The 104,925-nt window shown below is 40.8% G+C and overlaps 3 protein-coding genes across 5 annotated transcripts; 1 reads left to right on the forward strand and 2 right to left on the reverse strand.

The window, feature by feature from the left end:
- The first annotated feature begins 5,874 nt into the window (after positions 1 to 5,874).
- Positions 5,875 to 9,556, forward strand: pla2g12b (phospholipase A2, group XIIB). Of its 2 annotated transcripts, none has more exons than XM_088086093.1 (4): positions 5,875 to 6,568; positions 7,041 to 7,129; positions 7,263 to 7,428; positions 8,333 to 9,556. In XM_088086093.1, the coding sequence occupies exons 1-4, from the start codon at positions 5,968 to 5,970 to the stop codon at positions 8,449 to 8,451; spliced, it is 975 nt and encodes a 324-aa protein (XP_087942219.1). In that variant the 5' UTR covers positions 5,875 to 5,967; the 3' UTR covers positions 8,452 to 9,556. The 2 variants fall into 2 exon arrangements, with proteins under 2 accessions (XP_087942219.1, XP_042358758.1); XM_042502824.2 differs by having other exon boundaries at positions 5,877 to 6,568; positions 7,041 to 7,117.
- On the reverse strand, positions 8,620 to 22,741 carry oit3 (oncoprotein induced transcript 3). Its single transcript, XM_042502820.2, has 9 exons — positions 22,575 to 22,741; positions 19,544 to 19,918; positions 19,325 to 19,435; positions 17,158 to 17,280; positions 16,916 to 17,038; positions 11,975 to 12,135; positions 11,387 to 11,799; positions 9,968 to 10,067; positions 8,620 to 9,780 (listed from the first exon to the last, which is right to left on the reverse strand). Exons 1-9 carry the CDS (start codon positions 22,630 to 22,632, stop codon positions 9,622 to 9,624), a joined length of 1,623 nt encoding a protein of 540 aa, XP_042358754.1. The 5' UTR covers positions 22,633 to 22,741; the 3' UTR covers positions 8,620 to 9,621.
- A 2,054-nt stretch (positions 22,742 to 24,795) lies between these two features.
- mcu (mitochondrial calcium uniporter) lies at positions 24,796 to 96,090 on the reverse strand. 2 transcript variants are annotated; one of them, XM_042502823.2, is made up of 9 exons: positions 95,897 to 96,090; positions 63,778 to 63,888; positions 36,453 to 36,516; positions 32,558 to 32,728; positions 32,056 to 32,160; positions 31,741 to 31,901; positions 30,694 to 30,897; positions 29,225 to 29,341; positions 24,796 to 29,020 (listed from the first exon to the last, which is right to left on the reverse strand). In XM_042502823.2, exons 1-9 carry the CDS (start codon positions 96,011 to 96,013, stop codon positions 28,940 to 28,942), a joined length of 1,131 nt encoding a protein of 376 aa, XP_042358757.1. In that variant the 5' UTR covers positions 96,014 to 96,090; the 3' UTR covers positions 24,796 to 28,939. The 2 variants fall into 2 exon arrangements, with proteins under 2 accessions (XP_042358757.1, XP_042358756.1); XM_042502822.2 differs by having other exon boundaries at positions 63,778 to 63,891; positions 95,897 to 96,088.
- Between the last annotated feature and the right edge of the window lie 8,835 nt (positions 96,091 to 104,925).

Raw genomic sequence — 104,925 nt, forward strand, 5'->3', positions numbered from 1 at the left:
ACATGTCTTAAAAATTGCTAAAAACGACATATTATAGCTTGTACAGACGTGTTATGGTATACACAGTGGATTTAAAAGCCAAGAAAGGCCAAAAACTTCATAATTTAGCATGTTGAAAAAATGGCAAAAAACGCCATAGTATAGTATGTCGAAAAAGTCCAATTTTGACCTAACTTAAAAATTGCTAAAAACGACATATTATAGCTTGTAGAGACGCGTTATGGTGTACAATGTGGAATTAAAAAGCCAAAAAAGGCCAAAAACTTCATAATTTAGCATGTTGAAAAAATGGCAAAAAAACGCCATAGTATAGTATGTCGAAAAAGTCCAATTTTGACCTAACTTAAAAATTGCTAAAAACGACATATTATAGCTTGTAGAGACGCGTTATGGTGTACAATGTGGAATTAAAAGCCAAAAAAGGCCAAAAACTTCATAATTTAGCATGTTGAAAAATGGCAAAAACGCCATAGTATAGTATGTCGAAAAAGTCCAATTTTGACCTAACTTAAAAATTGCTAAAAACGACATATTATAGCTTGTACAGACGTGTTATGGTATACACAGTGGATTTAAAAGCCAAGAAAGGCCAAAAACTTAATAATTTAGCATGTTGAAAAAATGGCAAAAAACGCCATAGTATAGTATGTCGAAAAAGTCCAATTTTGACCTAACTTAAAAATGGCTGAAAACCACATATTTTAGCATGTAGGGACGCGTTATGGTGTACAATGTGGAAGTAAAAGCCAAGAAAGGCCAAAAACTTCATAATTTAGCATGTTGAAAAAATGTCAAAAAACGCCATAGTATAGTATGTCGAAAAAGTCCAATTTTGACCTAACTTAAAAATTGCTAAAAACGACATATTTTAGCATGTAGGGACGCGTTATGGTGTACAATGTGGAATTAAAAGCCAAAAAAGGCCAAAAACTTCATAATTTAGCATGTTGAAAAAATGGCAAAAAACGCCATAGTATAGTATGTCGAAAAAGTCCAATTTTGACCTAACTTAAAAATGGCTGAAAACCACATATTTTAGCATGTAGGGACGCGTTATGGTGTACAATGTGGAATTAAAAGCCAAGAAAGGCCAAAAACTTCATAATTTAGCATGTTAAAAAAATGTCAAAAAACGCCATAGTATAGTATGTCGAAAAAGTCCAATTTTGACATGTCTTAAAAATTGCTAAAAACGACATATTATAGCTTGTACAGACGTGTTATGGTATACACAGTGGATTTAAAAGCCAAGAAAGGCCAAAAACTTCATAATTTAGCATGTTGAAAAAATGGCAAAAAACGCCATAGTATAGTATGTCGAAAAAGTCCAATTTTGACCTAACTTAAAATTGCTAAAACGACATATTATAGCTTGTAGAGACGCGTTATGGTGTACAATGTGGAATTAAAAAGCCAAAAAAGGCCAAAAACTTCATAATTTAGCATGTTGAAAAAATGGCAAAAAAACGCCATAGTATAGTATGTCGAAAAAGTCCAATTTTGACCTAACTTAAAAATTGCTAAAAACGACATATTATAGCTTGTAGAGACGCGTTATGGTGTACAATGTGGAATTAAAAGCCAAAAAAGGCCAAAAACTTCATAATTTAGCATGTTGAAAAAATGGCAAAAAACGCCATAGTATAGTATGTCGAAAAAGTCCAATTTTGACCTAACTTAAAAATTGCTAAAAACGACATATTATAGCTTGTACAGACGTGTTATGGTATACACAGTGGATTTAAAAGCCAAGAAAGCCCAAAAACTTCATAATTTAGCATGTTGAAAAAATGGCAAAAAACGCCATAGTATAGTATGTCGAAAAAGTCCAATTTTGACCTAACTTAAAAATTGCTAAAAACGACATATTATAGCTTGTACAGACGTGTTATGGTATACACAGTGGATTTATAAGCCAAGAAAGGCCAAAAACTTCATAATTTAGCATGTTGAAAAAATGGCAAAAAACGCCATAGTATAGTATGTCGAAAAAGTCCAATTTTGACATGTCTTAAAAATGGCTGAAAACCACATATTTTAGCATGTAGGGACGCGTTATGGTGTACAATGTGGAATTAAAAGCCAAAAAAGGCCAAAAACTTCATAATTTAGCATGTTGAAAAAATGGCAAAAAACGCCATAGTATAGTATGTCGAAAAAGTCCAATTTTGACCTAACTTAAAAATTGCTGAAAACCACATATTATAGCTTGTACAGACGTATCATGGTGTACAATGTGGAATTAAAAGCCAAAAAAGGCCAAAAACTTCATAATTTAGCATGTTGAAAAAATGATAAAAAACGCCATAGTATAGTATGTCGAAAAAGTCCAATTTTGACCTAACTTAAAAATTGCTAAAAACGACATATTATAGCTTGTAGAGACGCGTTATGGTGTACACTGTGGAATTAAAAGTCAAAAAAGGCCAAAAACTTCATAATTTAGCATGTTGAAAAAATGGCAAAAAACGCCATAGTATAGTATGTCGAAAAAGTCCAATTTTGACCAAACTTAAAAATTGCTAAAAACCACATATTTTAGCATGTAGGGATGCGTTATTGTGTACAATGTGGAATTAAAAGCCAAGAAAGGCCAAAAACTTCATAATTTAGCATGTTGAAAAAATGGCAAAAAACGCCATAGTATAGTATGTCGAAAAAGTCCAATTTTGACCTAACTTAAAAATTGCTAAAAACGACATATTATAGCTTGTAGAGACACGTTATGGTGTACAATGTGGAATTAAAAGCCAAAAAAGGCCAAAAACTTCATAATTTAGCATGTTGAAAAAATGGCAAAAAACGCCATAGTATAGTATGTCGAAAAAGTCCAATTTTGACATGTCTTAAAAATGGCTGAAAACCACATATTTTAGCATGTAGGGACGCGTTATGGTGTACAATGTGGAATTAAAAGCCAAAAAAATGCCAAAAACTTCATAATTTAGCATGTTGAAAAAATGGCAAAAAACGCCATAGTATAGTATGTCGAAAAAGTCCAATTTTGACCTAACTTAAAAATTGCTAAAAACCACATATTATAGCTTGTAGAGACGCATTATGGTGTACACAGTGGAATTATAAGCCAAAAAAGGCCAAAAACTTCATAATTTAGCATGTTGAAAAAATGGCAAAAAAACGCCATAGTATAGTATGTCGAAAAAGTCCAATTTTGACATGTCTTAAAATGACATATCATAGCTTGTAGAAACGAGTTATAGTAAACAAAGTGGAAATAAAAGCTAGAAACAGCTAGAAACTTCTTAATTTAACATGTCGAAATAATGGCAAAAACACTATCGTATTGCAAGTCGAAAAACGTCAAATTTTGACATGCCTTAAAAATATCTGAGAACAACGTATTACAGCTTGTAGAGACGTGTCATATTGTACAAAGTGTAAATAAAAGCCAAAAATGGCCAAAAATGTAATAATTTAGCATGTTGAAAAAATGGCCAAAAACGCCATCGTGTAATATGTCGAAAAAGTCCAATTTTGACATGTCTTAAAAATGGCTGGTCCAAATTGTGATAATTTAGCATGTAGCCAAAAACTTCATAATATAGTAAGTTGAAAAACGAATACGACATGTCCAAAAAACAGCTGAAAATCACATAGTAAATTATATCGAAACATGTCGTAGTATACTATGACATTTTTGGCTATATTGAGCTTTTGACATGGTAGTTCGGGATTTACTCAGTTTTGTACAATATTAAGCAGACAGCAAATATGATTCCACAAACATTTATTCCATAAAGCAAAACAAAACAAAACACAATATATCCTCCTATAACTGCTAACCACTCTGGGCACAAGTGTGGATTGGTAAATGTGTGTGTGTATAAATGTGAGAGAGAGAGGGGGGGGGGGGACAAAAAGAGGATGTGTTGGTGTGAGCGTGAACACACCAAGAGGGAGGGGTGAATTGACTACCAACAGACGCTACAACAAGATGCGAGGTTCAAAGATTGCCGCAGAGCAGAGAAGGCCTTAGCTTACAATGTGGCTGGTCAGACAAAGTTCCTTCTCTGTGTGCTTCTGTTGGGAGCCAATTTATAAGTGTATGTATGCATCTAACATGAATATAAGGTTCCTTGGTCAGTAAAAGGGTGTTTAGTTTCATGCAAGACCCTGTCCGTGTGAGGCATGAACAAACTAAATCCAAACTAATGGATAACCCAATAACAGAGATCACAACAACTCATTCAATAGCATTACATCAATTCATGGTATACACTATATAATTAAAGACAAAGTAAACAGTTTTGCTCAGCCTGTACTTATTATGCTGTGCCCAGATTTTGCTTACCAATTCAGGAGTGGTAGAAGAGGTCTTTGAGTTGCTGGCTGAAGAAAAGAGGTTCTGGTTCAGTCACTGCTGTGCAGCTCCAAAGATCCAGGAGGAGGTTGGCCGGTCCTGGTGTCCCTACAGAGATAGTAGTTCAGTGCTATCTCAGTTCTGTTCTCCTTGTGGCTTGAGAAGTTAGCTGTGGCTTTCTAACTTCTGTAAAGCCCAAAGTCTCTTCGGGCTTAAAAAGTAGAACTGAAACAAGGCTGCAGCTCCTGCCAAGCTTAGGTGTGAGAGTGGGGAAACGGCGAGCAGGTCCCCCAGACCTGCAACCTTCCTCGGAGGAGGTTTGGGAACAAGCGCCAGAAGAATAGCGGATGCTTCTCTTCTTGACTTGATGACATCCTCGGGGTTCACTGTGGTGAATGAATCATGTCTGGAGACGAGTCCATGGGAAGGGACAAACACTAAGGTGCGAAAGGTGAACCACCCCGGGGGTTGAGGCACATGGCTGTCCCTTTGTTCCAGAAAACAGAGGACATGTAGTCTGAGCCAACGTTTTCAAATGGAGCTGGACTTACAGGAAATGCCTCCACGTGTCCAGTTAAAATTGCACAAATGAACAAATCTGTGCAGTCTGGTGAATCCCAACAATATCGAGACACGTCATAGGGTAGAATGTGGGAAAAAAAAGAGCCAAAAACATCATAATATAGTATGTCTAAAAAATAAACAAAAACGTAATAGTATAGTATGTTGAAAAAATTCAACATATGACATATGACATATGACATATGACAAACACCTGAAAACCACATAAAATAGCTTGTCGAGACACATCATAGTATAGAATGTCGTGTCATGTCATGTCATGCTATAATATAGCGTCCAAAATAGCATAAAAGTCATAATATAGTATGTCGTCCAAAATAGCATAAAAAAGTCACACTATAGTATGTTGTGGAAAATAACATAAAAAAGTTATGCTATAGCACGTCATCCAAATTAGCATAAAAATGTCATACTATGTCATAGTATGTCGTCCCCTTAACACAATTCACAACCCTTGAGACCTCTGTCGTTGGACAGGGACAGGGAAAACGTCATTTCCACAGTGTTGGTAGCAAATTTCTCTTCAAACACCAGAGGGCAGCAGAGACACGGCATATGAAAAAGACAATGTTCCTTTTGTCTCTGTGTCTGTTCAGAGCTGAAGTGTCAGTCTGTGACCTTTATCAAAACACAGTGAAGAAGTTTGTGATGTCTTGACAAAGGTCACAGGCCAAAATGCCAGCATTAGATGTGCAGAGAGTTGAAGAAAATAAGAAGAGGCTTTTCCTCCAGGCACAAGTTCATGTGACTTTTTGAGCCATAAAAATCCAACTATAGCTCTGTGGATAAATCTGTGATCAAATTAATCATTTGATGTGTTTAAGACTCACAGAGAATGAGAGGATTAGAGAAATTATAAAAGCTTTCTTTGATTGATAGGGGCTGACCTTTGCCCCCAGCATGAGAGAGTGCCTTGCTGTCTGCTAGAACCTAGTCAAAGGTCAAAGTCTGCTGGCTGGCAGAATCAGTAGGAGCAGAGTGTGTTTTTGTCCCTCACTGTCTAAGCTCTTCTCGCTCGCTTAACAACAACCTTCCTGTGCTTGGATTGTCACCAGTTCAACAACATGCTGCTTCGGACCGTGGTTCTGCTCCTTGTATGTATATCCACGGGCATGTGTGCCACTTTAGGCCACTACCAAGATCAAGAAAAGGAGGAGGAGGCCACTGCTGTCACTGAAGGTGTTGTAGTAGCTGATTCTGTAAAAGCAGCTGAAGATGATGTTGTTCCTGAAGATACCCAAGTGGGTGACTCACCTCCAGCTGCGGAGCCTGTAGCTAATTCCATTTTTGGTGACAATCTACTGGCTAAATTATTTGCAGGTGATGACCCAGCAGCTGAAAAAAATGAAGTGGATGTCTCTGCAGCAGATGGTGGAAAAGCCGAAGAGTCAGACAGTGATAGACTTGCTGGAGATGCCCCTGGTGTGGAAGCTCTTGCTGATGAAGCTGTCGCCAAGGAGAAGCTTTCATCTTCTTCTGAGGACAACGACATCAGGCCAGTCAAGATAAACCAGTCCCTGAATGCACCCTTGGCACAAAAAGATGATAGCAGCTGGAGCCTCAACTCAATTAGAAATACTTTCCAGACTATGCACGGATACTTTGACTCCCTGGTGGAATTGGCGGGGGGACGCAATGGTGTTTGTCAGTACCGCTGCAGATATGGTAAAAGCAAATCTCTTCATTTAACGTTCTGTTATGTTACTGAGATTCACAAGTGTTTAAGTGGCCTGGTGGTGAGACTTGTATAAATAGTCAAAATTGTCGCAGAAGAGCTGAGAAGTTTTATCAGTGCACCTGTCCTACAGTAGATTTCCAAAAGATAATTATGTTAGGTCTAAATCCAATATTCCTTCTGTGACTTTGTATTTGTTGTCTTAGCTCATTTAAAGTCTAAAATCAATCCTGTTTACAACATGCTTGGCCATCAGGCTGCTGATAATGAAATCTGGTTATCAGTCTACAGTTACGCAATCAATACAGATGTTCTCAAACAGAAGTTACATCTAATCTGTGAAACGACACACACCCAAGAACAACGATAATGTAACTCCTTGACACAGAGTACATGATGACATTAGTTTGTTAACATGCTTTCACTTAAATTTGAGATTAAATGTCTTCTATGTTTTCATAGGGCAACTTCCCCAACCTCGTCCCGGCTACCAGCTCCCAGAGCCCAACGGCTGCAGCTCCTCCCTGGTGGGATTCCAGGTGAATGCCGCTGTAGGTGGCCTGTTCATAGCACCAACAGCCCACAACTACATCACTAAGCCCATATAATAGAGCAAACCACAACCATAATGGCTGGAAATGCTAGTATTATAAACTGTACTGACACAGTTCATTCTTTTGACAGCTTGACCTTGGGATCCCCGCTATGACAAAGTGCTGTAATCAGCTCGACATGTGCTATGACACTTGTGGCACAAACAAGGCTGACTGTGACTCCACATTTCGCTCGTGTCTGCAAGGCATCTGCTCGGACCTTAAGAAGAGTCTGGGCTTTGTGTCGAAGGTACAAGGTGAGATATTTACAGATTTACTTATGCGTAAAGGTCCAGTGTGTCTCATTTAGGGGGATATTTTGGCAGAAATGGAATATTATGAATGTTTTAGTTAGTGTGTAATCACCTGAAGGGAGTAGGAATCAGCATGTTTTCATGAATTTAGGCTGAGACGTTCTTATCTACATAGGGAGCGTATTCTCTTGTATGGAAAACGCAGTGTTGCACTGCCATGTTTCTACAGTAGCCCTGAACAGACAAACCAAACAGTGGCGTTAAATAGGACTATTCATATTTTTGTGACAGCCACCATAGTAAGCAGCCCCTCTGTGCCAAACAGCATTGGAGTAACACTAATTTGTAATATAAAACTGTTTCATTCAGTGTTTTTACTGACTTAAATCACCTGGTCTGTTTGTTTTGAAGAGGAAGAGACCTCTGAGGATTATTCAGCAGGCAGTCAAAACTTCCTGATTGTCTAAATGAGAAATTAGATGAGCCCACGTTAAGTTATCAGAGGAAAAAAGTGAGCACACCTTAGCAGATAGTGGGCAAGTAGCCCATCAGTGATGTGCCAAGCAGCAAAGGAGAAACACCGATATGTAGCAAGAAACTGTTTTTTATAGTGTTTCACCGGTTTTAATCACGTGGTCCATTTGTTTTTGAGAGGAAGAGACCTCTGCGGATAATTTGACTACCTGTCAAATCCTCCCAAACAATGAACACTGAAGGGATTCGAATTGAAAGAAGTTTCAGCTGGATGCAATCTGCAATCTTCACCATTAGATGTCGCTAAATCCCCCTAAATCTTGCACACTGATCCTTTGAAATTACAGGGTGGCATGAGTGGGACCACCTGGGACATCTCACATACATTGTGTTAAAAAAATCAACTTTCTATATCGCTCTCCTTCCTCCTCAGCTTGTGAATCGATGGCAGACGCTCTGCACAGCACAGTGGGGACTCTTGGTTGCAGGCCTTACATGAACAGCCAGAGGGCAGCGTGTCTCTGCGAGGGAGAGGAGAAGGATGAACTGTGACACATTAACAATATCGACAAACTCCTCTATGCTTTCACAGACAGAGTGATGACTATTTATATACATTATACTATATATTTACAGGCTTTTTGTCAAGGAGGCGATACCTCACTTAAACCCTTTCAGGATTCACAGCCTGCGAGTGAAAAAAGACATAAAAGAGGAATGCAAATTTCTCAGGTTTTATTCATGGGCAGTACTGACAAATATTAAGTATCTGAATATGAATTTCAGAATCTTAATTAACTGCTTATGCATGTTACACTCTCCATTTAATTTTAGGCCATTTTTAGGCCTTTATGACTCCATTACCATAAATTACTGCAATGACTCCAAACAAAGTGCCTGATGGGAAGGATATTGTGGTTGGATTAATTTCCTCAAGATAGAAAGACAGTTTAATTACAAAGGCGCACATGTTTTTTCTTTTGTGTGCTGCTATTTATCAAGATAGTCTGCTTAAACTTTAAGTTAATGTCATGTAAATGTAATGCTACTACGTTAATGTTTGATGTTAGTTATTTGCCAGTGTTTGATATTATTTAAATAATAACTACATGGCTAATTGCAGTTGAACTGACATGATTAATTCGATATTAATTTTCAGTGAGGAAGCGCATGCTTTCCAGGGCATGGCACACTGATATCTCTTTCCCACCACACTGGGATGTGTGACGTGCTCCGCGAGCCATCGATTATACCAAGAAAATGAGTCAGAACGCATCCATGGGTGTTCTGCATGTATTTTTCAAGTCAGCAATGGTGTGAAATATAAACCACTTCTATAAATCCACTAAATCTTTAAGCCGTAATCAGGCCTGAGAAATGCCTGAAAGTGTGACCTAGAAAAACATCCTTCATGCTGTAGTTGTTACAAATGAACTGTGGCCCCTCCAAATGATTTCTAATAGAAATGTCATTCACTTTAATGTCAGGAATTTGTGCTGCCGGGCAAAGTGGCAATGAAACACATACAGCTCTGTGAGTGACACTGGAGTTTACATAGAAACAAAGACGACTGTACATACTGTGCATCTGCATGTCTATATGTGTATATGAGGGACTTTTAAATAAACTGGAATAGTCTCCTTTTATCTAAATGTTACTCTGCATATGCAGTTTTGCTGCTGCTGTTTGCATAAGCTCACGGTGTTTTGCTTTATGTTAGCATCATGGCTCAGGCAGGATGAAGATGGGGCCTCCACTCAGTGTGTGCTGCTCCTGAGTTTCACCACTCCCAGCCTCTCTGCGGACACGTCCTCGACAACTCTGAGCGCAATGGGAGTCCCCTGCACCACATACCAACACCTGGCAGTGGAGGAACACTTGCTGTAAACACAGGAGAAAAGCTTGTTTTGAGTACAGAACGAGAAAAAACACCACCACAGTGCAAGGATGGTGCAACTTCAGTTTATGAATACAGTCTTTGGTGTAAAGTGCTACACAGATATTAGCCTGCACACTTGCCAGCTGGCTCCCAGCATGCACTTTTTTTTTTTTTTTTTTTTTTACTCACTCGGTTGTCCTTGCCAATGAACTTGAAAACAGGGACCTGGTAGTGCTTCGAGAGCTGGTCCTTAGATGAGTATTGTGTCACTGTTTCATCAGAGATACACCTGAGAGCAAAGCCAAAGGAAAACTGGAGTCTTAACACAGTACTCAATGATCCATATATGTTTCTAACAAGCCAATTTATCAAGTCTAGCTGCCCCACGGCCCTGAAACACTGTTGTATTTTTAATAGGAAATCATGAAAACAGATTACAGCCCTGCTCTGTTGGTGTCCGTGGAGTAGCAAGAGAAAATCTCTGTCTGGATTCGGTTGGAGAAATGGTTTGCCAAAAGTGAGTATTCCCCAGATAAAAAGGCTGTTCTTTGTTTCGATTTCTCAGCTCAAAATTCTTGTTTTCTTTCCACATTAATCACACGGACAAGGCCAGTGGCATTTTTTATTTGACATTTTCTTGAGTGGAGATTTCCTGTCCTGTAACTGTGTGCAGCTGCTTTTACAGTAAGGCTGTGTGGAAACAGCGACTTGGTCTGATCCTGTTGACATTTATTATAAGGACCATTAATGTCACAGGAACCAAAGGAATTTCTGGTATAAATGGTATAAACAACCGCAGAATTCTTCATTTTTTTTTGTGCATGAGCAAGACACATTAAAGGGTAAGTTGACCCACATAACAACAAAAAAATCATTTTCTTATTTCTAGTCGTATCTATGCATGTATATACAGTTATAGAGCCTTAGCATGCTGTTGCCAAAACAACCACCACATCCTGCACTGATGACGTAGTCCTTGTTGAGACGAAATAGCATTTACACTACAAAAGATATGTGGTAAACTGTGTCCCAGATCACCACGACAAATGGTCTGAGTGATTGGATCACAATGTGTCTTTGTGGTCATTTACACTTGCATTTAGCGCTGGTAACTTGTAATCACATAACCCAAAATGCATGTTAATACCAGGTGTAACCAGGGCTTTGTAGTCATTATGATTCTCTTTGTGGGTTTGTGTCTCTTTGGTATTTATAGAAACTTTACTCAATTATAAAGAGGAAAGGTAAAGAAAAAAACATCACTTTATAGCCAACCACAATAGGTGAATCCTCTACCTACGGCTATAAACAAACCTATTAGTTTAGGTGCTACAAAACACACCACTCTCTTTATAGCAGATGAGTTTTTCTTGAAAGATATCCCTGACACCTACAATGTGATCATGAACTGAGAATAGCTTAAATCTTTATTGGAGTATATCTTTTAGTATTAGAGGGTAGCATAACAGAAACCTATTCATTTAAAAAAGTAATGGAGATACTCCTTCCAGCAGTGCTATTTTCTGGTCCAAGGCCTTTGCAATTAGTGTGCTATACCATGCAGCACAAGATGTGGCATTAAAACTGATCAAAAAACCCACAACTCACCCATCTTTGATGAGGTAATACTTGAGTGCCTGGTCAGCTTTGGGCCCTGGTGTGGCGAAGCAGCTTTCCACCAAGGCAGACAGGCCCTCCACCCTTTCTTTCGGCTCCACCCCAAAGAAGAGGGAGTCGTGCAGGCGGAGCGATGGCGGGGTGAGGTAAGGCTCTGAGAACTCTGCGCTCTTAAAGAGCTCCAGGGAGAAGGGGAAGACTCCCTCGCTGTGGCCTGCCAGTTCGAGGGCTGAGCTGCGCTGACTTGCCTGGTATCCGTCCGACACTTGGTACTCCCTGGGGAATTCACAGGTGACTGGGAGCACTAACTTGCTGGTGCGGACTATCAGGTCCTTGCTGCTGCCTGGGCTGCTCCTGGGAAGTCCTGTCACCAGGTTGGTCCCCACAATCTTGTCATCTGTCACCTGGGGGTCAACACTCAGTTTATAGCACTTTACAGTGATAGCTTTTTCAATTGATAACAACTGCACATAACCCACTTTAAAAGCACAGTGATATGATACTCAAATATTTCTCCTGGCCATATCCACAGAGACTAAACCCTGAGCACATTCAGTCTAAAACCCAGTGACCTCTGACCTCCACCACTGTGCCACAGGTCTTGAGGCTGAAGCTGAGGTTGATGTGTGTGCCATTGGAGACACCTCGACAAGACGAGTTGGACAGCGAGAGTTCCAGTCCTCCTACAAGGTCTTTAGGCACCGACACAATAATAGAGCTGGAATCACACTGGACCGGCACTGCAGGACACAGAAGCAGAGATATGACATGTTATTACTGTCCCATAAAAAGGAACATAAATACGATGACAAAAAGATAAAAACACACCACCCAATCTGTTTGTTGCTAAAGTACATAAAGAGACATAGATTATTGAAAGTAATCAACATAAATGAGTTGATGATGAACATAATCAATGATTGCAACCCTAAATTTTAATAGCTTTAGTTGTTTTTGGCTAAAAAAAACAAAACAAACAAAAAAAACGTTTCTCGATGTAAACAGACAGTGCTACAGCGAAAAACAAGTACCACAACCTCATATTTCTTACCTTCATCACTGACTCAAGCTAACATCTGCTCATGATACCATTTAGATTTCATACATATTTTATAATAATAATAACTTTATTTAAATAGCACCTTTGAAAACACAGTTTACAAACTGCTTTGACAAACACGGCAAGGCTAAGACTGTAAACCCAGTAACAAAAAGGCAGTAGACAGAACACAAAACACTAATAATAATAATATCAATAACAATAATAATAAGCAAGTAAAAAGATAAATTAGAGGCTAAAATTAAAAGACAAGATAAAACATTTTAATAAATAAATAAAATTAAAAGATGAGTTAAAAGACACATTGAAAAACAACTTAAAAGAAGAATTAAAAGACGACATCACATAAAGTCAAGTAGAGGAAAATGTGTTTTAAGAAGTGATTTAAAAGAAGTTTTTGATTCTGTCGGTTATCACAGAATCAATCGCAGGTTGTTCCAAAGACAAGGCGCCCTAATGGCAAAAGCACGCTCACCTTTAGTTTTAAGCCTCGACATAGGAATGACCTGGAGGGCCCCACCTGTGGCCTGACTCATATTGGGTTAACATTTCTATAATATAGTTAGGGGCCAGACCCAGACGACCTTTAAAAGTGATCAGTAAATCTTAAAATCAATTCTAAAATGAATGGGGAGCCAATGGAAAGAAGCCAGAACTGGGCTGATGTGATGTCACCTATTGAAACCAGTGAGAAGCCTAGCTGCTGCATTTTTGACAAGTTGTTGGCGGGAGAGTGATTTTTGATTTATGCCAGAGAGGAGGGAGTTACAGTAGTCAAGCCTGGAGAAGATGAAAGTATGTATAGTTTTTTCCAGGTCAGAGTGTGATAGTGTATGTTAAATTTGTGAGATTGTTCTTAATTGAAGGAAGCAGGATTGGACAGTTTTACTGAAATGTGAGTGAAAGGTTAAATCTGAATCAAATATAACTCCTAAATTTCTGGCAGTGGGTTCTAAGTTAGTGAAAAGTGAATTACTTAAAAAAAAATCTGGGGTTACATTGTTTTTTGTTTTTTTTTTTAAATTAAATTAGAATAAAAGGATGCTCTAGTATCTTTAACTGCTTTCAGATAATTCTTCATCGCATCTTTCCAGATTTCATAAAATACATGTAAACCTGTCTTCTTTCATTTTCTTTCCTTACTTCTTCAGTCTCTCTTTAGTTTTTCATTCATTTATTTAACCAGGGTTGATGTGTTATATTTGACTTTTTGAATTTTTATGGGGCAACATAGTCCAAGACAGCCAGACAGGTGTGGTTAAAACAGGGGACCAGCTCCTCTGTGTTAAAATTTAGGTTAAAAGCAGTTAAAGAGGAAGCATTAAAAAGCTCTGAGAAATTGCTAGCTGACGTGGAATTAACAATATGGCGGTGGACCGGTGTGCTGTGGTTAAAAGGCAGTTGTGTTAAAACCAGATTGAATAAAAAAGCTTTGTGATCAGACACACAAGGGTCCTTCAATGAGTGGGGTGCAGTCTCCTTCAGTGAGCCAAGTTTCAGTGATAATAAAAAAAGTCAAAATTATTAAAATCTAATGTTGACGATGTTAATGTTAATGATCTAATGTTTAAAAGGCCAAAATTTACAGACTTACAGAGAAGGGCAGGGGTTGAGAGAGGTTGCAGATGGATTTGAATTAAGTTGTCATGATTGGCAGCAGTGGGGTGAGACACAGGGTGTGTAATATTGAATTTTTGGTGGGAAATTATGGTTGTTATAGGGCACGGTGGGCCAGATCTGTGTGAGAGGACTGGAAGGGGTGCAAGGGGAGTGGGTAGTGACGGTGATTCAACATGGGAACCCTTGTGGGAGTGTGATGTGGAGTTAAATGACTGGAAGGACCTGTCATTAGGACCATGTTGTGTGGTTGTAGTTGTGACATAGAGGGAGAGGGTTGATCCGGGTTATGAGGGAGAGATGTAAACAGTTTTTAGGGAGTGATTGCACTGCGTACTGCAAGTTAGCTGACAGCATCTGGCTGCCTCGTTTGTTGGGGTGTATGCTGTCTCCTCTGAAGAGAGAGGGACAATCCCAAAACAGATGAAAATTGCCTAGAAAACACATGTTGTGAGATTTGGTGGAGAAGAGCCATGCGTTAAGATAAATTAATCTGCTAAAATGTTCCGCTCCATGAGCTAAGGTGGGAATGAGGCCAGAAATAAAAACAGATTTGCCAGAAGTTTTTTTAAGACATAAAAGAGGAGGTTAAAATGATGTTTGGTGCGTTCAGACTCCCGATGCGCTGTGTTGTTTGTCCCCACATTGACAATGATTCTGTGGAGGGAGGCTGGTAGAGTGGGCAGTAGATCCATCTGTGACACCATCGGAGACATGGAGGGAGGGAGGTGAGCGGACACCGGGGCCGGCCTGACAGAAGGAGCGAGTGTAGGAAATGTGTTTTGACTGAGCTACAGCAACAGAGATAAAGCTTTCCATCAGCTGATCTTTTTTCCTGATCTCGGTCTTCAGGCGGGGGATGTCCTCTGTTAACCTTTGAGTATTTTAATTTACAGTCGCAGTCCGCACACACAACCATCATCGCTGGATTCACGATCGTACAGTGGAAAACTTAACTCAAGTTAAAAGTAATCCCACAATCGTAAAAGAATACTGTTAAAACAAGTTTTGCCGGGCAGTGTAAAGTGGCGCTCACCCCAGCATGTCCTCTCGCGCTTCAGTGTTGCTCCAGCAGATGAAAAGCCCTTAACAAGTTAAAATCCACGTCCGATTACTAAAAATCTTTATCCAGTTAAAAGAAGTGGTTCAAACAGCCAATCTCTAGGCGTGAACTAAAAAGATATGGCAGATAGCTCGATAAAAACAGGCTAAAAATCCGATCAAGTCAGCGCCTCTGACAGGTAGACACAGACGCCGACGCATGCGCACATCAATGATCAGTTATGCTCTGGAGAGGAGGTAGCTTGCCTTAAGATCATGGATCATTCAGGCAGCCGTGACAACACTCACTTGTTAGTGTATTTAAGTACTTTTCCCAAAATGTACTTTTTTCACGGCAGTCATTCTGACTTGTCATGATAGGAAAAGCACAGGTGAAACTTAACCCCCCCCAAAGTGGTATGCAGCCATCATTAATGTTATTGAATACACCTGTGCTTCTCCTACTAAGACATCTGAAAATGTCTGCCGTGAAAAAGGTCAATGAGTAGTCAAGTTTACTCTCCCAAATTGCATGAAAAATATTCCTGTTTCTGGTTGACGTTTCCACATACATGATTGGTTGGCAAGCCCACCCTGTGGAGCTCAGAAGGGTTAAATAAAACAAATGTATTAACTTATACTGGGTAGATTAATGTAAGCGTGCATCTCTGTGTGACATATGACATACTATATTATAACTTTTTATGACATACTATACGATGACATTTTTCATGGCATCCCAAACAGTGATATTTGTATATACTGTATGTGTATCTTTTGTAACATTTTTACTGAAATACTGCACTATGACATGCTAAACCATGACTTTTTTATCACGTACTATATTATGACTTTTTCAGACCTTTTATAACATTCTTTAGGATAAATTAAACTATGACATTTTAATGACATGCTAATATAGAAGTTTTTTCATGACATACAGAGTTTGACCTTTTTTGACATACTACATTTTGTACCGGGTAGATTAATGTTATCGTGCATCCCTGTGTGACATATGACATACCATACTATGACTTTCTTTTGACATTCTTATAACATCCTAAACTAGGACTTATTTCATGACATACTGTAGTAAGACCTATACTGTATGTATTAACTTATACTGGGTATAACCTGCCATATATACATCCCAGTATTTGATAGTAATTTTAAACCATTCCCCATCACTCAGATTACATCTTGGGTTCTTGTGCTGAATGATCCTCAGGTTTTTACAAATGGCTATTTGCGACCTTTTAAAGGTTTTGTAGAATAGCTGCCTTGGTGTGCAATTCCAAAAATTCCATCATTGGCTGATTAGACTGTTGATTTCAAACGGCTGATTTAATACATATTTTGCCCTTTTTTTTATACATATTATCTAATAAGCTGTTATCAGTTAGTCAAAGAAATTATCCACAGATAAAGCTATAATAAAAACAATCATTAGCTGTCCTGCTATCCAAAAATACACTGATGTGTAAATGATCTGAAAGCAAAATATTGTTTTGCAGGATTGTCTCATTTCTCAAACCAAATGTGTGCAGATTATTATCCACTGCTAATAAATAACCCTGAACAGAAATGTAAAATATGCAGCAATGGCCTGAGGAAATGCATTTTGGACAAACTTCTACTATCGAGAACATCTTTTTAGATCAATGTTTGTATCTCTGTGCCAGCTTGCCTTGCTGTCTGACTGATTATCTAACTTGAAAATCTACCTTTCTCTCTCTCTCTCTCTCTCTTTCTCTCACACACACACACACACACACACACACACAGACCACACTGATACACACCCTGACATGTGCGTTTGTCCTCTCCCAGCTCCAGCCCTCTGGGACAGTGGCACTGATAGGAGTCCAGCAGTGTGGAGCAGCCATGGCTGCAGCCTCCATTGTTAACATGACAGCCTGCTATCTCTGCATAAGGCGACACAGAGAAAAGGAGACAGTGAAGAGCACTGTGTGGTGTCCCTGCTTTAACTATCTCTGCACAGCATTGACTGTTGTGTCACATGCACATCAGGACATGGATGTACCTCTACAGTTGCGTCCATCCTCATCCAGCACACGGCCCGGCCCACACTCACAGCGCCTGGAGCCTTTAGTGTTCACACACACCTCTGCACAGCCGCCGTTGCCCTTCTCACATTCATTCACATCTGAACATTAGGACACACACCACAGCTGGATCAGATATTATTATCAGACGAGGCCCGTTTTAATCGACTGAGTAGCAGATGGGTGGAGTTTATCACCTCAAGGCAATTCACTTAGTGTTCCTGGGAGGTAGATGATAAATCGACTTTAAAGGACTTTAAAACTGCATTTATAATACTGAGGACTGGTAAAGAAATAATGATGGGTGAAATAAAAGGAGGGACTAAAGTGAGAGTGCAAGAGAGTGAGGAAGGAGAGTAAGCGAAGATGGAGAAATGAAGAAGTCATTTCTGAGACAGCGAAAGGCAGATTTGGTTGATGGGTGAATAATGAGATAATGGGAGTTTTCAGGCCTGCTAGGTTCCCTCTGCATGCCTGTCACCCATCATTAGGTGTACCGTCCGGTGTAACACACACACACACACACACACACACACACCTTTCCAAGAGTCAGCAAATGCAAAAGCAATATTTCAGTCTGTCTCTATCGCTGCTTTGCTTTGAGTGCTTTGCACTCATCCTTCCTACTTTATGATCCATCTTATCATTTAGAATATGTAAAATTAGAAATAACTCTTTTGGTATGGAATTGTAACATTTAAATACACCCTTAAGGTCGTAGAAGCTATATGAAAAGGTTGGGACAGCTGCAGTCACAGGACCGTGCTTCATTAGAGCAGTGCTTCCTAACCATGGATACCTCAGGGGGTACGTGGAAAGATTGTGGAGTAGCATATTTCATAAAAAGAAGTTACAATTTGATTTAAAGAACATATCCACGTCTTGAATCAGCTACAACATCTCAAAGCAATTTGCAATTAAAAGGGTTTGAAAACTAGTTAACAAGTAAACTGTCAAACATTTGAAAGTGTTAGGTTAAATACAAGGAAACATGTTAAATAGTTAGCCAAAAGCAATGGGTAATAGGATATATGGTGAAAATCGGGTAATGGGTTGTTGGTTTATATGTTGCCAACATGCCACGAGCATGGTTAGGTATTGATTTTTGGTTGAATTTAGGTTGTGACATTTGGTGACCAAAATTTAATGTCAGGACAGCGTAGAATACTGATGAGAGATTACAATATTTTTGTTGGTTTAAAGTTGTGTTGTTAAGTAACCAAAATCCAACATTGTCTTCACGTATGTGTCATGTCAACATCTTCTTCACATAAAAAAACAACATTTAGTTGTACGGTATGGAGATCAAAACACAAAGACTGCCAAACATCATAATGTTAACACCTAAACAACGCAAAATTTAAACATCATTAGACATTTAAAATATGATTACCCCGATTTTCATAACAAGCAAAATTTAACATCTGTCCAACGTAAGAGTCCAACATCTTTCTGATGTCATACTAACGTCTGGTGCCAGCTGGGTCAAAAAGATGAATGGAGCGAATGGTGTTTGTTTTGTTGAACAAACTCAATCCACTGCCAAAGGTCTATAAAATGAAGGTGAAAGCTACAAAAAAAGCTAGACTGAAAGTTATTTGTATATTTTAATTGTATCTATATACATTTTGCAGCTGTTTGCAATCTGGTTAGATGCTAAACTGCAGTTCATCATACTGGTACTTATGCAGTGACAGTAAATCTAATATATGTTGACCTTCAGTTAAAATCATGTTCTTGTCAAACTACTTTTTAAGGTCAAGGTTGAACTTTGACACTCAGGTTATTGAAATGATGTCCCTCTTAACATGAATGAATGTGAATGTGAGTTATCAGTGAAGACAAAAAAAATTAGTTAATAAAATTAAAATTCTCATAATGAATGCTTATGTTGTCTTTGCAGCCTCTGCGCCACATTATCAATACCCAGTTATGTGAAGGAAACATTTAAATAAGAATAGTATAATAACAGCTTATCCAGATGTATGAGTGGTTTCATCAAAACAATGGGTCAACATACTGAGAAAGCAGTCTGATTAATTTCCCTTGTTATTGTTTTTCAGAAACTATTTCCAGCCTATCCGTCTTCGTGTCTGTTACAAAACTTATCTGTCCGCTCTCTTCCTCCCTCTCTGTCTGTCTCACCCAGGCATGTTTGTCTGTCTGGTCCCAGGACAGTTCCAGGTGCACAGCGACAGTCAGACTCGGGACATCTGGGACCTAAACAGTCCACTTCATCACAGATATCATAGAAATCTGTGCAACACACACAAGCAAAAATAAATTAGCATAACAAAAGACAAGAAAATTAAAAATAACTCAGTTAAGGAATTTACTTTTCATATATCAAACATGCTCCCTTACGGCCACAGTAAACATGGAAGCAGACGGAGGGTCTGGGCAGGCGGTAGACAAAGTAGCCTCCAGTACAGGCCTTCACATCGACGCTGGCGTTCCACTGACAGCAGTTGTCATTGAAGCTGGCACACACAGGCAGGGTGACGATGCCTTCGTTGGGTTGAGGGTGGGTGCCGTTGAGCCAGATGGGAGCATGGGTGCCACAATGATTCTCAGACACGCAGAAGGTGGGCATGGCATCCCCTGCCATGCCAGTGAAGCGATACCATTCTCCAGACATGTGGCTGTCGCACAGGGGCACGCCGGTTGACTGGTTGACGTGGTAGTCTGTGTTCCTCCAGGGTTCATTCAGGCTGATGTAGGCAGAGCAGGGGTCCAGAGCTGAGGCGGAGAAGGCAAGGCAAGTTTATTAGCAAGTTCAAATAGCAAAGTTTGGCAAAAGGCAATTTAAAGTGCTTTCCATATGAAATCAAAAGCCTAGAAACATAGTGCAGAAGGAACACATTACAAAAAGACATTTAAATACAATTAAAAATGCCACTAAAGAGTTAGAGAACAGAAAATAAAAGCCAGTCCATATATAATGCTAGTCCATAGACAAGCAGTATATCTTGAACCCCTCCCTGTGTTTTTGACATCTATACTGGCCACTTGAGCAAACTCGCTACCATGAAGCAGACTTTTGGACCTCAAAGATAAACTGTAACACAGAGTCAATTCTAATTGAACTAAAAGCCAACAAGCCGTCCACAAAGAACTCTTTATCCGGTCCTGTCAGAGGCGACTCTTTTCACTACAGCCGGCTTTGCAGAATCAGGAGAACAACTGAACAAGCAGAGTAAACAAAGTGCAGCAAAAACAATCAATAGCATCTCCCTCTCTTCATGCCCTCTCAACGGTGTAATTAAGAGGTAGACATAAAACAAAAGGAAAAGAAGAATACGTGAGGGATGATGGGAGCAGGCAAAGTGGGCAAGAGTAAGTGTTAATCACAGAGAATCAGCAGGGATGAAGAAACAGCGGGAGGCTCATCAGTGTGGCAGTAAAGCATCTTCAGCGACAGGCCAGGAGCCAGGAAACATGACAGCTGACGACCAGCTCATAACACTTTACTGGAGCGGTAACCAGCACTATCACCAAACCTCCAGGCTTTCCATTTAGCTGGATTACTCTACATAAAATATCCATGTTTATGCTCTCTGTGTGACATGTAATGGAGGTCAAGGTTAATGTTTACAACTGTTCTTTTCACTTTGTTTTGCTTTCACAAATAAACACACAAACACCAACACCATTTCGGAGTTATGACGAAACATCTGTGTGAGACAGGACTCATTTTGTGACCATAAATGATGTCACCACACATCATTCTCAGCCTTCATCCACTAATGGACAGTCCATCTTGTCGCGACTTGCTGCTCCAATAAAAGCAGAGGGATCAATCCACGGCTAGACCCACTGACAGCGTAAACGACCAGTTTTGGAGACATACGACTGACCAACTGTGTTCCAGCTCACACAGCACAGAAGGGGCAGAGGACATAGCTGACTCATGCGGGTGTATGCTAATGGGAGCGTTAAATCTTCCAGATGGGGCTTGAATAACTTAATATGGCTATTAAGGGAACGTGGAGCCAAGCCTGACCTGAGTCAGACTCCAGCCTCTTATCTGCACAGATGAAGATGAAGACCCAGAGTAAACACTGTCCAACCTTATGAGTTCTCGTAATTAATATTCTTTGTTAAAGGATAAAGCTGGTGATATTCTATTATTTTTGTGAATCCCATGAAAAGACTAAAACCTGCAATGAATTGATCCTGCTAACACCTGCGCTTGTGTGGCCAACACCTGATATTTATTATCCCTCTAGACCCGCAGTATTGTCCAGAAACCATTAAAAGCACATTAATGAGCAACACTGCTGCATTATATGACACCCCCCTTCATTAAAATCCCACATACGCCAACCTGCTTCTGTAAATACTCACTAGAGCACCAAATATGTGTTATACGCTGCTGAAAATAGTCCCTGCGAAACAAAGGAGATTAAAAACATTTGCATTTGTCCTGCCAATGAAACATGAAAGTAGAAAAGGACATTTTCACCTCAAACTGATGCATAACAATTTACCAGAATACAGGACATTATGTGTCTGATGCTAAATATTTCCTGGAAACCCCCAGTTGCATATATGTTCCCCCGAGTGTTGAAACATAACCTACGCCCTCGCCACAAAATGCACAATTTAACCCAGAAAGCTACAATGCCCACAGCTGTTTTAGTAAAATTATGAAGCCTTTTAGAATAGAATAGAAATTTGTCGTCCACCTCAGATCACATGATAAAAGCAGATGAGCAGTTAGTAAAACAAATGTAAAGACAAGGTCATTAGAGTCACTCTACAGATTAAATTAGTTCATATTAGTGTCTGTCTGCAGTTAAAAACTCATCAGTCACTTTGTTGGGTTAAGAAAATTGATGGCACTTGGAATGAAGGACTTCTTGAATACTTTTTTTGTTGCCAGAGGGACTCTATAGTGCTGATGAGAGGATGGCAGCGATCAGATAAGATATGCATCGACTCAAAATACAAGAGATTATTATTCGTCTATATGATGATGATGATGATGATTATTATTATCATTGTTAGATGCAGAGTTTAGGTGACAGCATCAGGCATGTATTTGTGGCCTGTTTTTAAGGATTTACATCTTTAGTAGAGTTAATTGGTCTTAGAGTTGAGTGCAACAAATAGTTTAGAAAAGTACAAAAGTATTGGAAGATGGACCAACACATTATTGATTTGGGTCTTTTCATGGGATTTGTTGACAAAAAGAAACATATTAAAAAATGTCAGCCTTATCCTTTAACCTATGGCAATTAATAAATAAACAGATGAATAAATAAATAAAAGCAAAAAAAACCCGGCTACAAACAGGCAGATTTGACACATATTGCTGTGCAATAGTTCTGTTATAATCTTAATGTAGAGTAAAAAACATCAAAATAATGACAAAAAAAAAACATACACTCACCCACACCTGCAACTGCAACGACCTCCAGGAGCAGACTGATAATCACCCAAAAAATCATGATGTGTTTTCTCAGAGCTGGCTAAATTATAATCTGAGTTTAGCCTAATAGAGCATGTGTATCTAGCTCTTTTGGTTCAACCTTAGGGGAAGCCTGTCTTTAATAGGCGCCTCTTATCTGTTTGTGTCATTTTGTCATGTCTTTCTGTCTCACCTTGACCTCTTAACCCTCTGCTCCCCAAATCCAATGACAGGACCATCCTCCCATTGTTTCCCACTCTCCTCCCTCCGTCCGTCCTGCACAGACACACAATCTGAAACTACACCAAATATATCTCTTATGTTGCCGTCATGCTGTGAAAAAGTGTAATTGTGGCTTTTTTACGTCTTAATGTCTTTTCTGTCTCATCCTCCCTGATTTAAAGGGTGTGGAAGAACGAGCAGTGATCTAATCTGCAGTGGCATTTAACCAATCTCACTAATCTGCTTAGTGTCGTGCTGAGGCATCTCTCACTTCAAGACGATGGCGAGGTTTGCAAACTGAGGACACGCTGTGCCAGTGGAGTGAATATGTTCTCATCTAGCTCATTACTTGACCGCTATAGTACTGGCCAGAAAATATCTGAAGCTTGGCACCTTTTCATTAAGAAAGAGCCCAAACTAACCTGACGCCCGCAGTTTTTGTTTCTCATATGTAATTAAATCAATGGAGACATAAATCCAGCAGGCTGTTAGAAGAAATGAGGTGGAACATGCCATTCCTACTTTGTGATTACTGCTGGAAATAAGACACCTTTCGACCTTCTTGCTGCATGGCTCGATGGCACAGGCAGATTTAATCAGCGTACTTTTATTATACTAGTACCACATAACCGCATTGTTTTTTGGAAAGCCACATATAGTGTTTCCATTTCTGATGTCCCCCTTATTGTTATCCATTGTTCAATTTTCCTCTAAATTTCACCATAACTTGGTTTTTAGTTTTTGGATTTTTGAGCATTTTTTTAAAAATGATATTGCAATTTTTAGGTTGGGTTCAGGTTGTTTTAGTAGTTTCTCTGCTGTCATATGTGGTGCATTTTCAGGTAAAAGATAAGGGTAGGGTTTTTTTAAGCCATGCTATAGAGACGAGGCATCTGAAAAACAATGTCAGTCAGTCGAACTATGCTAAATATTGGATGGATTTTGTAAAAATTTTGTGTGAACATACACGGTCCCCGGAGGCTGAAGCCGGATAACTTTGGTGATTTGTGTATTTTTTTCTATGGTGCCACTAGGAAGTAGCAGAGAATGTTTAATTTGAGAAATTATATAACATGACTCAGGGAAGCAGCAATGCCTCCAGTAAGCAAATTTGATCCTGTATTGCCTTTGTTTTTTGGGTTGATTAGTTTAAGGCATGATCAGTGATATAGGGTGGGGTTAGGATACAGTATTTCAGCGAGCCAATCAGAAGCAGAGTGAGGCAAAATAGGGCGAGTCATGTCATTTTTGTATCCTAAGAAAAACATATATGCTTTTAGTAAAGAAGGCAGTGGCAGGAAGAAAGTGGTGCATAAAAATTCACAAGAATGCAAGAAATGTTGTGGTGTCACCCCACCAAATGTTGAAACCAAACCAAACCAAACAAAAACAACTCTATGCCCTTAAATATAACAACTTTCATCAAGCACCATCAGGTCAAAACATCTAATACTTAGGTTCATCCCCAAATAGGGTAGTGCAGGAATAAGCACCATTTTTAAAGCTAAACATGAGCATGATAGCATGCTGATGTTAGCATTCAGCTCAAAGCACTGCTGTGCCCGAGGATACAGAGCATAACATGCTCATTTCTTCACTTTTTCAATCATCAACCCAATGTTTTACAAATTATTTACCCTTTTGTAAGTTTTCCCTTTTCTGTGAAATTTAAAATAGAAAGATCATAGCCTTTTATTTTTCTGATTTTTTTTTTTTTTTTTACCAACTTTTAGATTTCTCTACTCAAATGCAATTTCAATGGACCACGATAACAATGCTTCATGTAGCTATTGTATAGAAACAGTTTGTCCCCTCAGCTTTATCTCATAGGACGTCCTGTACAGGAAGAGCAGGAGGCCAAGGAGAGCCAGAGGAGGTAGCGAGGACCTTGAAATTACTTGTAATTTTCAGTAATATGTCCATTAATCACCAAGTCATCTTGACTTTCACAGACAACAAAACCCTCAACAGGACAGCCAGCTCCAAAACTGGATAAGGATTTTATTGATAATTGAATTACATTTCTCTTTTATACATATTTCATAAATGATACAGGATTTTACATTTTTCTTTTTTGCCAACATTACAGCATCATATGTCAACAGAAAAAAAAGACAAGAAAAAGAAACAAAAAACAAAATAAGAGGTAAGAATGGATTACAAGATCATTTCAATCCTATATTCTGCTTCACTCTTTAGGCATTGTAATCTTATTGTAAATGCACACGAACAAGATATTTAAAACAGAACACACATTCAAAACATAGAATAATAATGCTTTGGAGAAAAAAGGCGGAGGGTGGATGAAAATGACAGGAGGGACAAGAGTGGGAGGAGTTCCCATAGAAGCTAACAGAGTGCGCCTGACACTTCTCCTTTGGAATCGAATCCAGGACGTTAGTAACTGAGGTCAACAGGTCTCCTCCTTTATAGGTGCACCAAGGATGGAGGGTGTTAAATGCACGCCGAGGGAGGGGTTGATGGGAGGAAATAAGGTGGAGACGGGAGTGGGGATTGATGGAGGTTTGAGCAGTTGGTTGGCTGAGATTTTAAGTCCGATTTGGCAGGGCAGATTCTAAAGACGCAGCCCTGTCCACTGCCTTTTATAACTAGGAATCTCTACAAACAACGTTCTTAAATTATCTTTGCAGTTTTTTATATTTTCTTGGATAAATCATCTTTTTTTATTTTCACATAATTTCCCATGTAAACATACATTCATGCAACACCCTCTTTATAATAAAGTTTCCCTATATTTGATATATTTTGGTTTTAAAAAAGAAACAAGAACAAACAAACAAAGGCAATAAACGGTGGATGGCATGATAAAAAGGTTGCGGTGATGATGGAGAGAAGTGTAAAAGCAGCAGAGGGGAGGATTGGACTGCAGACTCTCACCAGTGCATCTCAAAGGAAACACTGTCGCACTTTGTGTGTGTGTGTGTGTGTGTGTAAGTTGGCTTATTCAGGAAAAAAACGAATGACTGCCATGAAGTGTGGATGAAGGTGGAATTGATTTTTTTTTTTTACCACTATTGGCATGCAGTCATTAGGGGCAGAGCATTCATGAATATGGTGATTTGAACTTTCCCCCCCATGCACACACTTGCCTACACGTGGATTCAACAAACACACATGTTCACAGACCCGCGGTGAGATTGATTTCCAACAAACACTCAAATTTGACCTTCCTATGTATGGTGTTACCAAATTGCTACATTATCTTTACCCTTTAAATCAATTAGCGTCCTAAAGGCACCATTTCCCTTGGAGATAAAACACACTCACACATTAACGCACACAGTGACAGTAGACAAAATCTTGCCTTGAGATCTGCATGGCTCACTTTTGATTTGACCTAAAATCATGCATTTTTATAGAAAATCTGCAATTAAACATGAGGATCTCTTCAGTAGGATTCAGCCAACTGTGCACACAAGACCCGAGTGCAGGATCTTGATCTTAAAGTGGAAATGGACATGTATCTTCTCATCTTGTTATTATGTAAATGCTGATTTCACTGGTAAAAGCTATAAAATAATGACATTATTGGTGTTTACATTGGTTTCCTACAAGCCTCGCTTTGTCTATGCAATGTGTCAAATATAATCTCCTGGGAAAATAAAGGCTTGATTTAACAAAAAAAAAAAAAAAAAAACAGGAAGTGCGTAAACCATTGCACAATCAAAACAGGAAGAGGATAGTGCTTTAGATTTAGTTATCCTCGGTTAGCAAAGAGCATAAGTAAGTTCTTTGCAGTTACTGTCCCCAATAGCAGGTGGAACAACCAAAGTGACAGTGGAAAACAAAATGCAGTGCGTCCTGTGTTATTGGTAAATGCTGTGCTCTGAGGAAAATAGAATGTGATCGGGTTGTCTTTGCGACAGCGGCGCCCACAAAGTTGAAAAATTGTCTGTCTCCACTTTAAGTCCATGCTTAGGGATGTCATGTCATTGTGCTTCCCCTCTGCAGAAGTACTCTACAGCAGTTCAGAGTGAAAACAACTGTTGGCTTTGAGTTCTTTTTTTTGAAGACATAAACGGGGCCGGAGAGTGAGCCTCCAATCCTCACCATGAACAGAAAACTAAGTGAAGCTGGCAAAGGTGAATTCAGTGACCATCCCGAAAGAAGAAAAAAAAAAAATGAACACAAACATATGGCTTCTATAACCTTTGACTGAACCAATTTGGATGGATGAGACTTCAGCTAGATGTGGCAAAGAAAAGTGTCCAATTAAGTATAAAATTGCAATAATGCTCCTACACATTCACAAATTTCTACTGAGGTCATACCACAGCATGCAGTCTACCCTGCTTTGCCATCGAGGGAGCAGGGGGGCATTACAGCAACAGTGGGAGGAGAAAACTCAAAGAAGCCTCTGCGTATCAATGCCATGACACTTCTACTTTTTTTTAGATGCTGTCTTTTGTTGTTTTGTCTATGAGATTTGTGAGGAAATCCAGATGTTGAATGCACATCACATGCTGCTAGGATAAAGGCCATTGAAAATGTGAAAACGGTAATTTTACACCTCCAGAACTTTGTATTTGAAAAGGAGAAAATGTATATTATCGAAAAACGATTTATTGAACTGTAGGCAATTTACTCAAATTATACTCCTGCTATGTAATGTGGCCTTACCTTTTTTAAAACAACTCAGTTTATCAGATACATTAAAAGTATGACATGCCTGTAGCTTTGCTTGAGGCAGCGGTCACTGCACATTTTAACCCTTTGATTATGTTAAGCATTCTTGCAGCGTTTCCTTTGTATTCATGAGATGATTATAGAGGTCGAGCATGGCATTATCCACATCGATATTCTGCGTTGCTTAAAATCAATTCCAATCAAAGCCGTTTTCACCCTGATTTGGCTTCAGCACCCTTTGGTGACCATGCACAGGAGCCATACATCCAACCTGGATGTGTGAAATACATTGTGTGTGTTTGTCACGACAAGATATGAATAGTTCAAGGTAGTAAATGCATACATTATAATGCTTTGTGTGTGTTAGCGGGGGTCCTCCATGGCAGGAGATCTTCAGAGGATGTAAATGATGAAATGAAGTGTGTTTGAGAGCTCCTCCCCCCACTGAAAAAAACTAGCCTCTGGTCATCTGTTTATTTGATTGTATACATATATATATTTATATTCTTTTTCATAACAAATATACTATGGCTTTCAAAATAAAAAGTGCCAAAATATTTTTTTTGGAGTAAAAGAACACACAGTGATGTTGTTGTCGGTAGTTACTCTCATACTTGCGCAGACCGGGGCCGCTACAGGACGTCAACAGGAAAAGGAAACGAGGCGTCGTCATGACTATATCCTGCGAGTCAAGACAGGCTCCTGACGAAGGTCACACTGGGAGGGACAGCTGTCCGTCACCTGGAGGAGGCGTGGCCTAGGGGGGGGAGAGGCGGCAGCCACAGGAGGGTGGTGCGACTGCAGTCAGGACTTCCGTGTAAACTTTAGCTTGTGGGATCAAGACTCGGCCTGGAGCTGCCCCAACCAAGAGTAGGTGTGTGTGCTGATAGTTTGACCGCTAGAGGAAGCAGGACTACACCGCTGCACCCGCAGAGTGGCCAGGGTCGGTGTCCCAGTGTACCCTGAAAGTCCCTCACACACGCGCGCGCACACACACACACACACACACATACACACTCAACAATGGCTGCCCCTCTGCATGTCCTCTGTTCTGAAGTGTCTAGAGGTGTGATAGTTCCCCTGGAGTTCCCTGCAGGCTGTCCCTCCGGAGACTTGAGGCATATCCATAGTGCCCATTTTTATTCTATCATCATCATAGTCCTTTTCATCATCCTCACCATCCGTCGGCTGAGAGTTTTGTCAGTTCTCAGTACTCTCGCCGTCCTTCGTCGCCTTTTAGCGGTTTTCAATTGCAATTCCAACTGGAGTTTTCAGTCAGGAAAATAAAAAGAAAAAAAGAAAAAAGAAGGAGAAAAAACTAACTCCCACTGTCAAGAAAGGGATGGGTTTACTGGGTGTGGGAGGGATGGGGGAGGGAGGAGTTGGGGGGAAAAGGGAAAGGAGAAGGGTGTTGGACGGAAAAGGAAAGAGGGAGAGGAGGTTGCAGGAGCTGAGAGAGGAGGGAGTCACTCGTCCCATCAATTTTTACTGGCGGTAAGCTGCTGAACTGGGAGCTGGAGCTGGAGCGGGTCCCGAAGACGCTTCAGATCCAACTCCACCTGGAGAGCATGCACGGGGAGAGAGAGCGACAGGGTAGAGTGAAAAATACGAGACGGAAAAATGTGTGGGGAATGGTATGAAAGTAGGTCTTTGTATGGCCGTTACAAATCAAAGTATCGAACTGTAAAATGTGAGATTCCCCAGTGTGACTGCAGCGCTCATTTTACATCACAGAACATCCAGCTTTCACCAAGCGACTGTACCTCAGCGATATCATCCTTCAGCTTGTTGTACTTCTCAATGTCGAAGCGTGTCCTTTTCACCCCCTTGTGGAAGAACAGCAGATACTGTCTGTCTCTAGCGTCGGGGTAAACATACTCCTGCAGGTTACGGAGAGACACACAGATGGAGCACTTTGTAAGAGGAGCCACTTTATCAGATACCGTCCATGTTCTGCTTTCTGTTCCTTGGGCCAAATCACACCGGCGAGAAATCCACCATCAAACGGACTTCATGTCCTTGGAGTTAAAAGCTAGTGGTAATTTATGAATGCTGGATTCAATTTTGGAGGGCAACAACATCACCAGACCGCTTTTTAAAAAGCTAAAAATACTACAATTTGGAGGACAACCACAGCCTTTCATTATTGTAATGCTTTGTTCTGTGGTTGCTAAAAGAGTTTCTGCCTGATGTTAAAGAGCATGAAAGAATCAAGGATGTGTCGTGTTATTTGGCACAAAAAAGCACCAAAGGCAAAGAAGCGATGAATCAGCTAATTGTTTAAGCTACAAAATGTCAGAAAACAGAAAATCATAACTTGCATTAGTGCAATGTAATATCTCCAGATTACTTATCGTCTCTGGCCAACTGTCTAATGCCAAAAGACAATCAATTCATAATCATTAAAACAGAAAAAAAAGCAAATCCTCACATTTGAGGAGCTTGAGCCTCAGAAAGATTGACAACAATTTTCGAAACCGGTCCAGTGTTAAGGGGTATGGGCTGAAATAAGCAGCTGTGAATCAGGCTGCAGTGTAAACATTTGGGGCATTTATGCACCGTCAATGTACATTCCCTAGAAGCGCTTGCTCTTGCCACTGAGAGCCTCATATTATTATTTTAAGGACATGAAAACATAATGAAAAGGATCCCTACAGAGAAAGACGTCATATTATAGAGTAAGATCCTTTTTGTTTGACCAGAAACAGCGTCCAAATTGCAACCCACCAGACTCCATTTCAATAAACAGTCATTTTAACGCGTATAAAGCCAGCACATTTTCACATCTAACCGGGTCAATTAAGGGTTTATTTTGACCAAACCATAGTTGGTTATTGTTGGAAGAATTCAAAGACGAACCAAGATGGGTTTTTTTATGAGTTTTATAGCGTGCCTGTCAACTTTCAATGAAGTGTGTTTGACAGTGATAAAATTTGTGTTAATTTAAATGGAGTTTAGTAGGTTGCCGATGGCAGTTTCAGGCTTTTTTTGGTTAAACAAAAAGGACCTCACTCTTCAACAAAAATGTCTATCTCTGTGGGATTCTTACTCTAATATCGTCACACACTTGTCAGTGGGAAAAACAAGCACTTTTAGTGAACATACATTGACGATACACATTTGTCCATTTAAGCCCTAACCTAAACAGCAGCAGATTACGCTAAACACAATCATTCTCGACTTCCAGCATTAAATTAATGCATTTGAAATTGTAAACTCTGTTGTGTCTTACTTGGCGTGTAAGCACGAAGTAGGCGTACATGGCCATGGCCGTGCCATAAGTGATAAAGTAGGTGACGGGCTCCATGATATCCCAGGAGTACTCCCACCAGGTGAGCCTGGCCAGGATGCCAAACTGGGTGGCCATGTACGCCATGCCGCCCCACAGCACCCAGGTGGTACGCCGCTCTGCCTTCTTGTTCAGCTCCTCTTTCACCTACACAGAAGAACACGAGCAGTCAGCCAGTTCAAACAGAACAAAACGTTTGTGTTGAGAAACTGGTGAGGAAGATTTAGACAGTTTAGAAAGTTTATTTCTGCACAAAAAAGAATACGGGCAGAGTCCAAGTTTTTGAAGGCCTCGATACACCAAGCGATTGGTCAGTGTTGGGATGACGATGAGTGTCGCTGCGGTGTGTCACGCATCGTTGGCCCTCGTCAGCGCTCCAATGCTGGATTGTGTTGTTGATGTGCTAATTGGCTAACTAGAGTCATGGGGTCTTTTGGTTTCCTGTTTTGAATGACAATTATAGACCGCCGTCTGCTGGTATGGAGGGGTATTTTCTCTCTTGCATGCGCAGAAGATTAATGCCGCTTGGCCGTCAGTTTGGAGTGTTTTCTGTCATTTTCAGCCAAGACACAGCGACGTGAGGGCGACGCAGCAAGGGGCTTTTGTACTGCTACTTCTCTGACGTCAGATTGATGTGTCTGTGATGTGCCTTAAGACCCTTCATAGCACCTTACCCATAGTTAAAATGCCGTCTTCAATCATTAATCTTTAATGGCTGAGTGGAAACAAGGCCTGATATCCCCTAACTGATGATACAATAACATGACTATCTGCAGATAAGAGGATTATACAAATCATTATTCTAAGCAACTCCAGCTCCTCTTGGCTTCCATGGCAAAGTATGCAAGAACATGCAAACTATTTGTCAAACACTTGGTTGCTTTGTTAAAAATATTGTGATGATTTGCGGTTCTACCTTAGAGCAGCAATGAGCTTGTATAAGTGACAACAAATATTTAAGTATTGCCAAACATGTTAAGGAAGTTAGACCTTCTCGAGGGGGCGGAGTTGAGTGTTGAGGTCCTCCAGTCTTCCAATCAGCTCCCGTTCTTTGCTAAGTTGGTGCTCCTCGATGCGCAGAGTGGTGTAGAGCTGCTGCACCAGAAACTTGACGTCATTCAACCTTTCTGCCTCCTCATGGGGCAGCAGCTCTGAAGCACACACAAACAAACAAACAAAGCTTTAATTCCATCCACTTGCTGGCAATAAAACCATTTCTTCCTCTTATTGGTCGTGACCCCGACTGTGATGATATGACTCAGAGCAAACAGCATCGGCTCTGCCTTTTTCTTCACCAATCCTCACCTCTCCTTGGTGGTCGCACGAGGTGTGTGGTGTCATTAATGACGAGCTTGAAATCGTCCAGCAGCAGGATGTCTATGCCTGTGGAGGAGGCGACCCTCGCTCCATCTGGACAGAGAGACAAATGTGAATGGAGGTGGTGAGAGTGATGGAGCGCTGATGGGTAGCTGCTTCCAATACCCTTGACGACTCTCGATAATCAGGCTGGTCTCTGTCTGATTATCATGAGAGGTAAAAGCAGATGCACTTAAACACTAAGCGTAAGATTTCAAGTACCAGTTGTTCTTGTGTAATGAACCCTCTGTGCAGACTGAGGGCTGTAAAATCATTTCATGGTGCATGCGGTGGTGTTAAATTCTGATACAAAGCCACAACTGCGAGAGCTCTTAATAGCATCAAAACACAAGAACACTTGATGTGAGGACATGTATACGTATAACCTGCTGGGGTAAATTTATACAGCGGCGGTGTGTGTGTATAGAGTACTCTTGTGCTGAGAACATACCCGTGGAGTAGATGGCTACCCGGTCGATGCCTCTGTCCTCCGCTTGGAGCTGTTGCAGGAAAACTCCCACACAGTCACTGAGAGGCTTGAGGGTGAACTGACAGCGCTCTCGCCTGGACGGCAAACTGACTGAGATCACCGGCAGCCCATTCTGATACACCACTGTCACCTCTGTGAGGGGGTTGCAGGCAAGAAAACGACAAATGTCACACAAGCAGAAAATGTAAAATGACACCCCAAGGTCTTAACTGAACCATGGAAATAAGCTCTCATTTACTCTGCTCCCTCTGATCCAAGAAAATCTAATAAAGATGCAACAGGGAACACTGTTTTGCTTGTTTTGTTCAGTCCTCGTTAGCCAAAGCATTATTTGGTTTACTAGCTTTAACGCATACATAGAATTGTGAATATTCATGCTAAAATATTAGATTTGTTATTTTCATAGAGGAAAATCGTTTTTGGAATTGGTCCTATATTAAGCAAGAGAGCTGCAGCTGATAGCTGCAAGAAAGGCTGAAATTTAGCCACTTAAGGCATTCATGCACCATCACTTTGTATCTACTCTTTTTATTTAATTTTATTTTCTTTATTGTTTTATTTATTTTATTCCTGTCCTTTGTTGTTTTATTGATTTTTTTTGTATTTGGCCTATTTGTTTGTATTATTTTATATTGACATTTTGCTTCCTGTATCTTGCATTGTTTGTCCTCTTGTCTTAATTTCATCCTAACTCTAACTCTATCCTTGGTTTGTGTCACTTGTGTTCAATAAGACTGTTTGGCTTTCTGTTGTGGTATTGCCCTCTATGTATCCCATCTTTGTTTTTGCTTTGCTTGTCGAAACACTTTGTAAACTCCATATTTTAAGGTGCTATATAAATAACATTTATATTATTATTGTTTTTGTAGCTGACATCTCTACAGAGATACACCTTTTCATTAAACAGTCAATCCTTTAATCAGAAACAGCCACAAAATGATCAACAAACCCACCAGACTCCATTCAAATTTACAGTAATTTTAGAACGTACAGAGCAAGAATATTTTCACATGTAACTGGGTGATTTAAGTGTGTATGTAGACCAAACCAGAGCTGGTGAATGTTGAAACAGTGTTATAAAGAAGCAAAGACAGGTTTTGTGAGTTTTATTATGGCTCTGTTGACTTAGAATGACATGTGATTTATGATGATAAAATTACTGTTTATTTAAATGGAGTCTGGCAATAGTGATTTTGGGGTTGTTTCTGGTTTTCCAAAAATCATTATGCTCTTTAGGAAAAAGGTCTGTCTCAGTAGGGATCTTTTCCATAATGTTGTCAGACATTACACTTTTAGTGAACTTAAACTGACAGGACACAAATACCCTAAGTGGCTACACTGCAAAAAGAAACTGAGCCTTAAAAAAAAAAAAAAAAAAAATGAAGCTTTTATTTGATTGACAGCACAGAGGAGTGTGATTTGAGACCCAGCAGAGGGCAGTACAACAGCAGCTCCACCTGTCAGAGGAGGTCATCAACAAAGCTGCCAAAACACTGCGAAACCTCAAACCAGATCAGTCACAACAACAGTAATATTCATGACATTATCTGACAGGATCTCACTGCTTTAAACACCACATACAGTATCTGCAAAAAGGATCTTATTCAAGAGTTGTTTGTAAATCCTGCATGAAATTTTATTTTGCGCTTCCATTCACTTATTATTCACCTGTAATCAGGCTCTGTAATTAGCAGCTTCCTACCGCACTATGCAGGTAAATCGTTGATGGTGGCAGTAAAATTCACCAGGATATCCACTATTTTAGTAGACGTAAAAACAAATTCTCAACAGAATGACACATTTAGTATGGTTAGGATATAACTGGATAGAGCTTCAACATCAAATTCCTACCAGTAACCATCAATTAAAAATACATTCCAATAATATCTTCTTCAGTATCTTTGTTGGCCCAGGCTAAATATTCCCTGTATGAATTAAAATGTATTAATACTACTGTAACTGTATATTTTAGGCACGTAGGCAGGCACATTCTGTGGAAATGTACAGTTCCCTTGACTAGGGTTGCAGTGATATACCAATTTAAGGTATACTGTGACATGAAAGTTGATGATTATTATACTATGTGCATTTGCTTATCTACTATATTGAAAAAAGAAAGCAACTGAATGGAGAATCTCACTTTTATTTTAGTCATTTTCCTAAGGGAGACTTTTACTCATATTGTTTCAAGTCTTAATAATTGAAAAAAACATTTGTTCAACCAAAACTAATTCTCCTTTTCAATTCTTCAAGGGTGATTTATAATAATAATAATAATAATAATAATAATAATAATAATAATAATAATAATAATAATAATAATCCTTTGAATCCCCAAAAACAGGACTACCCAGTTTTTTGTGTAGATATATTAATTATTGAATGACAGCATAGTTTACTAAAATTATGTTTAAGTGATCTAAATGCTATTCCTTTGTTTACTTAAAGATTTTTGAAAAATACATTTTCTGAGTGTCAGACAAAAAAATACTTGCTGACCACAGTGGCAGTGAAAAAGTTCATTTCAGACCAAGACTGTAATCAACACAACTCAACCTTAATCATCAGTGTGCTTGCACTCATGCAAGCTTATAAAGGTAGACACAGAAATACATTGACTGCTGTTTTCGCCAAAAAATAAGCCCACTCTCCACTGTCAGATGCTGAAGATCAATACAGTATAATATTGCTAACCTTTCCCTCACAGAACAGTTATGTCGATTTGTTGATGCCAACTATTGATATTTCTTATTCCCATAGAAAGGCTAAAAGACCTCTAAGTGATGCTTGTGTGCTGGAACTGACAATCACAAAGACCTTGAGGTTCACATCACTATTCATTCACTCCTTGAAAAGTTTGGGCTTTTCAGACAAATAAAAAACATTGAATGAATCAGAGAACCTGGCACTGACAGACTGCACTCCAAGCACTGTTTTGAAGTTCAGTGTGTTTCAGTGTTTGTCTTTTCTTGCCGTTTTGTTTTCTACTAGAAGAATTTTTGTCCCCAACAGCCAAGCCACTGTTCTGCTCGGCGGTGCTTTATTTTTCTAGCATACTGGTAATGGTTTGTAATCCAGCTCTATTGGTCCGTAACCAAACTCTGCTGGTTATAATGAGCCCGCACAGCTTATACCGTTATCACGCTGAGTGGCCCCTCATGACAGAGCCATGAATCAACACAGAGGGCTATAGTGATCCAAGCTGCCTCGTTGCTGCTGCACCCAGCAACCTCTGCCTCCTGCTCGGGACCACTGCAGTGAATCAGCACATCTCTGCTTGGGCTCGCCACCAAGAAGTGAAGGATCGCCGGTTGGCACAGGCAGCGCCAGCTGGGCTCAGTTTCAAGTGCATTTTTGACTGTGTTCAAAGTCCGCGGAGGTGCAGACGTTTTATTTCACACCCACTTCTTCATTACGGTGACAATTTGAAACCTTGCCCTGAGCATCGTGCCTGTTTCTGCACCTGTTCCCTTTGTCCTCAGCCACCCTGTCATCACAGGCACATTGCTCTGAGCGCGCGGATCCTGTGCCTATCTCTACGGCTATCAAGGCCCACTTTAAAATCACATCAGCATGTTCTGCAATGCCGCCTTCTCCTCTCAGGCCCCCTCTGCCTCTCTCTCGTCCTCCCTCTGTTCACGCTCTCCATCTCTCCCGCCTCTCACGCAGACGAGCAGATGCTTCCCCGAGACAGATTCCATATTAATGACTACTGGCTGTTAACTCCAAATGAGCCTCTGCTGTCTGATCAATGCAGAATTCCTTTACGTGCAGAACTAATTTGTCTCAGACAAGGCTGAATTTGGGAAAACCCTTGATGTGGACAGAAAAAAACTGAGAGAAGGTGAGGGCTTACCCTCTGGAGCAGTGGAGGAACACAACAGTCTCTGGCCGTGCCATGAGGGGGCGCCCCTCCAAACCTGCAGAGGGGAAGAGAAAAAGGAAACAACATGGTTATTCCACTTGCGCTAGGCTTTTTCTTATCAAACGTTTCCGTCCTTTGTGTGCTACTGTGAGCCAGTGTGGGACACTCAGTAACATGACACTACACAGCTCGATGCCTTTAACTTCTCTAACTGTTGATTTGCAACACTGACTGAGTATTATGTTACAAAATGGCTTCTTCTGTTCTACTTTCTAGAAGTGCTCCAATATCAAGGCTGGAGCCACACCCAAAAAAGCATGGATCCAACTGCAGCCTCCTGGTCATGGAAATATCTTACAATGAGATGACGCATAACACACACACACACACACACACACACACACACACCCACACACACACACACACACACACACACACACACACACACACACACACACACGCTTGCTCAACAAAGAAACCAACACTTGAAGGAAACCACCACAGTGGGAGACACAGAGAGAAGTCAGCCAAATGCAGCCTGAATAACAACAATGTAGTTCAATATGAAATCTCCACTTGTGTCACAGACTGGAGAGAGAGAGAGAGAGAGAAAGAGAGAGAGAGAGAGAGAGAGAGAGAGAGAGAGAGAGAGAGGAAGGGGAAGAACACAAACAGAGGAGCAGAGCTTGGGGAAACCCTCATTTTTTTGCCCTGCTGCTACTGTGTGCTATTAACCCAGCAAAGTAGGAGTGTCCATATGCGGCGCACATGTTTCAAATTACAGAGCTCGTCACGTTTTCTGCCGGGCAGCGATGAGCCTTTTAAAGCATGAGACTGGCTGTCAGATCTCCTCACACTTACACAGAGCGATTGGGGTGTGAGGATGAGACATTGGAAATCAAGCAAGAAAGAGTGCCAGGGGGCAGAACTATTCTGAATTAATTTTTTGTAATGTGCACACACACAAACAAAATATGCTTCTGCTGCAACACAAGAAAAGGCTCAGTTTTTTTGCCGAAGGGTTTGTGACACTGTAAGGCTGTATATAAACTGGATATGCATATATAGTACATTCTCCTGTGCGGGCAAAGCATCAACCACTGAATCACAAATTTATTAACCCTTCAATTTCTCGGAGGCATCGGACATCTTTCACTCTGTCGAGGCTTTCAAACAGACCAGACTGTACGACACTAAAGCAGCAGGCCTCAGTCTGATGCACTCACTCTGAGGTAATATCAGATTTACGATATGCACACAATCTCTGGGCTGAACCACAAATGCAGAGATTGAAAGCTGGTCACAGCTTCTCTTTTATGACTTCCCACTGACAGTTACGACAAGTGAAAGATATCTCAGGGCAGAGCAGGTGTATCCATATATATGTGTGTGTCTGTGCATTGATGTCACTGCAAACAGAGCATTTCTGGATCTGTAGCAATGAGCTTAACACAAGCACTGTGGATGCACATCTACTCATCGCGGCATTTCTGCTCTGGACAGCCAGCACATGGTCGACTTCAGTGAAGCGAGATCAAGGCTTGACTGCTGAGGCCAGATTCTATCATTACTCAGTTCAGATTTGCTGGATAACTCTGTGTGCAGGCGCCAACAGAGGAAGCTCAGGTGCTCAGAATACAATATTTTTATTTCACTGTGGATGCCTCATGATATGAAACAATTGGCTTTGCGAGATTTTGTGTTGCAATGTAGTATCATAACATGGACACCAATTATATATTTTTTAAATTGATAAACTATTAAAGTTTCAAATAAAAGTTAAACTTTTATCCTGCTAAAATAACAAAATAAATTGTTTTTTCAGGCCACTACATACATTTTTTTGCAACAAAAATGATTTGCTGCAAGATGAACAGACTTTGCTGTTGAAAATAGGTAATAAATTGCAATACATGTTATCACAAGACTCCTATTAAAAATTGCAATAGTAATGTATCGCGATGAGGGCTGCAAAAGTATGAGACCTTCATGGTACAATAACCATCTCAGAAAATCTTGTGGTTTTACGGTATTACATGATAGGGCTCAGTGACTCAGCATGAAACTTCAGGAATATAGTGGCTCATGTTTCACTGGTCTGGTTCAAATTTCTGTAGTATTTTCAGCATGTTTTATTAGGGGTTCATTATTACAGCTAAAAATCTGCTTCTCATGGCAAATAACCAATAATTTCACATTTTTGTATTTAAAAAAAGAAGTGTATAACCTGTAGTTTACGCACACCTGAGTTTCAGAAAGGCTCAGATGTAGTGAGAAAATATGGATGATTTAATATTCCATAGTCCGGACCTGACCGACTCTAACTGACACCACCATTGTTAACACAACAAAAGCAAAGACCTGCTCTCACTCTTCTATATCCGCTTACATTAAGTTGTGAAAAAAGAGGGAGATTTTCTGTGGTACTGACAAATGGTCTACCCTCAATGCCTCTGCCCCCATATAACCGTACACTAAAGATGAATATAATAAATACATGTGTGAAAGTAAAATAACTTTTATTGGTTTGTTTTGTCTTGTAATACAGACTGCCAGTGTTTTACCACATGGTGGTTAAAAAAAACACCCCCAAAAATGAAAATATTGAGGGGCTGGCTATGAAGCCAGCATCGACCTGACAAACAGAGCCGCCAATCAGGTGCTCTTGATTAAACAACCTGGCTGTCAATCAGGAAATGTGACAGTCAAAGCCCTTAATGATGTGGCAGGGATAAATGTTTGGAGTAACAAAATCAGTGACAGTTACTCACTAATGTCACCTGCCCGTCCAAATTGTTGTGGACTGTCAGCAGCTGAACATGACTGACATTAATTAGTGATGAGGAGCTTAACAGCCTGCTGTCAGCTCAGGATCTCGACTGTTCTCTCTTTTACTTTAGAGACTGCCCTCACTGGACATTTTAGGCCACACTGACTATCCACCGTGCAGAGGCACAGTGAGGGGCCACAGATGGAGGCCTCGCTGAGTGTTCACTTTGCTGGACCCCCTGGAGGAAATAAAAAGTTCTTGAAAACTTCCTGTTTTTCAACATCTGCAAATACACGGAAGAAGCTGCAAGAAAGCATTTAGAAAAAGTATCTGCTACCACTGCAGCAGCGATGCAGCTCCACTGTAAACTGAGCACCACCACAGGGATCAGAGAGGTGTACGCATGTGCCTGTATGTGTCTCTGCATCAGAACTGTAAATCTCATTTCTGACACCACCAAGCCAAAGATGACAGACGTGTATTTGTGTGTCCTAAATAAGACTGCTGATTGCCGTGCCGTGGTACCAAGTGGAGCCCAAACAGTGATTAGGCTGCTGATCAGATAACATGCTGAGGAAGGCGTTTTGGCTCGTCTGGAATAACTGCACAGTTTGCAGAGAAGCGTCCAGCACTGCCTCGCTCATTCATTAACTTCAGCTGCTTGAAGCCAGGAGGCAAGATTTCACCGAGACACCCACAACACCAGCGCCACCAACCCACGCACCCAGACACAGGGCAGCATCATCTGCAGATTTGGCGCTGCCGTGTGCGTACATCCATCTGTAGAGTGGCATGTACGTGTGAATGTACCTCTGTGTGTTTGCAGGTGGCGCGCGTGTGTGTGTGTGTGTCCACCCGTCTGTTCACCAGCCTGTTTGTCAGCGGTAGTTGCAGAGCGACTGAGCGAAGCCCCCCCCTCCCTTCCTCTCCCTCGGCACACAGCCACTGAAACGCTGCCTGAAATATTTAACAGCGTAGCAGCAGTCAATAGCACAGCAACCTTGGAATCAATGTCATACGGGTAAGAGGGGGAGAGAACGGAAAGAACCGGGCACTGACGACGGCCGGAGAGAGATGGACGGATGAGGTGGAGAAGAGAAAGAGGTGTAGAGGAGGAAAAAGGATAAATGGAGCAGCAGCAGGGGAGCGATAGAGATAAATGAAGGCTGGAGTAAAACGGCGTGAGTCACGAGTGCATTTCTAACCATGTGCTGCATATACTGTACCCTGCAGCAGACAATCCCTCCCCACTGAAACGTGACTGTGTGTGTGAAGCAGAGGTGGAGGCTGGGAAGGGAGAGGGGAGGGAGGGATGAAGGGAAACAGAGGAAGGCAGGAAGAGAGTGGGAGATAAAAAGAGAAAGTGTGTGATGAAAAGCAGAGAGAGGCAGGAGAGGAGCAGTAGACTTGCTGGGAGGGGAGGAAGGTGGGATGAGGAGGAAGAGGAGGAGGAGGAGGAGGAGGAGGGGGGACTGCTGATCACTGCAGTAAAGGAATCCCTCGTCTAGAAAGGGGGGTTGCCCCTCGCCTTCACTCTCCCTCCTCCCCTCCATATCTCCCTCCCTCCATCTCTGTCTTACTCGCACTGAATCCTGATGTGCTGGTTTTGATCTCCTCTCAATTCTCATCTGCACTGCGCCTTAACTTCCGCTGCATTTCATCATACCACGTGTGTGCCTTCAATTAAAAAAACCTACTCCTCCATTTAAAATCTCGCTCTCAGCGTGGTAAATACAGAGCGAGCAGGGACCCAACAGATCACACAGTATATACTGTGGGAGATGAAAATAAATATAATACTCTGGGGAAAATAAGAGGCTTCTTAGTCGCAGCCCGGGCTGTGTGCTACATACAGTCTTTCCCCACTCTCATATAATGTAGTAACACGTACAAGAGGTATGATATTGATCTGCAGTAAAGATGAGTCATTCTGATACAGTACGACCGCAACAATCTCACAAGACGTGCCAGGATTCAGTGAAAAAAAACCCACGATACATTCACACTATATTAAAGCAGGGGGAGGGAATCGACACATTAGAGAGTGAAGCTGCTGCAGCGCTGCCTACTATCAGTATCAATATCTCCCCTTTTTGCAAATGTTTCCCTTTGCCGTTTTGAATTCCAGCAACATAATGAAATTCTTGTTCCCATTTCAGTCCTGATTATGTGAGCGGAGAAATTTGCAGAATTTATTAGGCTCCACCTCCTGTTAGCAGAGCTGCTTTGAGCGTGGACTGAAACAAGTGCCTGTGTTGTTTGGCAAACGACAACTAAAGAAACTGGGTTATTTGAGCAGATCTGTGCAAGTGACAAAATGTGTAACATCTTATCATGCAAATTTTCTATTTGGATATGCAAACATTCACTGCGCATACAGCACACGGATGGATGACCAGTGATAACCTATCACTGACATTTCCTATTACGCTCCAAATACACTCATTTGCACTGATCTTAAAGGGAAAAGTTGTTTTTTTTCCCAACCTGGACCCTTTCCTCGTGTTTTTGTGTCAATGATAATGTTTTTCCAGCATTGCGCAAGAACGCTGTAGCGACAGCAGCAAAACAGGCTGCAATGTAATAGCCCACAGTCATGTACAACTACTAAGAGTGCTTGTTTTTGCCACTGTGATGCTAAGATTGTTATTTTAAGAGTGACAACATTACATAAAGGACCCTACGGCAAAATATGCTTTTCTTGACCTTTGGCTTAATCTGGTCAGTGTACTTTCTTCATACAACAACTCAACTTGTGAAACTTTAGAACGAGACTTGTCCTTGACCCAGACTTGGTTAAGCACAACAACAAACCGACTGGATCAAGCAAAAGGAAAAACAAAAAAGTTTTCTGTGTCAGACGCTTATAATAACCATCTGAGCCAGTCAGTGGCAAAAACAAGCACTTTTAATGGACATAAATTGACGGTGTGCTATTGTGGTTACATACTGCCTGCTGCAGCACTCTCTCGCTCAACACTGGACCAGTTTTAAAAATTTATTAATTTCTGTTCAGTTCGATTTGATTCCATTCCTTTACTGTCATTGTACAGATGTACAATAAAATCAGGTGTCTCCAGTGGCACATAGAGTATACAGAACTTCACAGACAAGAAGACAAATTAAAAACTATACATAAGTATAAAAACAATGAAGTAGTAGAAAACCAGGGTAATGAAGCAGAATAATTACGATATACATATTGCAGATAGTCATGATAGTATTGCACATTTGAAGATATATTGCACATACGCAGAATATTCCACAAAGTTATTTCACATATTTTATTGCAAGGTTATTTAACTGTTTAATTCTTTAAAAATTGTTGTTTCCATCAGTCTTTCAGGCATGAACATTGGAAAATAGAGTCCAGGTTGGAAAATACCAAAGTTCCACTTTTAACTGGATTTAACTTTTTTTTTTTTTTTTTTTTTTTTTAAAAAGGGTAAATTTCTTGTTAGCCAAAAACAGTGTTTTTACACATATGAACTTTGGGCCGTTTGAAATTGTTTGCACTTGTAGTACTGCCACTTAAAGTGGCTGAAACAAGACGTTTAGGCTCTTTATACCTTAATTTAAGCCAACTGTCACTACTTTTAGTACATATTCTAATTATTATCCATTACTTTTAGCTAACTGTTTAGCCCTGTCTGTTAACTATTTTCCCTTACTCCCATACAGCAACACGTAACTAGTATTCAGCTCACCCAGTATATGAATATAAATGTTTCTGTTTTAATTAACTCATAATTTCTGTTTTTAAAAATAAATTGAGCTTCTCTATAATCTTTCCAAGTATCCTCTGGCAATTGCAGAGGTGCTTCCTGGGGTAAAAACACCCACAGCAGAACACATATGGAGGCCACTTTTTTAAGCTTTGTTGTTCCAGCTTGATCTGAACACAAAATGACACAGCAGTTTAAAATTTTTTTCATCCTCAAAACACATCCTTTTATCTCCAGACACACACCACAGGGATATTCTAGGTGCCGGGCACGGTAAAAAATGTGTCTGTGTGGGCTAGTGTGTTGCAGACATCAGCGCGCAGGAATAATGTCGCTGACATAATTCCCATTTCATGGTGCCCTTCTGGGGGAGTGGAAACCTCTGTCATTTATCTACACAATGACTGCATCCATCTATGTGGTAATGTGCTGTCCTAAACCGTGCCTACGGGCCAGATAACGCGGCAAGTCACACAAAGTCGTTCATGGAATCATTCATGAATGCTCATATAGACCTCACCCATGTCAATACAGCACACAGGCATCACTGCACACATGCACCTAAATCGTCTGATCAGACAAGCTTAAAATCCTTCTTTAATTTCCAATTCCTTTCACCGGCAGAAGTCATAATGTACGAACAGATTTACAATCACAGGAGCTCGGATCAATTTCCCAGTGGCCGAGCTGTCTGATAAACGCTCGGGTCAAGGAGAGGTGCGGTGCTCCATCATACTACCATGACAGACAAAGCTGGGAAAGGAACGCATGGTCAAGGTGGGGTCAGTGGGAGGTCACTGCGTGTAAGACGACAATACGCGCTGGGACAGATCAATATGATGACAGACAGGGTCAGGTACTGAAAACGTAACTTAGTCCAAGATGTGTACCCAAAAAAATCTCCATTAAGAAACTACTCAGTCCCTTTATAACTGGACCTAGAGGAACAGAGTTTACAGTACATCACCAATAATCAGCTGTGACAACCTGCCGACTCAACTCGAAGGACTTTTTCCATGTGGAATGGTAAGAGTATGCGAATGAGGTTTATGAGCTATTAAATTGGAAATACAACACGTCTACTAGCTCAGCTGCTGGAGGGAATATGCGTGGACGACACTCTCATTCATTAACCCAGTGAGAAGACGGAGATTTTGTTTTTTAAATCCTTGTGTTTCTAGCTTTATTGCTCTTTTATAGCACATTAAGAGACTGCTGACTGTGACTGTTTAAAAACTCATTTTCAGCGATGTGCAGAAATAATTAAATATCAACAAAATTATATGGCAGACCCATTTGGTGGATTTTTATTGTATTACTTAAAGTGTGAGCATAACTTTGACTACCTTACAAACAAAGGAAGCAATTTCCAAATTACAGTCAGACATTTTCTATCCTGACACAAATTGGTCTCAAGTCTTTGCACTTCCGTGCCAAGTCAATTCCCAAGTCAAGACTGAAAATTACAAGTCAAGTCCCAAGTTGTAAACCTTGAGTTTTGAGTTGTAAAACAAGAAATAATGTGCTTTTAACAAAATATAATAACATATAATAACATTTAACATTTAAAGTATGAAATATTTAAGGTTTGTTTAACCACCTGCGAGCAAACTTTAAAAAAGTAGGGTTGACGTTGCACTTTAAGAACACATAGCAGGTTTTGCATAGAAATTTGTTTTTGTTGACCAATGCATAGGTTGTTTTTTTTTACCAAACAAAATGATCTTTCATGTATTTTTTTCCAAATGACACTCAGTAAAGCATCTTTAGCTCTTCATAGCTCTCTCCTTCAACTTGACTGGATGCTGTCAGGTTGGTTCAAATTGCATCATGGGCATTAAGCATTGACTTGCTGGGAATGAAAAGCAAGAAGAAGTACTGAGTATTTTCAAGTCACAAGGCTCAAGTCCAACTGAAGTCACGAGTCATTGGTGTCAAAGTGCAAGACGATGTGCAAGTCATTTTTGACTTTGCCAAGTCGAGTCTAAATTTATCAAATCTGTGACTCTAATCCAACTCAAGTCCAAGTCAAATGACTCCAGTGCATACCTCTGTAACTGAACACTCCTAATTCATCCCTGCCAAAATGCTAATGATATTTTTTTTCATGACTAATTAATCTTTGATTATATTTTGGTTGAATGTATTAATTGTTTAATGTGCAAACTGTCAGAGAATGGTGAAATGTTGACCGCAGTTTTCCAGAACCCAAGGAGATCTTCAAGGATGTCTTTAGATTGATTATCAGTGAGATTTTTTTTTTTTTTTTTTGATAAAGGTGATACATTGATGGAAAATTATGATGTATTATGTAATAAGAATGATTAAGCTGTTGCACTGCATTCACATTTTGTAATGTCTAATGTTATTTGTAGCGTTTGTAATTTGGTTTTGTTGTTTGATCATCCTGTGGGACCCAAGACAATTGTGTGATTTTTTTTTTTACTGATTATGAAGTGTAATGAAATCAAATCACATCGAATCAATCAACTGTTAGCTTGAATTTCATCACACTGAGAGAGCATGATAAACATGACAAAAAAAATGCTGTCTCACGTCTTTTAAGTTATATCAGGTAAATTTGTAAAGGTCATATTGTGGCGGTGCAGCATGGCCGATGTGTCCAGCTTTCTATCTCACTGCTGTGCCGCATGCCACCTCCTCCCTCCACTCTGCTCCGGGGGCGAGGTCCTGCCCACTCAGCTCCTAGTAGCCCACACTTCTTCACAGTGGGGTTAACAAGTTGAAAAGCACAGCTGCGCCAGTCCGAGGCACTCACCAGCCCCTGCATGCTTGCACACACACCCACATATTTTCCGTCCCCTTTTCAGAAATACAGACAAAAGCACATAAACAGCTAGATAAGGCTGACACGCAGCAATTCCTTCAGAAGAAAGTGGATGTGAGTACAGTGTGACAGTAATCACTCAGTCACTTTTTCCGCCTCAGCGCCGACGAGCTTATGTAACGACAGGAAAACGCTGCCTTTTCTCTTCGCTGTGTTCCTCGACTGGTAAAAGCTATTAACAGATATGAAATCTGCAGTCACATTCTTGAACAGCACAGTATTAAGTAATCTCCGCTCACACATGGAGAGGGGAACCGTGACAAAGAGCAGCGCGCCCTGCAAAAAGCCTGTGCCGATCTGACCTCTCCACTGCAATGCAGAGTTAATAGTGAAAACAACCTTCGCCTGATTGGGCTATTTCAAACATCAAATCCCCACACCAGTTACAGCGAGATATGAATAATTCCAGCTTAATCTTTCGTTCCATTTCAATAATTTGCCTCTCAGACCCTGGACATGCTTTGATTAATTAATGCCAGCTCATGGCTCGCTAAATCCTTGGGATAAGATCTCAGCTGTGAAAGAATCAGTTTCCATGACACGTGGGCTGCTTAAGAAGGGCCACTTGGACCCTCATGCCCACACCAACCCTGACACCAACCCTCCACCCCTCCCTTGGACCAACAAAACTGGAACCTGATGCATTATTAAACAGCAGTGCAGGCTTTCACGCCTGAGCGTAGAAGACAGTCACTGTGGCCATTGTGCTTCACAGCTCTGCTCCTCGAAGGACTCAATCCAGCAGTATCTGCGTTTTCTGACTTCCCCGGGTCACTTTTGAGATCAGAGCGGTGTAGAAATTGAAAATGGTGTTTGCATTCATGAGGAGTATATATATAGAGTATGTGTGCATATGTGTGTGTGGGGGGTCAGTCTGCCTACCCTCTTTGATTGCTTATGCACCAGATGGCACTAGCTGCTTGTGTCAGTGTTAATTTCAGTGCAGGTCACGCAACACTCAGCCCCTCACCTACTGTAGCAGACAAGATGAAGAAACGTCTCCCTGCTCTGCTTTTATTTTTTTCTACCTCCCTGCCTCCCTCTCGCTTAATCAGTTTTCCTCTCTTGAAAGCAAGCGAGACCCCACTGACATTCAAGCATCTAAGGCAGTGGCTTCCAACTGGTCCAACCACTGGGTCCCGATTTCTCCTTAGTCATTAGTTCAAGGTCCACACAGAAGACAAATGATCACATATTCAATTTAATTTGACAATATGTAAATGACAAGTGGGCTTAAAACAGAATGAAGTTAAATATATTGCAGGAATAAAGTGCAATTAGTGAAAACCAAGGGCGTTTCTAGGATTTGAAGACATTGGGGGGATAGTCTGGGCCTCTGTGGGGAAACAAATCGGCAGAATTTTTAAACAAAACATGCTGGTGTGGTGACTCACATTATAGAGACATTATAGAGACAATCACCAGAGAGTACTGCTCCTTTAAGAAGCAGAGTTCAGAGTTGAGAGAAGGGGATTCTGGGATATTGAGTTTGGAATGTATTGTGGTAATGTCGTTAGCTTTTGCCAATACGTTAACTGAAAGCTTTGTGAGAGTAAAAGGACTCGACTCCACTCAGTCTCTTTGTCTCGTCATTCCTCCACTCCCACACTGGGTTTGTGTTCTTTAAAAAAAAAAAAGGTGATTCCTTTTCTTTTTAAAGAAATCATGGCTTCCAATCCCACAGTTTGCTAAAATGAAATTTCCCCAAAGTCACTCAGGGGCAGGCCCATGGAAAAATATTTGTAGCTTTGAGGAGGGTGAAAAAAAAAGCCACCCTTGTCCTCTTATGAAGAAAGAACAGTCCCTGAAGCCTATTCTTATTTTCGAAAAAAACAAACAAACAAACAAAAACAGACCACATAATTCCAAGAACAGGACAATAAAATAGTTACTGTTCTCAAAAAAAACTAAAACAACTTTCTATGCTCACTCTATAACAGCATATCAAAATAAAAGCTCTGCACTTCAGAATAAAGTGTGTTTATCACACACTACACAGTCACGAGTCACTTGCGACCTATTCAGAATGGACCCACGATCCACCAGGTGGGAACCACTGATCTAAGAAATGCATGCTTATCCAGCCTGCACTACACACACTACGCTAACACACTGCTGGCCCCGATCTTACTGGTGATCCTTATAACCCTATTAGGCCTCAAGAGTGTGAAAAGGTGCCTTCAGCTCCATCACATCACACACCAATCAATGCTGCCTTTCATCCTTCTCCCTCTCCTTCTCCTCCCACCACACTAGTGTCCTGAGAGGCCCCACTATCCATCTATACTTCCCACCATTATAGTTATCCTCTTTGCAATCACGCCTCTGAGAGCATCGCTACAGTTTGCACCGACACTCGCCATTGTTTTTGAATGCTTTAATTATAGTGGAAATAAAACACTTTGTTTTGAATGGAGGAACAAAGTAGCTCCCATTTGTTTTCTCCAAGACTGCGCAGTGGTCCTCTGTGACCACTACACTGTTCGCTAAAGCTGCTTTAGGCATCGGAGAAGCAACGATATTCTACAGAGGTTTATAGAAGAAGTTTGGCTTTGGGACACTCTGTCAAATCACCATGATTTCTAGGTGTGAGATAAAACTGATCCATTAAAGACGCACAAAGCATAACTTTTCGAAGGATTCCTGTGGCAAAACAACATTCCTCCAGGACTGAAAGTTCATGATCACTTTATTAAAACCCACATTGAATAAAATATCATGTTCAGAGCACACGCATTAGTACTAGGTCATCACCGATTTATCTCTCATCTGGGATGCTGAAGGGTGAAATATGCTCTACTTTTTCCCTCTGCTGCATCATTTCTTGCCTTGCTGTCATAATCTGACCCTGAAGATATGTTCGGGCAAAGAGCCAAATACACAAACTTTGTACCTTCATCGAGTCTTGGTAAAAAATTTCCGAGCCAAAGGGATTGTTGTGGGGGGTAGTTTTTCTGCTGTGAGGGACCAAAGACAAAGAGATGTCATATGTTGTAAAGCCCTTTATAGATATAATTGAAGTTTCAACATCACAATTCACATAGATGAATTGTTGTATATTCCAGTTCATTTCTCAGTATTCTGGTCACAATTATTTTGAGCAGTGCTGAAATAAGTCGACTGATTTGAAAATCTAGCGGAAAGAAGTTCGGTCATTCCCTTTTTAATTCATTGCAATTTTATTGATAAAGCCCAGTGTCACAAAACACACTTTTGTCTTAAATAACTTATGGGTTTGGAGGTGTTGGTCAACAAAACAAGTAATTTAAAGGTATCATCATGTATGGCGAATCAGTCATTAGAAATTGCTGTTTGTAGTGCACACATTGATATACAGACAACTATCATTGAGTTACTCTGATACGAAGGAAAACATTTTCAAGTTCTAAAGTTATGAAACGCTTTCTAAGCACATGTATGAACATTTATAAAAAATGGAGATAATTTATCTTCAGAATGACACACATACTAAATCAAACTAAATCTAAAAATAAGCATATCATGACCTTGTGTTAAGAGTTGGTTGAGATACGACTCCAAAAAGAAGTAACATTGTTAATGCACATTACAGCAATCTGACCTTAAGGGCTTTAAAGTACCTTAATAACATTCATGAGCTGTGAGTCACAGCCGCTGCTGTTAGTCAGCAACAGTGAAGTTGCAAAAGGGTAAAACTAACATAACTGACTCCCTGCTGATCACAGAATACCAGCTTCAACTCTCCTAAAAGAGTTCTGCGGATGGCAATCAACGGTGCTCACCCTCCAGTTAATCCTAAATCTTGAGTGTTTGAAAAGGTAAAAGAGGCACCAAACTTTTCACTCGGCACGTAAAGTTGAAGAACATAGTAATTAAATGTCAGCTAAGACAAAACATGCGGCAAAACTCAACAATGAAAATGTCAAATTTAAATTTCGAGGCAGCCAGGTGGCTATTAATCTCCACTGAGGGTACTAGAAATTTTTCTTTGGTCTTTCTTTTTCTTCTTCTTAGCTTTGTTGAGGGCGATGAGGTGAAAAGGATATTTGCAGTAGTGTTTGACTAATAGGGCAGACCAGTGGTGACACTCTGCTTTTACCTGCAGGCGCTCAAATTACTCACAGTGTCAGACTACATGATGGATGGAAGTGAAGGCTAAAATGTACATGCAATTGAAGTGATGGCATAATTATATCATTTTTAGGAATCTCCTTTCATATAAAAACTACTTCCAACATTCTCTGCCTGCACATTGAGAACTATATGAGGATCTGGGGTAGTTAGGATAACCTCATTGGTTATTAATATGATAGGAACCACCATAAATGGTCAAAAAAAGCAGCTAGAGAAGAGTTTTTGATCAGTATTCCCTTGATGTAGAGCTGACCCTGCATGCTTGTGTCTCTGCTCTCGGAGAGCGCGTGAGGTGACATTCAGGGCAGCATTCAGTGTCTCACAGACCGCCATGAATTCCTTCTGAAGCTGTTATTTATGGAGCAGAGCCTGGGAATGCTCCTTCTGAGGAACTCTGACAGTGCGCTCCCTTTCTGAGCGTCTGTCCAACGGCTCCCCGTGCCTTCAACATGACTCGCACTGTAAAGATACAAAGTCTGTGAGAGCATAGCTGAATTTGTCCAGAAAATCAATGCTTCATCCTTGCGAGCTCAGTGTCCAACTATCAATCTCCTGCTTTAGCCGTCTGGCCTCATCACCGGATGGTCCACAGAGAGGACTGGAGCGTTTGGAAAACTGAATCCACAGAATTGTAACTTGCTGCCCTCTTGGCTGCATCAGCGAGTCTGTCTGAGTTTCACTCTGCTGCGGTCCACATGGACATATGGCATACAGACATGCCAGAGCTAGAACTGGGCTAATGAACGCCACTCGGACACAGACTGGACGAGACACTGCTGAAGGAGCTGAGGGGAGTCTGCAGCACAACGACTGACTCATACAAAGCATAGCATCACACAGCCTTCTTCATGCTGACATTTACTGTAGCTAGAGCGACAATGGCCTCAATCTTTCTAATTATGATGATTTATTTTCTATTTGAAAGCCACAAGAAGTAGTCATCTTGACAGACAAAAATGATGACTACATCTGTCTGGATGTACACATGTATCCAACATAGCTGTTGCCAATTTCCACTGAGCACTTTCACTGCTCAACTCTCTGCTGAGCCTGGAGAAACTGCAGACCACCATATGCCCCCTCCGTGCACTCTGCAGCTGGCCCTTTGACCTGGCAGCAAGGAAAACTGGTTTTGGTTAACACCATACCTCTTCTGTATGCATGAATGATAACGAAAACAAGTTTCCCTTCACAGAGAATATAAATAAATGCATCTAGGAGCAGTGGCTGCAGGTTAGAAAAAGGAGTGGAAAGTGTAGGAATGTTTCACATCTCCAGCCAAGAGTGCAGCAATGTTAATGTTCCTCCACAGCAAGTTTAGACCAATATTTACTGTGTCACGCAGTAGTAGTAAATTGTATACATTGTAACTGGCTCACAGCGCAGAGTAACTTGTCTTGACTTAAAGGGTCAGTTGCCTCCCCCTTACTACTTACCTGTTGTGTTATTTTTCAATCTAAATTTCTTGGTGTGTGTTGGAGGTATCAGATATGTCTGCCTACCTTTCAATATAAAGAAACTAGATGGTACTCAGCTTGAGTTGCTCAAAGTGCCAAAAAAACCCCCCAAAAACTCAACAGTAATGTCTGTTTCTAGAAATCATGACCCAAATACTGAAGATAATCCACAGACCTTGTTGTGAGCAGTTTCATGCAGTAACTATTTTCTTTCTACCCAACTACACCTACACATCTACATGCTGGTCCTCCATAATACAACCCAATGAAGGAAACAGGATTTCAAGAGTTTCACTGAGCTAACTAACATTACAGCTCTGCCAAGGAGGACGCCATTAACGTTTACACCTCACGCTGTCACGAACACAAACATGCTTTGGGTGACATGAAACTGCTCACAACAAAGTCTGTGGATTATCTTCAATAAGCAGGTCATAATTTCTGGAAAGAGACATTGCTGTTGAGTTTTTTAATGTTTTTTTTTTCCTTGAGCACCACCAGTGCCATCTAGTTTCTTTATATTCAAGAGAAGGCAGATATCTCCAAAGACAATCTAGATTAATAAAATTATATTACTTGTAAGGGGAAAATATGCAATTTGCTTTTAAGGTCCTTTAAGACCTCAACAACTGACCAATTATCAGCCAAGCTAGCATAGAGAGCTATTGTGACTGACTAGTGTTAACATGTTCTAGGCGAGCTTGTTAGCAGTTATCTGACTGACTAAAGTAGTTTACCTACTGGACCTAGCGAGCCATAGCACCACCACCCATTTCACAATGACTTTGCTGTGCCACTTTCTGGTGTAACTAAAGCTTTAATCCTCAGTCTGCAGAAGCCACAACAGTCTAGACCACAGCTCTGCTTAATATTAACACAAGTCTGTATTGAAATGTCAAATAATACTGACTGTTGGTGGAAGACTGTTCAGATTTCGAGGAATACTTTATTCTTAGAAAGATAGTAAGTCATGGTCCTGTCTGATTATTAATAATGGTAAAAGCTTCACTCCAGGTCATTCACAACCAGCATCAAATATTCACAGGTGCCATGTTGAGGGGCCGTGCAGGGAGCAGCCTGCTCTCACACAGACTTTGGACAGTTTGCAGAAAGTGGGCCAGCGTCTGTGAACTGTCTATCATTCTGCCCACCTGGAGGGCCGAGGGAATGGAAGTCACAGCAGTCAAATAAGCAGACAGCCTGACTTTTGGATCTCAAAGGTTTTTGGGCGGCATCTCATATTCCTCTGCCTACGTGTGATGTGATGGCCCCTTCCTCCACGAGTCATGACAAACACATCACCCTGATTCACAGACCACACAGGGGGCAGGAGAACCAAAAAGAAGACTACGCAGTCTCTAATTAAGTCAGCTGATATTAATGTCGGATCAGAACGCATGTCTGATGACGACTTTGTTAAAGATCGTCCTCTCTCATCTCGCCTCTAGCTCTTCCTCTCATCTTTGCCCTTTCATCTCCCCAAAATGACATCATGACCTAAAATTGAAGTGAGCCTCCGTAATGCCCCGATGAAAACGCTGTCACCATATCTCTCTGTCCTCGTGTTCCCATTCACTATATCTTAATCCTCATCATCAGAATGCCTCTCATTTTGCCGCCTTTCCTCCTCCAATTCCTTACAGTTTTGAATGTGATTTAATTCTCCATCTTTCTCAAGGGCCTCCGCCGCCACTCGACCCCCCGCTGCTATTGTTCCTGCCCATTTCTCTATCGCCCTCACTGCAGGAGTCAGTCGAGCTTGGATGTTGGCGAATAAGCTCAGGCAAGGGCATCCAAGTATCCCCATCTTGTTGCCTCCCACGACAGACTAACTGGCTTCCCATTGATGGTTTAATTCAAGTGGCTCAGATACCTTGAAGCAAAACATCTTTCTTTTTTGTAACAGATGTTAATAATACGTATGTTGAGTTACCCTCCAGGGACTACTATTACTACAAATTAGCAGTTTAACAGCTCTAACGTGATCACTGTCTTTCTGAGTACAGTGCCTCACGGCGTCACTTCTGGCAAGCTGCCAGACACAGCATGGCTCTGCTCGATCACCAGTGTTAACTGGAACGAGGAAAATCCTTTGATGTCACAATATTACACCTTTAAACACTTCAGTGCTTAAAAAAACACATGTTTTTTAAAACCTGTTCAGTGATATGGATTTTATCACTGGGGTAATTTCGTTGTCATGATGTCACACTACACCTTCAGAGTTTAATAGTGAGTTAAATACAGCCGAGATTTTTTGCCATCTAAAATATCAGCTGGAAATGTCATCTTGTCTCGTCAGCTTCTCAAATTCAAAGGCCAAGGCTTTTTCTGTAGACTCATCATTTTGCAGACATTCAGCAGTGTCTTCATTTACACACACACTCAAATAATCCAGCCATAACGCGATTAAGGCAGTAATGTGGGTAAGCTAAAGCCCCTCCATAAATACCAAATTCTGACTTTGTGATGATGCTTATGAAACTATTTTCAAGATACTGAAGGGTACTAGTTTATCTTCAGATTTCTGCAACCCATCTGCAGCCTCTTTTGTCTGGGTGGCACATTTACGTGCCACGTTCAGATTACAGATTACGTTCAGATTCAGAGGTGTTAGAAGGAATACCACAAGATGACCATTGTGTTAATCAGTAAGTCCTAATATGTTACCTTGAATTTGTAAAGAAAATATTCTTTGTGTGTTTTTCTCGCATGCCTCAATGGAAGATGGTTTTTATTTTCTTGTCACCTTTTGCTTATTTCTTACAATTTGTGGAACATTTTTTGCCAAGTTGTTCACTGCCTTTTTTCAACCAATATGCTTAGATTTCAATGGGTCTGCATGCAGCAAAAGACAACATCCAGGTTTCCAAGGGTTAATCTGTAAACTAATCTTTAAGATTTTTTGGATATGCTGGTTGCTAAAATATAAAGTTTCCAGACAAACAAGCCAATGGGTGAAGAAAAATGAAATGTATAACTAAACGTCCTAAAGATAAATCATGAATAATTAGTTATGTTGCAAAGAAACATCTAGTAGCAGGATAGAATTTGTTGACTGTTTTCAGATATATTCTATATAGTGTCATTGATACAACCCCGTCAATAGCTCCTTAACTGAATTCCCCCATCCCGACTGAACATCACAGATGAAGAATATCCAAAGGACCAGAGGAAAGACGGGTCAATCCACCAGGTAGCAACTTTTCACAAATTCTTTTGAGACTAACATAAACTTTTACACAGCAATGATTACTCGCTGAGTTAAAGGGGCAGGTAACAATCAATGAAACTTTAACACCAATTGGTTTGTTCAAACAGATAACAGAGCAAAATGTCTGATGAAAGGAAAGGAAATCTTCTTTCTTCTTGAAATTCTTCACATTGATTTTGAGATCAATCACAGAAACTCAGACGTTAAGACGTTTGTTATAAGCCAGATTCTTAAAAACAACTTTTTTTCCAAAATGACCGAAAATCAATCTTGTCTTTATATAACATTTACCAGTAGGTGTTCTGAAAGCTAACTTCAAGAGCAGTGATATTTTATTGGGGACCAACGAAACACACAATCCTCCTCACACTTCATCCTTCATATTCCAGCCTCACTTGTTTGTTTACCGATGTTTAGCAGTATTCGGAATGCTTTTATTTGCCTTCGCCCTGCAGACCCACTGTCTGAAAATGTAAACAGAAATAAGAATCTCGGTAGATCTCCTTTTGCTGCAATTTTATTCGTGCAGTATCTGTGAAAAGGCGCCAACACACATAGATCAATAATGTAATTAGACACAGTGATGGTATCTGAGTCTTACAGGTAGCTTTAAGCTTTACTGAGCGACCATCTGCGTGTTATAATGGAATAATTGATTGGATTTAACGGCAACAAACTAAATGACACACGTATTTCTCGTCGCACCTCTTTCCCACAGCATTACCACGCTGACAAAAGAGGAGTTTGACTGGGCTTTTTGTTTTTCTCACATCAGCAGACGAATGACACTTCTTGAAAACTGATAACAGCTGTGATGACTCGTCTCGTTTTGTATTGCCACTCAAAACCGATCATTATATTATAACGGACTTAGCAACATCCTAATTAACTGCTGAGTTAATTAAAGCTGAACAAGTCTGTAAGTGCTTTGTAGATTTTCAGGTGGAGCAGGGGAGGATACATATCTGTAGTGGGTGAACTTTAGAAAATCCATCTGTTAACAGCATTGGTGCAATTTTGTAAACTAAGAGATGCAATTAAACACATAAAGAACCCACATTCTTCCTCATTTATTTCTCCTTGCCTTTCCCCTTTCCCTGCTAACCATGAAAGATACAGAAAATAAAAGCTTGCGGTTCCCCCATGGGAGAGACAGGAATGTACAGAACAATCAGGAGAGGCCTTCAGCACAAGTGGACAATCAATCTTTTGTTAGTTTAACAGCTTCGATTATCAGCCCCTGCTCTAGCTTTTCAGATAAGGTGGACACACCTTTACATACAGGCTCTCTACTGTAAATTCACTGGACACAACACTGCTGCTGAGGAACAGGTCGAATAGAGATTGTGGGATTTCTCTTCTGTCAATTTCTATTGTCATTTTTTAAAACATTGTCCAGTCTCTGATGAAACATTTCTGGGATGAGGAAGGGGTTGGGTGAAGTGTTTTGCAACTCAAAGGTATGTAAGGGTGTGTTAGTGTGTAATAGGGCACAATTAGGTGTACAGTCGCCTTGACAAGGTGCGGCTAAGCCCAGATAAAGGACCAGGAGAAATCAGGAGTTCAAAGTTGAAAGACAAAAAATGTTAACTTGTATATGAATGGATTAAAATAAAAATAAAGAGTGTTAGTATTCCAGGAATATAAGAACAATGTGGATGGTACATTTTTAGCATTAGTAAAAAGAAAAAATAGAAAAAAATATATTCCTAGATGGTGCAACATGAAAAAAATATATATATATTAATGAGTTTTGTCATTTTTTTAATATGGAATAACCGTGCTTTATGTGTTGGAACTACATTTCCCTATGGTCCATTTAATTTCTATTCTGTTGCTAGAGCAACAGTGATGTTCCTTGTTTATTTTCCTGTCATCTACTGCATTAACAAACATTTCAACAGCAAAAACACTCGGACCCATTTAAAATGTTTATGTTGCCAAGTTTGAAGCGATCTATAGTTTGGGGGCTTTTGGGTATGTAAACAAGAAGTATATATATTTTTTAAACTGCCATGGAGTGAGTGAGTTTTCTGTGGGCTACAGCTTGAGCCCTGTTTTTAGCATATATTTGTTTACAACATGGAAAATTGACACAATTAAGGCCAATTCAAAGTATCCATTTCCACGTGTCCACTGGGGTCTGCTTTGGCCAGTGAGATGTAAATGTTGGCATCCACCCAAGGCCATGTGGGTCTGCACTAACCCCATGCGGACATCCGCTGCAGCCATTTTCTTTTTTTGACCGCTCAGACTGCACAGGAAGCACACTGACTGTGCATGCTCACGTCTTTTGTTTCAAACTCCAGTCCAATTCAAAACACTGTAATCAATCCAGCTGCAACTGCTGCACCACGGTGAAGATAGTTTTAGTAACAGTAATAATAACTTCATTTATATAGCACTTTTAAAAACAGAGTTTACAAAGTGCTTTAACAAACAAGGCAAAGCAGAGGCAAGACGGGATTCTTGCAGAGGAAACAGAACTACAAGAGCTACGCAATAATGCCGAACTAAGGCCAGACAAAATTTTAAGTAGGATTAAACAAGAGAGAAACAATTACAAAACGAAAATAGCGACAACAACCCGTACCAATAAGAGTAAATACAATTCAAAGAATATTAGCAGTGAACAGAGAACTAATAGTACTAATTATAAAACTAAACACGATTGAGACGGAACAAAAGATAAATTAAAAGACACTCAAATAGATGAATTAAGATCTTAAGTCGGATATTTGACAGACATTCACTCCAGGAACCCATAGCACACTCCTAATTTCACTTTCATCCATTGTCAGACGGCGTTGGTAAGCTCATCTCCCAGCCCTCCTCTTTACTGCAAAGGACTGAGAAAGACCCTCAATTGTACTATGAATCTTGTGCATTACCGCGTGACAGCAGCCATCTGAGGATGCTCAATGTGGAAAGTATGTCCGAGCTTAAAACATAAGCATAACAATGCCATGGAGTCATTAAGCAAGCTGTGGTCTGCAACTTGAACCCCATTTTTTTAAGCCTTTTATTTGTTTACAACTTGGAAAATTGGCGCCATTAAATATATGCTTAATTACCTATCAGAATACAATCTTTGTTATCTACACATGGATGCACAAAAGAAAACACGAAGATTCTCAGGCATTTTCTGTCATAACAAGGATTTTTTTTAAGCTCTATTCATTTGATTGCATCCTCTGGAAGTGACAGTCACACTGAATCTATAAATATGTGAATCATGTTTGTGTTAAGACGTGACTGATTTATGACTCAGATAAGAAGTACATTATTTGACTGAAATTGCGCACTATCTTCCAGTCACATTTCTCACACCACTCCCCCTCTTCTCACTCACAGGAAAGTGGAATGAAACCTCTGGTCCTGTTTCATTTAGTCTAAATGAATGAAAACTGGGGAAAGACATGGCGTTCTACGACCCTGTACAAGAAGAATGATTTTTTAGAGTGGATATATGAACTGCTGAGTGCACTGACAACTTGAGCAAAGCCCCCATGACTTTTCTACATTGTTTTCCTCCAAATCTCCTGGGCAGCATTATAAAAACTAAAAATAAGTCAGGTCTTAAAATGAGTGTCGACAGCAAATACTCTGTGACAACACTCAAACGAAATCCCTTCCTGACCCCGACTGGGTGGGAGATGAGCTACAAGTTTGGACTAGCGATTCCACACAGTTTATAGTCAATCAGAGTAAATGGACGGTATGGCACAAACTCTTGCTGACACGTTGCCATAAAAGGAGAGGACGTGATTGAAAAGTGTTCACACACAGAAAGAGAGATGCACTCTAAAAACAGTTTAAGGTAACTATTTAAGGAAAGAAAGTTGTTGTGCTCGTGCGGTTCAGTGTATCATTTAAATAGACCAACAAACTGTTTTCATGGATCTCTTCATAGCGCACCTGCCTTGTGGAGAAAGCAGCAGCCATTGTTTTCAGTAATTGGCTGTTTTCCAAAACACAGATGCAAGTCTGCACGTTGAGCTCTCTGCGTAAACCGGATCATTCTGCTACTGAACTACACCCACCTGCCAGAGACTGCAAAATGTGTGATTGCCCAAGTCAGAGCAGATTACAGACAAAAAACAAAGACAGAGGAAAGAGCAATAAACACTAGAACTGACTGTTATTGTTTTTACTGATCAATGTTTTCCTGCCTGGAGGAGAAGCAGCACCAGACAAGCCAGATACGTTGTCAAGAAAAGGAGATCCTCGCTGAAGAAGATATGAGTCAGGGAACAGGTCTAAAGTGCCAGTGGAGTGGGATTAGCTCAAGAGCTCTGACTGCAGCTGCAACACTCCCTCCCCTGCCCTGCCTTTATACTACTCCTGGTGCATATATCCATCCACCAGTGCACCCTGCAATGTAATCTTGTGTACTTTTTCAGTTACATGAATTGCATGAACTGGCTAGTTTCCAATGAGGAACCAACATTTCCTCATCATTTCAGATTTCTCCACTCGTGTGTCGGTATGACATTTGACAACTTCTCCAAATTGCCTCGGCTCCCATCTGCAGGAGCTGAGTCGCAGATGGGTCGAGAGGTCCATGCATGAATAGGGATGCTGACAATGACTCTGTGTGTGTGTGTGTGTGTGTGTGTAGCTGTGACCCATCAGGCCTCATGGGAAGCTGCAGCTAAACTGATGGATGCCAAGAAGCAATAGAGGGAGGGAGGAAGGGAGGGAGGGAGCGCTGGCTTCGCCAAGTAGGAGACAAGTGCCTGTACTGCAGCAATGCAGGAGAGAAGCAGAGGGATGTCAATGAAGTGAAAAAAGAGGGAATTAAAGAAGTGATGATTGAAAACAATGCAGTGTACAACTGTATGACAGTGCAGCAGCCAAAGCTGGAGATGGCTAACAAGTTTAAGCAATCTGATTTTCATTCTATGACAGTTTCTGTACGTGCCACGATTTTTGCTGATGTGCCCTCCTTCTGCTGCAGTTATGACAATATCATCCTTGAGCCCTACCTAGCAGAGAAAACAAGCCCTGGCAGGGCAAACACTCCCTGCTGAGCCTCCCGTGTTTCCTCCCTTCCCTGCCCTCTGAACAAACAGCACTCCCTCTGGAAGTTACGTGGCAGGGATTGGGACACTCGGGACCATCGGCTAGCTCCCCCTCAGCTCTGTTGTTTCACCCCGTTGTGATCGGGGCCCTGCTAGGATAACCCACGGCTGATGTTTTGACTTCCCAGCAGCGTAAGTAATGTATACATTTCCCCTGTCCTCGCTTGCAAACCTTCCCCACCGATTCCTTTGCCGAGCGGCCTGCTGCAGCAAAATGTAAACACAGTCCGAGGGAAGCCGCTGCTCATTTTTCACCGTACAACCACCCCCACCCTGTGCAAACCCATGCCTGCCTTCTCCATTTCATACAACTCAATGACATATAAATACGCATGCACCAACACAAACAAAGCACACCCAACAAACACTGGATCCCATGCACGTAACCGCACAAACACACACACACACACACACACACACTTGTATGTGCACAGAAAGAAGAGGAGATGAGCTAATGCACTGCTATCCACAGCAGAAGGATCGCAAGCACTCAAGGAACAAATATCCTGTTCTCATCATAAAATTTTCATCCCGTGCAAGCTTGTTGGTGGGTCGAACGCATTTCCTGGTGAAAAAATATACACACTTAACCTTGAGCTGATCTTTTTAACATAATGCGTCTGCTTTATTGGGTTCTAGCTGGACCTTACTCACAGGAATACCAAATACATGGAGCTGTGGTCCGACAAAGCCAAGTCATACATGAGAGGAAGGACAAAGTGGCAGCAGACGTCCTGCAAGATCTTGTGACTGGTCGTCATGTTCTATTCGACGGTCGCTGATATGACATCTTATGCTGAGGACAGTGTAACAGTATTCGTACTTATCCTCAAGTGATACCATGTCAGAACCGAGTAAATTCACAAGTACAACTTAACACATGCAGACGCCACACGCTCACTTTAAATATAATGTTGATAACAGCTGATAAAACAAGGTTCACTTAGGAGCTGTCCTGAAATCTTCAATCACTTGATCCTGTTCACCAGGTGAAAGTTTTCATGCTCATCAAACTGTATCTGTTAGAATTTCCTTTTTTTTTTTAGCACTTTAAGGATTTCTGTTCACATTGGCTTAAAACTTGAGTTTCAAAGATCATTCCTAAAACAACTGAACTGCATCTCAGTGTACCTAAATGTGATAAGTGCTGCTTTGAGGAAGGATCACTGGCACATCTTTTCTGGTTTTGCCAAACATTACACAACTTTTGAACAGCAATTTTTGAGTGGTTCTCACAACCATCTTTGGTTTCTCCGCACAGACTTTTGAGCCACCACACGACATGCAGATTACCTCTGTACTTTGGAATGGTGGTTGCTAAGAAACATATTCTCTCCACCTTTACTTCACCCTGTTTTGTGCATTCGCTCAAGGACATATTGTCTATCTATGGTAAAAAGACTGCATCTGCACCAATCTTAAACAGAGAATATTTTGAAAGAATCGGGGGACCTTTCATGGCACAGAGTCATATTACTTCATAGCTATAGTGACTCTGACCTGCCTGGCTACATGAGGTCTCATGTTCAACTCAGTTAATTTATCCATATTACTTTACCTTGCTTTCCAGATGTTACTGTTGTGACAACACTTTAAAAATACTATTTTTGTAATCTTGTGAGCTGGCTGGCAGTCTCTTTTTTTTTTTTTTTTTAGCTCTGTTCAACTTACCTTTGTATTGTAATATATTATATGTCCTTTCAAAATTATACTGTCATTGACACATTGAAAACTGAATATTTAAAGTATTTAAGTATTATTTTAAAAAAGTATTTAAAAAAAGATATTTCCTTGGAAAAAGTATTTTCTGCTGTAGTGACACTAACACAGTCGTGACTAGAAAGCATGCTACAAAGCAGCTAGCAAGTGTTGATGCTATAACTGTGCAGAAGTTTATGATGAAATCTGAACACAAATGGTCAGATGCATGAAGGCACAGGAGTAAATGGTCAGGTGTCTTAACTGTCTACTTGGGTTCAAATTGCTGAAATGCATGTTAATGCCAGATCTAAACAGTATGACCCCAAGGTTTGTATAAAATAATCTCTGAAATCAAATTGATCAAATTCTGATCCATCAAGTGCTCAGAAAAAGTGGAATTTCTTCGAAATCTACAAATGAAAAAATGTTTAAATATTACTTTATACAGTAGGCCTACAAACAGGACATATGTATTCTTTACAGTTTTGATATACAGAAAACATGAGCTAAATTTTAATACATACATTAAATAGAATTACATATTTTTATCATTGTTATCCTTTCTACGTATGTTTTTCTAATTCTTGTCCTTTATTATTAATTGTAGCACATTAGCCTCTAAACACATGCCCTAGTACATCACCCGTGCATTTCCTTGCACATGTTTAATAAGTGCAGTGAAACATTGAATAAAAAAAGGCACATCTGCTAATTAAGATGATGTAATATGATCAGAAGCCCCAGGAGAGGCTACTAAATGGACCTTGTCAGCTGCTGTTGCAAGGTCAAAATGAACTATAAGAAGCTCAGTGACAAGTTTACATAAAATCCAAAGTTGGTTAATAAAAAATATATTGTTTTGTTCTAACTAATTGCATCATTTTCAAAACCTAAGACTCCAGGTGAAATCTATTGTATGATGACATGTAGTATTTTTCAATATTGCTTTTGCACCTGTTACCTGCCACGATAACCTCCAGACTACATCGACATGAGCTTTGTGGAAAACAACAGACAGTACGGTGCTTTTGACAATTTGTTGCAACTAACACTGCAGAAAGAAGACAATGAGACAAATCAAACGCTTGCTAGATTGTACTACCATGTGATCCAAAAACAGATGGCAATAGTCAATCAAATTTATAACTGCGGAAGAAATTAATTTGGCATTTATGTCACGCTACTGGGCCCAGAAAGAGACAAGCAGACAATAACACAGACTCATCCATTATTTTGGCAGGTAACAAATTTCAATTTGAAGGCCCCGTGAGTAGCAGACAGTGGCAGGAGTATTACGCATCTGCATGTCAGTGAATATATTATGTGACTCTAATTCAATTGTGCTGATTTAAAGAAAACGAAACCGCAATAATCATTATTTGCAATATGTTTTTGCATGCACACACAACTATTAGGTTTCCCTGTCACACACAGCAGTGTAGCAGTTAAGTGACCGGCTGGTTTGCTTTCACACCAAAGCCACATGTCACCCAAATAGCTTGTTCTAAATTGTAACGTGGCACAGTGCATTTGCGAAACTTGCTGGTGTTTATAATCCAAATACATATTTGTCAGAGTGTTGATTTGCAGGCCGTATTAGCTTCATATGGCAGCACACGCTGCCTCATGTCAGCATTGAATCAAAGTAACGACACCCCGGTGGAGGGGCTGCTTTGAACAGTAGGATTTTTGAATATATTTGAATAGATTTCTTCTGGTAATGACTTTATCAAAAGGCTGCCGTCCAGCGACCTCACCAACCTTCAAAGGATTCTCCCCTAAAAAAGACCTTGCATGCTAATCACTGGTAAAACTGAACATAATGGAAACAACAACAGATTATCCCTAGTCAAAACAGGAACAAGTGTTGAAGGATTATCGGGATCTGGATGACAGGTTTTTTAGTAGTTTATATCAATCCAAAAATACATGTGGGCTGAGGCTGCCAACAGGAAAAATTTGGTGCTGAATGTGTGGTTTAGCAGAGTTTCATTCTTTCCGCATTTAAAAAGTCACAAGAGCATAAAACCATACATTGCTACTGAATTCTAAGGGTAGTTGGTAGCTTCCTGATGCAGAATAACTGAAGATATCCAATAAATTAATATAGTTCAGATACCTAAAACAATCAGAAAAAAATGACAACAATATCCTGACTGACCTTAAATTACTTTAAAAACTATAACAGACTGACAAAGGCATCAGATAGTGCCGACGATGCTGATGCTAGCTGCAGTCAATACATTAGGAAGCTCTGGATTGATGTGCTGTCCACATCAATGAGCCAGACACAGGCACACAACTAGCTCTTATAAATATGGATTTGCTCTGGAGGCCCAGATATCAATCATGTCCACAATGATTCCTTTACGATGTGCACATACATGCATGCAGAAACACTAACCTGTGGAGACAGGGCAGTGGGAGGCTGGGTGAAGAGTGTGGAGTTGGCTGCAGATCGTAGGCCATGTGCTCTCCTGACAGTCTGACGGGCGAAAGGAGAAGACAGTACCTCCTGCTGAAGGAAACACAGAAAAATAACAAGTTGAGGGGCATCATCGTTTGCGCAAAGTGGAAACAAAGTGTTCTGGATAATCACAATAAAAATAGAAAATAGCAAACCTCATGCTATTTTCAAACAGCCACCGCCAGGACCCGCAGTATTTTACAATGAGCTAAAAAGAGGCTTAAAATAATGAGGCGTGAAAGTGGTAGTTTTATTTTCTATTCCCGTCACAGGCCAGGGCAATTTGCTGTTTTGCTGCAATTTGAACGCAACGTGTGGTCGGAACTGTGCGTGCAAGACAGTAGAGCTATCATGTGAAACTTGTGTACGCTGGGGGAAAAGTGCTGCAGCGACTGTCAATCCGAGATGAAAGAGCTGACAGGCCTGCTGCTGCTGCACACCTAAACCACGATTAGCAGTGCGTTATTTATTCACTATCTTTCAATTAGGCTGATTACAAGCTGGCTGTTTATCGTATGAGAGGAAAAGCAAAAAATAAAGCTGCTTTGATGTTTGGATGTAAGATCTTGTAAGTTTGCTTGGGTGGAGAGACAGATTTTAAGGTGTGTGTGTGTGTGTGCACGCGCATGCATGCAGGCAGGTGTATGACAGAGGGTCACGGTAGGCTGGATTGACTAAAATACTTTCACCTTCAAGTTAGTGTATGCACTCAGATGTTCCCCTGCCTCCCAGCACTGAGGAAAGATAAGATGGAGATACTCTTCTATTATAAACACTCAAGAGCACCTTGACTGCACACACTGAGCAACAACTAGCGCACCCCATAAAACAGTCATATTAGACCCATGCATGTGGGCTGGTTTAGCCTCTGGGGGGGTCTGATCACAGACACTTTTACAATGCAAGCCGCTCAATACTTTAACACTCCACAAAACTGCTCTGGGCTTTCTACCGTGAGTAATAACAGCCAGAAAGGTCAGACATGATTACATTTTCAAAACCATCCACCATCACCACCAGTGCATTTAAAAGGCAATGCTGTCAAAAATGAACGGTTGGGACTTGATTTAAATCCCAAACAAGACATGCTAAATTGAGATTGAAATGTGTGGAAGACGACAGGTGCAAACAATAAAACATGTAAAAATGTCTTTTTTTTTCTCACCTGCATTATTTTGTGTTTGGATTGCTCTTAACCACCTGGTTTTTCTCACAATGTTCGCGCTGAAATCACATACAGTATGTCGGCTAATTGAGGGCTCTGGCTTAATTTGTTTTACTCATAAACCTGCACATCTGCATAATGTTCATAATTGAAAAAAAGATCTTCTTGCATCAGTGTTTACAAGCAGGTGAAATCCGTTGAATCATGTTTTGAGGAAAGCTGCGATTAAATGTATTATGTAAAGGAATTGGTTGACATTTGGAAAAAAAAATATACTATTGTTATTTGCTATCTCATGGAGGGGATAGATAACATTCAGCCAGCTTCAGCCAGCAGTCAGTTAGCTTAGCATAGCACTAACTGTAACCAGGGGGAAACAGCTAGCCTAGGCAACAAAATATGCCTACCAGCAACTCTAACGCCTTGTTTCCATAATTCTGGACTACCCCTAGTGTTCAACAAAAAAAAGTAGCACTATTGAGACAAAAAGAGGACCAATAATGCATGTCAGCAAATAAATGAGGAAGTGTGTAGGCAGTTTTGTGAAATATTTTGTTAAAAGACGTATGAACCAATACACATGCTCTATATGTTTACACAGCTAGTATGGTACCAATGCTGGCTAAAAGTGCTATTGAACTTTTCATTTAGACATGGTGAACTAACTAACTGAACTGAGTGAACTGAACTAAATAAAGCAGCATGTTAGCTAATTTAACGATAACTTCCTGTGGCACACAGCGTATACAGTCTGTACAACATCTTCTGCAAAAGTAAAAATTTTTTCAACATACTCACAGCAAAGGTACATAGTAAAAAAAAAAAGAGACTTTGAGTCATATTAGAGATAACAGAGCTCCCCATAGGAATAGATTGGCTTCTGGTTGACTCACATATGCACACAGAGCTATGTGGGAACAAGGCGTACAGATCACTTAGGGCCCTGACACACCAAGTTGATTGTCAGCAGTTGGTCAATGTCAGGGTGTCAGTGACCGTTGCCCTGGTTTTTGCGGCGGATCACACATGGTTCACACAATTCTGCCCTTGTCAACTTTTTTGGGCCGAATCAGCATGGGAGCTGGTGAATGAAATCTGCTCAAGAGAAATGGAAGTGAGCAAAGCAAACAAAAGCAAAAGCCAAAAGCGTGGGATCAAACAAACGTGCTGTATTAGGTAAGAATGTTTTTTTTAGCCACTGAGCTCTTTAGCAGAAACGGTTGGGAATTGTTTACTTTTTGCTAGCACACTCTTAATATTATTTGTTTCTAACTAACATCTTAAGTCCATCCTGTCAGTCTTCCAGTTTCCCTTTTTGAATGTCAAATATAGCCTTAATCCACCTGCCATTAAAAGGAGAGGTTTTTCCTCTCACATAGACGCACAACTTAGACAGTAGTTGGCAACTGACTGTGGTCTTTATGTTGTGTTTAAGTGGACTTTTTTTGGCCGAGATACAAGCAATGTAAGCCGACGCAACAGACGGCTTCCATCACCACCAGTTCTTTGATGTTCGTTTGGTATCTGCTCACTAATAAACATGTTTTGCACAAAAATGATGCATTGTTGGTTTATGAAGGGTGATGTGCCAGATCATATCTTGGCTGGATGCAACGACTTCCTGGAGTCTTTGCTGGTTGCCTGGTGATGGCAATATTAGTTTGGCTGCTGGCGGTAGTGTTATATTTAGAAACATGAGAGAGTTTCTCAACTAAAACTCTGCAAGAAAGACAACAGGAATAAAATTATTCCTTCAAATAGAGTGAGTAAATTGCAGTCCTAAATTGCAAATTAAAAAAATAAGCTTTCCATTCATCAGTCCACTCTCTACACTGTTTCAGGGCTACAGGGGGCTGAAGGGTATCCCAGCATGCATTGACCAAGAGGCTTTGTTCACCAAGGACAGCTGTGATGTGACAGAGCTAACCACTAAGCCACCACCCAGACATTAAATGTAAGCTATTCATTAATTAATGAAAAGCAATCACCAAAACAGCCTATAATAAGGCTGCACAAGAAGCCTTGGTTTAACAGTAACTGTCGAATGGCGTATCTGCTGCGTGTCCTTTCCGCTATCAGAGCTCCAATCAATGAAGTGGTGTCTGCTTAGTACCTTCTCTCTCTACATGTTATTACACACAGAATTACCTTTCTTTTAATGACTTTCAGCCCAGTAAATTACATTTGACAAGAAAGGACAGAGCTTGTATTATGCCCATTTGAGTTTTTGCCAGAAGCAACAATTATGAATATATAAGGAACACTTTGGTAAATTAGATCAGTGGTTTCTCTCAGATTAATATATTCCATAAAAGACTGAAAATGTGATTCTGTGTCTCAGTATGCAAGGTTCAGGAGCAGTCAAGCTCAAACACCAGCTAGCCTGGAGAGCAGCTGTGATAACCAGCATTGATGACATTTTTTTTTCCTGCAGCTCTGCAAACAAGCAGAATTAATTCTTGAAACAATTGTTGAGGACAGTTAATGAAACACACTTTCAGTTGTTAATTATTGCATTTTATATTGACTTTTCAATACAAACTTTCAAACAGAGTGTCCTAAATATTAAGATAGGCCACGGACCTTGGTACTAAGATAGCATGTTGCAGAAGAATTATTGCCTCCTCCTTATCTACGTCAAGTCAGGCATACAACTCATAGGAGGGGCCAGTAGTCAAGACTCCAGCAACTATAAAAAGTGTCCATGAACTGCCAAGAGAGTCTCCTCCGGTCTGTTACTGCGGAGGAGGGATAGCATTTGTTGAATTGTTGATGCTGTGATGTGGGATATTTACTGCCAAGCAACCAAACTGACTCATTTTAATGCCGGCAGTGATTTCACGCTGCAGCAATAGTTACAGAATAACATGGCTGTATGGGTCAATACGCTCCCGCTCAAAAAACACTACAGGTTTACAACAAAGTGTAATAACTAGAATTATTGTATGCCTCAGTGAACCACTCAAGTTGCACTTACAGCTTTCATCCCTGTATGTGAAAACAACAATGCTTCACAAACATCTTCCCCCTGGCAGCTTCAAGGTGGGCACCCAAGATTAGTGTCACCAATTCAGTATCTGACTTAATGCCGCCCCTCTGTTGCCAAGTTATGATGCTGAATAAGGGTTAGAAAAAGTGTTTTTGAACAGAGCAGAACATTATGATGTAATGGTGAAGTTGACCTTTTGAATAAATACTTTCATCCTATTAGACATTTGTGGGAGATTTTGTCATAACAGCTGGCTTAAACCATTACTTAGGCAAACATTAACAGTGAGTGACATTAACTGCCTGAACCTCATGCCTACGACCATAACACAGCCATGATGATATACAGTACAATAGCACTCCCTCTTATGTGATATTGCTTAAATAATATACAAACAAAATCCTGTTATATTTTTCAGATATTTATGAGAATAATTAAATATTTTGAGGGCTTTATGTTGGACCACTGAGCAAAATAATGAGATCTCCAAAGACTAAAGGAAATAGTTTAAGCCATTGTTCTGCAAGTCCCTTGTGTTTGAATGGAGACAGGTGAACTGATCCTACTGACTAGCCCTTCCAACGCCTCAGTCACACATAAATTAATATGCAATGTATGTCATTATCTAAAAAAAGTTACAAAACACAACAAAGATTCAAAAACAAAGCTGAAAGTTAAGAATACCGCTTTACAAGCAAATTATTAATTCCCACAGGCATTAATGTAATTAAAGATGTGAAAAGTATACTGCTATGTGCTCCTGCCTGCATAAATGAGTTGTTGCTCAAAGAAGCTGCTGTGACCTCTTTGCATCACCAGTGAGGGGAGGTCCCTGTCTATTTCTGTTGATTAGATTGCCACAGAGGACAACAGCTGCTCTCTCTAGATACCGACTGCAACACTGCAAGAACAATCATACAGAATGTATACGCACTCAAAACACACCACACTATTCTCCTGATACGAGAAATACCAGCTGGTTAAGTCCCTATACTGAAAACGCCTTTTCTTTGTGGAAAAGTAACAATATGCAACAAACAGGTGAAGAGAGGGACTTATTTTCTACTTGCAAAGTGGCAACTCCAATGCAACAAAAAGAAAAACATCCCATATTGTTACCCAGTCAGCAGGAAAGTACATTTTAAAGCATTCACTGCTGAGCAGGGTAAGACATACACTAGGTAGCTTCTAATAGCTCCTAGAAATTACTGGGCAATAAACTGGTGACAATAATTAGCACTATATTTTTTCCCAATTACAAAATCTAATCAGCATGATGTTTTCACAGCATCTACAGAGCACATAGTGATATTCTGTCCACATGGACCAGTGTACACATGGGGACATACTGAGGAGAAAAGGAGACTGTGAAGCCAAGGTGTAGGATGAAGGCCTGTTCAGGGTCCCTGCATGTCCGTAGCCTGATAATCATAGGGACCTGCCATTGCCATTGTCATTTTCCAATTTATACGAATCAATGAAAAAATCTGCCCAAAGATCCATAAACCTAGATCCAGGCTATATGTCAACAAAGATGGATAACAAAGTCAATATACATACAGCTCTTCTATTCAGAGCAGCCAGACAGTCTTTCTCAATGACAAAACGTAGGAATTTAGAAGAAAAAATGAACTTCTTTTTAATGTTTTTCAATGATATGACAACAAGAGAGCCACTGATATTAAAATCATATAAAAGCAGATTTACTCCATAAAAAGACAAAGGTGTTGTTGCAGTTTTATTATTGTCACACCTGCTCCACTGAAATTGACTCTGCAACAATGCCTCTGTGCTTTTTCTCTTATTGTGTAAACTCTGTTATTATCATGAGGACATTCTCAGTCAGATTGCCCAGCACTTGCCCAAAGGAAGAGCACACTAAAGACTCTGCTCTGAAAAATGTCTGTTTTCAGAGACAAGTGACACACTTCAAAACAAACACTGAGTGGCATTTTTAAAGTGGAAACAGAAAACTTTTCAACTTTTTTTTTAGCATTTCCAATACAGACAGAGCACAACAAATCATACTCTGATAACTACGCTCACCGGAGGGGAAATCTATCAACGCCACAATATGCAACCAAGGGCTGAAGCACTAACAAAAGCTAAAAACCTTAGATATTAGCATGTCAAAGGATCATGTTAGCACCTTATGTCTACCATAGAGGAAAAGTTACATGGACAAACTCAATATTTTAGGTCTATATGTCCTTAGTTTGCCTATCTTTGAAAAATCAAACCACTGAATGTTCGGTAATGACATTCTTTGATATTTACAACTGTTAGATCGAATCAACAGGTAACATCATCATTTAAATGTCAAAACCAGGCATTATGTAGCTTAGTTAGCTTCAACCTCTACACTTTTTCTGGCTTAATTAACAAAACACTTCCTGCACAGGGCTTAGTGAGTGTCTGGATCCAGCTATTTTCCCATATCTTCCTTCTGATGCCTCACATTATAAAGAAGAAATTGCTTAAAAGCTCAGTTTTTCAGGTTTGGCAGCTTGTAAAAACATTAGGTTTAAATTGGGGATTATTTACCATGTTGGTAGTGTATCCAACCACATGGCTGATTTTAGGTATTTGTGTGTTGTTTGCTAACAGACAATAATGACAAGAGGGTATCTTCACACAATATAAAGTCAGTAGAGAGCGATGAATTGTTTTCCCCTCCGGTGGGAGCAAGACTTTAATGCACTTTGTCTCGATTCAGTCAACTACGAACAGCACTGAACTGTGGTTGCATTGGTATGAGATTCTCATGGTAAGATAACCGTCTCAGAAAACATCACAGTATTACAGAAATATTATTATCAGTCAGAATGAAAAAAGCCGGGTTAGTTTTGGTTTTATCAAATATTTCGTTGCTATGACTGAAACTTAAAGCTTTTTTTGAATGTAAGTGCATGCAAAAAGTCGCCCTTTTGAAAATAACTAAAATAATGGTGATATTCTCCGTCCAGTTACTTTTTTTTAATATGTCAGACAAGCAAATGTGCATGGTATGATAACCGTCAACTGTCATAACACAGTATGCCTTAAAACCAGTACAATGCTGCAACCCTACACAGAACACACTGAATTTTGTTTTCTACAGATATTTAGGTTTTTCCAACTTCTGCTAATGTGGATTGTATCAGCAAAGAACTAATACTGATACCGATAAAAAATTGGTAAAACAAAAGTGCCATCCTCTCCCTGTTTTGGAAAATGGTTGAAGTGTATGTGCCATAAATCAAGCCTTCATTTTCCCAGGGGATTGTGCTTGTTGGCAGACAGAATTTCATGGTGAAAGCGAGGCTTATAGGAAACCAATCTAAATGCAGATGCCAGATGGTGTCATTATTCTAAAGCCATTACATTGTGCAATCAACATTTACTTCATAATGATAGGTTAAAGAACTTGTCAGTTTCTTTTAAAGAAATACCACGAATCAGTCATCCACTTCGCGTGTGACACATTCAGAACATGCTTCATACTCCTTGTCACAGTGAGAAAATAAGTGACCACTGGCTGAAACATATTGATTTACTAGTTGACTTATGGCACAGTGTTGCTGCAGCTCGGGGACCAATCTCCAACGTTCACAGATGCATCGAACCTAAACTCTGCATGGTGCACAACCCGCAGTCCTCTCAGGTAACTAAATTCATACCAACTTTTTATCCGTCATGCTTCACATGTTGTCAGCCTGATGTGTTTGACACCTGAGAGCCGCCTGATCCGCAGCAACACATACTGGAGCTCCGAGCCAGGGCCAGACTCCAGCATTTTGTCACCTCTGCACATTCACCTTGCCTGGACTGACATGATCCCCAGTAGCTTTAATTACTGGAAACGACTCATCAGCAAGCAGCCAGAATACTCAGATGTCTCCTGATGCAAGATATCTCACAACTCAGATTGGCTAATGGCTAATCTTAGATGTCACAGATGCTAAGTTAAATGGGCCTCAGTGGAAGATTGTGCAGTCGAATAGGCCTGTGGGTGTGCTTCGCAAAAGGCGGCACCAGACTGTGTGTTTTCAGCTCCGTCTACCCAAGAGTCGATTAGCCTCAACAATTTAATTTTGAAAATTATTCCCTGCATGGAAACAGTTGATAATGTCTTGTATACCCTTGACAACTCTGCTGATCCAGCAAATAAAACTACCAACTCAACTGTTAATGTACCAGAGAGAGGAGGAATATCAAGCATCTGATATTTCCTTTACAGAAGTCTAAAAATAATGCGTAAAATTAATTCAACACACCACCAAAAAAACCAATAAATACAATATTCTACAAATACCTTAATCGCTATTTAAAAAATTTCTCACCCAGGGTTTCCCACACAATCATTTATTTGTGATAACCTGCTGTAATTAAAATACCTGTTTGGTTAATGCTTGCTTCACACTGTCAGAGCACAAAATGCAGAAGGAGCAACAGAATGTCAGGTGCAGTGAAAGTGAAACTTGACAGTTTATTGCCCTGGGCAGTAGGGGTGGGGGAAAAATCGATACAACATAGTATCACAATATTTTGTGTGGCAATATTGTATCAATACACACACAAAGTATTGATTTTTTTCATTTTATAAATTATTAGTACTGCAAATTCAAGTAAAACTTTTGGTAGCCTACTAGAAAAATAAAATCAATTGCTTTTTTAGTCCACTAGATACATTTTGCTGCAATAAAAATGACTGAAGTAAGATAAAAACATTATGTTATTAAATAAAAATAGATGGTTAAAAAGTTTCTCCTTAATTAGAAGATGAAAAAAGATCAGAAATTGCAATAAATTGCAGCACATGCTATCACAACACTTGACATATTGCAAAACGTTTAAAATCGCAATCATATTGTATTGTGACCTAAGTATCATGATTATTTCTTATCGTGGGGCCTCTGGTGATTCCCACCCTTACTGGGCAGCAGCTGCTCCTCATTCTATCCATCAATCTGATCACCTCTGATCAGACTGACAGATCAGTTATCCACCCCGCCAGTCAAACTCTTTAAACTGCTACTAAGTGGAAAAAAGAACTCCTGGCGAGTTCACTTACGCTGCATTCATGGACCAACAAGAAAATCCAAATTTAGAGAAGGGGCAAAGAATGATTAAAAAAGTGACCCATCCCTTCTTATTTTCTCATCTCCTTTCACTTTATCCTGACACATAAGCCATCTTGTACATGGAGAGTGGCAAAAAAAACAGCTTTTAAGGTGAAATAATGAACACTGGATCCTGGGCAGGGCTTTGACAAGCTCCTCATTTATAGAAATAACATGACAAAGGGGTCAGGAAGGTGACAGAACAGGGCGTGTGTGCTGAGCTGCACAGAGATAATAGTGAACAAAGTAATGGGAATGCTATTTGTTCCCAGTTAGGCAATTTAACCCGTACAGCAGATGGTAAATGGCAGGCATGCTGTAGAGAAAGGAGCCAGTACTGATGCGTGACAGCCATTTTTTTTACCTACATCCTTTTGTCCTCATATGCATTCAAATGCACATGGCTATTTAATACTGCATGATCAGTACACTGAGAGAATGACATGTCTGTTGTCTCTGTGTCTTTGTCTTTGAAGCCCTGTTGTCAGCTGGCTCTGCAAAGCTGCAACTTTTCAGTGACTCTGCACCAAAGTGACCAACATTTATTGTACAATTTAAGTGATTCACATTCTGATCCGGCTATCTCTGCATTCCCTTATCTTCCTTTCTCAGTTCTTTTTCCTGCCTTGCTCATTCACCCTTCTCTGCATCTCCCTCACTGGTAGGAGAAAAGCAGTCAGCCCCAGGGAGATCGGGGGACGGAGAAGGAGGGGTAGGGGAAGGAGAAAGTGGGGAGGCTGCAGGCAATCACTGGCCACTGAGAGCAAAGATGAAGACGGCGAGATAGGAAAAGGGGAAGAGGAGAGTTAAATGAAATTTCCAACACATTAAGCACACCCTGTTACCCAGTGCCTGCACACACAGGGTGAAGAGGGGTGAGGGGGGGCCACTGAGTGACCACTGTCCAATGAAAGCCTTTAATAGCTAAGGAAAACTGATCCAGTTACAGGGGTTCCCAGATGATAGGCAGACACATAAAGACAGGAGCTTAGGGATAGATAGCAATAACCTGTCCAGGTAAGCCGTAGGGACATAAAGGACTCAAACTAACCACATCACAGATACAGTCAGACTCCCAGTGAACCCAACGGTTGCCCTCCTTTCTCAAGGACATTTAGACATTTAAGTGTGTGAGCTCTGCTGCAAGAGCTGGACAAAGAAATTACCAGAGACATGCTGCAGGATTCCTGCAAACCAATATAAACCGGACAGGAGGCGGAGAGGGCTGCACAGTCAGTGACCCCCTTCGCCATTTATCACCGGAGAAACATTTATTCACCATTCACGTGGAATATACACACGTATAGGCAAACAGGGTCATGAAGGCGGGTTGTGCAGAGAGTGAGGTTGACAGCTTAGCGTCTCCTGCTGCAGCAGAGATGAATGGGCGGGCTGAAAACTGCCTTCATTCATAATGGAATACGGCAACAAAGCAGCTTCATCCCCAGGTGTCTCGGGGACTATAAGAGGAGGAGAACAGACAAAGAAAGGTAAGCAGAGGGAGACTATAGGGCAGAATATGAGGGCTGTGCAAGCAGCACAAAAGCTGATACACACTAGAAACAAGTCCTACATCTACTATAAAAATATTTTTCTGATTTATTGCCCCAGGTGTTACCCAAATAAAGCTTAGAAGGGCGGCAAGAGCAGCAGCATAACATTGCTGGTATTGTTGGAAAGCCTGGAATGGCCTGGAAATGTCAGAACAAACATTGCTTACTTTATCACACTTTTAAAAGACCTTACTGTTCCATCGAGCTCTTAAAAGGGAGGACTTAAGGTCCTGTAAACAAAAATGAACTGAGTAAGTGCAAGTGAAGGAGGACAAAAAGGATTTAGAGTAAGCAGAAAGGAGTAAAGCTTTGGAAACAGACTGCGGTGACAAGTTTGGAGCCGATTGGATAGACGGGGAAGCCAAAAAGGTTGTGCGGTTGTTTGCTTTTTCTTATAGAAAAGACACATACACATCCTACCGAGCTGTGGAGATAAAGCGGATGATGAGCAGCGCTGAGAGAAGAAGCGTGGGCGTGAGGGGGAGAAAGCACAGGCATACGAGAGAGAGAGTGAGTGAGTGAGAGAGAGAGAGAGAGAGAGAGAGAGAGAGAGAGAGTGAGAGTGAGTGAGTGAGTGAGTGAGTGAGTGAGTGAGTGAGAGTGAGTGAGTGAGTGAGTGAGTGAGAGAGTGAGAGAGAGAGAGAGAGAGAGTGAACAAGCACCAGAGAGAAGGACTGTGCATGAAAAAAAATTCTGTCTGAGTGTGTGCGTCTCGGCATGTCTGCAGGTCTCTCTCTGTGTGTGTGTGTGTGTGTGTGTGTGTGTGTGTGTGTGTGTGTGTGAGTAGTCATTACAAAGCAACTCCTTAACATCAGTGAAAGACATAAATAGCAACAACAATAATGCTATGTGAATAGCGGCGATAAATTCTGATATTGGAAAAGAAAAGGGCTCACTTTCAATCTTCATATTCACAATTGGGTATAAAATCAAGCAACACAGACAAATGTTGTATAAAGTAAAATATGGCTTACACTGAGCACTGGTGGATTCCCAAACTAAGTGGCTTTAACACACACACTTTGCATCTCAGAATAGGAAGTAGTTTGCTTACAAGAGTCAGCTGCTGCGACCACAGGCTGTGTCTCTGCATGTTTGTCTAACTGAGGCTTCACAACCATCAGCTCAGACTCTTCCTACTTGTTCTGGCCTCCCGATAAGGAATTTGGAGGCTGGTTTCCCAATACTGCAGATCAGCTTTGGCTACAAGTTGAGCCTGGTACTGTAACTCTAGTCAACCACATCAATCAAATTTTATGGGGCTGTCATTAGTGTTTAGGGGAGCTGAGGTGAGGATTTGCCGATAAGAGCAAGGCAAGGCGCATATAAAACTACAGTTATAATCTTTTTAAATCAGGTATTATACTGATTATAAGCTGACAAGAATCATATTTACATTTCAAACACTTTACTGATTTGGTGGGTTGAGGACTGCAGCCTTATCTACACTTCCACCTACACCACTTGACTGAAGGGCCTGACCTCTCACCTCAAGTGTGTCCTTCTTCAACCGGCTAAATGCTGCACACTTGAGTCATTGTGAGGTGAGCCTGTGTATCCTTTCCACTGCACGTATCAGGAAGTAACTGCACCGACCTGCAATATCATGACCCTACTTTAAGAGCTAATATATATCAGATATTATTAATGCAAATGGAACACACTGTTCTCCTTCAAAAGTTTTCCATCAGCAAAACACCACGCGGCATTTCTTGTAAAATATCGCCAAGGGCGTTGACAAGGATGGGAATCGAAAACCGGTTAAAAATTGTCCAAAATTATATGCCTCTGAGCATATCACTTCTTTTTGTTGATGTTGGCATGCTTTTCTGCTGGTAGCACACTGCAAAACAATGTCGTCAAACGCATATGCTAAACGGCTGAAACCTGAAATGAGACAGGGTGAAGAGAAGGAAGCCTGGCTTCATTTCATGAAGAAAAAATACAACACTGCTGCTTGTTATCTCTGTAAAATAATCATTTCAAGTAACACTGGAAACACCAACAACATGCAGAAACATATCTCTATGTAACATGAGCAGAAATTCCTGGGATGCCATGTGTGTGACACTCTGCAGGAGTGCCACTGCTTTCAAATCAAACTTCATGTGACTGACGGTAAAGCTCCTGTTATAATAACATTAGCACCATGCAAGCAGCCATGGCAGACTTTTTGCTTTGGCTAAGAAAACCTAATTAAATGAATGTTGTACAATATTCTCTAAATAGAGCGGTGGTGGTAGGTGACACAGCCTACCACCGGCCTATTTTTAATTTCGTAACATATTAAATTCATGCCAGTTAACCACAGTTTCAGATACTTAACACTAATCAGCTGATTGAGATATTCACAAGAACGAAAGAGACAATGTCATAGTGACCCTGACTTTTGATCTATGATTGCTGAGTCCAAGTGGACATTTGAGCCAAATTTGAAGAATTTCCAGACAGGCGGAGGAAAACCCTCCGGCCACAACTCCTGCCAGCACAGATACAAAATAAAACAGCTGCACTGACACTGAATGCTTTTTTCTCAACCAATTAAATTGATTGGGAATTAACATGGGAATCTATAAAGAATTGGATAGATCAGCAGAATCAAAAATGGCATTGGTATCAATAAAATCAATTCCCATACCTAGCGCTGACTGATCAGTGTCACCTTCAAAGACTTGCTTTCTTATTGCAGTTTGGGTGAACCTCAAACCTCTAAGACGGCAAACAAGCCCTTATACTGCTCCTTCCTGCTGTATGTTTAACCACTGACCTTCACGCTCCCATCACAGGTCCTGATCACAGTTGCCAGGACAGGTATTGCGATCATGACAAAAGTGTGACACAGCTCCCATCTTGTTCTGTTTTTCAATACAGCAGCAGCTTCATAGCTTTTGCTCCACCACTATCTGGAAGGCCGTTATTCTGACCAATCCATTCCAGTGCGTTTGTACGAGGCTTTGTGAGGGAACAGACTGCTCCTACTCTGACACTCCCACTGACTTAGACATACAAAATGTATTTTGGTGTCTAGGAAGATGTCAGCTGAACACATGGTTCAGAGACTTATGAATTAAATGGCAGTAAAGCAACACACTGCAGAAATGAGACCTGATGCATTCATCCTCGTGGATTTTTGCGACAATCGCAAAAACAGATACAAGCTGAGCAGCAACAACTCTCTTCAAATTACATTTGACAAAATAATGATTTATATTCAATTTTGCATCAAAGGAAGTATAAATTTGAAAGAGAGCCTCGTAGGCAATTCAATAATTCAAGACTGGAATGCAAACTGCCACTGCCTGTGCAATGTAGCGTTACAGTTATTCCAAGGAGGCGACTGAATGGAAGCAAGTGAAGAGAACAGGGGCCAGTGCAGTCACCCAATAGCCGAGTTGTGAAGAAGCCTTTTAACTGAGTGCATGTCTGTCTGCACAGAGACATTTTGCACTGAATCCAGCTAGGTGAGATGATGCCAAGAATGAAGAGGGCATTTTTGCATAAGAAGCAGAGAGCCAGGAGACAATGAGATGGATAACCTTCAATTCTCCGATGGAAAAAATACGACATTTTCAGTGTGCAGTGTGTTACCCAGGCAACAGCAGCACGAAGACTTTTAAAAAGCTCCTGTGCCTATTTACTTCTCTGCTCGCCTCAAAATCAGCCTCTGTTAGTCACCTCCACATGCACTTTGTGGCCTTGATTTTTGGCAAGGAGAATTTCTCACGTCTTCCTGATGCCGCTGTAAAATACCTGGATTTACAAAGACAGCTCAATACATGGTAACTCTAAAAACATTGCCTCAGGCTGAAAAAAAAACCTCTTCAACTCCCAAATCTCCCCCTCTAACCTCGCGGTGCCCCTACTTTTCCCCCCGTCACCCATCCAGTTCATGTCCAGGTTGGGATTTCCCCAGGGTTCCCCCTCAGGACAGGGGTTGGTAAAAGCTCTGACAGTGCGAGTTGAAAGCTCAGCTGGAGGTACATCACTGATCCGCTCTGATGCTAAGCTCAGCTCAGCTATTTTTCCTGGGAAAACAACAACCAGGCTGATACCTGGTTACTGTTTGGCTGAATGACAAGTATTTGATTTTGATGCAGCGGCTGTATGGAGGAATAAGTCGGTAACCTTTCTCTGACAAGCAGATAATTGTCTTCTCTCTGCACCTAACAGGGAAGTTACAGGGCTCTGCTGCAGATGGGCTACACAGCAGGCAAAACAGCACAGAAGAGACACAAATAACTGGGTCAGAGAGATGTGTATCGGCTGAGTTGTTCCATATTCACAGTGGAAACAGCACTATTTTTTCACTCCAATACCACAAGAAGGACGGAAAACCCCACCCAGATCAATACTCCAGAGACAACGGTTACACTCTGTTACCCATATCAGTAAAACATGGAAACAACTAAAGCAAAAACATTCAAACAATTTAATATAGCTGCCATGTGCTGGACATGTGGCCACTTTGACATACCTCAAGAGCAACCTCATGGAGCACAGTAATAGTGACTCACGTGATTCACACTGGCTGCCAGTGGGTCATGAGATTCTAATGCAATAAAAGAGCTCGAGATGGTCCAACTCTCAGACCGTGATCTATGAAAATAAGATTTCAATCTGCATTTGTGAGTCTGACTGTCTGTGCATGTGTGCTGTAATAAACAAGGCAGAGTGATGTCAACTTTACAAACTCACAGGGCTGTAAACTTTTGGATGGTTGAGTGATATGATTTCATTGGCGTTCGGACAATCGCTGGCGTGACCTTATTAAGGCCATGTCTCCACCAGAGTGTCTCTTTTCCCAGCGGAAAACAGCAGTTGTTCTTCAGCACTTGTATTTGTCCTCTGTGATGGACGGTTTGTGTTACTTGTCCCGCTCCTCCTCCACTGTGATTGGACAGCTGGTAACAGTGACAAGCATTTGACCAGAAGTTGAACGGTTTTCAACTCTCATTTTTAATCAGAAAACAGCAAAAAAAAAAAAAAAAAAAATTACAGAGGACATTCAGTGTCAGATTTGTTCTTAAGGATTTATTTCACAAAGTCCCCAAAAAGACACTAAAGCTTCTGAAAGGGATACAATCATATTGGAGCCCTTGTTGGAGTGGCAAGATGGCTAACATTAGCTTCTGGGCTATAAAGACTAATTCTGTCTCTCTCATGCAACATTACAGAGATATTCAACGTTAGTTAACGCTAATGTGTAATGGCATCGTCAACCCCAGTGTGTCAGATTTTTGTTCAACGCTTGGAGATGGACTCGAGCGCACAGCTCAGGTGGAAAGAGAGCTCAGAGTTTATTTTCTGATAATACTACATCGGCGTTTACATCTATTTTTCATTTGAGGCATACCACTTGTCTGAACACAATATATTGCCCTGGAGAAGTGTTTATCTCAAGCCCTGTGACAGGAAAAAAAAACTTCAGTGGACAGTAGAGTGCACTCAGTGCATTGTGGCGATTTAGTTACCCAAGCGATAATGTGCAGATTTTTTCCCCCCTTTTTGCCAAACAATTGGTTGAAGAGTAGGTAGAATTTAAGTTAATGACGATTTCCTTTGGTTGAATACAGCCCTACAATCACAACAGTTTTGCAGGAGCCCATGACATGTTGTTTCCGGGGAAAATGGGGAAGCTGCTGCTGCAGTATTTGGAGTCGACTCAGACATCTGCAACCAGCAGGATGGAACAAACTTGTTGGCTTTCCCAGACTGCTATAGCAACACTGCTCTGACAACTTCACAGAATGTAAATACATAATTTTAACTAAACTAGCCCAGAATCCTGTCCTCCACAATGTTTCTCTGATCATACAGCCAAGGCCCAATGACGACCGTCTCCATGGAAATGCATTCTCCACCAAAGTCTCCTCTCCACCATCTCCTCAATCCTATTTATAGAACGGTGGGGCACTAGCTAGCTGGCAAAGGATGAGTAACAATATAGTAGAAAGGAAATATCTAGTATCTCCACCTCTCCATGCCTCTCGTCTTTTTCAGTCGCAGCTTCATTTCAAACCAAAGGCTTTGAACAAGCATTCACACAAACAGCTGACTAACAATCCCCGGCCTCACAAAAAAAGGCAGGTTTTATGTGTTTGAAGTTGGGGAGAAGCTTGTGTGCCTTTCAAGCTGATGCAAGGCCTGCAGGGTACGCACACACATCCATGCCAGACAGCAGCGTGAAGACAGCAGGCAGCAGGGTCATCGCTAACCCTCTCTGGCAAAAGGCCGTGGGACTCTGTGGTCCATTGCTTTTTGACCTCCGTGTGCAGAATGAGGATGAGAAAACCACAGGCGCTTTTCGAGGTCAACGGCTTCTTCCTCAATCTCCGTCGTGAAAAGAGTGTCAGAGAAGTGTGTGCATGCACAAAAAAAATGGATAAACAAAGACAATATTCCTCAGTTCCCTCACAGGTCTATCATACAACAAAGAGCTGGACTGGCAGAGCTACAACACACCTGCAGCAGCTTCAGCCTATTAAGTGTGAAACAAAAAGACCTCCATCTCAGTGCCGTTAAAGAAACAGTCCCAGTCTGAAAACGCTGTCAGAGCTCAAGGGAAAAGTCCTCCGCAGTCATGCAGATAGTGCTAATTAGCATTAGCCTACATGAATGTCATGCTTATGAATACCACGCTGCAATTGCACCATAAAGATGAGCTCCTACAAACAGCATGGCATTAACTCAATGACCGAGAACAACAATTATGGCTGTCAGCTTTCATTAACAAAAACACTCACTCTCAATGACCGCTAACAAGACTGTGAGTCGCCATAATTTTAATCAAACACCACCATGTCTATAATGCTGCTGTGGGTATTATAACTGGATATCCCTTCTTAACTTGATGCCCTGATGCCGCTGTGAGTCAAGAGTTAAATGCTCTTTTAATCCAAAGAACAAAAGAATTTCAAAATCTTCCGCGCCTCGTCAGGAGACCTCATCAACAAACGATTACGGCAGCAGAGCTATTTACATAAGCAATTTACTTACTGCCCTGCTTCCCGGAGGTGCCTTTGTGCAGAGACAAGATTGCATCTTTCACACATCGTCCCCTCCAAGTCCTCGCTGACTTTCACGTACAACAAGGCAGAACAGCACTTTATAACGCAGGACGCAGTGTTTTAGAATAGGACATGATTTATTGGCCCATTGTAGAGCTGGGGGAAATGACAGGAAGATATCATACATTTTTCAGCTTTATAGTTGTAATGTAGATACAAATATACAGTTCATAACAAGGAGGCAATCCCTTTAATACAGTATCCCTGATTGCACAAAGTTTTTGTGGTTAATGCTTTATGCCAATATTATACTGAGGACTATTTTTTCAGGTAGGTTTTTCAACTTCATTGGAATTTATGACAGTATGTAATTACTCATACGGTGATAGATTTTATCCACATTGCCCCGTGCTGAATCTGTTGGGGAGTTGGAGAATTGTTGTCACTTGTCTGTTTTCAATAAAATTCATTGGGTTTGTTCAATAGCAGTTGGCAGTAAGTAACTGTACATATTGTAGTATTTGGATATGGAAAGCATAGTAGACACGGAAAATGGACAACACTAAACATCATTTTGCGATCAGTATGTAAAGGTTTTTTTGTATGATTACCAAAAATTATCTCAGAATACATAGCACACAGTGTATGTGAATGAAAAAATAAATCAAATATACTGCAGTACAGTCAGTCAACAGTAATACTATCCTTAAATACTGTCCTGCCTCCGAAATAGTCAAAACTGCAATATCATCATTTGCAGTATAATACTCTTCTTATTAGGCGTGAGCAATATGGAGAAAATCAAATACTGCAGTTTTGTTTTGTTTTTTTCATATCAAAATGTCTAGTTGTGTAGTGAAGGGTATACCCACCTCTTTATCTAGTTTATCTTATTAGCCAAAAAGTCATTGCAATATACAGACGAATATACCCACTTCTTTCTTGTTAATGTATCCATTTACCTAGTAGTACACCCACCTCATCAACTACCACTACACCAAAAACGATGTCAATATAATATGGATATATTGCCAAGTTCTACTTCTAATAGGATTATCTAGTCAAAACCTCCAATCCACACAGATATATAGAGTACTATTAAAATGACTGGTTGGTGTAAACGAGGCTCCAAAGTGCTGAGGCAGCAAAGACAGCCTTAACCCCCACCACCATCACCACCCTATCGCATATATCTGACCTCTCCCCACCTCTTCCATACAGCCTCAGCTGAGCTCTCTAGAACAGGCATGCCTATTCCACGTGTGTCTCCAGATATTGATCCACTTGCGCTGATATAGGAGTTAATTAAAAGAGACGAGGCTTACAGCTCAGACCCCTGATTCATTGAAAACTAGCAGTTAAGTAGTCAGAGGAAGAACGGTTCCTATCATCAGGAAAGCTATTAGAAAATCCACCTGGTGGAGTGGCAAAACACTGTGCATGCATGCTAAAAATCAAAAGCTTGGGTTATGGTCAGGTTTGTCATGACCTGAGGTAGTTGGGCTCGGCTGTCCTCTCAAGTCCAGCTAATCATTACAAACAAAACAATTGGACTTGAGCGCTTAGAGTCCATTGTTTGGCCGCGGTATGCATCTTTGTTTGTTTTCTCCATGGTGAATCCCCTGTGTGTGCTTGTGTCTACCATGGCACTGCTACAACCTGGGTAATTACAGTGCAAACAAACTGGGCGCCAGGCCGAACAGAGAGTCTTGCTTTGTGGGGCTCATTGACTCCCTGGATGTGCTCAGAGTCTGATCAATCTCAGTTCTTGACTTCTGGTTGTGTAATGAGATTGTTACAAGCATCATTCAGAAAACACAGACAGCTTGTTTCAGGCAGAGAGCAGAGTGGTGATGGAAAATTGAAGAAGGACAACACAACAAAAAAAAAAAAGTTTTAAGTCAGCATAAAGGGGCCTCAAAGCTCTTGGGGAAAACATAGCAGAGCCTATTTCAGTCCAGTGTACTATGTTGTTTGTGGGTGGCAGGTGGGGGACTGCCTATTGTTCTGACAGCCCATAATTCCAAAACCCTTAAAGTCTGAAAAATGTGCCATCGGACCGAGAGCCTGGTATCCCACAAACACGTGCTCTGAAGGGCCCAAGTCTAATTATTACAGAATGACGTCATAAGACCTTGCTACTATGGTGAAGGCATACCCTGCCTTACTCTGCCTCTGACCGGCCAACACTCTTTCCTTTGTTGGTTGGGTTTGTTAGTTTCAGTCATAATGAGCGAGATTAGTTGGAATTAGGGTAATAATATCAGGGTGAGCCAATCAGAGGCAGAGTAGGATGAGTCATGCCTTCGCTTAAGTAGAAAGGTCCAATGCCTTTGTTCTGCATAACAATTAGCCACGTGCTTCATTTGGGAGAGGGTATAGCCTATTTTTTGAGAAACTACCCTTCAGAGTGTGCATTAAACAAATGTTTGTCCAGTGGGACATTTTTCAGACTATTGGTGCTTCAGAATTATGAGTCGTAAGAATACTGGTATTAGACGGGCAGAAATTTCATTTCCTGTCATGACCTTTCAGACCACATGTTGTCTCTTAGCAGCTGCCAAGCAACCACTTGTCTGTGTGTGCCCTGTGAGATATCCAACTGTTTCAGTTTTGAAGGACCCCTCCAACTGTTTGAGGGCTAAATTGTAATTGTTAAGGGTATGCAGCATGGGTTTGCAGAGTAAGGAGCCATGTTTGCCACTCCTTAATGTTGCATCTGATGTTCAGCCATGATTCCTATAACCATAGTTATATATGTGATTGTCATTTTAACATCAACACCACCAAGTAATAACCTGACTTTTATTAAAACAAACAACCGGCATGTAGCATTTCCCTGTGGTTCATGGGCATTGTGTACCTGTGAACAGTATTGATTGTTCAGAATTACTGGAAAAGGAAAATCCCATTTCTTGTAATGATTTCTTAATTATATTCAAGCATATGCATTTCCCTCATGATTAAATATTTGTATAGCCTTTTTTTTTTTAAAAACCCAACATCAGTATTTTACCCCCGTTTGTTAGCTGCAATCTTCTTCCCTGTCTTCAATGGTGTAATACTACATCTCTTGTAGCATTACTGCCACCTACTCTTGAATGTTAAATGACATGAAACTATAGCAAAGAATGTTTTTCATGTGCATCCTGCACAAAATACTACCAAAATCGGGCCCACTGAGAAAAACACTGTTCTTTAGTGCCATTAATGGTCAAAAAATTCAGCGCAATTTTAAACCGCATTTCTAGAAGTTGTGGAGAGGAAAAAACACTATTATGCTACCATATTTGTATCAACAAACATACTTTTTTTAGTGATTCTACATCTTTTGGATTTGCTTTGATCAGGAGGACAAGTGATGACAAATTCAATATCCACTAAAATACCCCTCTACCCTTTAGGGAGACATGTCAAAGCTGCACGCTTCTTTGATTTGCTCTCGGCACAAAGCGTGGAGTTGTCATATATATGCAAGTTTACACAAGCCTTTAAATGACGGCTGTAACGAATGCCTGCCAACCACCCAGAGTAGCAAAGTGAACCGATGCTAAAAAGAAACAAAAAACAGCAGTCTGCTTGGCACCCTGCCTCACTAAGCCGCCATGGAGAGAGAATTCTTCTCGAACCGACACACACTCCCACTAGCCACAATGACCTCGACACAAGGATGATGTCACAGTCGTCCATACATCCTGTTTAACCATGACCAGCAAAGCCCTCATTTCACTAGTAACCTAACACCCGTATGTTTCACTATGTAGATAAACTCTGAAAAGCATGCAGACTTCTTTCCAGTCGAGGAGCCTCATCACTCCCCGGAGATCAACCGGCATTATCAGAGGAGACACTGGCCTGTACTCTCAAATCAGCAGGCAAAAAAAAGGTGTAACGAACTTGAAAATGTCAAGCCCCCCCTGCCATTAACTCGGTAAATCGATCCAGCAGGAACAAAAGGACTGCTTATGAGCTTGTGTGTGTGGGGAGGGCGCATCCAAGCGATTAGAGTGCCATTAGCCTTGTTTAAGTTTGCAGGGGTCCCCTTTGAAAGTGAACTACTGAGTAATTTGCGCATTTTATTTGGCTTTTAAGGTTTGCCTGCAATAGTGTTGTATTCTATTTTGGTCAAACTGTAACCTAATGGAGCACAATTATGTCCCCAAATGCCTGTAATGTATTACTTATTCCTCCAGCAGAGTTTCTAAGTGACTTATATGCATGCATAAATAATTTACAAAGCAATTATGCTCAAATCAGTTGTCAGGGATCTTGCATGCTTCTGTCTCACCATCATATATGATAGTTCTCATTTAGATGTGTTCTTCTAAAAATGGCACTCATTATACTTTCGAGGGTGCTGATATTTACAGCTAATCTGAAATCGGCAGCAGCAGTTCAACCAAGAGAAAAAAAGTTAAACACTTGATTTAGCATTTATACCTACTAATTTAAACAGGGTGATGGTCTTCAAAGCACACTGTGTTTGTAGTTGGACATTTGCAATAATCCTTTCAGTTGTGCTGGCGGTGAGATGGGGAAGCTGTAATAAGCAGCAGCCGTTTTCAGCTACTTCCTCTTTAGAGAAGAAGGTGAGATGAGGCCGAGGGAACACTCACAACCGAATCTCAACATTCCTCTGAAAAACTTCCCAGCCATTGCCATCGGCCATCAGGACTCAACAGGACTCATTCATACATAATGGTACCAATTCCAATTAAGAGTTGCCTTACTGTTGACAGCTGAGCTGGTTTCTTCTCTCCTGCCCACAGTGATGATTCTCCTCTTGCTGCCCTGCCATGATATGATTGTTTTTCTGCTTTAAACGGCACAATTGTAATTTATGGATCTGTCAGATTCCATATACCGTATTGTTCAATTCAATAAAGTGGCACAATGTAGATAAGTGGGAGCAGAGTGGGTTCAGAGAATGCAGCTCTATCACAAGGCTGATACAAGGAGCCTGACACACAATAATCTGATTATGGCTTTTACTTTCATTTGTATATCTTTATGTGAAATGTGCTTTCCCCAAATATGGATATCTGCATCTCAGAGGGGTTTCAATGGGAGGGGCGGTCTTACCTTAAGTAACTCTGTGTTCACACAAAGAGCAACACAGCAACACAGCAACAGGCTACACACCATATTTGATGTAGGTCGGTGACATGAATCTATAAACTGCACCCATCACTTGTTCCTGCATCATGTTATGATGCGCTACACATTTAATCTGAGCTGACCTCAACTTTTTTCAGTGCTCCAATAACATAATAACGCATCAAGTATTTATTTCTAGCTGTGGTACTGTAGTGCTCCTCAAATGGTCCCATTTCCTGAGTTGGGTAGTTTTTCTTCCAACTTTGATGTGTTCATAAGTTTTTAAGTCGTAATGTGGAAACAACATTGCAACAAAGAAGATGCACTGTCTGTTATTGCTCAGAGTGTTAAATGTCCAATCAAGATTCATGTTGTGTCATCCCTGTATGGTGAAACAATTTTGTCACAGTAGCCTACATTTCCTAAAATCACTAAAATATCTGTTTACCTGATTTGTTATTAGGGTTAATACTAATAAATACCCTTTCTAACTTATCTAGGTCACTCTACATGGACAATAACACTTAGAACCTAGTACTATATATTAGTATGTGAATTGATAAAATATTTTTTAACATCAAACAAACATTTAGTTTCGCCCAACATGTTCCTGCATAATGTAACTGTTGTTCGACTTGAGAGGGTGTTGACTGCTCATCAATGTGAATTTTCCTATTGAGGAACTTATTTTCCCAATTATTCTGACACCACGTGAGTGCAGGATAAATTATTTATCTACGTTAGCTGACACACTGCTAGTTTTCAGTGCACTGTGTCGCACATGGGCATGCAACAGGTCAACGAAATTCGATGTGAAAATGGGGCTCAGACAGTGATCACACGCATAGATTTTTTTTGACAGATTACATACTTTAGATGACGTTCAATCGAAGTGCTTTGTTGCAGGTAGCAGAGACACACAAACCCACAACAACATGACTACCTTAACTAGAGCTTGAGCAACAGAGACTCAACAATAATGAACATGGCCACATTGCTGGTCTGTAATCATAGTGTGAACACAGCATTAAGGTGCGGGTAAACCTGAATTAGCGAGATAACATTTACTTGTACACTCTGGGGAAAAAGCAGTTGGGGACAAGAAATATTATTAGCAAGCAATAAGGAGATGGACACAACCGTCAATGGAGTTGGCCTTCACGTTTAAAAAGACTCCCCTATTTTATCAAATCTTAATTGTCACCTCTGCAGTCAATGTTCTGCACTCAGCCAGCATCCGTCCTCCTCTGCTGCTTGTATTAATTCACCAAGAACTACAAACAAGGGTACAAACAATCAATACCTCCTGAAGGACAGGTCAACCCCGGCTAATTAGCTGCATATTGGAGAGTCTTGATATTTTGCAGGGCGATGTTCTGTCAAATTGAACTCTGCAAAGAAAACAAGGTGGGATCAGTTCCGGACAGGAAGCAATTGCATCTTGTCCCCCTTTCTTTATGAAATGAACAATGAGATTATCTTGATGTGACCCGAGAGGGAAACCCTCAAGAAAAGAAAGGTAGACAACCATGCATGAGTACACTCAGGTAAGATATTAACATACTCACATAATAGTCATTTGCATTCAAGGTCGTCCTGTTTTTATTGTTTTCTGGCCTAAAGATATAACCGACTCTCTGCCCCTCGTATTGTTCCTCCATTATAGTTTTGTTGCTCTGGTGTAATTTTTAGTTTGCCATGGTTTTATGTAAATCAAAATGTAACAAATGAATAAAACATGCTTTTTAAGGCCACAACAAAACAAAGTAGTACATAGTATAAACTGCAGACTTCAGATGACCTCATTATATGAAATTGTTCTGGCAGCAGAAATGCAGTCATTAGTACTGCAATACTTAATAGTTGCAGTGCTCGTCTAGGTGTGGTGGAGACAAACCGGTCCAGACCCAGTGACCCACATAAAATGACTACAGAACAGCTCAATCTGCCTTCCCATAACTGTCGCACGTTCTTTGACGGATCTGGCCACAGCTGACCTTCATACAAGCCAAATCTGCCCAGTCTAATTTACACCGCTCATTTGGACCCCAGCATTGCCACACATTAGTTTGGATGTCACAATAATGAGCCCGATCTCACATCTAATGGCATGAAAGGCTGTGCTGCCGGTGACCTTCAGGTGCTAGCAGCAGCCTCACCTGCCCTCCTGGCAGAGGACGCCACCAGCGCGACGTCCCAGAGATGAGAGGGAGTAACCAAGCGTCGCCTCCATCCATCATCACATTACACACGTTGGCCTAGTTTAATGTCCTTTTCAGACTTGAGTGGAGACACGCTGGGCCACACAGAAACATGGGATGCAGCTAATTAGTCCACGCCAACAGCAGAAGTGCACCAGTCATTTACCACTTCAAGGGTGAAATCCCTACCAGAGTACTAATGAGGACTTTGTCCATCACAATAGTCTCATCCATTACAGTGCTGCAGCATCTATAATGAGCAGGAGATTACATGTGTGGCCCTTAAGTCCAGTAAGGAGCAGAAGTATTAAATGAACATATACATATATATACAAACAACCAGACAGCTGGGGCTGCAGCAGCTAAATACAAATATAAAATAGTAAACCTTTTAACCTTCCAGGACAGTTCTTTTTGACTCCAGGGCAAACAGCTGGTGAGCATGAGAAAGGTTACAGTGCTGAGCAGGTGCTGTACTGTGATGGACTTGGAGAGCACAGGGAAATTAGAAAAAGAAGGCACCGGGGAAACAGGACACGCACTAGCATATGTCTGGAGATCTAGCAGAGAGAAGCAGCAAAGCATTTTTCTCCCTATGCCTATGAATCAGCTGAAAAGATGCAGTCATAGTTACAAAAGTCACAGCTGTTTATGGGGCATGTGTAAAAATACCTGCAGCAGAAGCTGTTTTGCATGAGATGATGTATCGCAGGGATACTCAACATGCTTTGCTTGGTGGTCACTTTGCAAAATGACAGGAGACCAGGACACATCCGCCCCATACATATGTCTAGGATTTTAGGACATTTCTCCAATTTCAGGACATTGCTTAGATTTTAAGACATTTCTCTGATTTTAGAACATTTCTCAGATATTAGGACATTTCTAGGATTTTAGAACGTTTCTAGAATTTTAGGACATTTTCAGGATTTTAGGACATTTTTAGGATTTTGGGACATTTCTAAGATTTCTAGGCTTTAACACATTTCTAGGATTTTACGGACATTCCAGGCTTAGCTTAAACCTCTTTCAGCAGGTGGTGCAGGGATCCTCGACTGGCTCTTTTTAATAGACAAGCTCTATTTTAATGCCATTTTATGCAATCTGGCACCTTATGTATACTAAAAGTACAAAAACAGTTCCCATTGTGAAACACTATATCTTTATTGTGAATTAGAATATAATTGGGGGGCCACCTGGTCCACTATTAGGGGCCACTTGAGTACCACTGTTGTATATGGTTTATCATTTTGAAATATCAAGACAGTTGCCTGATATTTGTACTGTTTTTTCACTAAGAACTAACACCATATGCTGATGGAGCCCAGCTTTTAGCTCTACGATCTCAAAGACCTGGCAACCTAATTGTATTGGAAACAGTAAGACAGATGATGAAAACTGTTAAAACTGTCAGAAGAACAAATGCAGCTCTCTCAGTTTCAGTGCAGAACGCCTGCCAGGTCAGCCATACAACTCTCAGACCAAAGCTGACATTGGAAATTACTCTGGCTGCTGCTCGCCAGGGTGATCGCCACTTGAGCTGACAGGAGTTCTGTCAGACACGCAGCCACTAAAGCCATCAGCATTTCATCACTGTACTAAGATGACAATGCATACTTGTCATTTTGTTTGATGTCAAGACAATGCATCACGTTTTCTCTACATCGCCATGAGAATATGTTTTGTTGCTGACCCCTCCACAGCAGTACGTTGCTTACTTTTCATGTCAGACTCTCCACACTAGGGGTCTGCCGACTGAAATCTACTGTTTGTAACACACTGACTATGGATATGTACACCATACAACCCCAGTTTTAAAAAACTGTACTATCCCTTTTAACGTCACAGCCAAGTTGTTACAGGACTTTTAGTTTACCTAAAAGAGAGGAGTTTTGTTTCAACTAGATAATAAATGTTAATGTTTCCAGATAATATTCTATTATCTGGGGAACCTTTTCTGTCACTGCAGCATATTTTCCAAGCTTCTGTTTCCTCACAACTCTCCACTGTTTGTTTTTTTGGGGATTAGAAATAACAAGAATGGTGGATTACACAACATCAGACTGATATTATATTATTCAGTGTACACTCCTTATAATATCTTTCAATGTTTTATCTATCAGTATCTTGTGTTGCTCATTTGGTGATCAAATGATTAACTGCTGCATGTTTACTATCCACCTTTAACCCCTTTACTATCCTCCTTTGCCTACCCACACACGGATGATAAGTTAGAGTAGGCATAAGAGTAAACAGCAGTACTAAGGACAAACTGCTTTACTAACAAAACAAAGGATATTATGATGTAGCAACATGGCCTCATTTGAGGGGAACTGTTCCCCAGCACACACACACACAGGGGTCACAGCTTTTCACAAATTTGATATTTTACCGGGCACACTGAAGTCCTCCACAAGGGCAAATGCATCAAGGGAAATGCTGTCACTCTGTATCTGGACATTGGTCTAACAAAGATAGGTTGCCACTGAAGCAGAGTGAGCTAACATGCCCTGTCTGGCAATATAAGATTGGTTGTCTCTCCTCTATTTCCTGTTCATTGCTCTCTAGCCCACTTTTACCATATGATGGTAGGGTTAGGGTTAGTTTAGTCACCCTGTACACCTGAATTGAATTCTGCTTTTTCTTGGTCAGAGGTCTGATGAGCCTTAAATGCCTCATTAAATCATCATAAGACACATTTCATTCAAACTCAAAGGACACAAAATAAAACTCACCCAAACCTTCTTGGTTACTCTTGCTGGTAATCTAGTTAGTAATCAACTTTTTCAACAATCACCAGCTCCGGTTTGGTCAAAATAATTCCTTAATTCATCAAGTTAGGGGTTAAAAAAAAAGCATTGTCATTCCCCTTGGTCTCTCTCTGTTGTTGCTACCTACCAGCTGTTAACACCCCTGTAACTTATCCCTCCAACACCAGGTACCACAGTGTCTTTCAGCTCAGCTGGCTGTTTCACCAGTTGAGACCTGAGACTGAGCTCTGGTGGTGCGTGCTGTGCACTACTTACAATGATTTTAATAGAAAGAAGAGTGCTTGTATTTACGATGATATTAAAAAACACACCTTCAGAATGTCTAAATACCATGGTATACCATAATACCGTGATATCGCCCATGTCTATTGTATAGCATCATATGCTGCTACTTTATAGCAGTCCCTTTTATGTGACCCTTCCCTGAAAATCCAGTATTTTTTTCTTTGTCTAAACAACTTGAGATAGATTCACTGATTTCATTGTTTGTAAATTGACTTGCACTTGTATAACCCTTTTCTAGTTGTTCGACCACTCAAGCCACTTTCGCATTACTTGTCACATTCACCCATTCACACATAAATTCATACACTGGTGGCCGAGGCAGACTATTTTACACGGCTGAACCAAATTGCAATCCCAAATTGCTTCCGATCTGATCTTTCCCAAGGACTCTTTAATCCGCTAAATGTGGAAAATGTTGGCATGTAAAAACCAGTAGCAGGAACATGACATGGTATATGGGAATGGAATATCCAATTAACAAATCTATGATTTTTGTTACAATACCAAGACTGACTGAAATTCTATCGTATCACTTTGTCTCATATAGCCTCACAACAGTCTATGAAACCCCACAGGAAAACTCCGATCAATTTTCTCACCCACTAAAGAAAACTCGCTAAATTGCACTTCATGCCCATTAGAACTGCCTATGTGTACAGATAGTAATCCAATATCAATGAAAAGATGGAACAGTGCAGCTGCTGCTGATCAAAGATTATTACGGTTCCTCTCCAGCAGACAGACCAGACACTATATTATAAGATCTGAGAACAGACATGCAGGTTGTCATCATAGACCTCTAATATCATAAACAGACAGTCTAGCTTTAGCACTAAAATGCCATCAATTACTTTCACTGTAGGAGAGCAGAGGGCCATACACCTGTCAATCATCACAATCGAAAGTGAAGAATGAAATTGTTCATTAATCTTGACCCCCATAAATGACAGCAAATATGACAGTCCATTCATCACATCACGTCAGAGTCTTTGGTCCTCCATACAATACGCCTGTTTACTTTCAGTCACATGGAAACTGCTCAACACATCATGAGGACAGAGCTGCCATCCATGGAGGACCTTTTTACACGCAGCGGTGCGGGAAGAAAGCCAAAAGGATTATCAAAGACCCCGACCACCCGAGCCACAAACTGTTCTGAGTGCCACCGTCAGGCAGACACTACCGCAGCATCCGGTCCTGCACCACCGTGCTCAGGGACAGCTTTTCCTGCAGGCCATAAGACTTCTGAACTCTCTATACATATCTAATGAGCACTATTGGAGCTAGCCTGAGACCCATGATTTTCAAAGACAGCGGCTGTAATTGTAAGGCATTTCATAATAACCTGAAACTTAAAAAATGTGAGATCATAAATCGATTCGGAGAAGAACTTGTTTATAAATCACGGGATTAAATTAATGAGACTGCCTGTGTTGACAGATTTATCAATCATTCAAGCATCTTATCATGTTTCTAAACAGACAACAGCCACAAGCTGACAGTCACTCTCTTATCACACTAATCCGGATAACTTCAGTCCTGAGCCTGTAAAGGCGGCAGGGATAAATTAGTTTACTCCTACACTGATTGGATTAAAAGCCAGGAGCGGGCCTCGACCCCACGGCCTCAAAGACTACAGCCACAGACTGCTCAGCTTTAATGAACATGTCGGCTTAAATGGAAATAAATAACTAAAGAATATGCGATTTTACTTTTTTTGTAGTTCACCACTAAAACCTATATTTTAGACACAACATATGGAAATGTTAACTCGTGCTATAGAAAACTCAACTTCACCCGGTGATTTACAAATCCGTTACAAGGACTGTGTTTTTGCATGACTCAACTCCCCTGCCACACTTCAAGACAGCAGCATTTTATATGACAGCTGACTCAATAGTAATCCGGTGCAGGTTAAGTGTGAGCCTTGGAGCCCACAGTCTGCGTTGCATCCCTGGAGAGTTGACCCATCATGTCTGCACCACGTTATTGAAGCAGCAGTCAGAGCCGCTGCTTGAAATTGAACTCTAGACAGAATATTTGTGTCTTTTGAGGTGCCCCGCTTACAGACACTACGTGCTTAATGGCAACTCATAAGCATGTGTCCCACTGCAGCTTTATAGACACAGGTCTAGAGTGAGAGTTCCCACACTGCAGTGAAGCAGTCACAAATGAATACAGAAGCTTGGCTGTCACACAGTGACAGGCCCGTGTTAGGAGCTGCGGCAGCATCGCTTCGATGGACGAAGACACATGACAGGCAAACAAAACTACAACCTGTGCTGGCTGAAATGAAGATGAAAACTTATTAGGGCCAACTCTGCTGTGACACAACTCACCCGTTTAAATCATTTAGTGGTTTAAAAAGGGCTGCTTACATTTCTGAAGAGGGGAGAATATAACCTCACCACAGGGGTAAATGTGCTCTATTGTAATAGTTCACAGTGGGCGACAGCACTGGGGGAGTGTGTGGATATGTGTGGACCAAGTGAGTCTGCTCTGACAGCTACTTAACCTCCAGGCCGGCTTGTTTCACAGGAAGGGGAGCCTCATTTAATTTCACATGGCCTGAGGCAAGTGTGCCAGTGTTTGTATAAGGGGGGAGTGAGACAGGAAAAACAAGAGAGTGAAAGGTGATCACAAGAAAATAGAGTGAGAATAAGAAGGTGGTCCAAGAACATATATACATCGCAGCAGTATTTCTATAGCTTCAGTGAGGGCCTGGGCTGCAATGACTTCCTCATTCTTTCGTATTCAAGTCCATCCTGTGCCTCACCTCCCTCCTCAGGCAGCTGCTGTAAAGGCTCAGTTTCAGCAGAGGGAGTGGGTCACAGAGGCGGGAACAAGATGTGCAACTATTGCACTGTGGTGACAGTTTTGTAAACACAATTACCTTCTTCTTATCTGGAGCATTTTTTTGAGGCTTCATGCACTGTGGCCTTGAAAAGGACCTGCACCAGATTGCAGGAAAACCCAGGATCTCCCATCCAAATGGGGAAACACCCGCGGGGAGGGGATAAACAGCAGGCAGGCTGCTGGAGAGTCTGACATCATCTAAGTGTGTGCTTCCATGTTTCTTGCTGAGTCTCGTGTGTGTGTGTGTGTGTGTGTGTGTGTGTGTGTGTGTGTGTTTGCATGAATAAACAGTGAGTATTTCTGTCACTCCCTCTCAGCACAACTGTAGTTTTCCTCTGTAGCTCTGGTTCATTATTCTGAGTTTCTGTTGCTGCACCACCAGACAGACGCTGCAGCTCACACACCATGCAGGAACACAGAGATGAGGGGAACCATCGGTCATGGACTGACAGCCAAACCTTTCCCTAAGCTGCAGCCTCAAAGCTGCACACATCCTTATTGCAACAGCACAAAAATAAGACACCCTTTCCTCTCCGCCGGTGATCAAACCATCATCTACTGCAGAAACACCACCTTAAATGGGATCGCATTCAAATTCACATACCAAAACCGCACAGACTGCAAAAAACATGCCAGCAAAGTTGAAGGACACGAGAGATGAGAGGTATGATTTGAACGCAGAGCGAAGTCTTAAGGCTGGTTACAGTAAACGGCGGGGCAGCGCCAGTGGGGTGTTGATGGGCTTCAACCACCACTCCAAAAAAAAAACTGCATTGCCTCTGTCAAAGCTCTCCGTCCCGCTGTGGATTAAAACAACCACACGACACCGGGTTGGGTTACATATCATGACTCATCTAGAGCCTCACCTCTCCGTGAAGCGCAATCTGAAGAAAAGACATGAGCGGAAAAATCTTGAGGCTAGTTAGCTTTACTTCCTTAGCCAGCCCAGCCGCCACTGCCGCTTTCTCTCCGGTCCAGCCTGCCCGCCCGGTCCTACACCTCTCTCCCCCCTGCGCGTCCTGGGACTTACCGGTCTTATGTGCTGATGATGTCGCTGTGAAGAGACAACAAGTGCGGGGAGGCTGCCGGCCACCGCTCCGCTGCTCCGGGACAACAGGAGTACTGATCTGCACACTTTCGCAGCCATCTCTGTAGTGAAAGCTCGCCGGGAAGGAGACTGCTGCGGGCGGACCGAGACGCACCGAAGGGAAGAGGGAGGGTGGTGGGCGGGTTTGCGGGGCTGGACTACGGCTTCATACACATGCCCAGTGTTGCACCAGTATGCAAAGATAAACCACTTTTGTGCTGGCTGGTTTATTCAAAACAAACATGCACAGACTGCGTGTCATTTGTCGCAACAACAGAGCAGCTACTCTATTGAAGCAAACAAAAGTGTGATTATCATACATACATGTAGCTATAATACGTTTATTACAAGTGTGTGCAAATGTGGCGGTAAACGCTGTGATAGCACAGGGGTGTATTTGAAAATAAAAGAGTAATTTCGCCAGGGGCGTGGGTCTCGTTTCAACTATGAGGTGGGCACATATGTAAGGGGGGCTTCTACTGCAAGTCCCCAGTAGCAGTGCTGGCATTTGAAGCAAATTTTACACTAAAACCCAGGAAGAGGACCAGACTTTTAAACAAATTTTACATATACTTATTTTCCACCCAAATTATCATATGCATGTGGGTTTTTCCAACACGGTAAAATCGCTAAATGCTGTATTCCCACTACCAGTGAACACTGCCTGAGTCTGCCTTTCTGTCAGCTGTCGTGTGTATGTGTGTGTGTGTGTGTGTAGGTTGTTTTGATGGTGTGTCTATGCAACGTCACAGAAAGGCAGGAGAACAGGTAAATAGTAGACAGCAGCAGGAACACAGGTCTTTGAAAACTTTTCAGCGGTTTCTTCTCTGCCTCATTTTCAAAGTCGGTGCAGATGTATTTGGATCTGTGTTTTTGCTTTAGAGAAGACAGAGGGTAATTAGTTGCGATGCGTCATTGCATCTCGCCACTTGAGGAGGTGAAATTACCTCGTTCACCTGGATGTTGTGTTCCTGTCAATGCCTAAAATTAGTATTACATCGTCCAGATCCATCACCTGATGCCATGGGGCCTGGGAAGAAATTTTTCCCATTGACTTACATTGGAAAAGAAACGTGTACATCAGTGGATATATTTTTGTGAGCCTCAATACCATCACAAAAAGAGTCATCCATTTATGTATCAAGATTTCATCTATTCAGTTCAATAACATTTGGAAAGTCTAAAAGAGCCACAACATTAAGTTATTTGATCACCATTCACACTAGCGACGCACTGAACCGTCAGCTGCTCTGCTGGCAGAAGTTACCCACTCGGACACATCCACCCGCACTCGGCCACTGTAAGTCTCCAGTGCACATGCCTTATGGACCCCACAATGTGGAAGATCTTGGCATTTTCATTCCGCAGAAATAGAGCATTTTTTGCTTAACGCAACCAATGAGCAGCTCTCATAGGAATGAACGGGGCCCCACCTCAAATACTGTATCCAGCTCTCTTAATACATCCATGATTCTCAACACTGCATTCTGGTGATTTTTTTACGTACCTATCTCTGCCTTTCATGCATCCATTTATGGTGAAATTGTCCTAAATTTTGTCAAATAAAAGCCCTCTGCTACTTTCAGGTTTTTTATTGAGGAGAATAAATGCACATGTTCTTAATATTTAGGGAGACATCAAAACTAAAACAAGAAGAAGAAACCGTTAGTATTCGAAGGCCCATTGTAGACAAAATCTTTTGATAATGATGATCAATCATCTTCTATTGAAAAAAAATCTACACCTATGAATTTCGGTACATTTAAGTTCACTAGACTGATCTTAAATGCAGTAAAAGAAAAATTAGATGAGGGTTTCGTCTTTCAACACTATCTCCACTATAATCTCTATTAACATTATCTCAGTGGCAGAGTACTGAAAGATAAATGAGGTGATACCTACAGGTCTGTGATAGTAGGTATTATAGTGACACAGTGGAAGATTTAAGACAAAAAAACAGGCTTTCTCTCAGTACTGGATAGCCCACACACAGCTGCCACCTTCAATAGTAGGCACAAAGAAATATGGGAGATTAAAACACACTTCTATAAAGTCAATATTGAGTACTTTTTAACTTATTTTTTAAAGTCCCTTCTGAATTGTTGCAGGGATTGCTGTAAGAAAATGAATATATACAAACTTGGAGTCCTCAGCAATAGAACTGCAGTCAATGTTTGTTTCTTTCTGTTGTCATTGTATAAACGAAATAATTTAATGGGTATAGGTATATGATATAGAGGACTGTGTCCATACCTGCTGGCATGGGAGTAGGGATTATTTCGATGATTGTTTTTGTGCACATAAACAATGAATTTTTGTGCACAAGTTTATGCTTTTTCTGAAACAATTCATTGTGTAATGGTCTTTAATTTTGTCAAAGTAAAAGTCTTCTGCCACTTTCATGTTTTTATTGAGGAGTACAAATGCACGTGTTCTTAATATTGAAGGGTATGGGTCCCCTGCGTCCATCTGGAAATCTACATATTTGCCTGTTGGTGGCTGTATGCCACTTTCTCAACCACTACAAAAACAAAGCTTCTCATTTATAGCACTGACTTGCACTTCAAAGCTTTCCAGCGATCTTGAAAGAGACAGACACAATATAACTTGTCTCAATGTCTTTGTGTTAGACTACATCTTGGCAGACTTGCTGTCACTGGCCACACCATCTATTCCTCTATAACTGTGTCTAATATTAGCTTGCCCTTCAGTCACTCTTGTGACTATGTCCCGAAAGAGCAGCCCACAGGAAATCTAATTGCACTGATCTTCAGTGACTTTAAAACAGCATGTCCTCACGTACAGGCATTTAGATGCATTTTAGGGCTTCTGTCCCCAAATGGCTGAACATGAGGGTGAACAGTCAAGAATGAATCTCTTAAGAATCACTCAGCTACTACAAATGTTGGTAATAGGAGTGGTAATGGGTCTGTCTGGTAAATGAATGCTAAGGAGACTCCCCTCAGCAGTATGTAGGCTCACATGTTCTCTGTAAACTTTGACCATCCAAGTCTGTTATATAATACCACCTGCCACACCTGTGTTGGTCAAGGGAGAAACCAGATAACATACAGTAACTCTTCAATTATTGATACACTAGGGCAAAGACATTTTGTAACTTTCACTGTAGTAATTACATGGCTTCATATAATGGCTGAGGCCTTTGGAAATATGACATAGTCAAATAACAAATCAGATAAAAAGCAAGTAGAGATGTGGTTGTTTTGTTGTTGATTGTGCTTGTCCTCTGAGATGCAGTAGTTATATGTCATTACTCCAGATCTCATCCCAGTCCCTTCTGTACTTCCTCAGGTGCAGTGCATCAGGCTATGTGGGTGATGCAATATAAATGTAAATTCTCTGCCATGGACAAGGACCTGCTCAAGGCCCCGAGGCTGCATCGATTCACAAAGCCAATCTTCATGCGGTGCCAAACACTACCAAAACTGGTTTACAAAAACCTTTACAGTGCTGCTGTAAATGTACCATGACAGTGTACATATGCACATGACACGTGTCAGCAGTATAAACAAAAGAAATGTAAGGGGGAAAGAACGTTGACTTTTTGCAAAAAATTTTGTTTGTTCTCTGCATCGTGTTTACAATGTGTAATCAGCTCGTAAATAGAAGCAAGACAAAGGGTAATTACTTAGTTCAGACCTCAGTATCTGAGTTTTTTGGATCCTAATGTGAGGATATGCTACATGAGTACAGTCCACAATTGGATTTATCTTATCTACTCCATATCTGCTCATCTTACCACATTTCATCAAGATTCATGGAAAAACAAAAACTAATATACTGTAAGTATTTTTTTAAAAAAAGTAATTTCACAAAAGATCTATCCAAATACAGTTTCAACTGCAGAACGTTTGGAATATGAAATGTAAAACAGGAAATCAGGAGTTCCCCACCATAAAGACAGATAGATGATAGTGCAGATAAAAGACAACAAGACTAAGAGTGGTGGCCACTTCTTGGTCATTTTCTGACACACACTGATTGTCATTTCAAATTGCACCCCATACATTTCACACACATTCATGTTCTGAATTCAGGATTTCAATATGAGCATGTCAAATTTAAACGGTTCTACATTTATGTTATTCAAGTATAATCTCTACTAATCCTTTTTCACAGTTGTCCACCACTTGTAAAAAAAAAACTGCAAGAGAGACAGAACTGCACCCATATCTCAAGGTCAGAGATGATGAATTGAGAAGTCTGCAAGAATAGGTGTGTATTCATGCCTGTGTGCACATGTGTGTGTGCGTGCATGTCTGTGCATGACTGAAATGTCTCCTTGCAGCATGACATAGCCCCTCCCATGTGTCTGTGTAAAAGGTATTGCCCAAAGCAAGCATGTGTGGGTGTGTAACTTCTATTTCATTACACAACCATTCAGATAGAGCACATCATGTAAACACAGACGTAACTAAGCAGTGCCTGTCTTTTCTTGCTTAGTCTTACACACGATGGCTCACAGACACCACACAGTACAATGACTGCTGAAACCGGAGCCTGCTTTTGTCTGCAGGACTTCACCTGAGTCATCGTTCACCATTAAAAAGAGGTACAGCATGTGGATCAAGTTTCACCATCGCTCCATTCTACACGGCAGCTCAGCTGGGACATGTCATGGGCGTACAGAAACACGGGAAGCCAGCAGTCCCCTACGGATTTACAAATGTAATGTAGCACTCAAGAGTGAGACACCAAACACAAGTCACAGTGCAGTGTTGGCATTATGTACTAAAAACAGTTGAGCAGAGCTGTTCTGCAGACCTGTCTTATCTCCTGCTCCACCTTTGCACTACCACAATAGCAGGATGGATGTGATCAGCATGCAGTGCAGTTACTATTGCAATGTAACACAAGGACTGCAGGGTAAACAGCTATGCATAACCTTCAACCCGAATTAAGTTGAACAAATGTGTTGGAGTCAGAAAGTGGAAACTTGACGTGTCGTTTCGTTTAAGGTTTACCTGACTGTTAGCTGATATCTCACTTCTAATGGGCCAGGAACCCTATACCCCAGGCATGGTGACAGATATAAAAAACACTCTGGTCAGGAGTTATTTAGCAGCTATTCCTTTCCAACATGCTTAAACTGACTATTTGTGTATGTACATATTTTGCATGACATTTGAACGTGTCATGCATATGAATATTTTTAGGCATGTACCTACAGAGGGCCTTTGATGAGCCGATATAGCTCTGATCAGTGGCACAGCACCCCTTGTAGACTCCTCTCTTGATCCATGTATCTCTCACGCACATTTTTTTTTAACAGTCAGTTTTCTTTCTTTCCTGTTTTGAAACCCTGATTTCCCTTTCTTAAGAAAAGACATGACAGTGTAGCATAAGCAATCGCTCATTTGGCTCTTACTGTTTAAGCCAAAAATCATGGTGCAGGTGCGTACTAAACCATTTTGCACCTTTAATAGGTGAGAGGGGACTTAGAGAGTTTCAACTGATGTATTCAACCAATTTTAATTTAGTTAAGGCACAAATTACTCTGAAAAAAATGCAAAAAAATCAAATTTTTCATTTGGCTTTTTGTAGCTCCACCCCCCCTTGCAACACCCCTGGATCCGATCTCCAAGCATGTAGGTATTTTGAACAATTTAAAGAACTGATTTGCATTGTGTTGTGCATATTTATGAGGTTAATAAAAAGACTGACATAGCATTTGTGAGCGAGATGAATGGCTTTCAATTGATAAAATATGCACTGCCACTGTGGACACCTAGCTGAGGTTATTACTGTCGTAAAGCCATTCAAATTCAATATGAAATTTCAATAGTTGACAATTACATATTGTGTGGTTCTTGTGATAAATTGCTTGCATTAATGAACCCTGCACTGAAGGGCTGCAGGCACAGTTAAAGCAAGTAGCCTCCCTTATTAAAAAAAGATGGAGGGAGAGAGAGAGAGAGAAAGAGAGAGAGGAGGTATTGAAATTTACTTTAAAAGAAGATGGTGGGAAAAGACAAAGAGATTAGTATAGATAATAACTTGTAATATGGCTGATGTTTGTTGCAATGTGCGTATTTTATATCATAGTGCTGTTCTATCAAGACAATACCTCAAGTTCCCTGATAAGGTATCCAAACAAAAAGTAACATTAGTGTTCTGGGCTTCATGAGGCAAGTATAAAATTGCAAACAAGCTTACAGAAAACATTCACAGAGAACTGCTGATGTCCCCTGACCTGTCTGAGCACAAATCAATTTGTTATTGTACAATAGTTGTATTGATTAAGCAATATATTGACAGAATGCTTAGATTCTGGTCCCACTTTCTGGGCAGGAATACTAAATGCATTAAATCATCTTCTTATATATCATGAATTCTCAAAGGAGAAACATTTAGCTCCTTTTTACTCATAACTTGAATCAATCTAAAGGCATTAAACTTCCTGGCATTGTGCAGCATACCAAGAAAAATGTCACGAGAATTTGATGATCTGATACAGCAGAGTAAAGCAGGATTTGTGTATTTACATTCTGTAGTTTTAGAGAGGTTAATCTACCAAAGTGGGATGACATAAAAAGATATGTGGTGTTATAAACAGCATGCTACAAGATGAGTCCCAGGCACATTGAGCGTAGTAGTTATATGGCTGTTACCAACATTCCTTCTCCATTTCAAACTGCATAAATGTGCATTTACAGGTCTGATTGCATGAGTTAACTGAGATTTATGTATGTGTAAAGGTGTGTCCCGGCATTCCACTTAGCCAAGAGCTAAGCGCTATCAGGTTGGGTTTGACTGATGAGAATACAACTTTGAAGTGGCAACTGAGCTTTCTCAAAATGTTTCTTGTCAATGGCACTTAATGAAAAACCATTAAGCCAGAAATCTATCAGAGACGTTGTGCCCTTTACACAGAGCTATTTGGTTAAACTGCTTTTAAGTTTTGGGATGTAAGTATGAATAAGATAAAATATAAGTGACAAAGTCATTACATTGTGTTGATGTCTAGAGGTTTGAGATAAACTATTCTGACATTTCTCAAAGGAACCAGCCACTGTTTGGACTCAACCCAACAGTCACCTCTGTGTAGCACTGTATTCTGTCTTTACTTTATTCATCACAACCTCATTAATGCTGATGTACAGTCAAATCAAGCAGAAATTTGACCTGCACTTTCATGGGTTGTGACAAGTCCCTGCAACCTGCAGTCTTCTATCCCCCTGTCGGCTCAGCAGCCCCCCAGCTTTTCCTCTCAAATTATGTATTCAGTCCAGCAAATATGTATTCAAGGCAACAATTATAGCTGGCACACTGGGAAGATGCTATTCATTTAGTTTTGATACATTTTTAAAGTGGAGCTCTGCCAAGGCACGCATGACTGACAGCAGAGACTTCCTATCTCCCAGTTCAATTCAGTTATGTTATTGAAATGCATGTTTTCTTAATCAGAAATAGTACTGCCAAAGCTTTATTCAAGGTGTATTTCAAAACTTATCACATAAACTGCTTATTCGTTCAAACCACGTTGAGAGGCTAAATACTCTACATGTGCTATACTTTAAATTTCTTATAATATTTCTCCTATTTCATCTATAAAAATCATCTGATCTGAAAAAAAAAATGACACAAATACTATGGCATTTAAAGGTAAACACCAGCTATCTCTCTCAAAGCCAGAGACCAGTGAAATAATACTGCTTTCAAATGGATCTTGTGAGCTTGTGTTTACGGTATGGCAAGTCATGTTGTGAATTTGGAACTCTAAGAAAATGTCAACTCACGAGGTTGTTAATGCCACATCAGGGGTGTGACTTTTCCCTCTCTCGCTCTCTGCGTTGTCTTCTGGGTTGGTAGAATAATGCGACAGGGAGCAGCACTGGGTCTCTGGCTCTTTACTGTGGTACAATAGAATGACATCAATGAGCAGTGAGAGTGCAGTGACGGTGGTTTAGCTCACACCTCCTCCGGCAATGTCATAAATCATTTAAATAACCAGAAAACCCAAATTTTGTCAATTTCCATTAAGGAAACAGAATTTCATATTAAACATGTGAAACTGATTCTTTCAAAAAAATAACAAACGTTTCGTAACGTTTAAGGTATAACTGTAGAAAATGTTAAGCTAGGTATAATAGCTTAACATTTTCTACAATATATTAATACAACACCATTAATTATAAAAATAGCTCCATACCTGTGGTACAATAGAATGACATCAATGAGCTGTGTGTGCACAGTGACGGCGGCTGAGCTCAAACCTCCTGATAAGAAACAGAATGGCGACATCAAACAGTGAAAACGAAACAAACTAGCGAACTTAAAATGCTAGCGTTAGCTTTCTCGTCACAACACTAAACTCGTTAAAACTTAAATTAGCGAATACAAAACTCAACAGGACTCTCGCGAGACGTGTCGGATGTTACATAACACAAGTTACAACAGTTTGGTCATATTATAATCATACGTACTATATTTTATCAATTTATTTTAACAGAGCTCTGCTTAATGATAGCTCACCTCCGGCCATTCAGGAAAGACTTTGATCGGAGCGCGCACGGACGTGACTACGTCATTTTACGTCATTACACTCACACAAACGCAACTCATGTTAAACACAAGCAGGAGATAATAATAATAAAAAAAGAAAATTACAGGATCCGACAAAAAGGGGGGTGTTTTTCACAAGCTGTTAATATTAATCTGCTACAGGGGCATTCATATGTTCACTTCTGGTGAACACAGTAAACATGACCCCGTTTGAGGGCAGAATGTGTCTTAAACTTGTGATGCCATTACCCTGAGTGGGTGCTCGTAGTGTTATCTAGACCATCTTTCCCAATTTATTGTTTATGGAGCAGCTCCAGACCTTATAGAGTGCCCCAGGGATGATGGTTGCCAATGCAGAAGTTATATTTGCCCTGGTCCTTTGGGATTTTTCCATTGGATTTTTGGATCATTGTAGATAATAAGCTCCGTGGCAAGGAAATGCTTGA

Source organism: Plectropomus leopardus, chromosome 13 (genome assembly GCF_026936395.1).
Source record: "Plectropomus leopardus strain MGB_pleo_1.0 chromosome 13, ASM2693639v1, whole genome shotgun sequence".
Classification (NCBI taxonomy): domain Eukaryota; kingdom Metazoa; phylum Chordata; class Actinopteri; order Perciformes; family Serranidae; genus Plectropomus; species Plectropomus leopardus.

Excerpts from the sequence above, each read along its gene's own strand:
- pla2g12b (XM_088086093.1), top strand. The coding sequence starts at position 5,968 with ATGCTGCTTCGGACCGTGGTTCTGCTCCTTGTATGTATATCCACGGGC. Across the intron at positions 7,130-7,262 it reads GATTCCAGGTGAATGCCGCT|CTTGACCTTGGGATCCCCGC; the intron begins GTAGGTGGCCTG and ends TTCTTTTGACAG. Across the intron at positions 7,429-8,332 it reads CTTTGTGTCGAAGGTACAAG|CTTGTGAATCGATGGCAGAC; the intron begins GTGAGATATTTA and ends CTTCCTCCTCAG.
- oit3 (XM_042502820.2), bottom strand. The coding sequence starts at position 22,632 with ATGATTTTTTGGGTGATTATCAGTCTGCTCCTGGAGGTCGTTGCAGTT. Across the intron at positions 19,436-19,543 it reads CTTCCATGTTTACTGTGGCC|ATTTCTATGATATCTGTGAT; the intron begins GTAAGGGAGCAT and ends TGTGTTGCACAG. Across the intron at positions 9,781-9,967 it reads TCATTGGCAAGGACAACCGA|CAAGTGTTCCTCCACTGCCA; the intron begins GTGAGTAAAAAA and ends CTGTGTTTACAG.
- mcu (XM_042502822.2), bottom strand. The coding sequence starts at position 96,013 with ATGGCTGCGAAAGTGTGCAGATCAGTACTCCTGTTGTCCCGGAGCAGC. Across the intron at positions 30,898-31,740 it reads AACTCCGCCCCCTCGAGAAG|GTGAAAGAGGAGCTGAACAA; the intron begins GTCTAACTTCCT and ends TCTTCTGTGTAG. Across the intron at positions 29,021-29,224 it reads TGAAGGATGATATCGCTGAG|GTGGAGTTGGATCTGAAGCG; the intron begins GTACAGTCGCTT and ends CATGCTCTCCAG.